The 136,631-nt window shown below is 49.2% G+C and overlaps 3 protein-coding genes across 4 annotated transcripts in view; 2 read left to right on the forward strand and 1 right to left on the reverse strand.

The window, feature by feature from the left end:
• Nucleotides 1-26,106, forward strand: part of bub1ba (BUB1 mitotic checkpoint serine/threonine kinase Ba) — an 86,103-nt gene extending 59,997 nt beyond the window's left edge. Inside the window, exons 12-16 of the mRNA XM_086002326.1 lie at nucleotides 7,285-7,446; nucleotides 8,666-8,808; nucleotides 9,873-10,041; nucleotides 20,944-21,050; nucleotides 25,777-26,106. Of these exons, the coding sequence (XP_085858452.1) occupies nucleotides 7,285-7,446; nucleotides 8,666-8,808; nucleotides 9,873-10,041; nucleotides 20,944-21,050; nucleotides 25,777-25,957 (762 nt within the window). The 3' untranslated portion in view covers nucleotides 25,958-26,106. The remainder of the gene's footprint in view (nucleotides 1-7,284; nucleotides 7,447-8,665; nucleotides 8,809-9,872; nucleotides 10,042-20,943; nucleotides 21,051-25,776) is intronic.
• A 5,726-nt stretch (nucleotides 26,107-31,832) lies between these two features.
• Nucleotides 31,833-93,532, reverse strand: LOC147109585 (sushi domain-containing protein 6-like). 2 transcript variants are annotated; one of them, XM_086003642.1, is made up of 6 exons: nucleotides 93,263-93,532; nucleotides 78,426-78,571; nucleotides 42,992-43,186; nucleotides 39,625-39,763; nucleotides 38,310-38,725; nucleotides 31,833-35,704 (listed from the first exon to the last, which is right to left on the reverse strand). In XM_086003642.1, exons 2-6 carry the CDS (start codon nucleotides 78,526-78,528, stop codon nucleotides 35,679-35,681), a joined length of 879 nt encoding a protein of 292 aa, XP_085859768.1. In that variant the 5' UTR covers nucleotides 78,529-78,571; nucleotides 93,263-93,532; the 3' UTR covers nucleotides 31,833-35,678. The 2 variants fall into 2 exon arrangements, with proteins under 2 accessions (XP_085859768.1, XP_085859767.1); XM_086003641.1 differs by having other exon boundaries at nucleotides 42,992-43,189; nucleotides 93,263-93,529.
• A 26,218-nt stretch (nucleotides 93,533-119,750) lies between these two features.
• ccdc177 (coiled-coil domain containing 177) lies at nucleotides 119,751-124,315 on the forward strand. Its single transcript, XM_086003643.1, has 2 exons — nucleotides 119,751-120,067; nucleotides 120,326-124,315. Exon 2 carries the CDS (start codon nucleotides 120,341-120,343, stop codon nucleotides 122,213-122,215), a length of 1,875 nt encoding a protein of 624 aa, XP_085859769.1. The 5' UTR covers nucleotides 119,751-120,067; nucleotides 120,326-120,340; the 3' UTR covers nucleotides 122,216-124,315.
• The last annotated feature ends 12,316 nt before the right edge of the window (nucleotides 124,316-136,631 follow it).

Below are 136,631 nucleotides of genomic sequence, written 5' to 3' on the forward strand. Positions count from 1 at the left end.
CCCCGTCTCTCTCTCTCTCTCTCCCCCCCCCGTCTCTCTCTCTCTCTCTCCCCCCCCGTCTCTCTCTCTCTCTCCCCCCCCGTCTCTCTCTCTCTCTCTCCCCCCCCCGTCTCTCTCTCTCTCCCCCCGTCTCTCTCTCTCTCTCTCTCCCCCCCCGTCTCTCTCTCTCTCTCCCCCCCCGTCTCTCTCTCTCTCTCCCCCCCCGTCTCTCTCTCTCTCTCCCCCCCCGTCTCTCTCTCTCTCTCTCCCCCCCCGTCTCTCTCTCTCTCTCCCCCCCCCGTCTCTCTCTCTCTCCCCCCCGTCTCTCTCTCTCTCTCTCCCACCCCGTCTCTCTCTCTCTCTCCCCCCGTCTCTCTCTCTCTCTCTCCCCCCCCGTCTCTCTCTCTCTCTCCCCCCCGTCTCTCTCTCTCTCCCCCCCCGTCTCTCTCTCTCTCTCCCCCCCCGTCTCTCTCTCTCTCTCCCCCCCCGTCTCTCTCTCTCTCCCCCCCCCGTCTCTCTCTCTCTCCCCCTCCCCCCCGTCTCTCTCTCTCTTCCCCCCCCCGTCTCTCTCTCTTCCCCCCCCCCCCGTCTCTCTCTCTCTTCCCCCCCGTCTCTCTCTCTTCCCCCCCCGTCTCTCTCTCTTCCCCCCCGTCTCTCTCTCTTCCCCCCCGTCTCTCTCTCTCTTCCCCCCCGTCTCTCTCTCTCCCCCCCCGTCTCTCTCTCTCCCCCCCGTCTCTCTCTCTCCCCCCCGTCTCTCTCTCTCCCCCCCCGTCTCTCTCTCTCCCCCCCCGTCTCTCTCTCCCCCCCCGTCTCTCTCTCCCCCCCCCGTCTCTCTCTCCCCCCCCGTCTCTCTCTCTCCCCCCCGTCTCTCTCTCTCCCCCCCCGTCTCTCTCTCCCCCCCCGTCTCTCTCTCTCCCCCCCCCGTCTCTCTCTCTCCCCCCCCGTCTCTCTCTCTCCCCCCCGTCTCTCTCTCTCCCCCCCCCCGTCTCTCTCTCTCCCCCCCGTCTCTCTCTCTCCCCCCCGTCTCTCTCTCTCCCCCCCGTCTCTCTCTCTCCCCCCCGTCTCTCTCTCTCCCCCCCGTCTCTCTCTCTCCCCCCCCGTCTCTCTCTCTCCCCCCCCGTCTCTCTCTCTCCCCCCCGTCTCTCTCTCTCCCCCCCGTCTCTCTCTCTCCCCCCCCGTCTCTCTCTCTCCCCCCCGTCTCTCTCTCTCCCCCCCCGTCTCTCTCTCTCCCCCCCCGTCTCTCTCTCTCCCCCCCCGTCTCTCTCTCCCCCCCCGTCTCTCTCTCTCCCCCCCCCGTCTCTCTCTCTCCCCCCCCGTCTCTCTCTCTCCCCCCCCGTCTCTCTCTCTCCCCCCCCGTCTCTCTCTCTCCCCCCCGTCTCTCTCTCTCCCCCCCGCCTCTCTCTCTCCCCCCCCCCCCGTCTCCCTCTCCCCCCCCCCCCCCCCCTCTCCCTCTCCCCCCCCCCCCCCCCCGTCTCCCTCTCCCCCCCCCCCCCCCCGTCTCCCTCTCTCTCCCCCCCCCCCGTCTCCCTCTCCCCCCCCCCCCCCCCGTCTCCCTCTCCCCCCGCCTCCCTCTCCCCCCCCCCCCCCCGTCTCCCTCTCCCCCCCCCCCCCCCCGTCTCCCTCTCCCCCCCCCCCCCGTCTCCCTCTCCCCCCCCCACCCCCGTCTCCCTCTCCCCCACCCCCGTCTCCCTCTCCCCCACCCCCGTCTCTCTTTCCCCCCCCCCCGTCTCTCTTTCCCCCCCCCCCGTCTCTCTTTCCCCCCCCCCCGTCTCTCTTTCCCCCCCCCGTCTCTCTCTCCCCCCCCCGTCTCTCTCTCTCCCCCCCCGTCTCTCTCTCTCCCCCCCCGTCTCTCTCTCTCCCCCCCGCCTCTCTCTCTCCCCCCCCCCCCGTCTCCCTCTCCCCCCCCCCCCCCCGTCTCCCTCTCCCCCCCCCCCCCCCCGTCTCCCTCTCCCCCCCCCCCCCCCCGTCTCCCTCTCTCCCCCCCCCCCCGTCTCCCTCTCCCCCCCCCCCCCCCCGTCTCCCTCTCCCCCCCCCCCCCCCGCCTCCCTCTCCCCCCCCCCCCCCGTCTCCCTCTCCCCCCCCCCCCCCCGTCTCCCTCTCCCCCCCTCCCCCCCCCGTCTCCCTCTCCCCCCCCCCCCGTCTCCCTCTCCCCCCCCCACCCCCGTCTCCCTCTCCCCCACCCCCCGTCTCCCTCTCCCCCCACCCCCGTCTCTCTTTCCCCCCCCCCGTCTCTCTTTCCCCCCCCCCCGTCTCTCTTTCCCCCCCCCCGTCTCTCTTTCCCCCCCCCCGTCTCTCTTTCCCCCCCCCGTCTCTCTTCCCCCCCCCCCCCCGTCTCTCTTCCCCCCCCCCCGTCTCTCTTCCCCCCCCCCCGTCTCTCTTCCCCCCCCCCCGTCTCTCTTCCCCCCCCCCGTCTCTCTCTTCCCCCCCCCCCCGTCTCTCTCTTCCCCCCCCCCCCCCCGTCTCTCTCTTCCCCCCCCCCCCGTCTCTCTCTTCCCCCCCCCCCGTCTCTCTCTTCCCCCCCCCCCCCCCCCGTCTCTCTCTTCCCCCCCCCCCCGTCTCTCTCTTCCCCCCCCCCCCCCGTCTCTCTCTTCCCCCCCCCCCCCGTCTCTCTCTTCCCCCCCCCCCCCGTCTCTCTCTTCCCCCCCCCCCGTCTCTCTCTTCCCCCCCCCCGTCTCTCTCTTCCCCCCCCCCCGTCTCTCTCTTCCCCCCCCCCCCCGTCTCTCTCTCCCCCCCCCCCCCGTCTCTCTCTTCCCCCCCCCCCCCGTCTCTCTCTTCCCCCCCCCCCGTCTCTCTCTTCCCCCCCCCCCCGTCTCTCTCTTCCCCCCCCCCCGTCTCTCTCTTCCCCCCCCCCGTCTCTCTCTTCCCCCCCCCCCCCCGTCTCTCTCTTCCCCCCCCCCGTCTCTCTCTTCCCCCCCCCCGTCTCTCTCTTCCCCCCCCCCCCGTCTCTCTCTTCCCCCCCCCCGTCTCTCTCTTCCCCCCCCCCGTCTCTCTCTTTCCCCCCCCCCCCGTCTCTCTCTTCCCCCCCCCCGTCTCTCTCTTCCCCCCCCCCGTCTCTCTCTTCCCCCCCCCCCGTCTCTCTCTTCCCCCCCCCCGTCTCTCTCTTCCCCCCCCCCCGTCTCTCTCTTCCCCCCCCCCGTCTCTCTCTTCCCCCCCCCCCCCCCGTCTCTCTCTTTCCCCCCCCCCCCCGTCTCTCTCTTCCCCCCCCCCGTCTCTCTCTTCCCCCCCCCCGTCTCTCCTTCCCCCCCCCCGTCTCTCTCTTCCCCCCCCCCGTCTCTCTCTTCCCCCCCCCCGTCTCTCTCTTCCCCCCCCCCCGTCTCTCTCTTCCCCCCCCCCCGTCTCTCTCTTCCCCCCCCCCCCCCCCCCGTCTCTCTCTTCCCCCCCCCCCCCCCGTCTCTCTCTCCCCCCCCCCCCCGTCTCTCTCTTCCCCCCCCCCCGTCTCTCTCTTCCCCCCCCCCCGTCTCTCTCTTCCCCCCCCCCCCGTCTCTCTCTTCCCCCCCCCCCGTCTCTCTCTTCCCCCCCCCCCGTCTCTCTCTTCCCCCCCCCCCGTCTCTCTCTTCCCCCCCCCCGTCTCTCTCTTCCCCCCCCCCCCCCGTCTCTCTCTTCCCCCCCCCCGTCTCTCTCTTCCCCCCCCCCCCCCCGTCTCTCTCTTCCCCCCCCCCGTCTCTCTCTTCCCCCCCCCCCCGTCTCTCTCTTCCCCCCCCCCCGTCTCTCTCTTCCCCCCCCCCCCGTCTCTCTCTTCCCCCCCCCCCCCCGTCTCTCTCTTTCCCCCCCCCCCCGTCTCTCTCTTCCCCCCCCCCCGTCTCTCTCTTCCCCCCCCCGTCTCTCTCTTCCCCCCCCCCGTCTCTCTCTTCCCCCCCCGTCTCTCTCTTCCCCCCCCGTCTCTCTCTTCCCCCCCCCGTCTCTCTCTTCCCCCCCCCGTCTCTCTCTTCCCCCCCCCGTCTCTCTCTTCCCCCCCCCGTCTCTCTCTTCCCCCCCCCGTCTCTCTCTTCCCCCCCCCGTCTCTCTCTTCCCCCCCCGTCTCTCTCTTCCCCCCCCCCGTCTCTCTCTTCCCCCCCCCGTCTCTCTCTTCCCCCCCCCGTCTCTCTCTTCCCCCCCGTCTCTCTCTTCCCCCCCCGTCTCTCTCTTCCCCCCCGTCTCTCTCTTCCCCCCCCGTCTCTCTCTTCCCCCCCGTCTCTCTCTTCCCCCCCGTCTCTCTCTTCCCCCCCGTCTCTCTCTTCCCCCCCGTCTCTCTCTTCCCCCCCCGTCTCTCTCTTCCCCCCCCGTCTCTCTCTTTCCCCCCCGTCTCTCTCTTCCCCCCCGTCTCTCTCTTCCCCCCCCGTCTCTCTCTTCCCCCCCGTCTCTCTCTTCCCCCCCGTCTCTCTCTTCCCCCCCGTCTCTCTCTTCCCCCCCGTCTCTCTCTTCCCCCCCGTCTCTCTCTTCCCCCCCGTCTCTCTCTTTCCCCCCCCCCCGTCTCTCTCTTCCCCCCCCCGTCTCTCTCTTCCCCCCCACGTCTCTCTCTTCCCCCCCCCCCCCGTCTCTCTCTTCCCCCCCCCCGTCTCTCTCTTCCCCCCCCCGTCTCTCTTTTCCCCCCCCCCCGTCTCTCTTTTCCCCCCCCCGTCTCTCTCTTCCCCCCCCCCCCCCACCCCCCAGTCTCGCTCTCTCTCCCCCCCCCACCCCCCAGTCTCGCGCTCTCTCTCTTCCAACAACAACATGCCCTCAAAAAACTCTCGGCACCGCCGGGCACTCCAGCTAGTCTATCTATATATAAACGAGTCTATCTGTCTGTCTGTCCTCATGTGTGTGTCTGTCCGGCTATGCGCTCGAAAGTTATAGAGCGTACCTACGCGCGCGTTACCTCCGAAGAAAGCTTACGCTTCCGGGACGGTCGTAAGCGTATTTACTTTTCGGTCGGACGAAAATTGTTCGCGCCTTATGCAAAAAAACCTTCAAAATTAAACTCATTGTCTGCTACTTAGCATTGATTGACTGACGTCAAGGTTCGACCAATCCTGTGCCGTCACGATTGACCAATCCTACAGTACGGTCCCCTGATGGTTGGCCAATCGGTGTGTGTGTGTGGGCGGGACTAATCGTTTTCGTCTCAGGGATCTGGCAGCCATTGTTTCACTGCCATTACTTCAGCTTCCAGCTCAAACTACTTTGATCATCCAGCTTTGAAAAAGTTAGTATCTCTTTTAAAAAAAAATAACATAAGATTTACCAAAAACGTTTTATAAGTACTTTCACTTTCATCTTTCAAGGTATTAAAAGGTAGAAATGTTGCCCGGCAGCAGGTTCACAGAGGGACAGACAGACGGCCTGAAAGCCTGGGACTCGATTTAAAATGTTGCCCGGCAGCAGATTCACAGAGGGACACAGAGGCCCCAAAGCCTGGGACTCGATTTAAACCGCCCGGCCCAAAACAGCCCTGGCAAAGCCGGGCTCCCCCCAGCTAGTTTTAATATAAATGGAAAAACAAGCTGGTACTGTAGTCATTCTTTATTGGCTATGTAAGGAGACTCATCATATTGGACGAATGCAATGTGTAGGAGAGGGTTACAGTGGTCAGTTTTCCTGTAATGGGTTTGATGGAAGTGTATGTAAGCAGCTTGGGAGTAAGCCCTTGAACAAGTCAACACATGTCAATAAATTGATTGAGGATTTTGCCTAGAAAACCTAAAATTCATATTTAAAAGAAAAAATCCTGCTACTGTGTTGAATTAGCTAACCTGTCTTGGGATGTGGGGGATGATAAAACTGACCTGTGTATCACTGGCTAAGGTGATAAATCAGCCAGGATTCTGATGCCTGTCCTGTGATGCCCCTCCCCCAATTGCTAAAAAAAACCAAAAGGAACTTCTAGCAAATATTAGAAATCTGAAATATTTCTGACTCCCGTGCTGAAAATTGGATATTGACTGAGAACAGGATCCTTCCAGGCTGTAATGCCCCCTACAGTTCAATGGCCTGCTGGCATCTGTTGTACACAACTGAAGAATGTGCACTCTGATAACATACCAGAATGACTGGCTTTGGAATAGTATCCTAGCGTAGGAGATGGAGTTAAAATTCATTATCTGAATGACTGGTGTAATGTGTAGGTATTACTTTATTCCTCTCTTCAATGCCCTCTGCACAAGGAGGAATAAACTCCCGGTTGTCAAAGTGGGGAGTTTCAAGGTCTCGAGCCCCACTTCAGTCTTTTCTTCCCATGTACATATGACTCCTCTTGGTGCTTGAAGTATGGTTATGGATTCTCTTGTCCTTCTAGGATATTCAATTGGAGCCAATCTCAGTAGCAAAGCCACCCTCCAGCAACTTGAATTTCTGTAGTGTTTTCACATAAAGCAAAACCTCTGGTCACTTCAGAGGCATCAGGTGATAAACGAGGCAGAGAGTACTGAAACAAAAATGGGGAGAAGGGCAGAGTTACAAATGAGGGTTTTTTAGAAGGTGTTTGAAGATTGGAAGGGAGGATACCAGGCAGAAGAATTTAGGGAAGAAGTTCCAAAGATCATTAGATTTGTGACTGAGGAACATCTACTGACTGGGGATTGTAAAGTAGTCTGTTGGAGGAGAGATGGGGTGTACAACTGGGTTGCTGAGGCAAGGTGGGGCCACACCATGGAGACTAAGATCTTTATGAAATTGCTGGCACTTGGTCAGACCAGGAGAGTGGGATTTTTGTGCAGGACAGGATCAGCCACAGTGTTTAGAATGAAGAGGGAGGAGAGTATTGGAGAAGTCTAGCTTGTTGAGCATCCTGACTCAGTCCGAAAAGGCATTCCCCTTAATCACAACAACTTGAATTTATATAGTGCCTTTAATGCAGTAAAACGTTCCAAAGCACTTCACAGGAGTGTTATCGGACAAGATTTGGCACTGAGCCACAGAAGAACTTATTGGGACATGATTAGGTAGGTTTTGAGGAGTATCTTAAAGCAGGAAAGGTTTGGTGAAGAAACTCGAGCTTGTGGCCTAGGCAGCTGAAGATACAGCTACCAATGGTGGAGTGATGGAAATTGGGGATGTGCAAGAGGCCAGAATTGGAGGAGTGCAGAGATCTGAGTTGTCTGGCTGGAGGAGGTTAGAGATGGGAAGGGCAAGGCCATGGTGGGATTTGAACAGCAGGATGAGAATTTTAAATCAATGTGTTGCCTGTCCAGAAACCAATGTAGGTGAGTGGGACGTGGTGCAAGTTGGGATACGGGCAGCAGAGTTTTGAATGAATGCTGCTATTAGCATTTTTGAAGGCTGCTCCACTTGAAGTGCATGTGATATTAAACCTGCATAAACACTGACCTTTGAGCATTTCCCTTCAAACAGGTGTATTCACACACTGTACCATGGGACTTCTACATCAATCAGCAGCTCAAGATGCGGCTCGGCTCCCAGTTTAATGACCATTTCAGTCAGAATCACAGCTGCTACCTGTTCGAGAATGGATATATGACAGTGGATCAGGACAAGAACTATGAAACTCTACAGGTAAGATCTGCAAATTTGAGGTGACAACAGGATCTTTTTAAATTGATATAACAGAAAATGCTGGAAACACTCAGCAGGCCAGGCAGCATCCGTGGAGAGAAAGAGTTAACATTTCAGGTCGAAGACCTTTCGTCATAACCCGAAACATCTTCGACCTGAAACGTTAACTCTGTTTCTCTCTCCACAGATGCTGCCTGGCCTGCTGAGTTTTTCCAGTGTTTTCTGTTGTTTTGGATTTCCAGCATCCGCAGTATTTTGCTATCGTATTCTTTTAAATTGATGATGCAGTGGTGAATAACTTGCTGCATCTCATGCTGGTTGTTCCTCAGATGGTTATTTCCCCACCCCCATCTACCATCAAGGGCTAGGTACTTTCTTGCAGGGAGCATTAGTGAAGGGTGATAGCTGCATGGTTCACGTACAACTCGAGGCAGCCAATGGACTGTTCCTATGCGAAATTACTGAAAAACATTAATCTGGTAACTTTTGTCAATGATTTAATGGGTAAATGAACTTCCTGGTGTGGTACTGAGTCAGATGGACAAGGAAGATCCCAAGTTTGATCCCTGATCTGTGCTTCTCAGCCAGAGTGGTAGTGAGGTTTCTACAGTTGTAGTTTAAGCAGGGGTAGGGGCATAAAATCGGTTTGGATTTCCACTACCTGGGCACTATCTAGTGACTCCTGGAAAGTCCTGTGCATCGGATCAGAACACTATTCAGCTTGACTATGATGCTTATTTTGGCACTTTAATTATCTTGCTGAAACTTGCTGTTCAGCTCATGCCTGAAGAATGGCTATTTAGGCAAGGAACCAGAGGGCAGCCAGAGCTGTAGAACCATACCCCAGCTCAACCTGCCATACTTGAGTGGGAAGGGGAGAAAGAAGAGGTAAGAATGGATACTTGCATAGTTTCCTGATTGTATTTTACTGTGTACTATGTAATATAATTAATATATATAGTATAGTTCCACATCAGTGTGTGACTTTCATGACATTATTTATTACTGGTCAGTATTTTGGAGGGTTACTTTCAAAATGCCAACAATATTAAACAGTGAAGTTGCTGACATTTCCTGATTCCTTTTGTACAAATTATTTTATGGAATTTTTATTGACTCACTAGCAAATGTCCTTGAAAATGAAGTTCAATCTACAGCAATTGGGCCAAACTCTCTGTGCACTCCTAATAACTGGTAACCTTTTTGTTTTCTTTTGTAGGGTCTGTCTCAGACTTGGGAATCTGTGCCAGATGTACTGGTTGTGTTTCTGACACTTGACTTACTGGCCCTAGTGGAACTGATGCACACTGCCGAGATTGTTCATGGGGGCATAGCGCCTGAAACACTCTTCCTGGGTGACTGGTTAGTTTAATGTTCTTTTATACAAAGGCTTGTGGCAGAGTAATGATGCCTTTCTTCTTGCTTGGGCTAGTTTTATGACGGGTTGGAGCCTTGCTGGATCAAGGATTCTGAAACCAGGAGTTCAATTTTCAGGGATTCTTCCCTCTGGCTGTACAAGACCTACACCTGCCCAATCTTGAAAGATGGTCAGTAAGTCGGCCACAGATTGAGGCTACAAATGATCCAGAGCCAAGCAATAAAGACGGCCACTTGCTGCCTGCTCTTTATCAGCTCTACCTACCTCTACAATGGAAGAATGGTTTAAGAGACTCTGCAGATAGAAGGGCAGAACCCCAGTAAAAAGAAAATCTTGCATTTATGTAGCGCCTTTCAAGACTTCATGACATCCCAAAGCGCTCCCTCAGTACTGCACTGAAGTGTCAACTTAGATTTTTGCGCTCAAGTCGCTGGAGTTGGACTTGAACCCACAATCTTCTGACAATACTGCGCTGTCTCTGGGCCTTGGCAACATTCAATTGTAGAAGATTATGGTGCAGGGTCAACTCAAGAGCTATGCGAATTTCAGTGCCAATCAGAATTGACTGTTGCAAATTCCAGTATAAAAAGGGTAATAAACCCTGGACCATCCTTGGCAAGTTCCCAACTTTACTAGCCAGTTTATCCAACCCTGCTGCTGTTTTGCATTAAGCGCACAAAGCTGATTTCGGCTACAGTGCCCTTCAGCTTCCAACAAAGCTAGCCATAGTTGAGACCCGCTTTGTGCTTTTAATTTTAGGTGGGCAGATCGGAGCTCATGTTTGACACTGCTGGGTTGAACTCCAAAAAAAAAACAGGAATTTGCGCAGCAGTAGTGTCTTTTGCTGAATTCCTGATTGCCAGTGAGTGTTGAGGGTTTGTTGTACACCAGGATGGTTGTTTAAAATGCAGCAAGCTTGAATATAATAGCCCACATTTCCAGCCACCACCTTTTTAATGAGTAGACCGGGTTATTGGATACACTTGAGTTTTACACTTTTTTTTGGAGACTGGTCTGTTTAACCTGACTAATCTGACTTCCTCCCTAGGCTTTATAATAATGCCTCCGTGTGCCCCAGCGGTTTAGTTAAGCTCATGGACTTCACTCACAGCTTGGACCTGAGGCTACAGTCTGACGTTGCCAAGTTTACAGGTTTTCCTACAGTGCATTCACTACTCAATAAGAAGCTTCTGTTGGAGTGCACTAGTGCCTACCAGGTAAGCAGCCACGGGAACTAACCTAGCTCTATACTGTGCAAAACTATTCACGCTGTGCTACTGAAAATTAATTGGCACCGTCTGAGTGGAGCTGACCTGCACATAGCAATAGCACTTGTCATCATGCTCAATATGGTTGTTACAGTGCAGGTTTATTATCCAGATGTGCAGTTGGCCCTTTGCTCTTATTCTTTTCTCCAAACATTTTCATATGTCGTCTTCCCCCACCCCACCCCCCCCTTTTTTCTGATCATGGTATATGATGGCATACAGCTACACTTCACTAGCAGCCCCTTCCTTTCTCTAGACAAGCCCACAAAGAACAGCTACAATGAGCAACTAGTTACTCAGCCTTGGGAGTGTTGTAGCAAGGACTGGTGCTGTCCCTGTCTTGAAGTCCAACTTCCAGCAGAGGGGGGAATCACTGGCTGCTTTTCTCTTTTTTCCTGCATTCCCCCTTCCTTCTTACCTAGGGGCACGCATGCTGCCCACGATTGCAATCAACTAATGGAGCACAGATGGATTAAACCAGGGCCTTTTTGGTCTGCACTGTTAAATGTCACCCCATGTGGAGTATTTACCCACAAATCGATGGGGTGGCAATGGTTTGGAATGGTTATCACTTAGAAAGAAACCGACTTATCATTATCGCATTTCTGTTTGTGGAATCTTGTGTGCATATTGGCTGCCGTGTTTCCTACATTACAACAGTAACTACACTTCAAAAAGAAAAGTACTTCATTGGCTATAAAACGCCTTGACGTCTTGAGGTCATGAAAGCTGCTATATAAATGTTGGGTCAAAATCCTGGAACTCCCTACCTAATAGCATTGTGGGAGTACCTTCACCACACGGACTGCAGCGGTTCACCACCATCTTCTCTGGCAATTAGGGATAGGCAATAAATGCTTGTCTTGCCAGCAACGCCCACATCCAGTGAATTTTTTAAAAACACTTTCTTTTGGATATGAACAATTCCTAATGTACATTACACTGGCCTGCGCACGTCGCAAAGTGTGAGCCTAATGTGTTCTGATGCACAAGTAGTTGGGTCATGTATTTACAGGAGTGGAGTTTCAATTTCAAAATGTCATCTTGCTGGACCCTTGAAGCATAATAAAGGTCCTCGCAAGTGGCTTATTGCATCTCGGTGTTCGATCTGGCTGTACAGCACTCTGGGAAATGAGCTGTTTCTTCTCTGAGCAATTGTTATTAGGATGAACTTTGAAGATAAATTGTCTGAGTGATCATCTTGGGAATGAGTCTAAGCCTTGCAGCCTTTATTGTGGTCAATATACATGGAGCTCATGTTGACCCTTAAACATGTTTACTAACCATTGATTTTTAAACTAACTTTTATAATTAGTCAGCTTTTAATTAGAACTTGAATGAAGTGGCTTGCTGTTGAATCCTTGGTCTGGGTTCATGGTGAACAGTGAGTTCTGTGTCCAATATGAATTTAATCCGGATGTGGCCAATTGCATTTCTGTTCAGTAAATAAAACATGAGCAATAGACACTGCCATTGGGCATGTGATCTCAATGCTCCTAGTTGCACAGCGTATGCATGTGAACTTTAACCTATCTGTGCGTTTGTTGGTAAATAAGACAAATCCGTGTAAGAGTTTTTTGATCATTGTGGCTGCTTTACTTTCTTGGTTACTAAATGTTGATGAGTAAATATACGCATGAAGTATATTTACCTGGATTGTGAGTGTATGCGAGGCATTTTCTACTAACCTTGGTACATGTGGCTAAAACAGTATTGCCGTAGCCAGACCTGTGACCAGTCAGCAATTTCTATTGGTCAACACTGGGTTGGGGAGTGCAGTAAAAGCAGACATGGCTCCCATTCCTTTTTGTATTCCATGACCCCTGGTGGAAAGTGCACGTAGATGGTTTTGAATCGAATGAGGCTTGGCTATGATACCCTCTATGGTTGAATAACTAGCTGATACTAGCTGTCCAGGTTCACAAGTGAAGAACAGGCCTCTTGGGTAAGCTACCAGAGTGCTGCCAACAACCCAAGAACGAGTGTTTCTGCAACAAACCGGTTTGAATGAATTAAAGCTGAACATTTACATTAACCTGGGAAAGTATAGTTACTAAAAACCTGACCTAGCAGATTGAAATCCTAAATGCCCCTTGTGAGGAAGATGAAAGTAGAAGGCGTGCAGCTTGTGTGAGAAGCCAAGCCACTGTTTATAGCTAACAGTCCCGAGCAGCAGCAACTCAACAGAGGCAGTTTTTGAAAGTGACGTTGACACAAGGGAAGGAGCTGATTTAACAAAAAACACTGCTCAGTTTATTTCTGCTGGGTTAGTTTAACTGGTGTAACTAGAGAGATTGATTTAATTTAAATCCAATTAATTAAAGGGGATACTAGCATCTAAAATCGGGCAGAGGGTGTCAATAACTAACAATAAAAAATTTAATTAATTACATAGAATGGAGCAGGTGATGTGTTACTGTTGCGAGATGTGGGAGCCAGTGAACCCCATTGAGGCTCACGGTGATTACGTCTGTGACAAGTGTCTGCTGCTACAGGAACTCCAGCTCCGTGTTGATGAGCTGGAGTCTGAGCTTCAGACACTGCGACACATCAGGGAGGGGGAGAAGTACCTGGACTCAGGAGGTGGTCACACCTATGAAGTTAAGTAATTCAGATGTAGCCCATGGTCAGGGACAGGACGGTGTGACTACGAGTGAGGCAGGTACGGGGATCCAGGAGGTAGAGCTGGAAGAGCCGCAGCCCTTGCTCTTGACCAACAGGTTCGAGGTTCTTACTCCCTGTGGGGACAGGAGCAGGGACTGCAGGGAGGATGAGCAACCTGGCCACAGCACCGTGGAACGGGGGGCCATTCAAGAGGGGGGAGTAAATAGAAATGTTGTAGTGGTAGGGGATAGTATTATTAGGGGGATAGATAGAGTTCTCTGCAGCTGAGAGCGAGAGTCCCGAAGGCTGTGTTGCCTACCCGGTGCCAGGGTTAAGGACATCTCCTCTGGGCTGGAAAGAAACTTACAGTGGGAGGGGGTGGATCCAGTTGTCGTGGTCCATGTTGGTACAAACGACGTAGATAGGACTAGGAAGCTGGTTCTGTTAAAGGAGTATGAGCAGCTAGGGGTCAAATTAAAAAACAGAACCGCAAGGGTAATAATCTCTGGATTATTACCTGAGCCACGAGCGAATTTGGCTAGGACAAATAAAATTAGAGAGTTAAATGCGTGGCTCAAAGACTGGTGTGGGAGAAATGGGTTTTGCTTCCTGGGACACTGGCACCAGTACTGGGGCAGGAGGGAGCTGTTCCGTTGGGACGGGCTTCACTTGGCCAGTGCTGGGACTAGAGTCCTGGCGGATCATATAACTAGGGCTGTAGAGAGGGCTTTAAACTAACTAGTGGGGGGGAGGTTCCTAGAGAGCAAATAATAAAAATGACAACAGAGAAGGTCATAGACTTAGGTAGCAGTGGGGAAATTAAAAACCAGAGCGTGTCAGGAAGGGGCAGAAGGTATGGAGTAAAAGGTAAAGTAATAAAAAGGGCAAAAGCAGGAACTAAGTGTCACAAAACATATTTGAAAGTTCTCTATCTGAATGCACGTAGCATTCGTAACAAAATAGACGAGTTAATGGCACAAATAACTACATATGGGTATGATCTTGTGGCCATTACAGAAACATGGCTGCAGGGTGACAATGCCTGGGAATTAAACATACCAGGTTATTTAACGATCAGGAAGGACAGGCAGGAAGGAAGGGGAGGTGGGGTGGCTATGTTAATAAAGGAAGGAATCACTGTAATACAGAGAAATGATATTGGGTCAAAAGATCAGGATAATGAAATAGTTTGGGTGGAGGGAAGGAATAATAAGGGGGAAAAAACACTAGTGGGCGTAGTCTATAGGCCTCCGAACAGTTGCAACTCTGTTGGACGGAGTATCAATCAGGAAATAGTTGAGGCTTGTAATAAGGGAGCATCTATAATTATGGGGGATTTTAACTATCATATTAATTGGACAAATCAAATTGGGCAGGGCTGCCTTGAGGATGAGTTCATTGAGTGTATTAGGGATGGGTTTCTTGAGCAGTATGTAACTGAACCGACCAGGGGGGCAAGCAACCTTAGATCTGGTCCTGTGTAACGAGACAGGATTAATAAAAAATGTCCTAGTAAAGGATCCCCTTGGAATGAGTGACCATAACATGGTTGAATTCCATATTCAATTAGAGGGTGAGAAGGTTGGATCTCAAACAAGCGTGCTAAGCTTGAATAAAGGAGACTTATGAAGGTATGAGAGCGGAATTGAGTAGAGTGGATTGGGAAAATAGATTAAAGGGTAAGACGATACATGATCAGTGGTGTACATTTAAGGAGTTATTTTACAACTTCCAAAAAAAATATATTCCACTGAGAAGAAAAGGCTGTAAAAGAAAAGACAGCCATCCGTGGCTAAGTAAAGAAATTAAGGATAGTATTCGACTAAAAACAAGGGCATATAAGGTAGCCAAATCTAGTGGGAGGATTGGGAAAACTTTAAAAGACAGCAAAAAATAACAAAAAGATTGATTAAGAAAGGGAAGATAGATTATGAAAGTAAATTAGCAAAAAATACAGATAGTAAGAGTTTTTATAGTTTATATAAAAAGAAAAAGGGTGGCTAAAGTAAATGTTGGTCCCTTAGAGGATGAGACCGGGAAATTAATGGTGGGAAATATGGAGATGGCAAAAACACTGAATATTTTGTATCAGTCTTTACAGTAGAGGACACTAAGAATATCCCAACACTGGACAAACAGGGGGCTATGGGGGGGGAGGAGCTAGACACGATCAAAATCACTAAGGAAGTGGCACTCGGTAAAATAATGGGACTCAAGGCGGATAAATCACCTGGACCTGATGGCTTGCATCCTAGGGTCTTGAGGGAAGTGGCGGTAGGGATTGTGGATGCATTGGTAATTTTCCAAAACTCCCTGGACTCAGCAAAGGTCCCGGCAGACTGGAAAACTGCTAATGTAACGCCCTTATTTAAAAAGGGCAGTAGACAGAAGGCTGGAAACTATAGACCGGTTAGCCTAACATCTGTGGTAGGTAAAATATTGGAGTCCATTATTAAGGAGACAGTAACAGGACATTTGGATAATCATAATTTAATAGGACAAAGTCAGCATGGTTTTATGAAGGGGAAGTCATGTTTGGCAAATTTGCTGGAGTTCTTTGAGGAAGTAACATATAGGGTGGATAAAGGGGAACCAGTGGACGTAGTGCATTTAGACTTCCAAAAGGCATTTGACAAGGTGCCACACAAAAGATTATTGCTTAAGATAAAAAATCACGGGATTGGGGGTAATATTCTGGCATGAGTAGAGGATTGGCTATCTAACAGAAGGCAGAGAGTTGGGATAAATGGTTCATTCTCAGACTGGCAATCAGTAACTAGTGGTGTTCTGCAGGGGTCAGTGCTGGGTCCCCAACTCTTTACAATCTATATTAACGATTTGGAGGAGGGGACCGAGTGTAACATATCAAAGTTTGCAGATGATACTAAGATGGGAGGGAAAGTAGTGAGTGAGGAGGACATAAAAAACCTGCAAGGGGACATCGACAGGCTAAGTAAGTGGGCAGAGATTTGGCAGATGGAATACAATACTGGAAAGTGTGAGGTTATGCACTTTGGCAGGAAAAATCGTAGAGCAAGTTATTATCTTAATGGCAAGAAACTGGAAAGTACTGAAGTACAAAGGGATCTGGGGGTCCTGGTGCACGAAACTCAAAAGGTTAGTATGCAGGTGCAGCAAGTGATTAAGAAGGCCAATGGAATGTTGGCTTTCATTGCTAGGGGGATAGAATATAAAAATAGGGAGGTATTGCTTCAGTTGTACAAGGTATTGGTGAGACCGCACCTGGAATACTGCGTACAGTTTTGGTGTCCATACTTAAGAAAGGACATACTTGCTCTTGAGTCAGTACAAAGAAGGTTCACTCGGTTAATCCCGGGGATGAGGGGATGGACATATGAGGAGAGGTTGAGTAGATTGGGACTCTACTCATTGGAGTTCAGAAGAATGAGAGGCGATCTTATTGAAACATATAAGATTGTGAAGGGGTTGGATCGGGTGGATGCGGGGAGGATGTTTCCGATGGTGGGTGAAACTAGAACTAGGGGGCATAGGCTTAGAATAAGGGGCTGCTCTTTCAAAACTGAGATGAGGAGGAACTACTTCACTCAGAGGGTGGTAGGTCCATGGAATATGCTGCCCCAAAAAGCTGTAGAAGCTACATCATTACATAAATTTAAAACAGAAATAGACAGTTTCCTAGAAGTAAAGGGAATTAAGGGTTATGGGGAGCGGGCAGGAATTTGGACATGAGTCTAGGTTCGGATCGGTCATGGCCCTGTGGGTAGCGGAGCGGGCCCAGGGGCCGTGTAGCCTGATCCTGCTCCTATTTCGTGTGTCTAATTCTGTTACATTCAGGAGATGGTTCTGTGATAGTAGATTGGCGGTTAGGATCAGATCAGCCATGATCTTATTGAATGGCGGAGCAGGCTCGAGGGGCCGATTGGCCTACTCCTATTTCTGATCTTATGTAGGCATGGCAGGGCAGCTCAGTCCCGTGGAGTGCACACCCTGTGCCGTGTGGGAAGTCCTGGAAGCTTTGCGTAGCCTGGACGACCACATGTACGGGAAGTGTCGCCAGCTACAGCAACTCTAGCTCCGGGTTTCGGAGTTTGAGCGGCGGCCGGAGTTGCGTGGATAGAACGTTTCTAGGGGTGGCCACCCTGCAGCTTGAGGGAATGGGTGACTGCCGGACAGAAGAGGAGGACCAGGCTTGTAGTGCAGGAGCCCCGGAGTGCATCGCGCTTTCCAACCAGTATTCTGTTCTGAGTACTGGTGAGGGCGATGGTTCCTCTGGGGAGTGCAGCCAGAGTCAAGTCTATGGCACCACAGGTGGCTCAGATGCACAGAGGGGGAGGAGAAAGAGTAGAAGAGCAATAGTGGTAGGGGATTCAATAGTTAGGGGAGCAGACAGGCATTTCTGTGGCTGTAGACGTGACTCCAGGGTGGTATGTTGCCTCCTTGGTGCCAGGGTCAAGGATGTCACTGAGCGGCTGCAGGATACTCTGAGGGGGGGAGGGTGAACAGCCAGAGGTCGTTGACCATATCGGTACCAATGACATAGGCAGAAAGAGGGATAAGGTTCTGCAGGCAGTTTAGGGAGCTAGGAGAGAGATTAAAAAGCAGGACCTCAAAGGTAGTAATCTCCGGATTACTTCCGATGCCGCGTGCTAGTGAGTACAGGAATAGGAGGATAGAATGGATGAATGCGTGGCTGGAGAGATGGTGCAGGAGGGAGGGCTTCAGATTCCTGAGGCATTGGGACCGTTTCTGAGGAAGGTGGAACCTGTACAAGCCGGATGAGTTACAGCCTTGTTCTCGCGGGGAGGTTTGCTAGTGCTGTTGGTTTAAACTAGCTTGGCAGGGGTTTGGGCACCAGCATATAGGAGTAGAAGAGGAATAAGGTGCATCAAAGAGTGATTGTGTTGGATAGTACTAGAGAAGATAGTACTAGAGGTGGTAGTAGTACCATCTTAGATAGGAGCAGACTAAGAGACTATGAAAAATTCAAAAATGGGTTTAGAATGCATGTACATAAACGCACAAGTGTAGTGAATAAGGTTGTTGAGCTACAAGCACAATTAGCTGTGGCAATAACGGAAATGTGGCTTAAAAATGGTGAGGATTGGACACTTAATGCTCAAGTGTACAAGGTGTTCAGAAAAGATAGGGAAGGAAAAAAGGGAGGTGGGGTGGCAGTGCTGATTAAGGAAGACATTATAGTGTTGGAAAGGGAGGATGTTCTTGAGGGGACAAGGACAGAATCCATTTGGTTAGAGTTGAGGAGCAAAAAGGGTTTGACCACGCTATTGGGGGTATTCTATAGGCCTCCAAATAGTGAGAGGGAGATAGAGGAGCAAATCTGCAGGGAAATTGCAGAGATAGGCAAGAGCTATAGAGTGGTGATATTGGGCTTTAATTACCCAAATATCGATTGGGATAATGCTAGGGTAAACGGAAAGGAGGGGGAGGAATTTCTGAAATGTGTTCAGGAGAATTTCCTTGATCAGTATGTTCTTGGCCCAACCAGGAAGGAGGCATTGCTGAATCTGGTGCTGGGGAATGAAGTGGGGGCCAAGTCGACCAAGTGTTTGAAGGAGAACACTTGGGTACAAGTGATTATCGTATCATAAGATTTAGATTAGCAATGGAGGGGAGCAAGGAACAATCTAGAGTGGAACTTCTAAACTGGAATAGGGCTAATGTCAATGGGATGCGAAAGCATCTAGCCAGGGTAACATGGAACCAAAGACTGACTAAACTGTGGGTGATCTTTTAAGGAGGAGATGTTCCAAGTACAAGCTAGGTACATTCCAACAAGAGGGAAGGGTAAGGAAACCAAAGCAAGGGCTCCTTGAATGACGAGGGAGATGGAGAAGATGATGCATCATACGCTTTTTTTGTTTCATGTCAGGTAAACTCTTCAAGGGAGAACCAGACCAAATACAATAAGTTGCGGGGATGGGAAGATGAAAATAAGGTTGGCAGAGAGAATGCGAGTAGAATGGCAGTTAACATAAAAGGAACCCAAAAATCTTCTACCGGCATGTAAACAGTAAGCGGTTAGTTAGAGGCAGGGTGGGGCCTATTAGGAACAAAGAAGGTGATATATGCTTAGAGGCACAGGGCAAGGCTAGAATACTCTGAGTACTTTGTATCGGTGTTTACTAGGGAGGTGGATGCTCACAAATATCGGTAGAAGTGGAAAAAATAGAAGCAATGGAAGGGGTGACAATTGATACAGGATGTACTAGAAAGGCTGGGTATGCTTGGAGTGGACAAGTCGCCTGGTCCAGATGGATTGCATCCCAGGTTGCTAGGGGAATTGGGGGAGGCGATAGCGGAAGGAATTGCCATAATTTTCCAATCTTCCCTAGATGCAGGGGAGGTGCCTGAGGATTGGAAAGTGGCAAATGTGACGCCATTGTTCAAGAAAGGGTGCAAGGACAATCCTAGTAACTACAGGCCGGTCAGTTTTAACATCAGTGGTGGGTAAAGTTTTAGAAACAATAATCAAGGAAAACATTAACAGACACTTGGAGAGGTTTAAGCTTATTAAGGAGAGCCAACACGGATTTGTAAAAGGCAGATCGTGTTTGACTAATCTAATTTAATTTTTTGATCAAGTAACTGAGGATTGCTGAAGGGAATGCAATGAATGTTGTCTACATGGATTTTCGGAAGACTTTTGACAAAGTACTGCATAGAAGGCTGGTTAACAAAATTGTAGCTCATGGGCTAGGTGGGTCAGTGGCAGCTTGGATAAGGAATTGGCTTAAGGACAAAACAGCGAGTTGTGGTAAATGGCTGTTTTTCAGACTGGAGGATGGTAGACAGTGGTGCTCCCCAAGGGTCAGTGCTGGGGCCATTGTGTTTTTTGAGATATATATAAATGACCTGGATATTGAAATACAGAGTAGAATTTCTAAATTTGCCGATGGCACCAAACTTGGGTGTGGCAAACTGTGAGGATGATACCAATCGACTGCAACAGGACATAGAAAGGCTAGCAGAATGGGCAGACAAGTGGCAGATGGAATTTAATAGAGAAGTGTGAGGTGATGCATTTTGGCAGAAGGAACAGGGAGAGGCAATATACACTTAATGGCACAGTTTTAAAGAGTGCCGGGACAGTGGGACCTGGGAGTTAATGTGCATAGGTCCCTGAAGGTGACTGGACATATTGAGAGCAGTTAACAAAGCATATGGGATCTTGGGCTTCATAGAAGTTATGCTGAACCTTTATAAAGCGCTGGTTAGGTATTGCGTCCCATTCTGGTCACCACACTTTAGGAAGGATGTGAAGGCCCTTGAGAGGGTGCAGAGGAGATTTACCAGAATGGTTCCAGGGATGGGGGATCTTAGCTACAAGGACAGGTTGGAGAAGCTGGATTTGTTTTCATCAGAGCAAAGGCAGTTGAGGGGTGATTTGATGGAGGTGTACAAGATTATTATGGGTTTGGATAGGCTAGACGGGGAAAGGCTGTTCACACTAGTTGATGGTACAAGGACTAGGACACAGATTTAAGGGTTTGGGCAAGAGATACAGGGGGGATGCAAGGAAAAACATTTTTATGCAGTGAGTGGTGGTTACCTGGAAAACTCTGCCGATGGAAGTGGAGACACAGTGTTGTCGAAGGGAGACTGGATAGGCACTTGAGGGGAAATAAACTTGCAGGGCAAAAGGGATAGAGCAGGGGAATGGGACTGACTGGATTGTTCTACAGAGAGCCGGCACGGACTCTGGGCCAAATGGCCTCCTTCTGTTCCGTTATGACTCTGCTCGCTGACCTACATTGGCTCCCTGTTATGCAACACCTTGATTTCAAAATTCTCATCCTTGTTTTCAAATGCCTCCATGGCCTCGCCCCTCTCCTTCAGCCCCACAAACCTCTTCTCTCCACCCCCCCCCCCCCAAGAGATATCTGCGCTCCCTAATTCTGCCCTCTTGAACATTCCTGATTATAATCGTTCAACCATTGGTGGCCATGCCTTCTGTTGCCTAGGCCCGAAGCTCTGGAATTCCCTGCCTAAACCACTCTGCCTCACTACCTCTTTCCTCCTTTTAAGACGCTGCTTAAAACCTACCTCTTTGACTGAAATTTTGGTCACCTGAACTCATTTCTCCTTATGTGGTTCGGTGGCAAATTTTTTGTCTTAATACTCCTGTGAAGTGCCTTGGGATGTTTTACTACATTAAAGGCACTATATAAATACAAGTTGTAGTTTTTGTTTGTTTTGGTTTTTGTTTTGTTTTCTAACTTTAACCTTCATCACTGGCTGTTATAGATTGATCTCCTTGGGATTGCAAACACGGTGCATTTCCTGCTGTTTGGAGGGCATCTAGATGTCTGCAAGGAGGGTTCACTGTGGATACTCAGCCCTGCATCCTACAGGTACCTTCAATGGCATTATTTTCATTTTGTGTTGTGCAATATTACTGCTTTTTCTAAATCTTTGTTTCAGACATGTAAAATCAATGAGCCTAGTTTCTGTGTTGAGTTGAGTCAGCACCGCTGATAATGTAGTAACCTGTAAATTGCTTGAGCAGCTCTTGTTTAAAATGGAATAGACATTTTGCTCCGGGTACACTTTCTCTTTTTCTCTTCCCACCGCCCCCCCCCCCCCACCCTTTCCCCCAAATCATTAAGTTTGTGATTCCCATATATTTCTTGACCTTTTTTTGTTGAGAATCATACCATTTGCCCATCCACCACTGTGCAATGAACTGGCATTCCTGCCTGGTAATGGATCTTTGGAACCAGGTGCTAAAAAGTGAGAATTCACTCGCTCCCCCTTTGGAAGTATTTAGTTGCTGTTCCACACCTCCTCAAACGTGTAAAATTAATTTTGGCACCAATATGCTATTCATTCCCCTTGCCCACCAAATGGCCTATGCTAAGCGTGACTCTCTGAACTTTGTTTCTGTTCAGGTTAATTACTTTTTTGATATGCCCTCTTTCCCACCCCCACATCACCAGGACTCCCTATTCCACTTCTGACATGCTGGATCAAGTGTCCAAGGTGATGGGACTACTGTGACCTGATCCCAGATGTCTGCCAATACAGCTGCTCTTGAGCTGGGCATACAAGAAGCTTGGTGACTACTTGGCTAAAGCAGAAGTGCCAGATTTGCCTTTGTCACCCATATAGCACAACAGAGTTCAGGAACTCCATGCACCAGGGAGTTGAACCTGTATTCTTCATCTCACCATTCTGTGGTATTGCCCTAACTGAATTTAATGTATGACTGTTTTGCATTTGCTCCATTTATTTTGGCCTATATGTAATTTGTGTTTAAGTTAATGCTTTGTTCCTAGCAGTGCCTTAATGCAAGGTGTCTGCCTTAGCTTAGTGGGTAGAACTCTTGCCTCCTGAGTTAGAAGATTGTGGGTTCAAGCCCCACTCCAGTCTTGAGCACATAATCTAGGCTGGCAGTACTGAGGGGAGTGCTGCAGTGCCTGAGGTGCTGTCTTTCGGGTGAGATGTTAAAACGAAGCCATGTCTGCCCTCAGATGGATGTAAAAAATCCCACCGCACACTTTCAAAGAGCAGCAGGGGAGTTCCCCTTGGTGTCCTGGTATCTCTCAACCAGCATCGCTGAAACAGATTATCTGGTGATTATCTCATTGGCTCCCACGTTTCCGATAATTAAACAGTAACTACACTTCAAAAGTACTTCTAGGTAAAAACTGGGATGAGGTCCTAAAAGCTGAATATAGGGAGTTAGGAGGTAAATTCAAAAATAGGACTTCAAAGGTAGTAATCTCAGGATTGCTATCAGTGCCACGTGCTAGTCAGAGTAGAAATAGAAGGATATTTCAGCTGAATACGTGGCTAGAGGAATGGTGCAAGGGGGAGGGATTCAAATTCCTGGGACATTGGAACTGGTTCTGGGGGAGGTGGGACCAGTACAAAACGGACGGTTTGCACCTGGGCAGGACTGGGACTGATGTCCTCGGGGGATTGTTTGCTAGTGCTGTGGGGGAGGGTTTAAACTAAAATGGCAGGGGGTTGGGAACCTGTGCAGGGAGACAGAGGAAAGGGAAACAAGGATAGAAGCAAAAGAGAGGAAGGAGAAAAGCAAAAGTGGCAGTCAGAGTAATCAAGGGTTTAAATCTAACATGGCCACAGTAAATAATTCTAAAAGGTGTAAGAGTGTTTAAAAAAAACAAAACAAAAAAAACAAGCCTGAAGGCTTTGTGTCTTAATGCGAGGAGCATTCGTAATAAGGTGGATGAATTAGCTGCGCAAATAGATGTCAACGGATATATGATTGGGATTACGGAAACATGGCTCCAGGGTGACCAGGGCTGGGAACTCAACATCCAGGGGTATTCAATATTCAGGAAAGACGGGCAAAAGGAAAAGGAGGTGGGGTAGCATTGCTGGTTAAAGAGGAGATTAACGCAATTGTAAGGAAGGATATTAGCTCTGATGTAGAATCTGTATGGGTAGAGCTGAGGAAAAACCAAGGGACAGAAAATGTTAGTGGGAGTTGTATACAAACCCCCAAACAGTAATGCGGAGGTTGGGGATGGCATTAAACAGGAAATTAGAGACGCGTGCAATAAAGGCACAGCAGTTATCATGGGTGACTTTAATCTACATATAGATTGGGCTAACCAAATTAGTAACAATACTGTGGAGGAGGAATTCCTGGAGTGTGTACAGGATGGTTTCCTGGACCAATATGTCGAGGAACCAACTAGAGATCAGGCCATCTTAGACTGGGTATTATGTAATGAGGATTAATTAGCAATCTTGTGCGAGGCCCCTTGGGGCGGAGCGATCGTAATCTGATTGAATTCTTCATTAAGATGGAGAGTGAAGTATTTGACTCAGACTGGGGTCCTGAATTTAAATAAAGGAAACTACAATGGTATGAGGCGCGAGTTGGGTAGGATTGATTGGGGAATGTCACTCAGAGTTGACGGTGGATAGGAAATGGCAAACATTTAAAGATCGCATGGATGAACTACAGAATTTGTTCATCCCTGTTTGGCATAAAAATAAAACAAAGGTGAACCAACCGTGGCTAACAAGGGAAATTAGGGATAGCATAAGATCCAAGGAGAGGACATATAAATTGGCCAGAAAAAGCAGTAAACCTGAGGATTGGGAGCAGTTTAGGATTCAATAAAGGAGGACAAAGGGATTAATTAAGAGGGGGAAAATAGATTGAGAGTAAGCTTGCAGGGAACATAAAAACTGATTGTAAAAGCTTCTATAGCTATGTGAAGAGAAAAAGATTGGTGCAGTCAAGCATAGGTCCCTTGCAGTCAGAATCGGGGGAATTTATAATGGGGAACAAAGAAATGGAAGACCAATTAAATACATATTTTGGTTCTGTCTTCACAAAGGAGGACACAAATAACCTCCCAGAGATGTCGGGGAACATAGGGTCTAATGAGAGGGAGGAACTGAAAGAAATCATTATTTGTAGGGAAATGTTGATGGGGAAATTGATGGGATTGAAGGCCAATAAATCCCTAGGGCCTGATAATCTACATCCTAGGGTACTTAAGGAAGTGGCCCTAGAAATAGTAGATGCATTGCTGGTCATCTTCCAAAATTCTATAGACTCTGGAACAGTTCCCATGGATTGGAGGATAGCTAATGTTACCCCACTATTCAAAAAAGGTGGTAGAGAGAAAACGGGGAATTATAGACCGGTAAGCCTGACATCGGTAGTGGGGAAAATGCTAGAGTCCATTATAAAATATGTAATAGCAGAGCACTTGGAAAACAGTGACAGGATCGGACAACGTCAACATGGATTTACAAAAGGTAAATCGTGCTTGACTAATCTACTGGAATTTTTTGAGGATGTAACTGGTAAAATAGATAAGGGAGAACCAGTGGACGTGTGTATTTGGACTTTCAGAAGGCTTTCGATAAGGTCCTGCATAAGAGCTTAGCATGTAAAGTTAAGGCACATGGGATTGGGGGCAAGGTACTGACTTGGATAGAGAACTGGTTGGCAGACAGGAAGCAAAGAGTTGGAATAAACGGGTCCTTTTCCGAGTGGCAGGCAGTGACTAGTGGGGTACCGTAGGGATCGGGCCTTAGACCCCAGCTATTCACAATATATATTAATGATCTAGACGAGGGAACTAGATGTAATATCTCCAAGTTTGCAGACGACACAAAGTTAGGTGGGCGTGTGTGCTGTGAGGAGGATGCCGAGAAACTCCATTATGATTTTGGACAGGTTGGGTGATTTGGCAGATGCAGTATAATGTGGATAAATGCGAGGTTATCCACTTTGGTGTCAAAAACAGGAAGGCAGATTATTATCTGAATGGCAATAGATTGGGAGAAGGGGAAGTGCAACGAGACCTGGGTGTCCTTGTGCACCAGTCGCTGAAGGTAAGCATGCAGGTGCAGCAGGCGGTTAAGAAGGCAAATGGTATGTTGGCCTTCGTAGCAAGAGGGTTCGAGTGCAGGAACAATGATGTCTTGCTGCAGTTGTACAGGGCCTTTGTGAGACCACACCTTGAGTATTCAGTTTTGGTCGCCTTATCTGAGGAAGGATGTTCTTGCCATGGAGGGAGTGCAGCGAAGATTCACCAGACTGATACCTGGGATGGCAGGAATGACGTATGAGGAGAGATTGGGTCGATTGGGCTTGTACTCGCTGGAGTTTAGAAGAATGAGAGGGGCTCTCATTGAAACTTATAAAATTCTAACAGGACTAGACAGACTAAATGCAGGAAGGATGTTCCCGATGGCGGGGGAGTTCAGAACCAGGGGTCACAGTCTAAGGATAAGGTGTAAGCTGCTTAGGACAGAGATGAGGAGGAATTTCTTCACCCAGAGAGAGGTGAACCTGTGGAATTCTCTACCACAGAAGGCAGTTGAGGCCAATTCATTAAATATATTCAAGAAGGAGTTGGATATATTTCTTAAGGCTAAAGGGATCAAGGGATATGGGGAGAAGGCAGGGACAGGGTACTGAATTTGGATGATCAGCCAGGATCTCATTGAATGGCGGAGCAGGCTCGAGGGGCCGAATGGCCTACTCCTGCTCCTATCTTCTGTTTCATTGGCTGTTAACGCTTTGGGATGTCCGGAGGCCATGAACGGCATTACATAAATGGAGGTTTTTTTGTATTCCAGAATGGAATTGCAGTACATGGAGTTATGGAGCAATTTCTTTGAGAAGATTCTGAATGCAGGAAGTGCACCCTCCATCTCTACACTGAGTGATCTGCGACAGACAATGAGAGAAGCCATTGAACCAGATTTCGAAACTCTGTATTGTGGTGCATTCATGCAGTACCAGGCTCAATATGAATAGTGAATGAAAGACCATTTTAAAAACTAATGTTGTATTTCAGGGTCCTATTTTTCTATTTTGTTACTAAATAAAGTTGCCATGTAAATGTTAATTTTCTTAGCTGTAATGATTATATCCAAGTTGACTAATAAAGTTTTTGAAATATGGTTTATCTTTTCAGCCAATCCTGATCCTTTCTTGACCCATTGCATTCTGTTCCAGCAAGGGCTGCTAGGTGGTCATAGAGAGTAGAAATCTTGGATTATTTTCCACCCCAGCCCCTTTGCCCTGCTATCAATAATCTAGAGCGCTGAGTCTAATAGTTGCATCCCTCAACTGGCGCTGCATGAGGTCAGCAAACTTTTTGCAAACTGGGGATTAAACATGGGGCACTTCCAGGCCTATGGCTCAGCAGCTCACTAATACAGAGATACTCCATTGAGTTACTGAACCATACAGCATCTTTCCCATTCACCTTGGAGAATACAATGACCTGTTACGTACTGCATAATGCTTTTACAACGCTCTAGGATTTTTTTGTATTCTCACTAAATAATGGGCCGGATCTTGCTGGAAATAAGATGACGTGTTAACGTCGCAAGCCCTTAATGTGCAAATCGGCTAGCAAATTCAAGGGATTGAGATGCTGTGAATTGCGAATCTGCAGAACTTGCTTGTCGATTTATGCCGCTCCACCATTTGCTTCGCACAAAGGGCATCGCACCCTTGGCTTCCCTGTTATTTTTAAGAACTTGCTGGATTTGCAGATTAATTGTCCATTGAACTTGCCCCACAAAGTTGTCTGGTAATTAACAGCATAAGTACCTTTTTAAGTGGTAATTGTTAATGACTGCCAATCAACTGCTCTGGCCTAGACTGCCAATGGCGCAGCAATTAAAATCGGGGATGCGCAGAGTCCAGAATTGGAGGAGCGCAGGGCGCTCTGAGGGTTGCAGAGCTGGAGGTGATCCAAGATATGAGGGGGCGAGGCCATAAGAGGGATCTGAAAACCAGGGTGAGAATTTTTTTAATTTAGGTGTTGCTGGTCTGAGATCCAATGTAGGTTAGCAAGCACAGGGGTGATGGGTGAACTGGACTTGGCACGAGTTAGGATATGGGTAGCAGAGTTTTGGATGAGTTGGTTTATGGAGGGTGAAAGATGGAAGGGAGGCCAGCCAGATGAGTATTGGAATAGTCCTGTCCAGAGGTAATAAAGGCCTAGATGAGGGATTCCACAGCAGATGAGCTGAGGCAGGGCCGGAGACGGGCGCTGTTACGGAGGTGGAAGTAGGCAGTCTAACCAAGGTTCTGTACAAGTTTAACATAATTTTCCTACTTTTCAATTCTACTCTAGTGAGATGACTGTAACTGCTGTTGCCTATATATACTGACCATTTGTGACTCCGATGAATTTCCAGAGGAGGTTACATGTTCTACCCATGGAGTTTATTGACTGCATGGATCACTGCAGTATTGACCTCTGATGCCACAGTGACACTTCAGCTTTCTAATTGGAAATGCTGCAGGAATTTGTTGATCTTCCATTTACAAAGTGTTAAGTGGGCCTCCAGGGATGTTCCTAGGCTTCTTGGTTTCCAGATATTGATCAAACCGGAATGGTCTTCGAGCTGTGGTTTACTATGTGCTAGCAATGTTGTCAATATATGGGATTTGTTTGTAGCCATTTTTCCAGAATGGATTTTAAAGAGCTAAATTATACTTTTTTTTAAAAAACTACAGGACTGAAATGGGTGGGAAATTTGAAGTGTTGATGAGTGAGGAATTAACAAGGTCTCCACCAAGACTGGGCTTGTTGAGCAATTCATTCTCATCCCAGATGGGCAACAAATAGTCACTCCCTTTTGTGGTGAGAATGACCTTTTTAGGGGGCACAGCATAAGCTGTTTGCAGAGAATGTTCTCTGGGGAATTAGAGGTGGGGGGGGGGGGGGGGGTGGAAAGGGAAAGAGTTTGACATACCTGCTGGCAAATCTCTGCACAAGGGAGATGTTGGAGATATTGCATAGCTGAGGCAGTGCTCTGGAGTTTAGTATTTTATACCGTAAGAGTGATGCTGACTGCACAAGCTGCTCTTTCGAGTTTGGCAATGGGTTCTGTTTCAATCCCAAAGATAGTAAATAAATGTAGAGAACACTGGATGCAGCTTTCCCAACCTCCCACCACCCCCTCCCTGCAAACCCTGCAGTGGTTGCATTGCTGAGCTATTCAAAGTGGAAAGGTTTCAAGGTCTGATCTCTGGTCTGAGTTAAGTGATCTCAACTGGTGGCAGTAGAGGTGGTACAATTGGCCTCTGCATCACTGGGTTAGGGAACAACCGATTGGGGGTTCCACTCCTGATTGCTGCCCAGTAATTCTTGCTCGAATTGGGTGTCAGGCTATACCTTCTGCAGTTGTGCCTGCTGCATATTGAGAAGGATTGTGCATGTGAATAGGAGGCACTTGGGTGAAATACCGGAGAGTGGCAGCTATGAAACTAGCTGCGCGGAGTCAAAACCTTGATATGGATGGTCAGAAAACCTATAGTCTTCAAATCCCAGGGTATAGTAGCATAGTGGTTATATTGCTGGACGAGTATTCCAGAGGCCTGGACTAATAATCTTGAGTGACTCTAGAGCATTTATCAATAAAATCTGTTGGATTGTTGTAAAAACTCAGTTGGTTCATATAGTTTCCTTTCCAAAAGGACTTTAATGTGACTCCAATTCCACACCAACATGGTTGTCTCTTAATTGCCCTCTGAAGCGGCCTAGCAAGCCACTCTGTTGTATCACCTAGGGTAATGAGGGATGGGACTTGATGCTTGCCTTGCCAGCGATGACCACCATGCTGTTGGGTAGGAAGTTCAGAATATTTGCGATCAGGGAATCTTGAAGCAGTTGAAGAGTGTATAGAACTAGGAGGAACAAGGGGAAAGTATTGATAAATTAGAGAGACAAAGGCTGTAAATGATTTGTAGCCACATCACATCACATCACCTGGTTCAATATGAATGATGTGATGTAAAACTAGTAATTCCAACTTTGGTGTCCGTTTTTAGTTATGGGCTATGTTTTGTCAGTCTGCAAGGGAAAGAGTCCAACAGTGAACAAAATGGGACTCATTCCTCAGAGGATCATTATTTGAACTCACTCCTTTCTGTAAATGAATTTGATGATTTTCACTTGAGATGCTCAACAAAGTAGACATGTCATTTGGGAGGGAGATGAGTAAGGAATACCCACCTCTTCCCCCACAAAGAAGGGATCCCTTGACCCTTTTGCATGAAAATCAGTTGAAGGGTTTTAAAAACAAGCAAATGGCAATGGTATTAAAGTTGAGATTGGTGAGGTCACAGCTGTGGCTCAGTTGGTAGCACACTTGCTTCCAAGTCAGAAGGTCAATTTCAAAGAAGAGCAGGGGAGTTCTTCCTGGTGTCCTGGCCAATATTTATCCCGCAATCAACATCACTAAAGCAGATAATCTGGCCTTTTCTTGGTGCTGTTTGTGGCATCTTGTTGTGCACAAATTACAACTGTGTTTCCTACATTACAACAGTGACTACACTTCAAAAAGGACTTAATTGGCTGTAAAGTGCTTGGGAATGTCTTGATATGAAAGGAGCCACATAAATGCAAGTTGTTACTGACTGTGCAAAATTTCTCAGCCTGTTGGCATGATTTCTTGATAGTTGGGAGGCTCCAAAGTCACATCCCTAACCCTGCTTGTTGACATTGGATCCATTCCATCAAACATAGAGACACTTCCTGTCGTTGACGTCAGGGAGGGAGCCTGTACTAAGTTTTTCTGTGGTTTCCTTGTTAAGTTGGTGTAAGAATGTAGATGTGTTAAATTAATGTAATCAAATTGTTTTAAACTGCTCGCAAATCCTGGGGTAGAGTTTGCGCTTTGGGGACAATTGGAAAATTTTGCACTCATTACACTTGAAATTGCGCTGGTTAGGTTACACTTCAAGTTTCCACTAAACTTCATTTGCATAATCAAACATATCTTCCATGAGGAGGTCCCGCGCATGCTGCTCACAATCTATTGCCGCTGGGATGGGCCGTGCACGGAAAAAGAATTGGTGACCATTGTTCCTGAACCAGCGTAATCTCACAATTGCGACCTGGGGCTGTTGCCAATTCTGGGCTGGGGTCTGATTCAGGCAAATTGAATTTTGACAGGCTTTTATTACAGGAGACGGAAAGAGTACCGAAGAAGAAATTTTCATTGCCATGGAGGATATTTCCTTTGCAATAAAGATTGGAAGAGATAAGACATCAAAGGCTGACAGCAACTGTGTCAACAGGGCACACACGGGGAGGTAGTGATATCTTATCCACACAGAAGAGCAAAGGCAATATCTCCTGGGGTATGTATTATGGATACCTAGATCTTATACACCCTCCTGTGATCGGAGCGCTCCTCCAATTATGGCCTCCTGCCTATCCCCAATTTTCATCTCTCCCATTGGCCTTCAGCTGCCTAGGCCCCAAGCTCAAATTCACTGCCTCGCTACCTCTCTTTCCTCCTTTTAAGACACTCCTTAAAACCTACCTCTGACCAAGCTTTTGGTCACCTGTCATAATATCTCACGTGGCTCAGTGTCAAATTTTGTTTGATAATCGCTCCTGTAAAGCACCGAGTCATTTTACTACATTAACCCGTAACAACTTGTATTACGTTTCATTATCTCATTGACTTGATTTAATAAAAAAAAGTATTAACCTGACATTTGAGTGTTTCCCCTACTCCTTGAAATAGTATTAGAGGTATGACAATATCCTATAACACCTCCACATAAGGGAAATAGGACAATATCCTATATAAATCAAATGGAGGGAGTCAAAATAGCTTCTGAATAGAGGTTTCAGGGGAAAAGATTGAAAATATTAGCCAGAGGCCTACTGAGAAAATGAAGTGTTAGAGGTAAAAGAGAGAACAATGAACTAAAGAGTAAAGGCCAAAAAAACTTAGCGCTAACAATATAATTGAACAATGTGAAGAAAATGGTAAGATGTAAATCAAAAGAAGAAATGATACTGAAGAACTGTGCAAAAATCAGACAGAGTCTCAAAGAACTCACTCCTGTGGAACTGAGCTCAGTGACACCATTTTGTGTTTGGTCAGCTAGGTATCGGGATGGCAGAATCCAGTCACTATGATGGAGAGACTCGAAACCGTTGACGGAGTTTCCTTGTGCCTGATATGGAGTGCACACCCACTCCTTGTAGGAACATGTTCTGTAGCAACACATCCCCTGATGCATCAGCAGGTTACATATCCTGTCTAGTGCGGTACTGAGGCACAAAAGACCAGGACGATTTCAGGTTCAATTTCCAGGATGTGCTGAGTAAGGGCAGTACGAGAGGTCACACGTAAGGGAAGGGAAAGTAATAAATCAACTGCTCCTAATTATTACCCATTGACACCCCCTTCCCAAATGAAACCGAGTGTACCTAGTGTCAGCAGTGGCTCAGTTGCTAGCACTCTCACCTCTGCGTCAGTAATGGTTGTGGGCTCATGTCCCACTCCAGAAACTTCAGCACATAATCTAGGCCGACAGCACTGAGGGAGTGCTGCATTGTCAGGTGCTGTCTTTTGGACGAGATGTTAAACTGAGGCCCTGTCTGCCCTCTCAGGTGGGCATAAAGGATCCCATAGGACAATTCAAGGAGAGCTGGGGAGTTCTTCTGTGACCTGGCCAATGTTTATCCTTCAACCAACACCTAAAACATGATTTAATCATCACATTGCTGTTTGTGGGACCTTGCTGTGTGCAAATTGGCTGTCATGTTTCTTACATTACAACAGTGACTGCACTTCAAAAGTACATTATTGGCTGTAAAGCGCTTTGGGATATCCTGAAGTCGTGAAAGGTGCTATATAAATGCAAGTTCTTTCTTTTTATTTCACTTAAAGAGTAAATTTATTTAGAAATGCAGTTATATACATAGTACAATTAAACTTAAATTAACTTTGTACAAATATTAAAATACTATCTTCACACCCATTGCAATATACAGGATTCCAAAGAAACTTTAAAGCAAAAGCCAAAGATGCACAGGTTGAGTGACCTTGCCACATTCCACAGCTCCATTCCGTTACACTAACAGCCACGTCACAAGTAACCGCGCTCTTGCCTCTGCGTCAACAGCGGGACCACTGTACAACAGCATCCCGTTCCTCATTTAGGAAACATTGGAGAAATTATTTATTTATTTACAACAATGATAAAATGGTAAAATCTAAATCATCAATGCACACCTCCCCGCTACAGAGAGAGCCCGAGAAACAGATCTGTTACAAAAAAGCACTGGTTAATCCAAGTACAAGCTTTGGAACACATTCACGCAACACCTTGGCACAGGCACACGCAAAGCCTCTCAGACGACAGGGCAAGGAAGGTGGAAACACCAGGATCCAGTTATATCATGCTGCCGGTTTGAGACGGTCAGATCAGATCGTCAGCCGGTATAGGCTCATTTCTTCCCCAAAGAACGCGGTGAGAATGTGAAACTCGCTACCACAAGGGGTAGTTAAGGCGAATGGCATAGACGCATTTACGGGGAAGCTGGATAAGTATATATGAGGGAGAAAGGAATAGAAGGTTATGCTGTTAGGTTTAGATGAAGTAGGTTGGAGAGGAGGCTCATGTGGAGCATAAACACCAGCATGGATTAATTGGGCCAAATGGCTGTAATTTTTATGTAATTTCTCTGGGCGTCGACACTTGACCGGCCACTTTGGAGTGCGGGTGGGAGTATCCATACCATCTCCCCCAAAAAGACATTACAAATAAATCTCTGCTTCAGTTCATAATGGGCCCAGAAGGTCAAAGGGCACACCCGAGTGTTCTCATTCAACACTGCGATGGACCTCCACTCTCGTGCACCATCAAGCCTGAGTGGTCTGCAACAGCCTTCCCAAGAGTGCCTCACACTGCTATACCCCAACACTCGGGTCAACTGGATAGTTTAGGGAAGGACCACGGGGTGAGGGTCACAATCTCAAGTTATGCAATGACAGATCTAGGTTAGATGTGAGGAGGTGGCTTTTCTCAAGAGAAGCGGGCCTGTGGAACAGGCTGCTGGTTCGTGCGGTGAATGCCAATTAGCTGAATTCCTTCAAGTGAGAGCTGGACCTGTTTATAGCTGGGGCGGAGATCACCTCGTACAAGAGGTAGGTACCTGGTAACGTTAATCAGGGCCAGAGTGATCGCCTGGATTAGTTTCGATCGCCTAAGAGGGGTCGGGGAGGAATTTTCCAGATTTCCCCCTAATTAAGCTGGGTTTTATCTGTTTTTTCCCCAGGAGAGCACATGGTTTCCAGGTAGGCTGGAGTGCATCAGTATTGTGATCCACAAGGCATCGCAGTTGTGTGGGACAAGCTGAATGGATCAGAGGGTCTTTTCCGGCCCGTTATTTTTTGTACGTTCAGTTACCAGACTTCGAAGTTATGCTAAAGGAGTTAACGGATTAGGGGCATCCTTAGCAAAGTTCCCTTTAAGCTGCGCGCGTGTTGCGGCCACTCAATAATTTGCAAGGTCTCGCGCAGGCCACTCACAGGCTTTTACACTGGGAATACCGCACACGTGCATAAATTTAAAGAGACCACGCATTGAAAGAAACAGGCCGCACAGAACAAAGCACAGCTTAGAGGGAACATTGATCCTTAGATATAGGGAGGGTCATTGACCCACACACGGGAGGCTTCACAGCAAGTATCAGCAGGCTATTCCAACGCAGGGGACATCATGGCAGAGCCCAACACGTTCCCCCTCCCGAGGACCATACACATTTCCGGTTGGCGGTCAGCAGACGGCCATTAGCGAGGGCGTCCCTCACCTGCATTCTTCCCTCGCCATCCCAGCAACCCTCGCATGTTCCAATTTCTCTGGACTCTGAACACTTTGGTTTTATCACTGTGCAGCACCTAGATTTTAAAATTCTCATCCTTGTGTTCAAATCCCTCAAGGGCCTCACTCCTTCCCACCTCGCTATCCTCCTCCAGGGCACCAAGCTCTGGAATTCCCTATGTAAATCTCTCCTCCTTAAAACCTACCTCTTTGACCAAGCTTTTGGTCACCTGTCCTAATATCTCCTTATGTGGCTTGGTGTCAAATTTTGTCTGACAGCGCTCCTGTGAAGCGCCTTTGGAAGAATTACTATGTTAAAGATGCTACATAAATGTAAGTGTTCATGCTTTAGTTTGGGCCAGTTTTTTTTATTTGGGAAACATATCTACGCATCTTTACCTCCCTTCTTATTGTTGGAGCCTTGCCCTGGAATCCCACTTTTCCTGGCCCTTCAAATAAAGCAGAGGCCAATACAGGAGAAACACACACACACCATTCACATCAGCAAGGCAAAAAGAAAATATAGATTTCCACTTTCCCTTTATAAACTGCACAATGGCTGAGAATATCCACCGATATTTGGTATTCCTGCTATGGAGGACTGTAGGCATTAGGAGTGGGGATTTCAGATAGTGAGGTCCCAGTCCTCATTAGAGGTGCTTATCGATCTGCTGAGATGTTTCTGGGAGGGAGGGAGAGAGAGAGAGAGAGAGAGAGAGAGAGAGAGAGAGAAACAGATTCTCCGGTCATTATTACATCACTGTGGGAGCTTGCTGTGCGCAAATTGGCTGCCCGTATCCGATATTATAACAGTGACTACACTTCAAAAAGAAAAGTACTTCATTGGCTGTAAAGCGCTTTGGGACGTCCTGAGGTCATGAAAGGCATGTTATAAATGCAAGTTCTTTCTTTCGTGTTAAAGAAACCTATTCTCTTCCACCTTTTCCTCAGGCACGCTAGCATTTCCCGGTCACAGCTGTGTAGTTAGGGGGAAGCCCAGCCGCCAATCGATAGGCCACCTGCTAAAATGCTGGAGCTGGTTTTGCAGGGTTGAGAGCAGTTTATGGGGAGGCCAAAATGTACCAGGCACTGAGCATCTTTCTCCAGCAGTCAGCCACTAAACAACCCATCTCTGCTTGTCTTTCAGCGCAGCAGGGGTGCGCTTCACCAATCTGTTTGCGTCAGTTCCACCCCAGAGGTATCCCAGCAGAGGGGCACGCGTGCCTCACCATTGAACGCCTGCCTGTCTCATCCTGCACTGCACCCCCTCCCAACACTGGAAGAGACCACAAGAGGACTAGTGCTGGCAGTGACGGAGAAGCCCAGCTGGCCTCGGAGTCACGCGAAAGGGGCAAATCACTCCAGCGCCGGCCGGGAACTCGCATTCCAATGCCAAACTTTAACCTCGGCCAACGTTCCGAGTTGGCGAGTTAGCTCGAGAACTTGACATTTGTCAACATTCTGTCTGGTGCGGGGAAGTGGGGCCCGCCAGCCTATTGTAATGTGGAATGGGCAGCAGCGGAGGATGGTGGAGGCGGGGATGGCACCGAGGACCGAACCAGAGGTGGGGAAAAAGCGTTTAAAATGCGCAGTTCAAGCTACCACCCACTACCGAACGTCTAGTCTAAGTCCTGCGTCATGAAGGATGTTGGGGTTATCTGCCTATGAAGACAGCCTCTCCATAGCCGGAGTGTGCCCAGCAGAGTGTGGATAGTAACGTGTCCCTGTGAGTCACTCCCATACCGGGCTTCGGCGGGCGGGGCTTCTTTGCTCTGCTCCTGCTAAGGGGTTCGATGTGGAGTCAGTCAATCGAAGACGGAGAGTCGAGTGTTGAAGAGGATGAAGAGCAGGAGGAAGATGAGCAGGTCACCTCATACAGATGACTTTACGCATCCTTGAGCAAAGGAATATCTGAAACAAAAGGGAAGAGGGTTCAAGTTTTAAGAGTAAATGGATCAAAGGCCGAGCTAATTGCTCACAACCTTCTTCCAGCACACTCTCCCATGCGGAGCCTCTCAGGGGTGGGAAAGCAGCCTCCCCCCTCCCTATCTCTGTAACCTCCTCCTACAATCCTCTTATCCAACCACACTCCCTTCGCCCCACCATTGCCAGCTGTGCCTTCAGCTGCCTAGGTCCCAAGCTCTGGAATTCCTTCCATAAACCCTTCCACCTCTCCCTCCTCCTTGGAGACGTTCCTTAAAACCTACTTTTTTGACTAGGCTTTTGATTACCTGTCCTAATGTCTCCATGTCATTTTTTGTCTGATTATGCTCGTGTGAAGCGCCTTAGGACATTTTAATGTTAAACGCACTATATAAATGGAAATTGTATTTATCCCCCCATCCCAGCTCAGTTGAGGAATTGCAAATTCCCCAAGAACAGGATACGCACACACTGGGATTGAGAGAGAAAGAGAGAGCGAGAGATAGGTAAAGAGACATAGGGTAAGTGAGCAAGAAAGACAAAGAAATTTGGTCAAGTATTTTCAGCTTTCATATACAGTAAAATGGAGGTTCAATTAAGTGAAGGAGAGAGACATGCATTAAACAGAAGATCTCTGTGTTTTAAGTTAGTCAGCATTCAACAGTCACAGGCCCACTGAAGCCAGCAGAGAGAAAGAGAATACCAGATCTCACTGCACTCCAGCTGTCATGGATATCACCAGAAAGGGCTGCACTGAGCATGTGTTACAGGGACAAGCGATGCCTTTAAGAGGTGTGGCTGTGCTTGAGCTGCTTTCACATGGGCAGCAGATGGCAACATGCATGGCATCCAAAAAGAGGGGGGGTGGGGAAATCACAGATCAAGGAGGTAGGAGTCAATCCCAGCACGCACATCCTGCATAGCATCCGAGTGTGATGTGTGGCATTTGGGGGAAGGGGGAACAAATGGGTATGAAAGTGAACCCCAAAACAATGGCTTTCCAAAGGTCAATAGGTTTTCCAATAAGAGTGTCGACCCTGAATATGACCCCCAATCTGAAGGATTTCGGGAGTGGAATATATTGTGTGGAGTCGGCCAAACCATCCCGAAATGGCAAGAAATGTAAATGCCCCCACTCAACTTTACCATTAGTACCTTGGGTTGAGGGTTGTTAATGATTTGCAAAGCATTTCAGTTTTTGGGACAGAAAAACACTGTGGGTGGGGAGAAGAGACTGGGTCGCCAAGTGAGTTAGGGCGGCCCTTTGGGATCCGGATACCAATCCGACGCAGAGTGACTGGATGAAAATCTGATCTCCTCTGCTGGCTGTTTGAGTCCTATTGGATGCTCCTCCACACTCCAGATTAATTTGACAGGGAGCATGAGTGTCAGATAGGTTCAAGGATTGCCCCTGTGAGAAAGGCAATGTGGTGCAGTGTGGACGCTCATCTGATGTTGGGCTTGAGGATTAGCGACAGTGAAGGGAACATTACTCTGCATCCAACTCATCCTTGACACGAGCAGAATTTGTAGAGAGAACCTAAGCTATTTACCTGCCCTGGGAGTGTGTGATGGGACAGTGTAGAGGGAGCTTTACTCTGTATCTAACCCGTGCTGTACCTGCCCTGGGAGTGTTTGGTGGGACAGTGTTGACGGAGGTTTGCCCAGTGGATGAAAGCATGCTGGGTTGGTGAAAAATGGCTCCCTGATCTTGTTGAGGGCAATAAAAGATGGCTAAAAAGTGAGCCATGTAGCTTAATAACAGGAGCGTATCTTGAGCTCATCCAAGACTCTGCTGCCTGTATGCTAACTCGCACAAGTTCTGTTCACCCATCACCCCTGTGGTTGCTGACTTACATTGCTTCCGGATCTGCCAATGCTTCAATTTTACAACCCTCCAACCCTCTTGCACATGGGGGGCATGGTGGCATAGTGGTTAGCACTGTTGCCTCACAGCGCCAGGGACCCGGGTTCAAATCTGGCCTCGGGCGACTGTCTGTGTGGAGTTTGCACATTCTCCCTGTGTCTGCGTGGGTTTTCTCCGGGTGCTCCGGTTTCCTCCCACAGTCCAAAGATGTGCAGGTTAGGTTGATTTGGCTATGATAAATTGACCCTTAGTGTTAGGGGATTAAATACATGGGGTTACGGGGATAGGGTGGGATATGTGTCGGTGCAGGCTCGATGGGCCGAAATGGCCTCTATCTGCACTGTAGATTCTGTGATTCTGTGATCCCCGATTTTTATCACTCCCACCATTGGCGGCCGTGCTTTCAGCTGCCTAGGCCCTAAGCTTTGCCCTAAGAATTCCATCACTAAACCTCTCCACCTCTCTCTCCTCCTTTAAGACCTACCTCTGACCAAGCTTTTAGCCTCCTCTCCTAATAATATCTCATGTGGCTCAGTGTTAAATTTTGTCCGATAACGGTCCTGTGAAGCACCTTGGGATGTTTTATGTTAAAGGTGCTATATAAATGCAAGTTGTTGTTATCCAAACTCATCCCAACCAGGAGTTAGTGGACCACCCAATTCATCCTCCCCTTCTTCAGTCAAAGTCCTACAAAAAAGTCCAGACCTGTAGGAGGCGCCCACTTACCATCAGTAGATCCCACAGGGGAAGCGAGGGACAGAAGACTCTGTACGTCACTGCTCTCCGAGTCCTGAGTATCCGAAGACCGCGACAGCCTCAGTGCAGATCTGCGGGAGTGCGCAGGCGAGGAGAAGGCAGGCTGATGAATCAAAACAGTCTCTGAGCGGCTGCCGCTGCCATGGGCTTCACCGTCCGTGGGGCTTCCCGGGCAGTCGTCGGCACCTCTGCTGTGGCGAGCGCCCTCCCCTGGAGCCTCCCCTCCTGGGACCGGCCCCTCCGCCATGACGATCTGTACACGGGAACCCGAAGGCGGGATGGCAGCTCCTGAACTGCCGTACACGGCTTCTTCATAAGAGGGCAGCGAGACGGGAACCCCGTCCACCACAATGGACACTTGATCCCCCGACACTCCCTGATCTCGCCTGGGGACAGAGACAGAGACACACACATGGTTAGGCCAAGCAGGATTTTCACATTGACCCGGAACCTCAGGAAACCTCGAGGAACATTAGAAACAGGAGGAGGCCATTCTGCCCCTCGAGCTTGTTCAACCATTCAATTAGATCATGGCTGATCCGTGCGTTAACTCCATCTACCCACCCTGGCTCCCTAACCGTGCCCATACTCACATCCATCCCGCACCCCCACCCCCCCAGTGTCCCATCCCCCCCCCCACCCAGTGTCCCAGACTCACATTCCCCCCCCCCCACCCAGTGTCCCAGACTCACATTTCCCCCCCCCCCCCCACAGTGTCCCAGACTCACAATCCACCCCCCGTGTCCCAGACTCACATTCCACCCCCCCCCCCCATTGTCCCAGACTCACATTTCTCCCCCGCACCGCACCCGCGTCCCAGACTCACCCCCCCCCCCCGCGTCCCAGACTCACCCCCCCCCCGCGTCCCAGACTCACCCCCCCCCGCGTCCCAGACTCACCCCCCCCCCCGCGTCCCAGACTCACCCCCCCCCCCCCGCGTCCCAGACTCACCCCCCCCCCCCCGCGTCCCAGACTCACATTTCCCCCCCGCCGCCCCCCCCCATGTCCCAGACTCACATTCCCCCCCAGTGTCCCAGTCCCAGACGCACATTCCCTAACACCGCCCCCCCCCCGGTGTCCCAGACTCACATTCCCTACCCCCCCCCCCCCCAGTGTCCCAGACTCACATTCTCCCCCCCCCCCACGTGTCCCAGACTCACATTCCAACCCCCCCCCCCCCCCCCGACGCCCCCCCACCCCCCGCGTGTCCCAGACTCACATTCTCCGCCCCCCCCACCCCCTGGTGTCCCAGATTCTCATTCCCCGCTGCTCGCTCTTCACTCACCTGTTGTGGTGAAATGATTTCAGTTTTGGTTGCAGTAAAACAAATAAAACCACCAGGAGGAGGATCAGAGCGACCGAGCTGGCAGTGGATGCAACGATCGACAGTGTCGGGACTCCAATACTTGCCCCGGTGTCTTTACCTAAACAGAGGAAGTTAAATAGAACGAGAGCACCTTTTCAACATCTGTAAACCAGGACCATGCCAGCAATTACCAATGCCGTGTGTCCAATAATCTAAGGTACTCTGCAAATCAGGCTGAGGGGGTTTCTGCACATCGGAATCAATATTTAAAAAAACCACAATCCATTTCCAGGTAGACTGATCCCATCTACAGCAATGGCCTAGACATCAGATGTGCACATAGTTGGGCTCACGCGGAGGAGGCGGGGGGAGTTCAGGGTACATGCCCTGTGCCTGAATGGCAGGGCCAGAGACACTCCTGACAGTGGGCCTCATTATAATGGAGCCAGCGAAGAGGAGGGGCTGCTGCCAGAATCACAGTGACCCTCAGGTAAATGGGTTGCGGGGGGGGGGCGCAGTTGGGTTTGGGCCAGCGACCATGAGAGGGGGTCGGGAGCAGTGGCTATTGGGGTGGGGGGGGGGAAGAGGGTTGGGTGTTAAATTTGGGGCCAGGAGGAGCACTATATTGAAGTACGTTCATGTAAAAATAAAACTTGCCATGTAGGGAGCAGCCGATCCCTCGGCCTGGTTGCCCCGATTGTGAAGGCACTGGCCGACTCAGGGCAAACCAATCTTGAAGTGGGGGCCTCAAGCAGGTGTTCGGCACCTTCGTCGCATATGCAAAAGGCCTGCTTTCCCAAAATGGCGGTTGGCGGTCTTTCGGCCGGGACGGTGTGCACGCTTCCTGCCCATCATAATGGGGGCTTCATAGGCCAGTGAGCTGAAGCTGCTGGCGACTGGGATTCACAAGGAATCCTGAAGCACATTCTTATCCTCAGCGTACCTGCAGACCCAGGGACATTTCTGTCTCCCCCAGCCCTACTGGATTTTCAGCTCATTTCCCACATTACAACAGTGACTCCACTTCAATAGTACTTCATTGGCTGGAAAGCGCTTTGGGACGTCCGGTGGTCGTTGAAAGGCGCTGTGGAAAATGCAAGTCTTTCTTTCTTTCTCATGTACCATGACGCTGGAAGAACAATCAACCAGCAATTTACATTTATCAGGGGGACCTCGTCCAAAAAGACAGTCTCAGAAGTCGGCGCGTTGGAAGTGAAGGAATTGCCCGGGGGGTGGCGTTGAGGAAGAGAGGGGAGATTGAGGTCATAGTTGAAGGAATATGTTTTCAGGAGGCTTTTGAAGGCAGCGAGAGATGAAGCGTTCTCAGGACAGAATTCGAGAAGGCAGGAGTATAACGGCTGAAAGGTCAGCCTGTGATGGTGGAGCTGGAGGGAGCAAGAGTGGCTCGGAGTCAGAGCAGTGAAGTGTACAACTTGGAAGAAAAGCTTTGGGGTTGTGTTTTAACTCCGGGATGACCCCGGAGCAAGAGGGAAATGTAGCCTCAGAGAGGGATGTGGCATTACTTGAGGCATCAAGTCAGATGTGGTCATGAATGGCCAGTCTCAGGACAGATGTGCAGGAGACAAACCTCAAGCAACTGCACCAGGTACCAATGTTCCCGCTAATTTTTTTTTTTTTTTTTTTTTTTTTTTTTTTTTAAACGGGGGGGGGGGAAAAGAGAGACAGAAAGAATTTTTTTTTTTTTTTTTTTTTTTTTTAAATTTGACATTTTAAAAATCTCTCAAAACAATTCACATCCTGAAGGAATGACTCCACACTTCCAATTGCTCGCTTTCTGGGCCAGGGAGGTTGATTGGCCATCATTAACAATTATCAAGTCGTTAAACAGGTACTTGTGCTACTAATTACCAGGCTTCACGTTCATTGGCGAGTTTAATGGGCAATTAATGTGCAAATGAAGCAACTTCATGAAACGCACGGGGAGGTTAAGCGCGAGCTGCCGTTTTCACAAAGCTAATGGCGGAGCGGCGCAAATCGTCCGGTGACTCGTGGTGATTCACGGAGTATCCCTTCCTCGCCACAAGTTGCTGGACGATTTGCGCCTCGTTCAGACGCCATTATATTTTCAGCAAAATCCAGTTGGTGACATGGCTCCATTTTGTGTCACGCTGGCCCTAAAAACACTGGATTTTTTTTCCCCCCCTGTACCACTCGGTGACCAAAAGATATCAGAATGGGGATAGAGAGTGGGGTGAAGGGTCAAGAAATGCCGAGGCCTGTGGGATTGGCGCAGCTAGCAACGGTACAACTGGGGTGAAATCCTAGCTGTAGGTTGGGAGATGAAGGGAGATTTTTGGAGGAGTGAGCTGTAATCTCATGCAGCAAATCATCCTTTGTGACCTTGGGCGTTGATCGTAATCTTTAGTAAATCTGCAAGCGTTTTTGAACTAATTATTGATATATTACTCTTAATATAGAGGCAGGACTGCTAAATATTATTACAAAATTTACATTCGGGGCCGAGTGCTGGTCAGCAAACCTGGAGAGATGGTTGATGGGTTAACCAAGTTCTCGTTGCATGGGCAATCAAGAGTCCGGTAGTGCAGTGGTTATGTTACTGGACCAGGAATCCAGAGACCACAAGTCCAAATCCCACCATGGCAGTCTAAGAATTTTAATTCAATTTTTAAAAACTGGAAATAAAAAGCTGGTATCAAAAACCGAGGCCCCGTCTACCCTCTCAGGTGGACATAAAAGATCCCACGGCATTATTCAAAGAAAAGCAGGGGAGTTCTCCTCTGTGTCCTGGCCAACATTATCTTATTGATGGATGCTGTGCGCAATTTGGCTGCCTCGAATTTAGAAGAATGAGAGGTGATCTTATTGAAACATATAAGATACTGAGGGGGCTCAACAAGGTAGACGCAGAGAGGATGTTTCCCCTCGTGGGGAAATCTAGAACTCGGGGGCACAGTTTCAGAATAAAGGGGCGCCCTTTTAGAACTGAGATGAGGAGGAATTTCTTCTCTCAGAGGGTCGTAAATCTGTGGAATTCTCTGCCCCAGAGAGCTGTGGAGGCTGGGTCATTAAATACATTTAAGGTGGAGAGAGACAAATTTTTGCAAGATAAGGGAGCGAAGGGTTATGGGGAGCGGGCAGGGAAGTGGCTTTGAGCCCAAGATCAGCCGTGATCTTATTGAATGGTGGAGCAGGCTCGAGGGGCCAAGTGGCCTATTCCTGCTCCTATTTCTTATGTTTCCTACATTACAACTTCAAAAAGTACTTCATTGGCTGTAAAGCAATTTGAGACGTCCCGTGGTCGTGAAAGGCGCGATATATAAACGCAAGTTCATTCCGGGCTCCAGCAAGTGGCCCCAGCACTGACCTGGGTTCAGCCTGCAGCTGACCTCCATCGCGGGCTGCCACTCTCCATTTGCACAGGTCAGGTACTTGTAGTCTCCCTTCAGTGTGTAGCCCTCATCACAGAAGTACTCGATGACCGTGGTGGCCACAAAGTTGTCGCAGGGCGAGGGGTGACACGCGAAGCCACCATTTTCTGGTTGCAATGGCTGCCGACAGTCTGCTGAGAACAAAAAAAAGACAGAAATCATTGAATGGCGGATTTACTAACTGCTCTTTAAAATGCAAACGTGAGGGTCAGAGCTGGTCTTCCATCCCTGCTGCCCTTATTCTAACTCACACCAAGTCCCGTTCACCCATCACCCCTGACCTACATTGGCTCCTAGTCCGGCAACACCTCGATTTAAAAATTCTCATCTTCGTTTTCAAATTCCTCCATGGCCTCGCCCCTCACTATCTCTGTAAACTCCTCAAGCCCTACAACCCTCCGAGAGCTCTGCACTCCTCCAATTCTGGCTTTGTGCGCATCCCCGATTTTAAATGCATTGGCGGCGGCCGTACCTTCTGTTTCCTAGGTCCCAAGCTCTGGAATTCCCTCCCTAAACCACCCCGCCTCGCTTTCCTCCTTTAAGACACTCCTTAAAATCCACCTCTTTGACCAAGCTTTTGGTCACCTGCCCAAATATCTCCTTCCTTGGCTTCTTGTATCATTACCCTCCTTTCATGTGAAGCACCTTGGGACGTTTTACTACATTAAAGGCGCTGTATAAATGCAAGTTCTTGTTGTTGGGAGGTCACACATGTGCAGGAACTATGTGGTGCAGTGGGTTAGATGCTGATCTTTCACTTCAGGAGATCAGCTCAGAGCGACGGGTTGAAATTCTGCTCTGCCAGCTGGCTCGAATGGTCCATTAGGAGATAAATTTGGACAGGCTCAGTCAGGTTTAAATGGGCAAGGGCCCACCACACCAAAATATCTACAAATTGTCACTAAATTGGAGACTTCACTCAAAGGCAATTGGCGGTTTTCGGGCCTTAGTCACATGCATCTACCCCAATTATATATCTGGGAGTGTTTGACTCGGACACTGGGTGCATGAAATGGAAAGTGTTCCATTCCCCAAGGTAAAAATCTCCTGTCTTGATGACCACATAGTTGACTAAAGAAAAGACAACTTCGCTTGAACCGGTCATACAGCAGGAGCTTCACGGAGGGCCTGCGATGTGTTCCGTCAACGAAGCTAGGCGGGACATCAAGTTGTGTCGATGGAAGCAGGAAATTACAAAGTTACATCAACACCGGTGATGCGGCCGGCACCATTTTGAAAGTGGCCTTCCGCCGGGTATCCAAAGCGCCCGCCTGTTTCAGGCGATAGGCCCCTTTCAATAGGAGAATCAGGGATTTGTAATGTACATCAGGGATTTGTAACATAAATAGGTACCCCGGTTACCATTTTAAGTCAAGACTGGTCGGAGCCTTCGCAGCGCTCACTCCGAACCAGTCCTCGGGGCGATGGAACCCAAGAGGCCTGGCAAAGGTAAGTGTCGAATTATTTTTGGGGGTCCTGGAGGAGCAGGAGTGAATGATCTGGGCCACTGTCGCCCCGGGGTCTACAACCCACCGCCATCACGACCTCCCCGCACAGCTTACGTTGCGAGTGGCTGCCCCGGAATATCTGGAAGCGTCTGATCTGAAGGCATTGGGAGGCCAGTTTGGCTCACTGCAACTCGCCTGCCAGATTTAAATTGAGGCCGGGGCCTCAAAAATCACAAGGGGCCGACCAGCCCGCTACCCCGGTCAGATGCCCAAAACCAGAATTGACCCGACTGATTAAGTTCGAGTGGTTGTAACTTGTGAGGGGTATTGTATGGGGGTGAAGTGCTTCCAGGATATTTAGAGTGATGAAGGGGGATCTGCCAAGGTTTCCCACTTCCTGATCTCCAACCAGTAATCATCGAAACCCCCCAATCTCACACCATACTGTGTGGATGGTGAGCGAGGGCACCACCACTCACCACCTAGGCTCATATATGAATAATGGGAGTTCTGACGAAGGATCATCAACCTGAAACGTTAACTCTGTATCTCTCTCCACGATGCTGCCTGACCTGCTGAGTGTTTCCAGCATTTTCTGTTGTTGTTTCAGACTTCCAGCCTCCGCAGTATTTTGCTATTGTATGAATAATGGGAACCAGGATGAGGTACCACAGGGTTGGCAGTGCCAGTCAGTACCTCAGAATGAGTCACCACCTTCAGGAGAGCAAGCAAGAAGGCAAACAAGAACCGCAAAATAATACCCGATTTCATCCTCCCCACTAGCTTTCTTGGACCCATGGCCCTATATCAAGAATCCTTCCCCCTCACTTTTGTACTGTGGCTCAGTCGGTAGCACTCTCGACTCTGAATCAGAAGATTGTAGGTTCAAGCCCCACTCCAGACACTTAAGCACATAATCGAGGCTGACACTCCTAGTGCAGTACTGAGGGAGAGCTGCACTGTTGGAGATGCCATCTTTCTGACAAGATCTTAAACTGAGGCCCCATCTGCTCTGCCGGTGGACGTAAAAGATCACATGGCATTATTTTGGAGAAGAGCGGGGGAAGTTCTCCCCAGTGTCCTGGCCAATATTTATTCCTCAACCATCATAACAGATTACTTGGTCATCACCACATTGCTGTTTGTGGGATCTTGCTGTGCGCAAATTGGCTGCCGCGTTTCCTACATTACAACAGTGACTACATTTCAAAAGTGATTCATTGGCTGTAAAGTGCTTTGGGACATCTGGAGGTCGTGAAAGGCGCTACAGAAATACAGGTTCCATCTTACTGCAGTTAGTAACCAGCAAAACGGTCTCCATAGCAACAGCCAAGAGACTCATTCTGTTGCCATGTATTATTGAAACAGATTGTCAATCCGCTGGGATTCATTCGGAGTTGCGCAAAAACCACACTTTAGGCTAACGACGGTAAATAATGAGGTCTGTAATTGAGCAATACCACAATTAAATCTGCTCCCCACAGGAATGGTCAGGACATCGCACAATGCACCACTTACTGACTGTATCTCTACTGATGTTAATCCAGCTCCCTCACACTGTCACTCAGTAACCGCTCCCCCAGCACCCTGTGTTACTGACTGTATCTCTACTGATGTTAATCCAGCTCCCTCACACTGTCACTCAGTAACCTCTCCCCCAGCACCCTGTGTTACTGACTGTATCTCTACTGATGTTAATCCAGCTCCCTCACACTGTCACTCAGTAACCTCTCCCCCAGCACCCTGTGTTACTGACTGTATCTCTACTGATGTTAATCCAGCTCCCTCACACTGTCACTCAGTAACCCCTCCCCCAGCACCCTGTGTTACTGACTGTATCTCTACTGATGTTAATCCAGCTCCCTCACACTGTCACTCAGTAACCTCTCCCCCAGCACCCTGTGTTACTGACTGTATCTCTACTGATGTTAATCCAGCTCCCTCACACTGTCACTCAGTAACCCCTCCCCCAGCACCCTGTGTTACTGACTGTATCTCTACTGATGTTAATCCAGCTCCCTCACACTGTCGCGTTCAGCAGCGCGACATGAACCTGGTGATTGTTGTCCTACTCTATTCTAAAGATAGCTGGAATGAAGTGGGAATAGCGAATGATCAGATGGTTACAGTGACACATATTTTTCTTTAGTATTATGACTAGAGGAGCTGGGATTGTTCTCTTTAGAGCAGAGAAGATTAAGGGGAGATTTAATGGAAATGTTTAAGATCATGAAGGATTTTGATAGAATAAATAGGGAGAAATTGTTTTCACTGGCAGGAGGGCTGGTAACGAGAAGATACAGAATTAAAATAATTGGCAAAAGAACCAGCAGGGAGATGAGAATTTTTTTTTTTTTTATTAAACTCAGCGAGTTACAGTGATCTGTAATGCAGTGTCTGAAAGGATGGTGGAAGCAGAGTCAACATTTGTAAAGGAAAAATTTACAGGGGCTATGGGGAAAGACTAATTGGACATCTCTCTCAAAGAGCCGGCACAGGCACGATGGGCCACATGACACTCACACACTTCAGCTGAGCTGGAAGGTGGTGGCAGTATCACTGTGACCTCAGAGGAGGCAGGAATACATTCAGTGTGGGTAATACTTCGGAGTTCCCTCACCCCCATCCTAGTGGCTCCCCATCTCTCCTGAAGGCCCTTACTCTATGGGTTCTTGTTAACCCACCACCCCTCATACACATCTCCATCCTACGACTACCATCATAGAAAGCCACTTGTCAATTGTCAGCTGTGCTTAGTTGGCAGCAAGCTCGCCTCCGAGTCAGAAGGCGTCTGCCACGGCTCAGTGTGTAGCACTCTCGACCAAGTCAGAATGTCGTGGGTTCAAGCCCCACGCCAGGGACTGGAGCACAAAATCTCGGCCGACACTCCCAGTGCAACACTCCCTCCGTACTGCACTGGGTCGGAGGTGCCGTCTTTCAGATTGGACGTTAAACCGGGGTCCCGTCTACTCTCTCAGGTGTACGCAAAAGATCCCACGGTACGATTTCCAAGAAGAGCAGGGGAAATATTTGGTCATTATCTCATTGTTGTCTGTGGGATCTCGCTGTGCCCAAACTGGTTGGGGCATTTCCCTACATTACAACAGCGAGGACACTTTAAAAGTACTTCATTGGCCGTAAAGCTTTTGGACGTCCTTTGCCATGAAAGGCGCTGTATAAATGCAAGTTCTTTCTTTTCAATGACAAACTAGCTCAGTGCCAAAAGGGTTACAAATACCACTGATAGCGTAGCTGGACAGCTGCCACATTTCTGTCCAGAATATGACACTGCCCTCAGCGGACTGTATTGTTAGAGGAACAATCAGATCAGACAAACAATAGCAACCCACAGTACATAGCCAGGGTACGAGCTGAGCTCACCCTCACTTTGCACGAGACAGAGAGTGGGGGGGAGAGGCAGAGAGAGAGAGAGAGAGAGAGAGAGAGAGAGAGAGAGAGAGAGAGAAAGGCTGAGAGGGGAGAAAGATTGGGAGAGTGGAAGAGACAGAGCAGAGAGAGAGCACAAGACAGATACACACAGAAAGGGGACACACCCACAGACATAGAGGAGCGAGAATGAGACAGATAGAGATATACACACACAGACAGAAAAGAGAACATGAGACAAGTGAGAGAGAGAGAGAGAGAGAGAGAGAGAGAAAACAAAACACAGGAGAGAAAGACAGAGAGAGCACAACAGAAAGTGAAAGACACACAAACACAGAAAAATGGTGAGGTACAGATGAGAGGGGGAGAGAGCGAGACCTCAGACCATCCCAAAGCACTTCACAGCCAATTTTGAAGTGTAGCCACTGTTGTGATGTAGGAAATGCAGTCAATTTGTGCACAGCAAGGTCCCACAAACAGCAATAAGATAATGGCCAGATAGTCTGTTTTAGTGATGTTAGTTGAGGGATAAATATTGGCCAGGACACCAGGGAGAACTCCCCTGCTCTTCTACAAATTAGCGCCATGGAATCTTTTACATCCACCCGAGAGGGGAGAAGGGGCCTTGGTTTAACGTCTCATCTTAAAGATGGCACCTCCAACTGTGCAGCACTCACTCAGTACTGCACTGGGAGTGTCAGCCTAGACTTATGCTCAAGTGTCTGGAGTGGGGACTTGAACCCACAACCTTCAGACTCAGAGGAAAAACTTCGCAATGTAACAGGAAAAAGATTATACACCCACACACAGGAATGTGTTGCAGAGGGAAAGCAAGAGCCAGACAGGCAGAGACACAGACCAGAAGAGCGAGGCACTGCCTTTAATAAATTGAATGAGAATTAAGTAAAAGTATAACTGTGGTTTTGTTAATTTTGTGACTTAGCAACTCCCTAGGGAATCATCTGATCATTCCACAAAAGGCTTCGTCTTGACATAATTGAGATTGCTCGATTACTGTACCATGCAAGAATAATCAAACCTTTGTACCGACAACACAGAGTGCGATCACTTACACTACTTAACCCAGATTTCCTTCCCCCCCCCCGGTGAGATAAAAAAATGACTCCAATCAAAGACCCCAGTTGCAGGTAAGTGATGCACATTAATGTTCCACATAGAAAGGGCCTCAGTAAAATGGGAAAGCTCTCTGTGGGTAGGGAGGAGCTGTGGGGAAATTGATCCAACCCTCCCCATAAAAAGGCCCTCCCCCCTGGAACCAAACCCCAGGGAGTCCCGGAAAGACCCACTGGAGAATAAAAGGGGTAACACAAGTTCTTAGTTTCCCACTCCATTCACCAAGGCTTAAAGGGGTATCACTTCCTCAGCAAAGTGAGGAATCGGTCAGTAGGGGAGGAGAGTACAAGAAGCGAGGCGGTCCAATCTGCCTATTCTTGCATAACAGCAGGCACAACAACAACTTGCATTATATGGTGCCTTTGATGTAATAAAAATGTCCCATGGTGCTTCACGGGAGCGTAATCAGACAAAACTTGACAGAGCCACATAGGAGATATTACAACAGGTGACCAAAAGCTTGGTCAAAAGGGTGGGTTTTAAGGACCATCTTAAAGGAGCAGAGGTAAAGAGATAGAGGCAGAGAGGTTTAAGCAGGGATTTCCAGAGCTTAGGGCCTAGGCAGCTAATGGCACGGCCAACAATGGTAGGGGTGATGAAAATCGGGGCTGCACAAGAGGCCAAAATTAGAGGAGCGCAGATATCTCGGAGGGTTGTAGGGCTGGAGGTGGTGACAGAGATAGGGAGGGGGCAAGGCCATGGAGGCACAGACTAAAGAGACCCATCTGGAGCCCAGCTTTAGGCTGGAATACGATTCCCACATTCTCGCCACACAGGTCAGGGAGTAGCAGAGATCCCCACCTGGCTAAGCTCAGGAAACCCAAGAATCAGTGTGAGGGGAAAGTCTCCCGGAGACCTGGGCGGCTTGCTCCATGGCTCAAAATGCCCGAGTGAGCAGGCCAGGCCCAGCTTAGATTGGCCTTTCATCCCATTTGATGTCTGTGCCCAAAAGGGCTGCCGTGCTTCCCTACAAAAACAGAATGACTACACTTCAATTTGTTGGCTCTTCGGGACGTCCCGAGGACATAAAAGGTGCTAAATAAATGTAAGCTCTCTTTCTGCCTCAGAATCTTTGCTTTGATGGATGGTTTCCTCTCAAATTCAGCTCTTTGTTCTCAAGAGCAGTCAGGAATATAGGAACAAGAGGAGGCCATTCAGCCCCTCGAGCCTCTTCCGCATTCAATTGGATCATACCTAATCTTGATCATAACTCCATCTACCCATCTCGACTCCGTAACCCTTAATACCATTGCCTAACAAAAATCTATCAATTTCTGTTTGTGAAATTTTCAGTTGACGTGCCGCCCCACCGCCAACAGCGTTTTGGGGAGGGGGGGGTGGGGAAAAGAGTTCCAGATTTCCACTACCCTTTGTGTGAAGAAGTGCTTCCTGACATCACCCCTGAATGGCCCAGCTCTAATTTTTAAAGGTTTGCCCCCTTGTTCCAGAGGAAATAGTTTCTCTCGATTCACCCTATCAATGCCTTTAAATCATCTTAAACACCTCAATTAGATCACACGTTAATCTATACTCAAGGGAATACGAGCCTAGTCTAGTCTATCTGGTCTACATAATTTAACCCTTTTAGCCCTGGTATCATTCTGGTGAATCTGTGCTGCTCCCTCTCCAAAGCCAATACATCCTCCCGAGGTGCAGTACCCTGAACTCAATGCAGTGCTCCAGATGGCATCTAACCAGTGCTCCGTACAGCTGTAACACAACTCCCACACCTTTGTATTCCAGCCCTCTGGAGATAAAGGCCAACATTCCATCAGCCTTTTCAAATTATTTTTTGTACCTTCCGACAGTTCCCAAGTGATTTCTGTACATGGACCCCTAAATCTCTCCGCTCCCCCACAGTTCCCAGCTTATCACCATTTAGAAATACTCTGCTCTTTCTTCAAACCAAAGTGGATGACCTCACACTTCCCCACATTGAACTCCATCTGCCACAGTTGGATGAACTTCATGACCAGTGGTTCTGTACAAATAGATTCCCCTCTCACTTTTCTCTTCAGCTTTCCTTTTATTTTGTCATGCTTCCTGTCAATGGAGAGTAAAAGAAGCCAGCATACAATTGGGGACAAGGGGGTATCCCAGAATCTGTAGCACTTGCAAAAACCCCGCATTAAGCCTACAGGCCCCATAGCTTTAATAGAGGGCTTTCTGCATAGCCATGAATTCTGGGATAGCCGTGCTTCCATAGTGATCCCATGCTTTATTTTGCCGTTCAGTGAAAGAAAGCAAGAGAAATGCTGGGAATAACTCTGTGGATTTGTGGATCTCCTTTGCCAGACTCCAGCCAAATGGAGGCAGAGTTGGTAGCCATGGATTATTGCTACATAGATATGTCTCAAATCAGGAGGCAACTGCCCAGACTGGGATGTCCTACTGGGAAGAAAGGATACACCAAGACCAAACCTCAAAAGTAGCAACTCGCCAAGGCTTCTTCGGCAGCACCTCCCAAACCCGCGACCTCTACCACCTAGAAGGACAAGGGCAGCAAGCGCATGGGAACACCATTACTTCCAAGCTACGCACCATTCCAATTTGGAGATACATCGCCGTTCCTTCATCGTCTCTGGGTCAAAATACTGGAACTGCCTTCCTAACAGCACTGAGGGAGCACCTTCACCACACGGACTGCAGCGGTTCAAGGTGGCTCACCACCACCTTCTCAAGGGCAGCTAGGGGTGGGGAACAAATGCCAGCCTTGCCAGCGACGCCCACATCCGGAGATTGAATTTTAAAATTTTTTATACAGAGCCTTCCACATACTCAGGATGTTCCAAAGCACTTCACTGCCATTGATGTACTTTCTCAAAGAGTAGTCACTGTTGTACATTGAGGGGTTCAGACAGCATCATAAACCATGAGATTGAAGCAAAGGTCACCGCCACTGAACCCTCGCAACAGAATTACAGCCCCCATCCGCAGATGGGCATCGAACATGGTTGTGTGCGTGTTTTTAAAAGGCCTGACATATACCTCATGGGATGTTGGGTTATTTGGGGTAAATTGCCAAGCAGTCAGCCTCAGCCTCTCCTCCCAACCCTCACACTATTTCAGTCCCTTCCCCACGGGTCAGCAGTTTGGAGGGGGCGGGCCAGCGAAGACAGCAGTGCCCCTGGGCGAGGGAAGGGCCAGGATCGCTCTGTCAGTTCCATGCCCAGTGCACATTGCTGGTCTGCACGAGTAAGTGGGGGCCAGTCAGTCAACGAGTCTGTGAGAAGGAGGCAATTAAAAAAAAAACACAGCTCCGAGGTTGCGCATCAAGGAATTGCCACAGCGGCCCATGCAAGCTAGAAGCAGATGGAGCAGTATATCCATCCTCATTTATAAATAAAAGGTTGTCTGGCGGAAGGGTTGCATCTAACCGCAGTCTATCAATTATTAATCAAGTTGCGATGAATAGAAACGAAACTGTGGTCACCGTTCACAGCTCCATCTGCTCAGCCTTAGCAGTGGCTCCGTGGTAGCCCTCTCACCCGAGTCAGAAGGCCGTGGGTTAACGCCCCACTCCAGAGACCCGAGCAAATAATCCAGGCTTACACTCCAGTGCAGTACTGAGCGAAAGCTGCACTGTCAGATGTGCCACCTTTCGGATGAGACGTTTAACCAAGGCCCTGTCTGCCCTCTCAGGTAGATGTAAAAGGTCTCATGGCTCTATTTCGAAGACGAGCAGGGGAGTTCTCCTCGGTGTCCTGACCAATATTTATCCCTCAACCAACATCATTAAAAACAGATTATCTGGTCATTATCACATTGCTGTTTGTGGGAGCTTGCTGTGCATAAATTGCCTGTCACATTTCCCACCTTACACGGTGACTACACTTCACAAAGTACTTCACTGGCTGTAACACACTTTGGGATGTCCCGAGGTCATGAAAGGCACTATATAAATGCAAGTTCTTTCTTTAAAGCTCCCAACACAATACTAAAGATCTCACTCCTGCACCCTTTGGTTTCAGCCTTTTTACGCTGAAATGCAAACTCATTTTAAACACACCTTCTGCCCCTACCCCCGGAGCAGAAAGTTCAATTGCACAGTGAAGGCACTGGAGCATCAGTCCTCAGCATTCACTGGTCACCTTACAACAAGTGAGCCAACAGAGTGCTCCATCTCGTTTAAACAGTACAGCCGGTGCTGACATGTTCGTACAAGCTGACAAATGCCATCCTAAAGACCCATAACCTTCAACCTCTGACACCATGGGCAGGATTTTCATTGGGTCGTGGAGGCGGGATTGGAGGCGTGCGGGGGGGGGGGGGGGGTTTAAAGTCGCGAATTCGGGGGGCACGAACCCATCCCGCCCCCAACTCGCCTCCATGCCAATTTCAAAGGAGGCAGGTACCTGCCCTGTGCTGGGACCCGCCTACCCGAGGCGGGAAGGGATTAGTGTCAATTAACTACCTGTTAACAGGTAGTTAACAGGCAGTTTTTAGCCTAATCCCTATTTTTAATGCTGAAGTGTGGGATTCCCAATGGCTCCAAACCACGCCAAGTTTGCGAGGCGGGCCGTCGGGTTGAAGGACTTGGAGAGGTCGAGATGTCGGTGTTCAGGTGAGTGATGTGTGCATGAGTGCAAAGGTAAGTGTGTTTGGTGTGTCTAAAGAAGTTTAAATTATCTTCACTTACCTTTTCAGCCTTCCTTCCTTTAGGTCTCGGGAGTCCCTCATCTCACCGGCACAGAAAGCAGAATGGCTTGAAACTGTCAAAAGTGACAGCCTTCAGCTTTCTGTGCAGGAGAGATTTCTAACGGAGTCTGTGGAGAAGGACTCATGTTAGAAGTAAGACTGTCAGTGTTTGACAGCTTCAAACAGCTGTGAAACACTGATATTTCATCTGTCAAAACCTCTTGACAGATGAAATTTCAGTCTGTGATGTCACCTGTTGCCGGGTGGCCCTTAATTGGCCTGCTGAGCCCGCTGGGTGGGCTCAACAAGGTCAATCAAGTTAAAATCGCGTGGATTGGCCACATCACGATGGAGGCGGGACAACAACCCCAAAAGTTGTAGTCCTGCCTCCATCACATCCCCTGAATGAAAATCCAGCCCCATGTGTTCCATTCCCATAGCAGCTGTTGGCAATGTTAGTCAAAGGGCTGGGAAAGGCAAACTGAACCGGAGACAGGGGGTGGGACAGGATTAGGGTTTGGGATTGAGGCAGACGTGGGGTGGGATCTAGGTTTGGGATTGAGGCAGACGTGGGGTGGGATCTAGGTTTGGGATTGAGGCAGGACGTGGGGTGGGATCTAGGTTTGGGATTGAGGCAGGGAGTGGGATCAGGGCTTTAATTCTGATGTTTGTTTATGCAGCTGGTAGAATCTTCATTGCAAACCTCATTAAGGCCAACAAGCACATCAGCATCATAACACATAAAGGTAAGAGCACCACTGACATAAGTGTTTACATTTTAGAAATTTCTGGATTGAGTGCATGGCCCACAACCAGACAGGTGTCGATCCCAATCCGGTCACAGTCGGACAGGTGTCGATCCCAATCCGGTCACAGCCGGACAGGCGTCGATCCCAATTCGGTCACAGCCGGACAGGCGTCGATCCCAATTCGGTCACAGCCGGACAGGTGTCGATCCCAATCCGGTCACAGCCGGACAGGTGTCGATCCCAATCCGGTCACAGCCGGACAGGTGTCGATCCCAATCCGGTCACAGTCACAGCCAGACTGATTCAGAGTTGGGTTACAGTGAAGCCAAAGCCGGAACTATCCGGAACTATGTCAATTTAAAAAAAAGAAATTTTAAAATTTCGACCACCAATAAGTAATTAAAAGTACGAGAGAGGGAGAGAGAGAGAATTTTCTTTGTTTATTCACTGAATATCTCAAGCCCTGTTGCTACACTATCAGGCACTTAACTCACAGGCAAAGAGCTGACGATGTGGGCTACGCTGTAACTTCCATCACACATCCCGAGGCCTAGCATGGTGCAGTGTTGGGGAGAAATGGGAGAGGTAGATTTGTACTTGCTGCATCAGGGCTTGGGACAGGGGGTCCGGCGGGGCTTGGGACGGGGTGGGATCATTAAGTTTCGTTACTGTTTTCAGTTGCGTCAACAAGCAAAGGCCTGCATGGGAGCGACATAAAGCTTCACACCAGGGGCAGACAAAGCCACATCCTGCAGGCAGCTGCCGCAGGCCCAAGATACAGCAGGCCTTTCTCCTGCCCTCTGTCAACTCCTACGCCCTATAAAAAAAAATACAGCAGCTGGTGCGGAGCCACGCTTGCAGCTCAGCTTTGTAATGCATCCACCTAGCTGGCTGCCTGATGGCAGATGGGGTCCCCCCCCCCCGACCACCCCCACCCCCAGCAGGCGTAGGCCCGGACGGCAACTGAATTAAACAGCTGTGCCCTATTGACGTCTAGCATGTGCCCTATCAACCTGGGGTGGGGAGGGTAACGGTCAACACACAATGGTTACTGGCCAAAAAGGTACAAACTACTTGTGTAACTCCAGACTGACAATCCCAGTGCAGTACTGAGGGGGAACTGCACTGTTGGAGGTACTGTCTTTCGGATGAGATGTTAAACCAACTCTGAAAAGATCCCACGGCACTATTTCAAAGACCAGGGGAGTTTTCCCCGGTGCCCTGGCCAATATTCATCCTTCAACCAACATCACTAAAACAGATGATCTAGCCACGATCACATTGCTGTTTGTGGGACCTTGCTGTGGGCATTTCCTACATTACAACAGGAACTACACTTCAAAACATATTTCATAGGCTGTAAAGCAGTTTGGGACGTCCCGAGATCACGAATGCCGCAATGTAAATGCAAGTTTTTGTGTTCTTTATTATGAGATAATAAGCTTGCAGATTTAATTTGGGGGGGGGGGGGGGGGGGGGGGGGAGACTGGAAGTGCAGGGAGGTAACCGCTCCTGCTGTAAGACAAGTCGCTCGACAGTTTGCAAATTCCCAGAATATTGCAGCCCAGGTTACAAATCAGTGCACATATCAGTATCGTTTCCTTCTGGCCTTTTTCCCCCCAAAGGGGCACTATCCACACAGAAAGACAAATCTTCAGCGATCCCTTCTTTCCGAGGGGGCATGCATCATTTTGTGTGTGTGTGTGCGCGCGTACCTTGTAGGTTCCCACACTGTAATGTATGTACCTTTAAGGGGGGGGGGGGAAACTACTTTCTACAGCTCATGTATACTGTAGTACCAGCAGTGACCACACCTGTATATAACGCTGAGTAGTAATCTGTTGTTTCAGTTGCAGTTTGAACCACGTTGAGTAAACACCTGTTGTACCGTTCTCTGCAGTCCTTTTCTTATTACACGGACGTAACAGTGGCGACGAGCAAGTTCGAACCTACCTGCAACTCTGCATCACCTCCCAGGGATTCGCTCCTGGAGAAGAGTGGAAGAAGGTCGAGTCCAGAAGCACGGGCGTCGACCACAGGCAACCGCCCAGTCATCCAGCGGAGATTTGAGCATCGCAGGGGAGGCTGTCGAGAGGCAGGCTTGGCTTTCCAGTCACGGTGGTCCAGCGAAACGGGCTGGCAACAGGTACTGCGCAGACCCTTCCTGGACAGCGACAGGCTAGAGCCCGACCGAGCGGCACAGGAAAAGGCCGAGCAGCGTCGATGGGGGAAAGAGAGAGAGGGCAGAGCGCACAGGGCACAGCCGGTGTTCAGGACCGAGTGGCGTCAACGGGGGAGAGAGGCGAGAGAGAGCAGAGCGCAGCCGGTGGTCAAGAGCCGAGCAGCGTCAACAGGGGAGAGAGGCGCGCAGGAAAACGCGAGGCGCTGCCATTGCCACGAGGACTGCAGAGAGCGGCGTTGGCAACAGCGCAGGAGCAGCGCATGAAACCCACAGGGCGTCGCCATTTGCCACGAGGACCGCCGAGAGCGGCGTTGGCAGCAGCGCGGAAGACGCCATTTTAAGCCGCAGCGAAGAAAGGAAAGCACGGGAGACGCCATTTTACGCCAGTCTAACCACACCCAAAAATGCCGAAGAGTGGCAGTATCACAGCGTTCGACAATGAAGTCGAAGATTGGACAACATATGTCGAATGCATAGAAGTATACTGCAAGGCAAATGAAGTGCCAGATGACAAGAAAGCACTGGTATTGTTGAATTCAATGGGTGCAAAAACGTATGGCTTACTACGAAACCTAGTAACCCCAGAGAAGCCAGTAGAAAAGGATTTTGAAAACAGTGTCAATCCTACAGGACCAATTAAGCCCCACACCGTTGCTGATAGCAGAAAGATTTAAGTTTCACAAAAGGAACCAGCATAAAGATGAAAGTAATGCTGAGTATTTAATGGAACTGCGCAAGCTATCGAAACACTGCCAGTTTGGAACGGGACTAGCAGATGCTTTAAAGGGACAAGTTTGTGTGTGGGCTTCAAAGTGAAGGAACCCAGAAACGGCTTCCATCAGAAAAGGATCTTACGCTGGACAAGGCTTTCAGCATTGCAGTATCACACGAAGCAGCAGCACGGGGCACTGCAGAGATACAACGGAGACCGCAAGAATATGGCACAAATGAAATGTCATGCGGAACAGTGAAGTGCTATCGCTACGGCAGAACAACACATGACCAGAATGATTGCTGGTTCAAGGACAAAGTGTGCAGACAGTGTGGAAAAGTAGGACACATAGCAAGAGTCTGCAGGTCGGGAAAGAAAACCAGCAGCAAGAAATCTCCACAGGAGAAGTACAAGAAGGTAGCACGGTGGCATAGTGGTTAGCACTGTTGCCTCACAGCGCCAGGGACCCAGGTTCGAATCCGGCCTCGGGCGACTGTCTGTGTGGAGTTTGCACATTCTCCCCGTGTTTGCGTGAGTTTCCTCCGGGTGCTCCGGTTTCCTCCCACAGTCCAAAAATGTGCAGGTTAGGTTGATTGGCTATGATAAATTGACCCTTAGTGATAGGGGGATTAAATACGTGGGGTTACGGGGATAGGGTGGGATATGTGTTGGTGTAGGGGTTACGGGGATCGGGTGGGATATGTGTCGGTGCAGGCTCGATGGGCCGAAATGGCCTCTATCTGCACTGTGGGGTTTCTGTGATTCTGTGAAGGTAGATAAGGTGACGGAGAGTAGTTCAGACGAACAGAAGAGTGATACAGACTCCCGAAGCTAGGAGCTGGGTTGTCTGAAACTACATAATGTGATCAAAACGGAGGATCACCAAACTCTGGGTCACGCTCAAGATAGCAGGAGTCCAAGTGAAAATTGAATTGGACACAGGATCAGCCCTAACAGTCATAAACCGAAGGGACTACAAGCGACTATTCTCACATATACCCTTGAGAGATACAAAGATTGTCTTGAAGACGTACACGGGGCAAAAAGTCTACCCCAAAAGAAAAATAAGGGTGAACGTTATATATAATGGCAAAGAAACACCAAAAATGGACCTATATGTATTGCCAGATGGAGGACCACCACTACTAGGACGTGAATGGATCCGGAAGATACAGCTAGATAGGCAGTCCATACAAGCACTGACTGTAGATGCCAAAAAGGATGACGACGTCACACCTGGACGACTGTCAAAAATGCTAACTGACGCACAAGAAGTGTTCCAGCAGGGACTCGGAACACTAAAAGGCATAACAGCGACGATCAAAATAGAGGAAAATGCAAGGCCAAAGTGTTTTTTTTTTGTTTTTTTTTTAAGGCCAGACTTATGCGATCCGCCCAGCCGTCGAAGCAGAGCTGGAAGGTTTGGAACATTCAGGAGTACTGTCCAAAGTGGAGTGGAGCGAGTGGGCTACACCCATCGTTCCTGTAATGAAGAGGTCGTTGAGTAATACACCTGGGGAACCAAAGAAGGTTCGCATCTGTGGGGACTTTAAGGTGACAGTGAACCCAGTCCTTCACACTGTACAATATCCGCTTCCGCGGATTGAAGATATTTTCGCCTCGCTATCTGGAGGGAAATGCTTCACTAAGATTGATCTGGCCCAGGTGTACCTGCAAATGGAGGTAGAAGAAGCCCCGAAACAGTACCTCACGATCAACACTCAACGGTCTCTACCAATACAACCGGCTGGTGTTCGGAGTAGCATCAGCTCCGGCTATTTGGCAAAGGGCAATGGAGCAAGTCCTGCAAGGGATTCCAGGGACCCAGTGTTATTTGGACGACATCCTGGTCACGGGCGAAAATGACAGTGATCACCTCGCCAACCTGGAGCAGGTGCTCACTAGATTGAAGGAATATGGGCTCCGAGCTAATCGCCACAAATGCGAGTTTTTCCAGAAGCAGATCTCGTATTGTGGCCACGTTATTGATAAAGAGGGGCTACATAAGTCCCCTGAAAAGATTGAGGCAGTAGTCAAGGCTCCAGCACCGGAAAATGTGACACAACTGAGGTCGTTCCTCGGGCTGGTGAACTACTACCATAAGTTCTTGCCGAATTTGTCTACCGTACTACACCCACTGAACACCCTACTGCAAACGGGGGTACCATGGAAGTGGAGTGACGAATGTAAACGAGCTTTCCAGAAGAGCAAAGCATTGATCACATCAAAAGAGGTGTTGGCTCATTTCAACCCAGCACTACCAATTCGGTTGGCGTGTGATGCATCACCCTATGGCATTGGAGCGGTGCTGTCGCACAAATTCCTGGACGGCTCGGAGAGGCCAGTAGCCTTTGCGTCTCGGTCACTAACCTCAGCCGAGCGTAACTACGCCCAGATTGACAGTGAGGCCCTCAGCCTAGTGTGGGGAGTGAAAAAGTTCAATCACTATCTGCACGGGCAGAAGTTCACCTTGCTGACTGACCACCAACCACTTGTCTCCATCTTTAATCCAAGGAAGGGCGTTCCGGTGATGACTGCGCAACGGCTACAAAGATGGTCCCTTTTTCTAGGGGCGCACCAATATGAAATCGAGTATAAGGGCACGAAACAGCATGGAAACGCTGATGGGCTATCACGCCTGCCACTGCCTACTGCGGAGGAAGCACCAGCAGTGGATCCTGTCGAAATATTTCATTCGACTATAATTGAACGCTTGCCAGTAACTAACGCTGGTATAGAGAAGGAGACCCGAAATGACCCGACACTGTCTCGGGTATATGATTTGATGGTGAAGGGATGGCCAGCACATGGCAACTCACTGTTGCCAGCATTCTCATCCAGAAGAGAACAGCTGTCAGTATGCCAGGGGACCTTGATGTGTGGATCCCGAGTGGTAATTCCATCCAAGTTAAGGGAGAGAGTGCTCAATGAGCTTCACGAAGGTCATCTGGGAGGGGTGAAAATAAAAGCCTTGCTAGGGCTTGTGTGGTGGCCGGGGATCGATCAGCAAATCGAGGACCTGACCAAGAGCTGCTCAGGATGCCAGAAGGTCAAAAATGCACCATCACATGCCTCTCTACACCCATGGGAGTGGCCCTCATCTCCATGGCAACGGGTGCATATTGATTTTGTTGGTCCATTCATGGACTCAATGTTTTTAATAGCCGTGGATGCGCACTCGAAATGGCCTGAGGTGATCAAAATGTCCTCCACCACCACGGAGAAAACTATTGCAGTCCTACGGACCATTTTTGCCAGGAACGGCTTGCCAGAGCAGATTTGCTCTGATAACGGACCACAGTTTGTGTCCGAAGAGTTTCGAAGATTTATGAAAAGGAATGGGGTAAGGCATTACACATCCGCCCCGTATCATCCAGCCACAAATGGATTGGCTGAGAGGTTCGTACAAACCTTTAAAAAAGCAGTAAAGGCCATGTGCGATGACGACATTCCACTGCAGCAGAAGGTGGACAATTTCCTGTTAGCCTACAGAAATGCGACACATGCAGTCACCAACCAGGCCCCGGCCATAATGTTCTTTAACCGAAGGTTGAGATCTCGTCTGGATTTGCTCAGACCAAATGTACGAAGAGATACTGAGAGTAAGCAATTCCAGCACATCAATGAGAAGCCGACAAGGAGCTTCAATGTAGGGCAACCAGTCTTGGCCCGTGACTACCGAACAGAGAAATGGCAACCAGGAACGATATGCACACGGCAGGGGACACTAATGTACACAGTGGACGTTGGGGAGAGCATCGTGAGACGCCATGCTAACCAGATCCTAGAGTCACAGGAACGAGTCAACCCCATGCCTCGCCCATACGTACCTGGTGATGAACCAGACTTACAGGTAGCATCTACCCCAGAAACAGTAGCATTGGAAGCTGATGAACCAACCGACGACAGGGGGCCAGAATCGCCTCCGCACCAAGAGCAAGACACTCGGGAAAGGCGCTATCCAGAAAGGATCAGGAAGCCTCCCCAAAGACTGAATTTATAAATAGACTATTTTCAGCTAATGTTGCATGTTAAAAGTGTTAATTGTAATTAGTTTGATATTTAATTGTTAAATGAGTGTTATGGTACTGTTAATCTAAAAAAAGGGGAGGAATTGTAATGTATGTACCTTTAAGGGGGGGGGAACGACTTTCTACAGCTCATGTATACTGTAGTACCGGCAGTGACCACACCTGTATATAACGCTGAGTAATAATCTGTTGTTTCAGTTGCAGTTTGAACCACGTTGAGTAAACACCTGTTGTACCGTTCTCTGCAGTCCTTTTCTTATTATTACACGGACGTAACACACACCCTTAAACTAAAGGCACTTCCATACCAGAGATCTGTACCTGGTGGCAGAGTGTACCCTTCTCCTGCCTTCAGTTGCACGGGCAAATATAAGCAACCCACTTTACAGATGCAGGGTTGATGGGGGTCAGGGTTTTATCGGCACCATTTACATAGTAAAGTGTCCCATGGTGCTTCGCAGGAGGATAAATCAGACAAAATTTAACACCAAGCCACATAGAGATATTAGGACAGGTGATCAAAAGCTTGGTCAAACAGGTAGGTTTTAAGGAGCATCTTAAAGGAGAGGGGTTTAGGGCCAAGACGCTGAAGCACAGCCACCAACAGTGGAGCGATGAAAATCAGGAGTGTGCAAGAGGCCAGAATTGGAAGAGCGCAGAGATCTCGGAGGGCTGTGGGGCTGGAGGAGGTTAGAGAGATAGAGAGGGGCGAGACCATGGAGGGATTTGAAAACAAGAATGAGAATTTTAAATTCGGATTTGTTTTACCCCAGAATCCTGCGCCAAACTTCCTGGTTACTAACCCTCCTGCTAGTGGAAACAGTTTCTCCTTAGACCCGCTTCAATAATTTTGAACACCGCTTGAATCTCCCCTTAACTCTCTCTGCTCTAGGGAGAGCAGTCCCAGCTTCTCCAGTCTCTCCACATAACTGAAATCCCTCATCCCGGGTATCATTGTGGTAAATTTCCTCTGCACTGTCTCCAAGGCCTTGACATCCTGCCATTAATCTTCAATTCCTGGAGACTCCAGCAGGATAATCCTGGACATTTGGAGACCCTAGTGCAGCCCTTCGCCATCGCAGTCGTAACAGGATTGTTGTGTTGGGTCTTGAAGGGAGGGAGGTCGGAGTTGGTAACATCTGCCTGGGGAATCTGTTCAGCAGAAAAATCCGGAACGTTGACTTGAAATATTAGCTGTTTCTCGCTCCACAGATGCTGCCTAACCTGCTGAGTATTTTCAGCATTTTCTGTTTTTATTTCAGATTTCCAGCATCTGCAGTAGCTTGCTTCTGCAGAGCAGAGATGTTGATCACAGGGGCCTGCAGTGAACTTGCTTTTTATCCACCAGTCTGGCACAGGCACTACGTTCATCCACTTCTCATTACCTGCAGCACTCCCTCGGGGAGGGGGGGGGTGGGGTGGAGGGAGAGGCGAGGGGGGAGGGGGAAGCGGGGAGGAGGGGTAGCGGGGGGGAGAGAGAGGGGAAGCGGGGGGGGAAAGAGAGAGAGAGAGAGAGAGAGAGAGAGAGAGAGAGAGAGAGAGAGAGAGAGAGAGAGAGAGAGAGAGAGAGAGAGAGAGAGAGAGAGAGAGAGAGAGCGCGCGGAGGGAGGGGGAAGCGGGGGTGGGAGGGGAAGCGGGGAGTGAAGGAAAGCGGGGAGGGGAGCGGGAAGGGGGGGGAGGAGGGGAAAGGTGCGTGGGGGGGGGGGGGGGGGAGGGGAAGCGGGGAGGGGGGAAAGAGGGGAAGGGGGAAGGAGAAGGGGAAGCGGGGGAGGGGGGAGGGGAAGGGGAAGCGGGGAGGGGGGTGTATTGATTTCTTTGTGGGTTCAATGACGAGACATTTATGAAAGAGAATGTCTTTTAATCTAAAGTATGTTCAACTCTGTTAACAGCATTACAGGAGACACCATCTTAGAGATCCATCTAAAACGAAACTAAAACTAAACTCTGCCTCTGTCACATGCCCTCTGCTGGTCAGGCATAAATAATCAAGCAGGCAAATATGCTGGTAAGGCATCATAATCAAACAGGCAAATACCATCACTATTTGCTGATATCATTACATCTCCCTTTCTTAAAACAAAAGTATTTTACTTTTATCGAACAACATGTTTTCTTTGTATTACTCTGCATTTTAACTGTAACACTTAATGAACATACATTATTATTATCAAGGTTTTTTAAACCTTTGTTTTGTGTGTTCACATGAAATATGTAAATACACTAGAACTTGAAGAAATAATAAGATAACATTACTTCCTTCTATAACAATAGTCCTTAAATTTGCTCAATGAGTCTCTCAGGAGGCTTCACGTGTCTTGAGGATTTTCTGATTGATTGTCCTTGAATCTGAGTTGTTGCCTCAGATGATGGTTTCTCAGCTGTGTGATCAGGTTGTTCAACAGTATCAGTCTTTTGACTTGCTGTGGCTGGTCCCATGAGAAGATCTCGACGATTTCTTCGCAGAACAGCACCCTCATCTGTCTGAATGGTGTATGATCTTGGTTGAACTTCACTCAGGACAGTTCCCTTCTGAGTCCATATGTTTGTTTTGTCTTTGAACCTTACTTGGTCACCAGTGTGGAGTTCAGGTAGGTTTTGTGTTCCTCTGTCATAGTAGTACTTTTGCTTTTCTTTCTGTTGTTCTTTGAACTTCCTCACTTTCTCCCCCTCTTTTGTTTTCAGGAGGTTCTCCGGGATGGGTAGGTTTGACCTTAGCAGACGTCCCATCAGGAGTTGGGCTGATGACATACCACACTCGAGCGGCATTGTGCGGTATACAAGCATGCTCTGGTAGAAGTCAGTTCCACTGTCTTTTGCCTTGTACATCAGTCTTTTCACTGTCTGGAACGATTTTTCCACTAGTCCATTGGACTGTGGAAAGTGAGGACTTGACGTTGTGTGGACAAAGTCCCACTCTTCGGCAAAGTGTCGGAAACTTGCATTGTAAAACTGGGGTCCGTTGTCTGTGAAGACCTCGCTTGCCACGCCATGTCTGGAGAATATGGCTTTCATACATGTTATCACAGCATCTGCAGTGGTGGTGTACAGTCTACAAACCTCTGGATACAGGGAGTAATAGTCTGTGACTACAAGATAGTCCTTCCCTTGACATACGAATAGGTTAGCGCCTACCTTCTGGTAAGGTCTGTCTGGCGCTGGGTGTGGCTTTAGTGGTTCTACCGGATTGCTTGCTCGATATTTCAGGCATATTGTGCAGTTTGACACCTCATTTGTCACATCTTGGTTGATTCGTGGCCAGTACATCACCTCTCGTGCTCTTTTCTTACACTTTTCGATTCCCAGATGTCCTCCATGGATCCTTTTTAGCATCTCTCTTCTCAGACTCTTTGGGATAACTATTTTACTTCCTTTGTAGATGATGTCTTCGACCACTGATAGAGTACTGGAACTGCAGGGCGGAACTGCCATGTCAGGTGAGCAGTCTTGCTTCATGTTGGGCCATCCATCCAAGATGCTTTTCCTCAGTCGTCTCATTGTTTCATCTTTGTTTGTCTCAGTCTTTATGAGCTCCATTTTTGCATCTGCTATGGGCAGTGCACTTGTGATCATGTCCACGTAGGCATTCACTTTTTCATCCATTTTGGTGTTTGCGGGCTCACTTGGGTCAACAGCTCTGGACAACGTGTCTGCTGTATACATCAGCTTACCCGGTGTGTACGCAACATTCAGTGTATAGCGTTGCAGCCTGATCATCATTCTTTGTATTCTAAGCGGACAGCTATTTAGTGGCTTTTGGAACAATGCAATCAAGGGCTTATGGTCAGTCTCTACACTGATGCTTGGCCTGCCACAAACTGGTGAAATCTTTCACAGGCGTATGTGATGCTGAGCAGCTCCTTTTCTATTTGAGCATATCGCGTCTCCGCGTCTGTCATTGAGCGCGATGCATATGCAATAGGTTGCCAGTAGTCATATTTTTGCAGAAGAACGGCTCCGAGCCCACTCTGTGATGCATCTGATGATATCTTGATGGGTCTCGCTGGGTCATAAAACCTCAGAACTGGTTCCTCTGTGGGCAGTTTCTTTAGATCGCTCCATGACTTCTCATGCTCATGATTCCATTCCCATTCTATGTTCTTTTCAGTTAGTCTTCTCAGTGGCGCCATCTTTTCTGAGAGGTTGGATATGAATTTCCCCATGTAGTTGATCATTCCATTAAACCTCTGCACGTCCTTTTTGCATTGTGGCTTTGGCATATTCTCAATGGCAGACACCTTTCTGGGATCTGGTCTGATGCCCTCACTGCTAAGGATATCTGCCACGAATGTCAGTTCTGTCACCCCGAGCTGGCATTTCTCTCTATTCAGCTTCAGGTTGGTTTTCCTTGTTGCTTCCAGCACTTTTTTCAGTCTCTCGTCATGCTCAGTTCTCGTGGTTCCCCATACTATGATGTCATCCATTGATGTATCAACTCCCTCCGGGTGCTCATAGATCATATGGATAGTTTTGTGATACACTTCAGGAGCTGAGGCAATGCCAAATGGTAACCTTAGGAATCTGTATCTGCCAAATGGACTGTTGAATGTGCACAGTCTTGAACTTGCCTCGTCCAGTTTCATCTGCCAAAATCCTGATGATGCATCTAACTTGCTGGAATACTTTGCATTTGCAAACTGTGACATGATTTCCTCACGTGTAGGAAGCTTGAAGTGCTCTCTCTTTATTGCTGTTTAGATCTCTTGGATCCAGGCAAATTCTGAGCTTTCCATTCTTTGTCCACAATGACGAGGGAACTCACCCACTCTGTTGGCTCATCTATCTTCTGTATCACGTTCAGGCTTTCCATCCTGTCCAACTCTGCCTTCAGTTGCTTTTGAAGAGCAAACGGAACTTTTCTGCATGGATGTATGACCGTTGGCATACTTTTATCTACTCTGATCGTGTGTTCTCCTGGAAGGCAGCCTAGACCCTTAAATAGGTCATTGTACTCTTTCATGAGTTCATCATAGACTGTCTCTCCTTCGCTTTCCACAACGAGGACTCTCTTTACCAGGTTCAGTCTCTCACAGGCTATTAAACCTAGTATGGCCTGCACATCCTTTGGCACCACGATTAATGCTAACGTGTGCTCTCTGTCCTTGTGTGTCACTTTGACAATGCATCTTCCTTTCACTGGTATATCAGTACCCGAGTATCCTGTCACTTTCACTTTTATTCCATGTATCTTTGGTCTGGGTCTAATTTTCTTAAAATCAGTCTCTGATATCACATTGTGTTCCAGTATCCAATTTAAATGGAATGTGTATGTCATTCACTTTTAGTGTCAACATCCAGTCTCTTTTTTCTATTTTGTTTTCAGACACAACATCCACATAGAATTCCTCTATCTCGCTTTCATCTACTGCATGGACCTTGCTTTGTTGCGCTTGGTTCTTACAGCAACGGGCATAATGGTTGTTTTTGTTGCAACTATTGCATTTTTTACCATATGCTGGACACTTTTTTGGTGGATGCTGTGTACCGCATCGACTACATGACTTTCGATTGTCCCTTTCATTTTTGTTCGCTGGCCACGCCTCTTTTTTCACATTGGCGCTCTTTGTTAAACGGTTTGTGTCCGTTCTTTCTCACTGCATCCACGTTGCAGCTACCGTCACTGAACAGCTCCTTTGCCTGCAACTTCACAGTCTCTGTGGCCCTACACAGTGCTATGGCTTTTCCCAGGTCTAGATCTTGCTCTCTTAGCAGTCTTTCCCTTAGACCATTATCTGGAATACCACACACCAGTCTGTCTTTTATCAGCGAGTCTGTCAGTCCCCCAAATTCACACGTTTTGCTTCTGTTTCTCAGTTCAGTCACATACTGATCAATAGTCTCTCCCGTTTTCTGTACACGTGAAAAAATCTGTGCCTCTCAAATGTCACGTTACTTTTAGGTTTGCAGTAGGCCTCAAACTGTTCCATTATTTTATCCAACTTCATTTTGTCTCCATCAGCAGCGAATGTGAAGTTATTATACACCTCCAGCGCTTCATCACCCACGACATGCAAGAACACTGACGCTTTCATTTTATCACTTTTCTCGTCCGCTCCGATTGCTGCTAAATACAATTCCAAACGTTGTTTGAACCTTCTCCAATTTTCAGCCACATTACCTGTCAACTGAAGCTTCGCCGGTGGGTGTAATCCAACCATTTTTCCACTTAGTTAGCTATTCTCCAATGGTAAGTAACAATGTTCTCTTTTGGCTTGCTAATATGTGGAGAGCTGATTTAACTTCAGATTTTTCCTCTTCATCTCTTTCAATCACTTCTTCTGACACCATGTATTGATTTCTTTGTGGGTTCAATGACGAGACATTTATGAAAGAGAATGTCTTTTAATCTAAAGTATGTTCAACTCTGTTAACAGCATTACAGGAGACACCATCTTAGAGATCCATCTAAAACGAAACTAAAACTAAACTCTGCCTCTGTCACATGCCCTCTGCTGGTCAGGCATAAATAATCAAGCAGGCAAATATGCTGGTAAGGCATCATAATCAAACAGGCAAATAGCATCACTATTTGCTGATATCATTACAGGGGGGAGGGGAAGGGGAAGCAGGGAGGGGAAGCGGGGGGGGGGGGGAAGCGGGGAGGGCAATGCGAAGCGCGGTTCGCAGCAAATTACCCAGCTTTCAGGAGAACAGCGACCACGACACCACACAACCCTGCCACAGCAACCTCTGCAAGACATGCCAGATCATCAACACAGATACCATCATCACACGTGAGGACACCACCCACCAGGTACATGGTACATACTCATGTGACTCGGCCAACGTTGTCTACCTCATACGTTGCAGGAAAGGATGCCCCGGAGCATGGTACATCGGCGAGACCATGCAGACACTATGACAACGGATGAACGGACACCGCGCAACAATCACCAGGCAAGAGTGTTCCCTCCCAGTCGGGGAACACTTCAGCAGTCAAGGACATTCAGCTCCGATCTTCGGGTAAGCATTCTCCAAGGCGGCCTTCGAGACACACAACGCAAAATCGTCGAGCAGAAACTGATAGCCAAGTTCCGCACCCATGAGGACGGCCTCAACCGAGATCTTGGGTTCATGTCACGCTACATGTAACCCCACCTGACGCAGGGTCATCCAGACTCGAGTCGACATTGGCTTGTTCTCTCTACACAGATGCGGCCGGACCTGCTGTGATTTCCAGCAAAAAAAATGTTTTCTGTCTGTTTTTTTGTTTTTCATACAGACCCCAGCATCTGCATGTTCTTTGATGTAATGTTTTCCTGACTGACCTGTTTGGACACCATTCACACCTGTGACTGCTGTGATTATCTCTCTGCCGAGGTGCGATAAATGCAGTTGGAAAGATTACCTGTAAACATCTGACATTATTCTCTGACTATAGAAGTTGTGTCTTTATGCATTTCTCCACTTCACCTGACGAAGGAGCAGCACTCCGAAAGCTTGTGATTTCAAATAAAGCTGTTGGACTATAACCTGGTGTTGTGTGACATCTTACATTCTTCAAGCAAGGGCACGCAAGTCTGAAGACAGCACTCTGCCAAACAAGCCTACAACTTTCTCAGTCGCAGCCTGTCCTGTGCTAGTGTCTGGGGGGTTGTTGGGGGTTGGGGGGGGGGGGGGGGGGGGGGGCACTGCTTTGTAAACAGCAAGAGGAAATTTTGGCCTCGTCTCGCTCGGTGTCCACACACACTTTCCCCAGACGCTGGGTTCCTGCTTCCCCACACAAACAGTCTGATGAGCGCATTTCCTGAGGATCCAGCTGTCTCATTCCTGATGGAAACAAGGCAACGTCCGGGCTGGTTCTTAATAAGGCAGATAATACACAAATACATGAGGGCTTAAAAGGCTACGGCCCAGCTAAGGATCGACATTCCATGACAAAAACTACACCCCCCCCACCCCTACAGAAAAAAACAAAGACGTGCATTTTATCCAGTGCCTCAGGACATCCCAAAGCACTTTATACCAAACGAAGTACTTTTTGAAGTGTAGTCACTGTTGTAATGTAGGATATGCGGCAGATAATTTGCACATAGCAAGGTCGGCAATGTGATAATGGCCAGATCACCTGTTTTTATTGTTTCAGTGATGTTGTTATTGGCCAGGACACCGGGGAGAACTCCCCTGATTTTCATTGAAATAGTGCCGTGGGATCTTTTATGTCCACCTGAGAGCAGGCGGGGCCTCAGTTTAACGCCTTAGCCCAGTCTCTTGCCTCAGGTGGCGTTCGACCCCATCAGTATCCTGCCGTTAGGTTACGTTTAAAAAAAAAAGCCCCGTCTCATTTTTATTTGGGCCGGGAGGGGGGGGTGGTGGGGGGGGGGTGGTGGGCAGCGGGATTTAAGAACAACAAGTGTTTCACCCTCCCCACTCCCCCGTCTCCTGAAGGTGCCAACTGCTAACTCACACTGGGGCAAGGTTCTGCCCTTCACTCGCCAGTTATTCGACCACAGGAGGCGCCACGGCAGACGCCAATTTTTTACACTCGGCCCGACACCCACGCTCTTTCAAGCCCGATAGCAATCTGAATCTGGGTTTCGCCATCCCCACTTCCTCCTTCCCAGCCCAGCAGTGCCCCAGTTGGAGTCCTGACCGAGATAGGCTGACCCAGCACAGACCAGCAGGGTCTAGCCCGGTATCGGTTACACAGTAGAGTCTGCTTTAGCAGCTGTGCCACTGGGGAAGTCAGCTCACCCTATTTCTGGCACATTTCCCAGCTCCCTGGCTTCTCACCATGCAATGTCCTCTCCCTCCAGAAACACACGCAGTTCCTCCTTGAACCCACTCATACTATCTGCTTCAGCATCCTTTCCTGGTAACTGCTTGCACAAGTCTATTGCAGTCTGTGTAAATAACGTCCCTCGGACTTCCCTTTTATTTTGAACTTTTTGTAAATTTCAGGACTTGGGCTGCTACAGAATTCTGTGGTGTATCATTCTGGAGAGAATGTTCTACTGGAGAGGATGTTCTACACTTCAGCAGTCACTGGCTGGGGCATGCTTCAGACCAAAACCAGCACCGCACTATTGGGTGAATCAGGAGAACAGTGGAACAGGAGGCCAAGAGAGAGACAGAGTGAAACCAAATGAAAGACACACACGCACACAGTGCCAGATGGAGGATTTGTGCCACATCAGAAATTGTATCATCCTTTGAAACATGTTCAGTCCTGACTGGAAACTGATTTTACGTCAGTGTGAAATTATTTTGCTCCACACATTTGTTTCCCCTCAAAAAAAAGCACACAAATTTGATTCACACACAAGATCTGACATATGGCATCACACACCACTCAATTCCCTAGTCCACAGCAGAGAATGCCCAGTAACAACAGGAACACCCAGCTCATCTCACTCCAAAAGGAAAAAGGCAGCAATTTGGAGCCCCAACCCCAGCCAACTCAGTTACCACGGAGAGGGAGCAGAGCGCTGTGCTCTTTCTCTTTAACATCCTCCAGCCTCAAGGCCCTCTGACAATCAATCAGACTGTGTCCTTGATTTAGAGATTGGGGGGAGGGGGAAAAGAACAAATATTCACATCCTCCTGGTTGTTGTCCAGTGACCCCTTGACCTCTGCCAGCAAGCGCACTTCTCGAACGAGGGGAGGGCAAAGATTGGCTGCGAGGCCCACCACAGTCGATCAGCCTACTGACGCTCATCGCCGAGGCTCGTGCAAGCAAAACCTGGCCACTTGTGTGAGACATGTGGGACGGTAGCCAATAATTCATCTCCTTCAGGGAGAAAAGGGAAGAATATTGGAACAAAAAGAGAGGCTTTTGCGTGTGTGTAAAATAATTAAAAATGAACTCAACATAAAGCCTAGGCTTAACCACAGGGCTTCTGAGCAAACTGGTTTAGCCGCTCTCGGGTATCGATATCAGCTGGTGTACAAACAAGTTCCAACTGATGGTTTCAGCCTCCTCCAGGGATAACCCGATACCAGATGCATTTTTACAGAAGTTACTATTTTGCTGAATTAGATGAACAAAATTGACCCGCAGCAAAAACAACAGAGTTAAAAAGCAGGCAAGTTATGCAGGACGTTGGTTAGACCACAACAACTTGCACTTAGAGCGTCTTTACCGTACATCCCAAGTCGCTTCACAGGAGTGTTGTTAGATGAAAATTTGACACCACATAAGGAGATATTAGGACAGGTGACCAAAAGCTTGGTCAAAGAGGTAGGTTTAAGAAGGAGAGCAAGGTCGTGAGGCGGAGAGGTTTAGGGAGGGAATTCCGGAGATTAGGGCCTAGGCAGCTGAAGGCACGGCTGCCAATGGTGGAGCGAAGAAAATCACTAAGAGTATGGCGCACAGTTCTGGTATCCATATTACAAAAAGGATATAGAGGCAATCGAAAAAGTGCAAAAAAGATCGACAAGGATACCAGAACTGAGAGGGTACAATTATCAGGAAAGACTGAACCAGCTGGAGCTCTTTTCTCTAGAAAAGCGAAGACTGAGCAGTGACCTGAGAGAGGTCTTTAAAATTATTTTTGTACCCGTGCACTAGCTGTTCGTGATATCTGTACCACCACCACATCCTCACCCGGACCAACAGATGTCTATGGATCCCAGCTGGATATCAACATCTCTCAACCGCAACGTGTTGCTGAGTTAGTGAAGGGCCATGGTTTCCTGTCTACGCCCAACCCAACCCCACAACTTCAATAAAACCTTGCAGACATCTGTTGTAGGTTCTCAAAGCCCCAAACATTACACAATCGGATTCCAACCCTCCCACCCCGCCATTTTGTTATTGACAGTTCTTAGTAAGTTTCCGTTCTCTTTCAACAACCTGCATTTAGGCAACATCCCAAGACGCTTCACAGGAACGTTAGCAGCCAAACAGTTGACACTAAGCCACATAAGGAGATATGAGGACAGGTGACCAAAAGCTTGGTCACAGAGGTGGGTTTTAAGGAGCGTCTTAAAAGGAGAGAGGCGAGGAGAGTTTTAGGGAGGGATTCCCAGAACTTAGGCCTTAGAGAGCTGAAGGCACAGCGCCAATAGTGGGGCAAAGGAAATTGTGGATGCGCAAGAGACCAGAATTGGACAAATGCAGAGTTCTGAGGGTTGTAGGGCTGGAAGAGCTTACAGAGATAGGGAGGGACGAGGCCCTGGAGGGATTTGAAAACAAGGATGGGAATTTTAAAATCAAGGCATTGCCAGACCAGGAACCAATGTAGGTCAATGAGCACAGGGGTGGCGGGTCAACAGGACTTGGTGCCAGTTAGGATATGGGCAGCAGAGTTTTGGAGGAGCTCAAGTTTACGGAGGTTGGAAGATGGGAGGTCGGGCAGGAGAGCGTTGGAATAGTCAAGTCTAGAGTAACAAAGGCATGGCTGAGGGTTTCAGCAGCAGAAGAGCGGAGGCAGGGGTGGAGACGGGCGATGTTACAGAGGTGGAAGTACAGGTAGACTACCCTTTATCCGAACTTCCGAAAACCGAAACCCTCTAAAAACCGAAGGTTTTTTCGTTCAGCGTAAGTCGTGCGCACGACATGACCAGAGTGGCGCACGACTTACGCTGAGCAGGGCAGAGGGTCACTGAGTTCCCTCCTGGGTAGGAGATTGCAGGCCGAGCCGGGCAGTGTGAAGGAGGTATACCGGGAGAGTGAACCCAACAACACAGCGGCCCGTCCGATAGCTGCAGCGGCCTGTCCGATATTCTTTTCTCCTCCCCCCCCGACCCCCACCCTTTTGGATAAGGGATAGTGTATCCTTTATCCGCACTTCCGAAAACCGAAATCCTCTGAAAACCGAAAGTGTTTTCGTTCAGCGTAAGTCGTGCGCACGGCCCCGACCCCCGCCGACCCCCACCGACCCGACCCCCACCCCCGACCCCCCGCCGACCCCCGACAAATTTCCCAGTCTTATAAAATACCTTCCGAAAAACTGAAATTTTCCGAAAACCGAAACACGGCTGGTCCCGAGGTTTTCGGATAAAGGATAGTCTACCTGTACTATGATCGGTAAGGAACTATGTTCCAAGTGGATTGTTTTTTAATGCCAGGAAGGAGGAATCTTGCCCTCCAGTGTACTAAAGAATGATGGGTATGCGAGCACTGGTAAACACAACTACTGTCTGTTAATTAGTTACAAATCCCATAACCATTGCTACCGCCACCTCCCTCCCTGAAATGCACTGCCTGAGTGCGGGGGGAGCAAATTCAATAGTAACTTACAAAAAAGGATTTAGATATATACTTGAAAAGGAAAAATTTGCAGAGGAATGAAGATTAGCGGGGGAGTGGGACTAATTGGATAGTTCTTTCAAAGAGCCAGTGCAGGCACGATGGGCTGGATGGCCGACTTCTAACATTAGGCCCAAGAAGCCTATCAGTCCATATCCTGTAATCTCTTCATTGAAGTTAATCAAAAAAAGAAAGACTTGCATTTATATTGCATCTTTCATGACCACCGGACATCTCAAAGTGCTTTACAGTCAATGAAGTACTTTTTGGAGTGTAGTCACTGTTGTAATGTAGGAAACACGACAGCTAATTTGCGCACAGCAAGCTCCCACAAACAGCAATGTGATAAAGGACTAGATAATGTTTTAGTGATGTTGATTGAGGGATAAATATTGGCCAGGACACTGGGGATAACTCCCCTGCTCCTCTTCAAAATAGTGCCACGGGATCTTTTATATCCACCTGAGAGCAGACGGGGCCTCTGTTTAATGTCTCATCCGAAAGACAGCACCTCCGACAGTGCAGCACCCCCTCAGCACTGCACTGGATTGTCAGCCTAGATTATTGTGCTCAAGTCTCTGGAATGGGATTTGAACCCACAACTTTCTGACTCAGAGGCGAGGGTGCTACCAACGGAGTCACAGCTGACCCCGATATGCCTTTGAATCCATTTACCAGCTTCCAACGCCTTGCTCAGTATCTTCTTTAACAAGTCTATCATTGTAGAACTTCCTTCCGCATTTTCAACTTTCTCATTTTAACGGTGTTCTCTGGTCCTATAGCTTCACCAGAACCTGTTTTGCCAGTCTCCGTTTAGTAAATTTCAGTGAGATTATCTGTCCCAAAAAACAGGTCCAACAGCCTTAATCTTTCACCTCATAAAACAAAGGCAATATTTGACAAAGGCAGGGCTTATCCAGGGTCAGAGCTCAACCCAGAACAGAGCTCACCAAACAATCTATAACAAATGGATTATGTGGAACTGAATGGCAAATGCTTGTGCTAGCCGATACACTACATGGGTGTTAAACTTATGGAACATGGGGTCACCCAGCCAGCCAATAGGAGAACTCTTTATCTATTTACTTGGTCAGTAGAAATCCAGCGCCATACTTGAGAGTCTCCAATCCGATCTACTGAAAAATCTGCACCTACCATAAGAGGTTCTGTTTGCCAAATATGGATTGCACAACGCACTTACTTTAGTCCACCGAGTGTCAGCCTCGGAGTCAAACAGCGAAGTAAACAATTGTGGCCAAATAATGGGCTCAAGTCCCACCCCAGAGACTTCAGCACATAATCCCAGCTGACACTCCTAGCGTAGCACGGAGGGAGTGCTGCACTGTCGGAGGTGCCGTCTTTCGGGTGAGACATTAAACCGGTGCCCAGTCTACCCTCAGGTGGACGTAAAAGATCCCATGGCCACTATTTTGAAGAGCAGGGGAGTGTTGACCAATATTCATCCCTCAACCAACATCACTAAATAAGATTATCTGGTCATTATCTCCTTGTTGTTTGTGGGAGCTTGTTGTGCGCAAACTAGCTGCCACATTTTCCTACATTACAACAGTGACTACACTTCAAAAGTATTTAATTGGCTTTAAAGCACTGTGGGACGTCCCGAGGTCATGAAAGGCGCTATAGAAATGCAAGCTCTTTCTTTGCTTTACTCAACTCGCTCCCCCACCACTCCCAGTGGCACCTGATGGTCCATGGAGTATTTGCTCAACCCGGCCAATAATCCCCTTTACACCAAACCCTTTTCCCAACTGGGTATTTACCCAGCAATGTTCCAAAGGAGTTAACTGACAGCACCAACTGAAAGCCACCAGACCGGTCAAGACCAAATGCTTCTCAAACAGAAACCAACAAAGCGCTCGGGAGTGGGTACGGTGAGGAAAGATCCCTAAATTAGGGTTGCCAACAACGTTCCCTCTAAGCCGCCCGGCCGCACAGCTGTCGACAGGTCCAGCGCAGCCTGGGACTGGCTGCTTCAATGTGAAATTTCCCGCATTCGCGAAACTTTGAATGGGCCACGCACCCAAAAAAAAGAGGAACATTGATTGCCAACTCTCCAAGATTGGCCTGGAAGTCTCCAGGAATTACAGATTAATCTCCAGGACACAGCCGTGAGCAAACCAGGAGAAAATCATATTAAAAAAGCAAATGTGTCGATTAGTTGTAAAAATATTGGCGATAGGAAAAAAAAGACTATTTGACTGACAGTCAAGCATCATCCAATTGGGTAATGAGGAGTCTTTTCGCTTTCCAATGGGCGCAGGAAGGCGGGGCGCCGTGAGGTTGGACGTGTCGGGCGACCAATGGCAGGAGTGTGGGGGTGGGTCATGTGATGAAACTCCAGGAATACATTCTGCTCTGCCAGAGTTAGCAACCCTACGCTCCATAGTGACAGAGCTGGGTTTCCAACCAAATCTGCTAGGCTCAGAAAGGGTTAATGTGCTCGACACCAAGTCCTGCTTCCTTTTACAGAGGCAGTATTATGACACAGAGAATGCGTCACGTTTACACAGGAGTCAGGCGGCCCCGATGGGTTGCTTGCGTGATGACAGACTGCAATATAAGATGCCTGCTGTAATAAACAGAGTCCATTGTGCAGCACGTCTCCTAGCAACGGCAATCGGGCCTGTTCTCTGAAGTAAATTATGGTATCTAGGGCAGCCTGGATCGGGCAGTTCAGACCTCACTAGTGCAGCTTGGCACAGGGCAGATGGGGCAAGGAGATGCTATCCTTCCCCACCCCATTTGCCAGCGTCCTGCAAGGCTGCAGATCATTTTTACAAAGACTAGGAATGAGGAACAGCCTGGGGCCCAAAAACAAACCGAGCGACTGCCAAAATTGGCCGGTGTTGAAAGTTTATGTAAATGAGGGCCGGGCTGACTGAAGTCCTCGGAGTCACGAGCAGAGCAAACAAGCCACAACAAGGGCCTGCACACGCCAGCCTCCCAGCAGAGGCAGGCCTCCTGTAGACCTTCCCGACTCCCAATAGTGCAATCTACCGCAGCAAGCCTACAGAACGGCCCATTCTATCCCTCCTGCTGAGGGATAGGCCCAGGGGCATTCTGAAAAATGGAACCATTCCTGTGTGAATGGCTGAGTATGGGAGGAGGCCAGTCACATCAGTGCTGCAAATACATGGGGCTGGAGCCCAGACGTGTAGTAATGGCAGCCAACACGTTAAAATAAACTCCAGCCCCCCCCATCCCGTTATTTTAACAAAGGATCAGAGAAACAAATACAATACGGACAAGAATTCCCACCTCAATTATGTAGCGGATGTAATTACTTCCATCAGAGCAGGTCGCGGGTAGACCAGCGCTGAGTGGAAAGGGAAGAGGGGGAAATGGGGGGCTGGATGTCAATGAAGGGGATTGCGTCACCTAGTATTCTTCCAAAACAAGGCAAAGCAATCCTGAATATACTTATAGCTTAAACTACAAAGCCGCTTCTAACTACTTGTTTTCACATATCAATGCCCTATAACCATGGCCATTCTGAAGCGCAGATGTTGGGGATTTCTTGTAGCTAAGCGTCAGATTTTGCTGCTTTTCTCTAAGTTAGCGCACCTGAAGGTTTCTGACACGTAATCTCAGATTTTCCTGGTTTTAGACATTTTAGCACTCACTGCTAGCTGGAGGTTCACCTTTAAGTGAACGAGACTCCCCAATTAATAGGCGCACCTCTTCCGAATGCTTACTTCCCCTTTTCCTTGTAATGTCCGCTTGCATGCAGGTCACATCTCTTGGTGGGCACCCCAATCCAGTCCACCCACCTCAGGACCAAATTGGCCATCGGGTGGCCTGACAATTCCTATCAATTGCTTCCTCCTGAGTAACAGGAGAGGTACAGTGGAAGACTAAACAGCTGGCCAACTTCAGCCATCCTGGTTTGGTTAACAGGCAACCATAGAATTACAATCGGCCAACTGGTCCATTTATGCTTCACAAGAGCCTCCTCCCACCTTACTTCATCTCACCCTATCGCCATATCCTTCTCTTCTGTTCTCCCTCTTGTACTTGTCTAGATTCCCCTTAAATGTATCTATCCTATTTGCCTCAACTACTCCCTGCAGTAGCGAGTTCCACATTCTAATCATTCTCGGAGTAAAGAAGTTTCTCCTGAATTCCTTATTGGATTATTGGTGACTATGGCCTCTAGTTTTAGACTCCCCGACAAGTTGAAACATCTTCTCTATGTCTACCATAACAAACCCCTTCATAATCTGAAATCATGGGGGATATAGTTTAAAATGTTCTTGTGACTGAAAAATTCCAGCACAGGTTGCAGTTAGGACGTTCAAAGACTCACCCGAAAGCTCTGCTGCCCGTATCCTATCTATAACAAGTCCCTTTGACCCATCACCTACATTGGCTCTCGGTCCAGCAATGCCTCAATTTTAAAATTCTCATCTTTGTTTTCAAATCCCTCCAGGGCCTCACTCCTCCCTATCTCTGTAACCGCCTCCAGCCCTACAACTCTCCGAGATCTCTGCGCTCTTCCAATTCTGGCCTCTTGCGCATCCCCGATTTTGCTCCACCATTGCTGGCCGTGCTTTCAGCTGCCTCGGCCCCAAGCTCTGGAATTCCCTCCCTAAATCTCTCCACCTCTCTGGCCTCCTTTAAAACCTTTCTTAAAACCTACTTCTTTCACCAGGTTTTTGGTCACCTGTCCGAATATCTCATGTGGCTAGGTGCCAAATTTTGTCTGATAACGCTCCTGTGAAGCACCTTGGGACAGTTTACTACATTAAAAGGCGCTATATAAATGCGAGTTGCTGTTTTTGTTTCAATGACACACCAGTCGGAAGAGACTCAGGAAACTGCATCTGGATGGATCTCCCGCCCCCTGACCCCAAGATATGATGGGATGTGAAGACCTACCAGTTGATGCTAATCCTTCAAAGACACAAGCGAGGAGCACCAGCAGAAGCAGCGTTACTTGGTGATGCCCGTGGCTCTTCTGTCCAACCATCCCATTGCACATTTTTCAGCCCGAGACTAAGGCTTTCCTCATGAAAGTTTCAAACCTGTGCCAGGAAGGGAGCAAAAAAAAAAATTTACTACACCAGTAAATGCAACAAGAAAATGAAAAGAACTTGCATTTCTATAGTGCCTTTCACGACCTCAGGATGCCCCAAAGCAATTTACAGCCAATGAAGTACTATTTGAAGTGTAGTCACCATTGCAATGCAGGGAAATGTGGCAGCTAATTTGCACACAACAAGCTCCCACATACAACAACGTGATAACTTTAGTGTATGTGCCTTTAAGTCAGAACTACTTTTACAGCTCCTGTATACTGTAGTACCGGCAGTGACCACACTTGTATATAAGCTTTGCGCATGCCTCTGTACCCCCAGTCTTGAGACTACCCTCCTCCAGTAAAGACCTGTTTATTGTTAATGTACGGCATCCGTGTGATTATTTAATAACAGCATATCCACTGAACCACGGATCCAACAGTGGCGACGATGTCGATTCGAATCTACCTGCAACATTAAAAAAAAGTCGAGGCCAGGAACACGGGCGTCAACCACGAGCAACCGCCCAGCAGTCAGGCAGAGATTGAACTTTGCAGGGGAGGCTGTGGAGAGCCGGGCTTGGTTCCCCAGCCACGACAAGCAGCAAGAGACCGACGACATGTCCAGCGCAGACCCTTCCCGAGCAGCGGCGGCTGGAGCCGACCGACGGCGGACAGAAAGCCGAGCAGCGTCGACGGGGTAAGACAGAAGGTGAAGAGCGCAAGGCGCAACCGGGGGTTGAACACCGAGCGACGTCGAGAAAAAGAAAACAAACCGGAGAGAGGGTAGAGAAACAGCCAGGTTCTAGACTGAGCGGCGTCGAAAAATATAAAAAGAACACGCAGAGCACAGCCAGGGCTCACGGGCTGAACAGGGTCCGCGGGGCGAAGAAAGGGGAGCGTGGGAGACGCCATTGAGCTGCGGAGAAGAAAGAGCGCGGGAGACGCCATTTTTAGAAGCCGCAGCGGAGAAGGGCGAGCGCGGGAGACGCCATTTTGTGCCAGCGGAAAAGAAGAAGGGGAAGCGCGGGAGGCGCCATTTTTGACAGTTAACTCACACCCAAGGATGCCGAAGAGTGGCAGTATCTCTACGTTCGACAATGAAGTCGAAGATTGGGCAACATATGTGGAACGTATTGAGGTGTACTGCAGGGCGAATGAAGTGCCAGATGCTAATAAAGCACTGGTTCTGTTAAATTCCATGGGTGCAAAAACTTATGGGTTACTGCGAAATCTAATAACCCCAGAGAAGCCGGTAAACAAGAATTTTGAAAGCATAGTAGAAATCCTACAGGACCACTTAAACCCCACACTGCTGCGGATAGCAGAATGATTTAAGTTCCATAAAAGGAACCAACACAAAGACGAAAGCAATGCTGAGTACCTAACGGAACTGCGCAAGCTCTCGAAACACTGCCAGTTTGGAGCCGGACTAGCAGATACGTTAAGGGACAAGTTTGTGTGTGGGCTACAAAGTGAAGGAACCCAGAAACGGCTTCTATCAGAAAAGGACCTTACGCTGGACAAAGCTTTCAGTATGGCAGTATCACACGAAGCAGCCGCAAGGGGCGCTGCAGAGATACAACGGAGACCGCAAGAATATGGCACCAATGAAATGTCCTATGGAACAGGGAAGTGCTATCGCTGCGGCAGAACAACACATGACCAGAAAGATTGTTGGTTCAAGGACCAAGTGTGCAGACAGTGTGGGAAAGCAGGACACATAGCAAGAGTCTGCAGGTCTGGGAAGAAAACCAACAGTAAGAAATCTCCACAGGAGAAGTACAAAAAGGTACACCAGGTGATGGACAGTGGTTCAGACGAACAGAAAAGTGACTCAGACTCCGGAATCAAGGAGCTGGGTTGTCTGAAACTACATAAGTTAACAGAAATGGAGGATCACCAGACTATCTGGGTTACACTCAAGATAGACGGAGTCCAAGTGAAAATGGAATTGGACACAGGGTCAGCTCTAACAGTCATAAATCAATCAAAGAGACTACAAGCGGCCATTTTCACACATACTCTTGAGAGATACAGAGATTGTCTTGAAGACGTATACGGGGCAAAAAGTCTACCCCAAAGGAAAAATAAGGGTGAAAGTGACATATATATCCATTTTAGGTATTTCCTGGCCTTTATATGTATTGCCAGATGGAGGACCACCACTGCTAGGACGTGAATAGATCCAGAAGATACAATTAGATTGGCATTCCATACAGGCACTGAAGGTGGAGGCCAAAAAGGATGACGACGTCACACTTGGACGACTGTCAAAAATGCTAACTGACGCAAAAGAAGTGTTCCAGGAGGGACTAGGAACACTAAAAGGAATAACAGCAACAATTAAAATAGAGGAAAATGCAAGCCCAAAGTTTCTGAAGGCCAGACCAGTGCCTTATGTGATCAGACCAGCTGTTGAAGCAGAGCTGGAAGGGTTGGAACGTTCAGGAGTACTGTCCAAAGTGGACTGGAGCGAGTGGGCTACACCCATCGTTCCTGTAATGAAGAGGTCATTGAGTAATACACCTGGGGAACCAAAGAAGGTCCGCATCTGTGGGGATTTTAAGGTGACAGTGAACCCAGTCCTTCACATGGTACAATATCCGCTTCCACGAATTGAGGATATTTTCGCCTCACTATCTGGAGGTAAACGCTTCACCAAAATTGATCTAGCCCAGGTGTACTTGCAAATGGAGGTAGAAGAAGCTTCGAAACAATACCTTACGATCAACACTCATAAAAGGTCTCTATCAATACAACCGGCTGGTGTTTGGAGTAGCCTCGGCTCCGGCTATCTGGCAAAGGGCGATGGATCAGGTCCTGCAAGGGATTCCAGGGACCCAGTGTTATTTGGACGACATCTTGGTCATGGGCGAAAATGACGGTGATCACCTCGCCAACTTGGAGAAGGTGCTCACCAGATTAAAAGGAGTATGGGCTACGAGCTAATCGCCACAAGTGCAAGTTTTTCCAGAAACAGATCTCGTATTGTGGCCACGTCATCAATGAAGAGGTGTTACATAAGTCCCCTGACAAGATTGAGGCAGTAGTCAAGGCTCCAGCACCGGAAAATGTGTCACAACTGAGGTCGTTCCTCAGGCTGGTAAACTACTACCACAAGTTCTTACCAAATTTGTCTACAGTATTACACCCACTGAACACCCTACTGCAAACAGGGGTACCATGGAAGTGGGATGACGAACGTAGACGAGCTTTCCAGAAGTGTAAAGAATTGATCACATCAAAAGAGGTGTTGGCCCATTTCAACCCAGCACTACCAATTCGTTTGGCATGTGATGCATCACCCTACGGTATTGGAGCGGTGCCGTCGCACAAATTCCCTGACGGGTTGGAGAGGCGAGTAGCCTTTGCGTCTCGGTCACTAACCTCGGCCAAGCGCAGCTACGTCGAGATTGACAGGGAGGTCCTCAGCCTAGTATGGGGAGTAAAAAAATTCAACCACTATCTGCATGGGCAGAAGTTCACCTTGCTGACTGACCACCAACCACTTGTCTCCATCTTTAATCCTAAGCAGGGCGTTCCAGTGATGACTGCACAGCGGTTACAAAGATGGTCCCTGTTTCTAGGGGCGAATCAATATGAAATAGAATATAAAGGCACGAAACAGCATGGGAACACTGATGGGCTATCGCGCCTGCCACTGCCTACTGTGGAGGAAGCACCAGCAGTGGACCCTATCGAGATATTTTATTCGTCAATAATTGAACGATTGCCAGTAACGAACGCGGATATAGAGAAGGAGACCTGCAATGATCCGACGCTGTCTCGGGTATATGAATTGACGGTGAGGGGATGGCCAACTCATGGCGACTCACTGTTGCCAGCATTCTCATCCAGAAGAGAACAGCTGTCAGTATGCCAGGGGACAGTGATGTGTGGATCCAGAGTGGTGATTCCACCCAAGTTAAGGGAGAGAGTGCTAAATGAGCTACATGAAGGTCATCTGGGGGGAGTGAAAATGAAGAGCCTTGCTAGGGCTTGTGTGGTGGCCGGGAATCGATCAACAAATCGAAGACCTAACGAAGAGCTGCTTAGGATGCCAGAAGGTCCAAAATGCACCACCACATGCCCCTCTACACCCATGGGAGTGGCCCTCCTCTCCATGGCAACAGGTGCATATTGATTTTGTTGGTCCATTCATAGACTCAATGTTCTTAATAGCAGTGGATGCTCATTCAAAGTGGCCTGAGGTGATAAAAATGTCTTCAACCACTACAGAGAAAACGATTGCAGTCCTACGGACCATATATGCCAGAAACGGTTTGCCAGAGCAGATTTGCTCTGATAATGGACCACAGTTTGTGTCCGACGAGTTCCAAAAATTTATGAGAAGGAATGGGGTAAGGCATTACACATCCGCCCCGTATCATCCAGCCACAAATGGATTGGCTGAGAGGTTCGTACAAACCTTTAAGAAGGCAATAAAGGCCATGTGCGACGATGAAATTCCACTACAGCATAAGATGGACAATTTCTTATTAGCCTACCGAAACGCGACACATGCAGTTACCAACCAGACCCCGGCCATGATGTTCTTTAACCGAAGGTTGAGATCTTGTCTGGACTTGCTCAGACCAAATGTGCGAAGAAATGTTGAGGACAAACAATTCCAGCACATCAATGAGAAGCCGACAAGGAGCTTCAATGTAGGGCAACCAGTCTTGGCCCGTGACTATTGAACAGAGAAATGGCAACCCGGAACAATATGTACAAGGCAGGGGCCATTAATGTACACAGTGGATGTCGGGGAGAACATTGTGAGACGCCACGTCGATCAGATCTTAGTGTCACAGGAACGCGTCAACCCCATGTCTCGAGTACCTGGGGATGAACCCGACATACCGGTAGCATCTACCTCAGACCCAGTAGCAGTGGAACCCGATGAACTACCCGATGAAAAGGGGTCAGGATCGCCTCTGCACCAAGAACAAGAACCTCCGGAAAGGCGCATTCCCGAAAGGGTCAGGAAGCCGCCCCAAAGACTGAATCTATAAATGGACTTTTGTTGTTTAATGTACATGTTGAAATGTCAATTGTTATTTGAATATTAGGGGTACTACTAATCTAAAAGGGGAGGAATTGTAGTGTATGTGCCTTTAAGTCAGAACTACTTTTACAGCTCCTGTATACTGTAGTACCGGCAGTGACCACACCTGTATAAGCTTTGCGCATGCCTCTGTACCCCCAGTCTTGAGACTACCCTCCTCCAGTAAAGACCTGTTTATTGTTAATGTACGGCATCCGTGTGATTTAATAACAGCATATCCACTGAACCACGGATCCAACAATAACGACCAGATAATCTGTTTTAATGATGTTGGTCGAGTGATAAATATTGGCCAGGACGCCCCTGATCTCTTCGAAATAGTGCCGTGGCATCTATTACATCCACCTGAAGGGAGCCGACAGGGCCTCAGTTTAATGTCTCATCCAAAAGACAGCATCTCCGACAGTGCAGCACTCCCTCAGTAATGCACTGGAGTGTCAGCCTAGATTATGTACGCAAGGCCCTGGAGTGGGATTTGAACCCATGACCTTCTGACTCAGCGGTAAGAGAGCTACCCAGTGAGCCACGGCTGAACACAAGTGATAGAAGTGTTCCCATTTCAACAATCACTCCGTACAAGAGTCCTGGGCCAACCTCTTAAGCAGAGTGTGTATTTAAACATAATTATGGAGCTGAATTGCTACAAAAGCAACAAGTTGCATTTATACGGCAGCTCCAATGTAAAAAAGAACTCAAGGAACTTCAGATAGGAGGAGGAGAACCAGATAAAAGTTATAAAGAAATGGAGGTTGAGCCAAGATGGGGAAATTTGTAAAAACCCTCATCTATGCCATTTGTTACCTCAAGACTTGACGATTCCAACGCTCTCCTGGCCAGCCTCACATCTTCCACCCTCCATAAACTGGAGCTCATCCAGTACTTTGCTGCCTGTATTCTGACTCGCATCAAGTCTGATTCACCCATCACCCCAGTGCTCATTGACCTACATTGGCTCCCTGTCCAGCCATGCCTCCAGCTTAAAATTCTCATTGTTGTATTCAAATCCCTCCAAGGCCTTGCCCCTCCCCATCACTGTAACCTCCTCCAGCCCTGCACTCCTCCAACTCTGGCTTCTCCTCCATCCCCCACTTCCTTTGCACCACCATTGGCGGCCGTGCCTTCAGCCACCCTGGCCCAAAGCTCTGGAATTCCCTCCGTAAACCTCTTCACCGCTATACCTCTCTCTCCTGCTTGAAGATCCTACTTTAAAATCCACCTCTTTCACCAAGCTTTTGGTCACCTGTTCTAATGTCTCGTTCTTTGGCTCGATGTCAGTTTTTTTCTGATAACGCTCCTGTGAAGCGACTTGGGATGTTTTACTACCTTAAAGACACTATATAAATGCAAGTTGTTGTTGTTGACATACATGAAAGCTTGGCGATAAGACGGGTTTTGAAAATGTTGTTAAAAAGGTGGAGAGGGAAGCAGAGAAGTTCAGGGAGGCAGCTGTAGAGTGCAGGGCTGAGGCCATGGAAGGACCGGCAGCCAATGGTGGGGCGAAGTGAGGAGGGGATACGCAGAATGCAAGGGTCAAGATTAGAACACGCAGGAGGGAGTGTAAGCTTGGAGGGAGGACAGAGCGTGATCTGAAGACGAGGATGAGTATTTTAAAATCAAATGCATTAGGGGACAGGGATCCTAAGGGAGGGGTTGATGGCCAAGCAAGACTTGGCGTAGGACAGGATTTGGTTGGCCAACTGTTGGGGTTGATGGAAGAGTGGAGGATAGGGAATAAAAACAGAAAATCCTGGATATACTCAGCAGGTCAGGCAACATCTGTGAAGAGAGAAAGAGAGTTACGGTTTCAGGTTGATGACCTTTCATCAGAACTGGAAAAAATGAAAGATGTAACAGTTTTTAAACAAGTACAGAGGCAGGGAAAGGGAGGAGGAGAAGAAAGAACAAAAAGGGAAGGCCTGTGATAAGGCGGAAGGCAGGAGTGATTAAATGACAAAAGAGATGAAGGTGCAAGGCAAAAAGGGATGGCAATGGGACAAGAAAAGAAAGTGGAGGACAGGGGTCTGGTAAGGAGGTCTCCACATTCATTGTGTACAAGAAGTGTCCATAAGATTTTCGCCGGCAGTGTGATGTTGTGGAGGGGGATCCCAGGTATCCATTATTCTATATATAAACCATCTGAACCTCTTGATTAGATTCCAGCCTACACTCCCAGCTATCTCCTAGCTATGAATTCATTGCTGCCCAGTTTGCCACTTTGACTGATCACACTCACAGCAACATAATGAGAAAACAACTGTTATAATAAGATTCATCAGGGGATCAGACAAGGACATCCTTATTGTTACAGATCAAAGCTCTTGCATTCGACACAACAAACCAACGGGGTCAATGTTGGACATCCTTCCTGGATTCTGAGAAATCACAAGAACAGTTGGGAAATTTCATCCCTGAAAGTTTCACTGTTAACCCTGAAGGAGTTCCCCTGAAGTCAGTTCCCATGTTCTCTGGCACCATGCTTAACATTGACAACCCTCCAGGATTGTCCTGGAGTCTCTGTGAATTAAGGATTAATCTCTACAAACTCAGGAGAAAAATCATAAGGGCATTAAAAAAAGCATTATTTTTATTTTCTTTAACACTTGGAGATTGGGGGAAAAAGGCCGTTTGACTGACTGTCAAGAATCATCCAATCAGATAACCAAGAGTCTGCTCACTTTCCAATTGGCTGGGAAGGTGGGGTACAGCGAAGATGGATTTGTCAGATGATCAAAGGCAGGAAGGTAGGGGCAGGATGATTGGAGGCAGGAGGTCATGTGATGAAACCACCAGGAATGCATCCTTACAGGGTTGGCAACACTAGCCATGATGCACCTTCACCCATAGGCTATTCCTTTCCAGAAACTGACTGTACAACGTCAACGACATGTCTGTGGAAAGTGCCCTTAACCTACAAGATGTCCCAAGGTGCTGCATGAGGGGAAACAAACATCGATCCATGGGAGAGAGGGTTGGGACAGTAACAAGGTGCAAGGAGTGGAGTGATCAAAGTGGAAGAAGCTCAAGGGGAGCAGGAGCTGGGTCTCATGGAAGAGATGAGTTTGCAGCAGGCAAGGCAACAATGCTCAGGGATGGGGTAGTAGGAGACAGAGACAGAGATTAGGAGCAGAGGGAGAAGAGGTGGAAGTAGCAGAGGCAGCAGCTCGGATGGTCTTGATCGTAAGATGATGAAATCCACGAGCTCCCCCGCACTTGCAACCGAAAGTAACTAGAATAGTAGGTAGATGCACCTGCCAGTGAGCCACATAGAATAGGAAGATGCCAGGAGTGATTGCTGGTGTTTTCTGAGTTAGCTAATCTCAGCTGAGTTGGCTGCAGCACCACTGGGAGGAAGAAAAAAATCACTAGCCAGTCAGCCTCAGCAGGAAGACACACACATACTGTTCATGTCACTTTATGTCTTCTTCATTAATACAGAAATCTGATAAACTATCTCCACCCCCTCCCAATACTACACATCTCTAAAGAGATCCCAACAGCGTTATGATCGCCACAGTTGAAGGTGCATTTAAAAGACTTGAATTTCTATCATGCCTTTCATGACTTCAGGACGTCCCTAAATGCTCTACAGTCAATTAAAGTACTTTTGAAGTGTAGTCACTGTTGTAATGTAGGAAACGTGGCAGCCAATATGCACACAGCAAGGTCCCACAAACAACGTGATTATGATCAGATAACCTGTTTTTGGTGATGATGTTGTTTGAGGGATAAATATTGGTCATGACACTGGGGAGAACTCCCCTGCGCTTCTTCAAGTAGTGCCATGGGATCTTTTACATCCACCTGAGACGGCAGATGGGGACCTTGGTTTAACATCTCATCCGAGAGACGGCACCTCCGACATTGCAGCGCTCCACTGCGAGTGTCAGCCTGGATTTTGTGCTCGAGTCCCTGGAGTGGGATTTGAACCCACAACCTTCTGACACTTGCGTGAACAGGACACATGGCTGCAGATCTTGCGTCATGATTACACGCAGCAGATCGCAACGGGGCTCAATGTCCACACAGGCGCACTTTTAACAGTGGTCACAAGATGGCTAGAAGTAGCAGGAACACGGTCTAGATTTTCCTCTCCCTGACCAGGGGCTGCTGAGCCCAGTTGTAGGACCCCCTACAACTGTTGTATACTAGACAAGCTAACAACACAGAGCAGGAGACAGAACCTGGATAACCTCTTGCTCTCCTGGCTCATGACTGCAGTCACCTGTTGCGAAAGCTGCCAGTTCCTTATTTTAAGTTGTCAACGTTGGCTCAGTTGGTAGCACTCTCACCCGAGTCAGAAGGTTGTGGGTTCAAGTCCCACTTCAGAGATAGGAACACAAAATCTAGGCTGACAGTCCAGTGCAGTACTGAGGGAGTGCAATCTTTTGGATGAAATGTTAAACCGAGGCCCCCACCCGCCGTCTCAGGTGGGCGTAGAAGATCCCACAGCACTATTTGAAGAAGAGCAGGGATGTTCTTCAAGGTGTCCTGGCCAATATTTAGCCCTCGACCAAGATTGCTGAAACCAAATATCTATGTTTGTGGGATCTTGCTGTGTGCTGATTGGCTGTCGCATTTTCTACATTACAACAGTGTCTACACTTCAAAAATTACTTCACTGGCTGTAAAGCGCTTTGGGACGTCCTGAGGTTGTGAAAGACACGATATAAAGTCCTTTTGTTCTTGCTTTAACAGACACAGCCACTAGATAGGTCAGAGATGTCAACCAACAGGCAGGAAAGCTTCAAATATGGTGCCCAGGAAACAGCCTCTTCTGCACTGGGACCCATCTGCTTCCCACAACAAGAATTCAGGAAGGAATTCACAGATGCAAAACTAAGGTTGCAACATACAAGAACTGGGAAAGGCGAGACAGAGAGATGGTGATTTAAGACAATTAAATGTGACGTGGGCATAACTGCAGCCTACAGAAACCATGAGTAGCCACTTGAAGTGAAACAGCCTGTTCTGCTTTCTCAATCTCGGAAGGTTCCCACGATGCAACCAATTCTAGTTCAGCTGGGGGAGTTTTAATTATAAAATGAATAACTCAACTTCTTTCTCCAAATATACCAATCACTGTCATTCAAACATTCACTAATGGAATTTAGGGTAAACTCCAATACAGGGGGCTAAATGTGGCCTATACGTACACAGATTGGGTTTTGGAGCTGGGTTCCTCAGTGAGATTCTCATAGCACAAAACCAGAACAGAAATGTCAAGGAGGACCAGAAGGTGCAGTGGATCAAATACTGCCCTCTCACCTCTGGGAGCTTGGTCCCAATCTAGCCCAGACTGGAAACCTCCTCTCCATTGTAGCTGGGAAGGTCGTACATGAAACTCGTTCGAGTGTGTGTGAACTCAGTTACGAGTGGTGCTGGTCCCGAGGACACAACAGTCCTAATGCAGCATAAATTGGTGCCAAATTGTCAGCATCAGAAAGTATACAAGGACAGGAAGGAGCTGGACTCTGCATCAAACCCACACTGTACATGCCTTGGGGGTGTTGATGGGCCAGTGTAGAGGGAGCTTTACTCTGTATCTAACCCGTGCTGTACCTGCTTGGGGGTGTTGATGGGCCAGTGTAGAGGGAGCTTTACTCTGTATCTAACCCGTGCTGTACCTGCCCTGGGAGTGTTTGATGGGCCAGTGTAGAGGGAGCTTTACTCTGTATCTAACCTGTGCTGTACCTGCCCTGGGAGTGTTTGATGGGACAGTGTAGAGGGAGCTTTACTCTGTATCTAACCTGTGCTGTACCTGCCCTGGGAGTGTTTGATGGGACAGTGTAGAGGGAGCTTTACTCTGTATCTAACCTGTGCTGTACCTGCCCTGGGAGTGTTTGATGGGCCAGTGTAGAGGGAGCTTTACTCTGTATCTAACCTGTGCTGTACCTGCCCTGGGAGTGTTTGATGGGACAGTGTAGAGGGAGCTTTACTCTGTATCTAACCTGTGCTGTACCTGCCCTGGGAGTGTTTGATGGGACAGTGTAGAGGGAGCTTTACTCTGTATCTAACCCGTGCTGTACCTGCCCTGGAAGTGTTTGATGGGACAGTGTAGAGGGAGCTTTACTTTGTATCTAACCTGTGCTGTATCTGCCCTGGTGGTGTTTGATGTTAAAATGGGAACATTCTCCCAGCCTGGATATCCAAATGCAATTAGACATGCCAACAAAAGAATTACATAAAACAGGCGATGTGACTGCGCTCTTTTCTCAAGATGCCCTTCGATAAACCACCAGACTTTACTGTGATGTGCATCAAAGCACATCATTGGATCGATCCCAGGGTTTCACAGAATGCCAAAAGAAGGATCCGAGAACCAACCACCCACATCGCCAGCTCAGCAGGTGAATACCCTGTGGTGTAGAGCTGACTCACACTGATTCGAAAGGACTGAAGGTTTAAACACTGCTTCGTGCCAAGTTGGATGTCGTCAACCATGCCAGGGGTGGGTTATTATTACTAATATCGTCCAGGGGTCTCTGGTGGAATGGGCGCGAAAATGGTTTCAATTTCCCTGGGCTGGGAAGGGGAGGGGAAAGTCAACTACAGTTCCTGCTTCTGATACCAATCAGTGACTCCTGTTGGAAAGCATTCATGCATGGGCATTGGAACAAAACATAGAATTAATAGAAAATACAACATGAAAACAGGTCTTTTGGCCCATCCAATCTGTGTTGGTGTTTGTGCAGTAGTCTTAATCCCATGTGCCTTCCATATCTCTTTATTCACCTTTTCCTTCAACCACCTCTCTAACCTATTCTTAAATGTTAACAAGGTCTCTGCTTCAATCATTAACACTGAGGGTGCATTTCACAGCCGCACAACCCCATATTAAAAAAGTTTCTCCTGCTCTGTCCTAAATCACTTATATTTAATCTTCTATCCATGTCCCCTCATTCTAGCACCCTCGGCCACTGGAAACAGTTTGTTTCTATCTACCCTGTCCCATCCTTTCATAATTTTAAACACCTCTGTCAAATCACCCCATAATCTCTACAGTTTAAAAAAAAAGTCCCAATTTTTTTTCCAAGTCATTCTTCCTCATACCAGACAGCACTTCCTCCAAGCTAAGATACTGTATTCTCTGCTCACAGCACGATACCCTCTACATCAGAGAGACCAAATGCAGATTAGATGAGAGCTTTACCAATCAGCTCTGTTCTGTCAGCAAGTGCGACCCCGAGCTCCCCGTCATTTGCCATTCCCACTCTGGCCTCTCCATCTTTTGGCCTGCTACTCTAGGAGTTCTGGTGAAGCGTTTACACCTGAAAGATCAACTCATCTGCTCTCCCCAGAGATGCCCGCTGACCTATTGAGAGGCTCCAGCATGGCTCAGTGGGTAACACTCTGAGTCAGAATGTCGTGGGTTCAAGTCCCACTCCAGTGAGCTGAGCACATAATCCAGGCCGACACTCCCAGGGCAGCACCCTATCAGCTGTGGCTCAGTTGGTAGCACTCTGGCCTCGGAGTACTCCAGAGACTCGAGCACAAAAATCTAGGCTAACACTCCAGTGCCGTACTGAGGGAATGCTGCACTCTCTTTCGGATGAGTCATTAAACCGAGGCCCCGACTGCCCTCTCGGGTGGATGTAAAAGGTCCCATGCCACTATTTTGAAGCGGAGCAGCGGCATTATCCTCGGTGTTCTGGCCAATTTACTGTGTCAGCCAGTAGCTCAGTGGGCAGCACACTTGCCTCCGAGTCAGAAGGTTGTGGGTTCAAGTCCCACTCCAGAGACTTCAGCACACAAATCTAGGCTGACACTCCAGTGCGGCACCGAGGGAGTGCTGCACTGTCAGAGGTGCTGTCTTTCGGATGAGACATTAAACCAAGGACCCGTCTGCCCTCTCAGGTGGGCATAAAAGATCCTATGGCACTATTTCAAAGAGCAGGGGAGTTATCCCCGGAGTCCTGGCCAATATTTATCCCTCAACCAACATCACCAAAGCACATTATCTGGTTATCACTTTGCTGTTTGTGGGAGCTTGCTGTGCGCAAATTGGCTGCCACATTTCCTACAACAGTGACTCCACTTCAAAAAGTACTTCATTGGCTGTAAAGCGCATTGGGACGTCCGGTGGTCTTGAAAGGCGTTATATAAATGCAAGTCTTTCTTTCTTTTCAATACTTATCCCTCAATCAACATCTAAAACAGATTATCTGATCATTATCACATTGCTGTGAGCAAATTTGCTGCTTCGTTCCCTACATTACAGTAGTGACCACACTTCAAAAATACTTTTGCAAATGCCCTTTGGAATGTCCTAAAGTTGTGAAAGGTGTTATATAAATGCAAGTCTTTCTTTCTGCCCCCTCCCGTCCCTATCTGACTAACTGCAGACAAGTCCCACTCAACAGCAGTGAGGCTCACTCACTTCGCTTTAAAAATTTGACCTAGTTTAACAACTCTGAATCTTCGGTATAAACTCAGCTCTTAACCTGAAAATGGCTGTTGATTATATTAGTGGGCGGATCCTGAATGTGTTCATGTGGCACTACTTGAACAGAACCATTGACCTATTTAGGTTTAAATTGGATCAGCCAAGCCACCTTGAGAGCTGGTACACCAATACCGCCAGGTGGGACTTCTCGGCATGTGTTGCAGTGGGGTATTTAGATTGTATTGATATCTCTCTCCCGCACTCCTGGCCTTTCCCTGGCGCTGACAGCCCCGTTTGAAACTTTGGCAAAAGTTTCTAGGTCGCAAAATCAATGGTACAAGTGGGGCAGTTTGCCAAAGTTAAAACGTTTCCCATTGTCAGCGGCGACGCACACACTCGGGACATTTCAGTCACTGGGCCCAGCTGTCAACCCCGCGCTAGCTCCCGGGTTTGTACCGGGATATCTCGCCGTCTCTCCCCGGCCCGATCAGCAGGGTTTAGAAACCAAACAGCCGGCGAGCTCTGGTCGTGTTCTTACTTCACTTGTTACACTTCGTCCTTGTGTGTGAACAAAAATGGGAAACTGAATTTAAACGAAAGAAAAACGACCAGATGCAATAATGTCGATCAGACTCCGAGCTAAAAATGAATTATTATATAACACAAAGGCCACTGCTTTCAGGGATGGGTTCCGGTTGCAGACGGAAAGGCCAACGGGTGCCACCGAAAGGAAGAGTTTTTTCAAACTCTGGAGTAATTGGAGCCTCTCGGCTAGCCTGAAATTATGAGAAAACCCTTTAAACACACAAAAGGTTGGCTCTTTTCCAGATTACTGGTCTGGTGGTAAAGATTTTCCCTATTCGAATACAATTTTGAAGAATGAGTAGACCCATTCGCCATTTAAAATGATATGTACAACACATACATTGTATGTCGAAAAATTGCCAGTTTAGAAAATAATGCAGTCCTCTCTCACCGAGGGAGTGAGAGTTTTAATTTATTTTCTCTTAAAACAGAGGGTTCGGTGGCAGCAACATCACTGACAGGCTCCCCGGGTCAGTTGGCTAATATTTAATTCACGCTCCCCGCGTTCCTCTGTTAACAGCGACCAGGAGAGACCAGCAATCCGACCTGAAACTGACCAGAGAGCCCAGGCCAAGCGGAACTAGTTGAAACTGACCTGGCCCCGCAGAGAGCCCAGGCCCATCGGAAAGTGACAAAGAACAGCCGGCGTTAAAACTTACCCCGAGTGAAGCGATCGCCCGAATAGCTGATCAGACCGACATTCACATTGTATCCATACCAGACACACAGGAGTATCCCAGCAAAGGGATCGTGTATCCGATTGCAAAATGTATCTGAGGAAAAGGTCGTGTTTCAGGATTCCAAAATGTATCCGGCCGCCAGTGTAACCGAGCAGAGGCCGTGGGTCCAATCGCACCTTCACTGCTCACTTCCTCCTCCAAACATCTCTCAGCAACTGCAGTCGTCACAGCTTCCACCAATAAGGACCCAGGGTCAAATCGGTCATGTTTTGGGTTTGCAGCCTTAAAGGGGCCAAACACTCCTTTTCCTTTATTTATTATGAACACATTTTCTGTCGCCGGCACAGAGCTTTCTTACTGTAGTCAGGCAGTTTGCAACAGTGAGGTTACCACAAAGGGACTTTAATAGTCTATTTATTTAAGAGCGACACACATTTCAGTGTAACATACGGTGGCTGAGATGTTTATGTCACTCCTAATCAGCAGGCCAGTTGATGGTTTTTAATCTATATTATGCCTGCTGATTAATGGCTCAGCGGTAGCACTCTGCCTTTATGGGTTCGAGTCCCACTCCAGAGACTTGAGCACATAATCCAGACTGACACTCCCAGTACTGAGGGAGTGCTGCACTGTCGGAGGTGTCATCTTTCGGATGAGACCTTAAACCGAGGCCCCATCTACCCTGTCAGGTGGACGTAAAAGATCCCATGGCACTATTTCAAAAAAGAGCAGGGGATTTCTCCCCAGTATCATGGCCAATATTTATCCCTCAACCAATATCACTTAAAAACAGATTATATGATCATTAACTCATTGCTGTTTGTGGGACCTTGCTGTGCACAAATTGGCTGCCATGTTTTCCTACATTACAACAGCCTTTGAATCTTTATGAGATTTTTACACCTCACTTTGGAAGCTGTATTTGGATCCTGTCTTCTTGGGGGGGGGGGTTAGGGGGGAAGTAACAGTCTCCTAGATTAGACAAGCACTGTTTCAAAATGCATTGAACAGAACTCTTTACTTAAAATGGTTTATAATCTGTCTAATTGTAATGCACTGTTCCATTAATTTTTGTTTCAATTTTCTTGTCCTGCAATAACTCATCCAAGTGGCCATTCAGACAGTAAATATTGGTAGGCTATTCAACTGCAGAGGCATCGCAGATGAGGTGCAATTCCCTTCCTCACCCAACATCCCTCTGCACTCGCACTTCCCAGCGGGGTTGCTGGATAGCAATCAGGAACTGGAAGGTTATTTTAAGTAACATAACTGCAGGTCACAGAATTACTTTGTTGACGACCCTTTTCCCCACAACCTCTAGTGCCACGAAGAACAGCAGCATCATGGGAACACTGGCAGCCACAAGTTCTCATCCAAGTTACACACCATCCTAACTCAGGCATATACATCACCGTTCCTTCATCGCTGCTGGGTCGGTACTCTGGAATTCCCTACTATCAGTGAGGGCTCTATCACCACAAGGACTACCGCGGTTCAAGGAGAAGGCCCACCATCACCTTCTCAGGGCAGCTAGAGATGGACAATTAATGCTGGCCTTGGCAGCATCCCCCAAATTATGTGAACTCATTAAAACTGATCCCCCAAGCTCCAAAGATGGCCATAGATAGGGAGTTCCAGGACTTTGACCCAGCGACGATGGAGGAATTTATGTCCAAGTCGGGATGGAGTGGGATTGGAGGTGATGGTGTTCCCATACGCCTGCTGTCCTTGTCCTTCTAGGTGGTGGAGGTCTCGGGTTTAGAGGGTTCTGCCCGAAGGGATGGCTTCACAGATCATAACAGATTGTTTCAGACAGCAGCTGTTGGGAATGATTCTGCTGTTGCCATTTACAGCTCCTCTCGACCCACCTTTTGTTTCTTTTCTTGTCCCATTACCACCCGCTTTTTCCTTGAACCATCATCACTTTGTCATTTAATCACTCCTGCCTTCCACCCTCTCACAGACCTTCCCCTTTTGCTCTTTTCTCGCCCCCCCACACCCCCCCCCCACTTCATTGCCTCGGTACTTGCTTAAAAACTGCTACATTTCTAACTTTTCCAGTTCTGATGAAAGGTCATCGACCTGAAACGTTAACTCTGTTTTTTTCTGCACAGATGCTGCCTGACCTGCTGAGTATTTCCAGCATTTTTTGTTTTTACTACACAATGTTTGAGATTGTCTTCAAATAATGCCCCCCACTCCCCCACTCGAATGAGTCAACGGGTAAATGCATTACCTACCCTGTGTGATATGGAGCAATCCGCAATGGGGAAGTGCTAGATTCAATCTTTGGCCCGCAATGGGGAAGTGCTAGGTTCAATCTTTGGCCCGCAATGGGGAAGTGCTAGATTCAATCTTTGGCCCGCAATGGGGAAGTGCTAGATTCAATCTTTGGCCCGCAATGGGGAAGTGCTAGATTCAATCTTTGGCCCGCAATGGGGAAGTGCTAGATTCAATCTTTGGCCCGCAATGGGGAGGTGCTAGATTCAATCTTTGGCCCGCAATGGGGAAGTGCTGGATTCAATCTTTGGCCCGCAATGGGGAGGTGCTAGATTCAATCTTTGGCCCGCAATGGGGAAGTGCTAGATTCAATCTTTGGCCTGCAATGGGGAGGTGCTAGATTCAATCTTTGGCCCGCAATGGGGAAGTGCTAGATTCAATCTTTGGCCCGCAATGGGGAAGTGCTAGATTCAGTCTCTGGCCCGCAATGGGGAAGTGCTAGATTCAATCTCTGGTCTGCGCTGACAGCAGCTGGGTGATGAGTTCTTAAGGGTGGGGGCTTCCCTTTTCAGTATTTGTGGGTGGGAGGAGGAAGAGGCCAGTGTCCCAGGGCAGACAGATAACTCCTGGGCTAGTGTCGTCCAATAGAAATCGCTGACTGGCCACGGTGTTGCTCGGGCGACACTATTTTAGCTACATGCATTAATTTTAGTAGAAAATGTCTCATACACATTGCAGGCAAATGTATTTCACTCGTGTATATTTACTCAACATATATCTACCACCATTCTGTAACCAAGGGAGTAAATCAGTCACAACGATCAAAAAAAAAACACTCACACACTCTGCTTTTCATCTTACCAACAAAAGGCCAGGAGAAGCGGAAAGGGAAGAGAAGGGGAAAGGGAACGATAAGTCAGCCTAGGAATTAATTTTTGGAGGTCTTAATCGACACAAACGTCACCCGTTAAAATGGCGTAGCGACACATTTGATCCAACACGCATACAATTACACGGTTGACAGTGATTTCGGCCCTATGGAGAGACAGATACAGACCGAGAGCTAGAGACACATTCAGACAGACCCACCGATACAAAGACTGAGAGGGGAGAGAGAGAGACGGACAATTAGAGGGGTATAATACAGTGAGAAAGACACACACAGAGAAGGACATGTAGACAGAGAGACTGCGAAGTAGACAAACACATACAGGTAACAAAGAACAGGTAGACAGGGAGCAATGAACCCATTAGGGTTTAGCGGTGCGTCCCGCTTTTATTTTTGGAAATCTGACCAGTTGTCTTTAAGTGAGCTCTCACTGCGGCTTCTTACAATAGAACCTCTCCAGACACTGCCTGACACGTCTCATCTTTCAGGGCAGAGCCAAGGGGGAGGGGAGGGGTGGGGCAAGGCCAGCGATCCCATTCCGCTGAGGGTCAGAGAAAGCCCCGCAGGCAGCCTCCCCTCCATATGGCTAACTGTATCACCCATCTGTTGTGTCCTTGTGCACACAGAGACACCGCAGGATACAGCCCCATCGGCCAATGCCAGCTCCCCGGTCCTCCAGATGAAGCAGAAAAGAAAATAGCATGTTCCGATAATTTGTCAAATTAAAGCCAGGAGGAATTTTTTTTTACTTTAAAAAAAGTTTTAAAATGGAGCTTTAGAGTGGCTTTGATGAAAGTATATATAAATAAATTTGTGACTCATGATAATATGTTATGTCATACAGTGGCCTACAGCAAACTGTGCCCAAAGATTTTGCTTTTCGTATCTGTGTCATCCTGGAATACAAAGGGTGGAAGTTAGGCTACAGTTGTACAAAGCTCTGGTTAGGCCCCATCTGGAGCACTGCGTTCAGTTCTGGGCACCGCACCTCAGGAAGGAAATACTGGCCTTGGAGTGGGTGCAGTGCAGATTCACCAGAATGATAGCGGGGCTATTTCTTAAGGCTAAAGGGATCAAGGGATATGGAGAGAAAGTGGGGACAGGGTACTGAATTTGGATGATCAGCCATGATCGCATTGAATGGCGGAGCAGGCTCGAGGGGCCGAATGGCCTACTCCTGCTTCTATGTTTCTATGCTTCTATAAGGGTTTAATTACGATGACAGGTTGCATAGACTAGGCTTGTATTCCCTTGAATATAGAAGATTAATGTGCGATATAATTGAGGTGTTTAAGATGATTAAAGGAGTTGATAGGGTGGATAGAGATAAACTATTTCCTCTGGTGGGGCGAGTCCAGAACAAGGGGGCATAACCTTAAGATTAGAGCCAGGCCGTTCAGGAGTGATATCAGGAAGCACTTCTTCACACAAAGGGTAGGGGAAATCTGGAACTCTCTCCCACGCGGATCAACTGAAAATTTCAAAAATGAGTTTGATAGATTTTTGTTAGGTAGAAACATATAGACATAGAGATAGGAGCAGGAGTAGGCCATTCGGCCCCTCGAGCCTGCTCCGCCATTCAATGAGATCATGGCTGATCATCCAAATTCAGTACCCTGTCCCTGCCTTCTCCCCATATCCCTTGATCCCTTTAGCCTTAAGAAATATATCCAACTCCTTCTTGAATATATTTAATGAACTGGCCTCCACCGCCCTCTGTGGCAGAGAATTCCACAGGTTCACCACACTCTGGGTGAAGAAATTCCTCCTCATCTCAGTCCTAAATGGCTTACGCCTTATCCTTAGACTATGACCCCTGGTTCTGGACTCCCCGGCCATCGGGAACATCCGTCCTGCATCTAGTCTGTCCAGGCCTGACAGAATTTTATAGGTTTCGATGAGATCCCCTCTCAATCTTCTAAACTCCAGTGAGTATAAGCCCAATCGACACAATCTCTCCTCATAAGTCATTCCTGCCATCCCAGGTATCAGCCTGGTGAATCTTCGCTGCACTCCTTCCATGGCAAGAACATCCTTCCTCAGATAAGGTGACCAAACTGCACACAATACTCAAGGTGCGGTCTCACTAAGGCCCTGTACAACTGCAGCAAGACATTCTTGTTCCTGTACTCGAATCCTCTTGCTACGAAGGCCAACATACCATTTGCCTTCTTAACCGCCTGCTGCACCTGCATGCTTACCTTCAGCGACTGATGCACAAGAACACCCAGGTCTCTTTGCACTTCCCCTTCTCCCAATCTATTGCCATTCAAATAATAATCTGCCTTCCTGTTTTTGCTACCAAAGTGGATAACCTCACATTTATCCACATTATAGTGCATTTGCCGTGTTTCTGCCCAATCACCCAATCTGTCCAAATCGTACTGGAGTTTCACGACATCCTCCTCACAGCATACCCTCCCACCCAGCTTTGTGTCATCTGCAAATTTGGAGATACTACATCCAATTCCCTCGTCCAGATCATTAATATATATTGTGAACAGCTGGGGTCTTAGGACCGATCCTTGCGGTACCCCACTAGTCACTGCCTGCCACTCGGAAAACGACCCGTTTATTCCAACTCTTTGCTTTCTATCTGCCAACCAGTTCTCTATCCAAGTCAATACCTTGCCCCCAATCCCATGTGCCTTAATTTTGCACGCTAATCTCTTATGCGGGACCTTATCGAAAGCCTTCTGAAAGTCCAAATACACCACATCCACTGGTTCTCCCTTATCTATTTTACCAGTTACATCCTCAAAAAATTCCAGTAGATTAGTCATGCACGATTTACCTTTTGTACATCCATGTTGACTTTGTCTGATCCTGTCACTGCTTTCCAAGTGCTCTGCTATTACATCTTTTATAATGGACTCTAGCATTTTCCCCACTACCGATGTCAGGCTTACCGGTCTATAATTCCCCGCTTTTTCTCTACCACCTTTTTTGAATAGTGGGGTAACATTAGCTACCCTCCAATCCATGGGTACTGTTCCAGAGTCTATCGAGTTCTGGAAGATGACCAGCAATGCATCTACTATCTCCAGGGCCACTTCCTTAAGTACCCTAGGATGTAGATTATCAGGCCCTGGGGATTTATCGGCCTTCAATCCCGTCAACTTCCCCCAAACCATTTCCCTACCAATACTGATTTCTTTCAGTTCCTCCCTCTCATTAGTCCCTGTGTTCCCCGACATCTCTGGGAGGTTATTTGTGTCCTCCTTTGTGAAGACAGAACCAAAATATGTATTTAATTGGTCTGCCATTTCTTTGTTCCCCATTATAAATTCCCCTGATTCTGACTGTAAGGGACCTACGCTTGACTTCACCAATCTTTTTCTCTTCACATATCTATAAAAGCTTTTACAGTCAGTTTTTATGTTCCCTGAAAGCTTACATTCATAATCTATTTTCCCCCTCTTAATTAATCCCTTTGTCCTCCTTTGCTGAATCCTAAACTGCTCCCAATCCTCAGGTTTGCTGCTTTTTTGGCCAATTTATATGTCCTCTCTTTGGATCTTATGTTATCCCTAATTTCCCTTGTTAGCCACGGTTGAGTCACCTTTTTTGATTTATTTTTATGCCAAACTGGGATAAACAAATTCTGTAGTTCATCCATGCGATCTTTGAATGTTTGCCATTGCCTATCCACCGTCAACCCTTTGAGTGACATTACCCAATCAATCCTACCCAACTCGCGTCTCATACCATCATAGTTCCCTTTATTTAAATTCAGGACCTTAGTCTCTGAGTCAACTACTTCACTCTCCATCTTAATGAAGAATTCTATCATATTATGATCGCTCCGACCCAAGGGGCCTCGCACAACAAGATTGCTAATTAATCCTTTCTCATTGCATAATACCCAGTCTAAGATGGCCTGATCCCTAGTTGGTTCCTTGACATATTGGTCCAGGAAACCATCCCGTATACACTCCAGGAATTCCTCCTCCACAGTATTGTTACTAATTTGGTTAGCCCAATCTATATGTAGATTAAAGTCACCCATGATGACTGCTGTGCCCTTATTGCACGCTTCTCTAATTTCCCTTTTAATGCCATCTCCAACCTCTGCATTACTGTTTGGGGGTCTATACACCACTCCCACTAACGTTTTCTGCCCTTTGGTGTTTCTCAGTTCTACCCATACAGATTCCACATCATCAGAGCTAGTATCTTTCCTTACAATTGTGTTAATCCCCTCTTTAACCAGCAATGCTACCCCACCTCCTTTTCCTTTTTGCCTATCTTTCCTGAATATTGAATACCCCTGGATGTTGAGTTCCCAGCCTTGGTCACCCTGGAGCCATGTTTCTGTAATTCCAATCATATCATATTCATTTACCTCTATTTGCGCTGCTAATTCATCCACCTTATTATGAATGCTCCTTGCATTAAGACACAAAGGCCTAGAAATTCAGGTGGCTGTGCCACCCGTTAGTGCCTTAAGAGGGCACTAAGTAGGTCGCAAGCCACTGGCCACGCCTCCTGCCAAATTCAGCGGGACGCTAATGGTGGCGCTAGCCGTTAGCGCTGCGCCGCTACCGATGACATCATTGGTGTGCGCTGCGCCCCACTGACGCCCCGGCCGTGATATTAGGAAGCGCCCCCTGATTTACCGCCGGACGCTATGTGCGACCGGTTCAGGGGGGCCTTCCTGCAACGGTAGAGGCGCAAATTAAAGGAGAGGTGCGGGGCGGCCATCTTTGTTGTTGGCCGCCTGCCAGCACCCCTCTGCGCTCCCGTCCCCGGCCTCCTAACCCTTCCCCGCCCCCGCGGAGTGCCGGCTGCATTGCAAGAGCCTGGCACTTCTCCTCGGTGCCGGGCTCTTTTGCCGGCACTCGCGATTCTCAGTGGACCAGCTGGGCCCCAGATCGCGCAGAACAAGGCCCCTCCCCTTTAAGAAGGGGAGGAAGGCCTGCAGTACCACAGCGCGACGTGCCGCAGCGTGTGGCGCTGCGGCACGTTGCGCAACAATATTCAGTTGCAGCGCCCCAAGAGGGATGCGGGGCGCCTCCAGTAGCGCCGCGCTTCCCTTTGGGGCGCTCCAACTGAATTTCCGGCGGGTGGCCGCGAATGCTTCCTGGGCGCTACTTTTAGCGCCCTGGCGAGGCTGGCGCCCCAAACAGGGCGCTACTGAATTTCTAGGCCAAAGCCTTCAGGCTTGTTTTTTTAACGCTCTTAGACCTTTTAGAATTATTATTTACTGTGGCCATGTTTGTTTTAAACCCTTGATTTCTCTGATTGCCACCTTTGTTTTTCTCCTTCCTGTCTTTTGCTTCTATCCTTGTTTCCCTTTCTTTTGTCTCCCTGCTCAGGTTCCCAACCCCCTGCCATTTTAGTTTAAACCCTCCCCCACAGCATTAGCAAACACTCCCCCAAGGACATCGGTCGGTAAGAGTGTTAAGGGTTATGGAACCAAGGTGGGTAGATGGAGTTAAGATACAGATCAGTCCTGATCTAATTGAATGGCTGAATGGCCGTCTCCTGTTCTTATGTTCCAGTCAGACATGATCTGGCATTCACAGTTTCATACTGACTTTCTCTAACCAGCTCATACTTGCCAACTGCTTAGTCACTCTACCCGATGATAGATTCCAGTAACTTCCCCACAACTGATGGGTCTGTAATTTCCTGTTTTTTCCCTTCCTCCCTTCTTAAATAACAGATTGACATCTGCAATTTTCCGCTCCAAAGACGCAAATCCTGAATCTCAACACGAATCCAGAAAAGGGAGAACATTGAAAAAGAAGAGAATTCACGGTGAAAAGACTCTTAATTGGTTATATTCCAGAGGTGTACAGAGTCAGTGCCTCCACATAATGCAATTACACCGGTTTTGTATATCACCAGTGATTTAAAACTGGTTCCTTGCTGGTTCTGCTGGGCTCCTGCTTGGGGTGTGCCTCTGATCGCATGTCTTTGCTATTCAATCTCTTGCCTGCCTGTCCTGTTCTCTTCCTCTTCTGTTTCATTCCATTTGGGTTGTCTCTAGCCTCTCATGATCTCCCCAGACCAATTGTGTTACCACTGTACTGCGGCCCATCCCAATCCAATTATTCTCTGTCCTAGTCTAGGGCCCAGCAAGGATGCCGATGGGAGTGTTGGGGTTTGGAGAGGGAGACAGAGAGAGAGAGGGAAGGGGAGAGAGAGAGAGAGAGGGAAGGAGAGAGCGAACAGCTCTGTAAAAATATTGGGGAAAGGAATTTTTGTACAAACACGTTAATCATTTGCATACTATTCAATGGCCCCATTCCAAGTAAAAATATTTCTCCATGATTTATTGTTTAGAGAATTTGCATCTACCATTTAAGTGTGTGTGTGGGATGGGGTGGGGCCAGATGGGAGGGGAGGGGGTGGTTTTGTAACTAGGGTCAGGTTATAATTTTATCCAAAGACCTGCTTTGCATTCACGCTCACCTTTTCAGTAAAATCCTGCGCGGCTGAATTTAATGGGGTTCACAGGTGTCTGCCATGGCTCAGTTGGTAGCAGAGTTAAAAGTCCCACTCCAGAGACATGAACACAAAATATAGGCTGAGTGCAGTATTGAGGGAGTGCTGCAATGTTGGAGGTGCCGTCTTTCGGATCAGATGTTAAACCTGCCTGCCCACTCAGGTGGATGTAAAAAATCCCACACCACTATTTCAAAGAAGAGCAGGGAGTTCTTCAAAGTGTCCTGACCAATATTTATCCCTCAACCAACAACACTAAAAAAACAGATTATCTGGTCATTTATCTCATTGCTGTTTGTGGGAGCTTGCTGTGCGTAAATTGGCTGCCGGGTTTCCCCTACATTCCAACAGTGACTACACTTCAATAGTGCTTCATTGGCTGTAAAGCACTATGGGACATTCTGAGGTTGTGAAAGATGCGATATAAATGCAAGTCCTTTATTTCTTTCTTCTTTGGTACAAGGTGAGGCCTTGTGTATGGGGATTAAGTCAAGTCTGAAATATTTAGTTGTCACGATTTGCCTAATCCCTCATTCAGCACAATGCGGAACATACTAACAACCCTCATCCTGAGAGTTCCAGCCTTTTATGTAACACAACACTCAATTCTTCTGTTCCCAGTGTGAGATTATCTCCACCCATGCTTGCTCCGCTTCTGCAACCGATAGATGTGTTCAATGCACCTGGATGACAGATATCCTGTCCACAAGAGGGCAAGCTCACCCTACACTCTCAAACATTAAGAATCAGCAACCCAGCCTCACACACACACACACACACACACACACACAAGTTGCTGAAATGTAAATAGTTCCAAATATGGCCAACCAAAATCTTTTGAAGAGTGTTTTTTAACTCCATACATATTTTAAACTATTATATTCAGGGTTAAAGCTGTGTTGTTCCTGAGTTGGTTTTTAACAGACATTAACTTTTTGTTGCTGTTAAAATAGTGATTATATTTAATGAAGGGCATATTCAACCCTAGAGTTGTCTCATCAAACACTCCCAGGGCAGGTACAGCATGGGTTAGATACAGAGGCCTAGAAATTGGGTTCTGTTCTTGCCAGGGCTGTAGCGCCAGAAAGTTTGCGCCAGCGGTAATGCGGCAGCGCGCGACGAAAATTCGGGTGCGCCGGGTCCAGACGGCGGCGGGCGCTAAAACCCTCCTTTAGCGCCTCAAAACGGGCGTGAACTTGGGTTTCCCGGCGCTAATCCCCCGCTGCGGCACCCGATGCGGTGCGGCAGGCGGGGGAACTGCAGGCCTCCTCCTCCTGTTAAGGAGGAGCTGCCTGCAGCCGACAACTGTCCGGCGGATTGACCCGACATCTGAGCCCGGCACCTCGGGGAAGTGCCGGGCTCGCATGAGACACTGATCAGGGCCATGGGGGGGGGAATGCAGGAGTCCGGGAAGGGAGGTGCGGGCAGGCAGCCGCAGGGAACGCGGCCGGCCGCCGCTCCACCTTTATGCGCCGGCGCACACTGGGGGAAGACTCTGTTGCCAGAGTCTTAGTTGCGCCTGTCACGGGCGAGGCGGGTGCAACTGAATTTCGGCTTGGGGCCGGGTTACCACGGCAACCGGGACGCTGCGCACACCGATGACGTCATCAGTGCCGGCGCAGCGCTACCGGTGCAACGCCGATTTAGGGCCCCAGGGAATTTCTCAACTGGCCATAACTCCGGCGCTAGGCCCTCTAGCGCCTCAAATGCGGCGCTAAGCCTACCGAATTTCTAGGCCAGAGTAAAGCTCCCTCTACACTGTCCCATCAAACATTCCCAGGGCAGGTAAAGCATGGGTTAGATACAGAGTAAAGCTCCTTCTACACTGTCCCATCAAACACTCCCAGGGCAGGTACAGCACGGGTTAGATACAGAGTAAAGTTCCCTCTATACTGTCTCATCAAACACTCCCAGGGCAGGTAAAGCACGGGTTAGATACAGAGTAAAGCTCCTTCTACACTGTCCCATCAAATACTCCCAGGGCAGGTAAAGCACGGGTTAGATAATGAGTAAAGCTCCCTCTACACTATCCCATCAAACACCCCCAGGGCAGTTACATCACAGGTTAGATACAGAGTAAAGCTCCCTCTACACTGTCCCATCAAACACTCCCAGGGCAGGTACAGCACGGGTTAGATACAGAGTAAAGCTCCCTCTACACTGTCCCATCAAACACTCTCAGGGAAGGTACAGCACAGGTTAGATACAGAATAAAGCTCCCTCTACACTGTCCCATCAAACACTCCCAGGGCAGATACAGTACGGATTAGATGCAGAGTAAAGCTCACTCTACACTGTCCCGTCTCCCAGGCTGCCTGCCTTTTCTGTGGCCTGGAGGAGTCCGTGTTCCATGTTTATATGGAGTGTGAGAGGTTGCAGCCCCTCTTCCATTATTTGAAGGGGCTGCTCGTCGATTTTTGGTTGCACTTCAGTCCCACGCTCTTGATCTACAGTCACCCGGTGCGGAGGGGAGGGGGCAGGTTGGAGGACCTCCTCGTGGGTCTGCTCCTGGGCCTGGCTAAAAAAGCCATCAATTGGTCCAGGCAGCGGGCGGTCGAGGGGGTCGTTCAGCCAGATTGCCTGCCTCTCTTCCGCGGCCATGTTCGCGCCCGGGTGGCCCTGGAGATGGAGCACGCGGTGTCCGCCGGCACGCTTGAGTACTTCCGCGACCGGTGGGCGCCGCGGGGACTGGAGTGCGTCATCAATTCGAACAACAATTTTAATTTGATTTGTTAAGGTTTATTTAAAATTTGATTAATTTACAGACAATTTGTTTTTGGTCCAATCAGAAGAGTACACTGTCCCATCAAACACTCTCAGGGAAGGTACAGCACAGGTTAGATACAGAGTAAAGCTCCCTCTACACTGTCCAATCAAACAGTTTCAGGGAAGGTACAGCACGGGTTAGATACAGAGTAACGCTCCCTCTACACTGTCCCATCAAACACTCCCAGGGCAGATACAGTACGGATTAGATGTAGAGTAAAGCTCACTCTACACTGTCCCGTCTCCCAGGCTGCCTGCCCTTTCTGTGGCTTGGAGGTGTCCGTGTTCCATGTTTATATGGAGTGTGAGAGGTTGCAGCCCCTCTTCCATTATTTGAAGGGGCTGCTTGTCGATTTTTGGCTGCACTTCAGTCCCATGCTCCTAATCTTTGGTCACCTGGTACGGAGGGGAGCGGGCAGATTGGGGGACTTCCACATAGGACTGCTCCTGAGCCTGGCCAAAGTGGCCATCAACTGGTCCAGGCAGCAGGCGGTCGAGCGGGTCGTTCGGCCCGACTGCCTGCCTCTTTTCCATGGCCCTGGAGATGGAGCACGCGGTGTCCGCCGGCACTCTCGAGCCTTCCGCGACCGGTGGGCAGTGCAGGGATTGGAGTGCATTAATTTATTAAGTTTCCTTTAATGTTTTAAGTTAAGTTACAGGTTATTAATTAGCACAAAAGAGTACACTGTCCCGTCAAACACTCCCAGGGCAGGTACAGCACAGGTTAGATATAGAGTCAAGCTCCCTCTACAATCTGGAATAAAAAGCTAGTATCAGTAATGGTGACCATGAAACTACTGGATTCTCGTAAAAACCCATCTGGTTCACTAATGTCCTTTAGGGAAGGAAATCTGCCGTCCTTACCAGGTCTGGCCTATATGTAACTCTGGACCGGCAGCAATGTGGTTGATTCTTAACTGCCCTCTGAAATGACCTAGCGAGACACTCAGTTGTAACTAACTCCTACTAGAAACAATAATTAGAACAAAACTGGACTGACCCCCCGGCATCGACCTAGGCACCGGCTTCAGACACGACAACACCAGACCCAGCCCAGTCAACATCTGGGGACTTCTGCCAAAATTGGGAGAGCTGTCCCACAGACTAGTCAAGCAACAGCCTGACATAGTCATACTCACAGAATCATAACTTTCAATGTCCCAGACTCCTCCATCACCATCCCTGGGTATGTCCTGTCCCACTGGCAGGACAGGCCCACCAGAGGTGGTGGCACAGTGGTATACAGTCAGGAGGGAGTGGCCCTGGGAGTCCTCAACATTGACTCCGGACCCGATGAACTCTCATGGCTTCAGGTCAAGCATAGGCAAGGAAACCTCCTGCTGATTACCACCTACCGTCCTCCCTCAGCTGATGAATCAGTACTCCTCCATGTTGAACACCACTTGGAAGAAGCACTGAGGGTAGCAAGGGCACAGAATGTACTCTGGGTGGGGGACTTCAATGTCTATCACTAAGAGTGGTTCGGTAGCACCACTACTGACCTAGTTGGCCGAGTCCTGAAGGACATAACTGCCAGTCTGGGCCTGCGACAGGTGGTGAGAGAGCCAACACGAGGGAAAAACCTACTTTACTTCGTACTCACCAATCTACCTGTCGTAGATGCATCTGTCCATGACAGTAATGGTAGCAGTGACCACCGCACAGTCCTTGTGGAGACAAAGTCCTGTCTTCACATTGAGGACACCCTCCATCGTGTTGTGTGGGACTACCACCGTGCTAAATGGGATAGGTTCAGAACAGATCTAGCAGCTCAAAACTGGGCATCCATGAGGTGCTGTGGGCCATTAGCAGCTGCAAAATTGTATTCCACCACAATCTGTAACCTCATGGCCTGGCATATCCCTCACTCTACCATTACCATCAAGCCAGGGGACCAACCCTGGTTCAATGAAGAGTGTAGAAGAGCATGCCAGGAGCAGCACCAGGCACATCTAAAAATGAGGTGCCAACCTGGGAAGGCTGCAACACAGGACTACATGCATGTTAAACAGCAGAAGCAGCATGCTATAGACAGGGCTAAGCGATCCCACAATCAACGGATCAGATTAAAGCTCTGCAGTCCTGCCACATTGAGCCGTGAATGGTGGTGGACCATTAAACAATTAACGGAAGGAGGAGGCTCTATGAATAGCCCCATCCTCAATGATGGCGGAGCCCAGCACACGAGTGCAAAAGACAAGGCTGAAGCATTTGCAACCATCTTCAGCCAGAAGTACCGAGTGGATGATTCATATTGGCCTCCTCCGGAGGTCTCCACCATCACAAAAGCCAGTCTTCAGCCAATTCAATTCACTCCACGTGATATCAAGAAACAGCTGAGTGCACTGGATACAGCAAAGGCTATGAGCCCCGACAACATCCTGGCTATCGTGCTGAAGACTTGTGCTCCAGAACTAGGCGCACCTCTAGCCAAGCTGTTCCAATACAGCTATAACACTGGCATCTATCTGACAATGTGGAAAACTGCCCAGGTATGTCATGTCCACAAAAAGCAGGACAAATCCAACCCGGCCAATTACCACCCATCAGTCTCTTCTCAATCATCAGCAAAGTGACGGAAGGTGTCATTGACAGTGCTATCAAGTGGCACTTACTCACTAATAACCTGCTCACCGATCATCAGTTTGGATTCCGACAGGACCACTCAGCTCCAGACCTTATTACAGCCTTGGTCCAAACATGGACAAAGGAGCTGAATTCCAGAGGTGAGGTGAGAGTGACTGCCCTTGACATCAAGGCAGCATTTGACCGAGTCTGGCATCAAGGAGCCCTAGTAAAACTGAAGTCAATGGGAATCAGGGGGAAAACTCTCCACCAGCTGGAGTCATACCTAGCACAAAGGAAGATGGTTGCGGTTGTTGGAGGTCAATCATCACAGCCCCAGGACATCGCTGCAGGAGTTCCTCAGGGCAGTGTCCTAGGCCCAACCATCTTCAGCTGCTTCATCAATGACCTTCCCTCCATCATAAGGTCAGAAGTGGGGATGTTCACTGATGATTGCACAGTGTTCAGTTCCATTCGCAACTCCTCAGAAAATGAAGCAGTCCATGCCCGCATGCAGCAAGACTTGGACAACATTCAGGCTTGGGCTGATAAGTGGGAAGTAACATTTGTGCCACACAAGTGCCAGGCAATGACTATCTCCAACAAGCGAGAGTTTGACTACCTTCCCTTGATACTCAATGGCATTACCATCATCGAATCCCCCACCATCAACATCCTGGGGGTCACCATTGATCAGAAACTTAACTGGACCAGCCACATAAATACTGTGGCAACAAGAGTGGGTCAGAGGCTGGGTATTCTGCGGCGAGTGTCTCACCTCCTGACTCCCCAAAGCCTTTCCACCATCTACAAGGCACAAGTAAGGAGTGTGATGGAATACTCTCCACTTGCCTGGATGAGTGCAGCTCCAACAACACTCAAGAAGCTCGACACCATCCAGGACAAAGCAGCCTGCTTGATTGGCACCCTATCCACCACCTTCAACATTCACTCCCTCCACCACCGGCATACCATGGCTGCAGTGTGTACCATCTACAAGATGCACTGCAGCAACTCGTCAAGGCTTCTTCGGCAGAACCCCCCAAACCCACTGATGTAAGAAAAAGGAGGCTTACCATCAAGTAACTTTAAAGTAAGCTTTAAGTAACTTATAAACACACTATATACAAGAGAGGTCTTTACCATGCCTCTGGTAGAAGCCTCTTACAATACTGAACAGACCAGTATTTATACCAGTCCAACAGGAAGTGACACATGACAGGAAGTGAGGTATGTACACAGTTCATAGTTCATAGTTCACAGTTCACAGTTCACAGGAAGTGATGACATAACTTCCCGGAAGTTATTATTTTTATCACATTCTTCCCTCCTGCAGGTTTAGGAGGCTGTGGTCTACCTTTTGGTCCGCAGCCGCCGAACAAGGAAGAGTCGCACCCATTTGGATTCCCGTCGTAGAGGGTCGCTGGTCCGCTTACATGCGGTTGGCCATTGGCCAGAGTCCGTGTGGCCTGGATTGCCCTGTGAAGGGTCGGGGAGATCATGGCTTCGAGTACGAGCCCCAATAGGTTCAAAGTCAGACTGCCTCTGTTCAGAGGGAGGTGCAGAGCTGGTCTGTGGCGGACCAGTACTTTCATGCGTGGTACTGGGAGGGTCGCAACCTTGAGCACGGGGTTCTACCGGCACCAAGCTAGTTGGTGTCCGATCAGGATCCTGGAGAGGGGTACCCGATAGGTCCCAAGAGTTTCCTGGTGAAATGCCATCACCCGATGTCCCACTAGGTCCTGGTGGGCAGGGAGCCAGATCCCGTAATGATACGGTAGATTCTCGGCCGTCGGAATATCGTATGTTTGCATAGGTGGGGTTGGCATCGGTTAGTTCGACCTCGTCTACAAGAGGGTCATTTTTAGACATCCGAACGTATCTTCGGAGTAATACAGGTCCAGGAGTAGTTAGCCATGACGGGAGTGATGTCCCATGAGATGAGCGACGCTGGAATCCAAAGAACCGCTCATGAGGTGTAGTATTTGTGGCTGTAGAAAGCAGGGACCATATAGAGTGCAATGCATCCGGAAGCACTGTTTCCCATTGCTGGTCTGGTCGGCCCCGAGATCTTAAAGCGAGACGTACGGAATTCCAGATGATACCATTATACCTCTCTACCTGCCCATTTCCGATGGGATGGTATGGTGTTGTTTTGCTTGTAGCAATTCCCCGTTCTGAGAGGTAGTCCTTGAGTTCCCTTGACATAAAGGATGGACCCCGATCTGAGTGAATATAAGCCGGCATGCCACAGAGAGAAAATACCTGCTCAAGGCAGCAGATTACTGTGGACGCCAGCATATTGGAGCAGGGGAAGGCAAACGGAAAACGTGAATATTCGTCGATCATGGTGAGCAAATATGTGTTCCGAGTTGAAGAGGGCACTGGGCCCTTAAAATCGATGCTAAGTCGTTGCATCGGTTGGGTTGCATGTATGAGTATACCATCTGAGGGGCGGAAGAACTGAGGTTTTAATTCCGCACAAAGCCGGCATTCTGAGCATATTTTCTTTACATCTCCAGTGGAAAAAGGGAGATTCCGTGATCGTACGAAATGTAGCATGCGCGTAACGCCAGGATGACACAAACCATTGTGGACATCCATGAGGGTGGAGGATGACATAGTGGAGCAGAATGCCCGTGTGAGGGTGTCCGGGGCCACATTCTCCTTGCCAGGCCGATAGAGAATGGTATAACCAAAAGAGGCCAGTTCCATCCTCCAAAGTTGTATTTTATTATTCTTAATTTTGGTTCGTTTTCGATTATCGAGCATGAAGGCGACTGATCGTTGGTCCGTGATCAATGTAAAGTGCTGGCGAGCTAGAAAATGGTTCCACTTCCGTACTGCCTCTATGATGGCTGTGGCTTCTTTCTCAACTGGAGGATAATGTAGCTCGGCACCTTGTAAGGTCCTGGACATAAATGCTACAGGACGACCTTCCTGATTCAGAGTAGCCGAGATCGCCACCTCCGAGGCATCACATTCAACCACGAAAGGGAGATTCTCATCAATGGAGTGAAGAGCCGCTTTCTCCAACTGTTTTTTGAGAAGGTTAAAGGCTGCAACAGCCGCTGTTCCCAGTGGAAATGATCTAGCATGCAGCAAGGGTTGGATTTTGTCCGAAAAATGAGGAATCCATTTAGCGTAGTATGCAAACAGACCGAGAGCCCGACGTAAAGAAGCATCACGAATCATTTCTTGGCGGTACAGCTCAGCTGAGGCTGCCTGAAAGTTACAATCTACGCTGAGCCTGCGAAGTTCTTGCAGGAATTCGTCAATTGATTCCCCTGGCCCTTGTCGGGCTGTGGCCAGTAGATGTCTAGCATAGACCTCATTTGGGGTCTTGGCATACAGTTTCTTAAGTGCCCGAATCACCTCATCGTAATTATCCCATTCATCAACATATTCGAACACTTTTGGGGTCACATAATTGATAAGTATCTTCAATCTAGCAGGAGCATCCGCTTCACATTCATCCAGAAAATTCTCAAAAGTACGGTACCAATGCTTCCATACCCTGCCAGCTGCTGGTGCATTCGGGTCCAAGTCCAGACGAATAGGTCTAAGGATTTTCTCCATGATGGGTGGTTCCCTGGATCCTTAATTCCGAGTTTGTCCGAAGGTCTAGTATTTGTGAGTGTAAATACTAAGTTACTTAAATTGATGTAAGAAAAAGGAGGCTTACCATCAAGTAACTTTAAAGTAAGCTTTAAGTAACTTATAAACACACTATATACAAGAGAGGTCTTTACCATGCCTCTGGTAGAAGCCTCTTACAATACTGAACAGACCAGTATTTATACCAGTCCAACAGGAAGTGACACATGACAGGAAGTGAGGTATGTACACAGTTCATAGTTCATAGTTCACAGTTCACAGTTCACAGGAAGTGATGACATAACTTCCCGGAAGTTATTATTTTTATCACACCCACGACATCTTCCACCTAGAAGGACAAGGGCAGCAGGTGCATGGAATCACCACCACCTCCAAGTTCCCCTCCAAGTCACAAACCATCCTGACTTAGAAGTATATCGCCGATCCTTCATCGTCGCTGGGTCAAAATCCTGGAACTCCCTACCTAACAACACTGTGGGAGCAGCTTCGCCACACGAACTGCAGCGGTTCAAGAAGGTGGCTCACCACCAACTTGGGTGGGGAGGGGGGGGTTAAACTAACTTGGCAAGGGGGTGGGATACAGAGTAGAGCTATAGTAGGGGGTGATGCACAGCCAAATATAGAGGAAAAAACAAGTCAGCGTGGAAGGCAGAGCAAATATGTAACAGAACAAGGGAGTATGGCAAGGCTGGATGGCATTTATTTTAATGCAAGGAGTCTTGCGAGTAAGGCAGATGAATTGAAGGTGTTGATGAACACATGGGAGTATGATATTGTTGCTATCACAGAGACATGGTTGAGGGAGGGGCAGGACTGGAAGCTCAATATTCCGGGGTATAGAATCTTCAGGCGAGACAGAGGGGGGTGTAAAAGAGGAGGGGGTGTCGCAATATTAATCAAGGAGTCAATTACTGCTGTAAGGAGAGATGATATCTTAGCAGGTTCCTCTAATGAGGTCATATGGGTAGAACTTAAAAACAAAAAGGGGGGCAAGCACTTTGCTGGAGTATACTATAAGCCCCCAAACAGTCAGGGGGAGATAGAGGAACAGATATGTAGGCAAATCTCAGAGAAGTGTAGAAATAATAGGGTAATAATAGTAGGGGATTTCAACTTCCCCAATATTAACTGGGATAGTCAGAGTGTGAAAGGCTTAGAGGGTGCAGAATTCTTAAAGTGCATCCAGGAGAGCTTTTTGAGCCAGCATGTAGAAAGTCCTATAAGAGAGGGGGCGGTACTGGACCTTATTCTAGGGAATGTAGCCGGGCAAGTGGTAGAAGTGTCAGTAGGAGAGCATTTTGGTGACAGTGACCATAATTCGGTGAGATTTAAGGTAGTCATGGAAAAGGACAAAGATGGACTGGAAATAAAGGTTCTAAATTGGGGGAAGGCCGATTTTAATATGATAAGGCAGGATCTGGCCAAAGTGGACTGGGATCAGCTACTTGTAGGAAAATCCATATCAGAGCAGTGGGAGTCTTTCGAGTCTTTCCCGTAAAGGCCAAGGGTGGGACCAACAAGCCCAGGGAACCCTGGATGTCAAGGGCTATACAAGAATGGATTAGAAAAAAAAGGGAGGCTTTTGGCAGATACAAAGGACTAAAAACAGTGGAAGCCCTGGAGGAGTTTAGAAAGTGCAGGGGGGTACTTAAAAAATAAATTAGGAGAGCGAAGAGAGGGCATGAAAAAACACTGGCGGGCAAAATAAAGGAAAATCCCAAGGTGTTTTATAAGTATATTAAGGGCAAAAGGATAACCAGGGAAAGAGTAGGGTTCATTAGGGACCAAAATGGAAATCTGTGTGTAGAGCCGGAAGATGTGGGTGAGGTTTTAAATGAATATTTTGCATCTGTGTTCACTATGGAGAAGGACGATGTAGGCATAGAAATCAGGCAGGGGGATTGCGATATACTTGAACAAATTAGTATTGAGAGGGAGGAGGTACTAGCGATTTTAGCAGGCTTAAATGTGGATAAATCCCTGGCCTAGATGAGATGTATCCCAGGCTGCAGTGTGAGGCAAGGGAGGAAATTGCAGGGGCTCTGACACAAATTTTCAGAACCTCTCTGGCCACAGGGGAGTTGCCAGAGGACTGGAGGACATCTAATGTAGTACCATTATTCAAGAAGGGTATTAGGGATAAACCAGGGAATTACAGGCCAGTGAACCTAACATCAGTGGTAGGGAAAATATTAGAAAAAATTCTGAGGGACAGAATTAGTCTCCACTTGGAGAGGCAAGGATTAATCAATGATAGTCAGCATGGCTTTGCCAGGGGGAGATCATGTCTAACCAATTTGATTGAATTTTTCGAGGGGGTGACTAGGTGTGTGGATGAGGGTAGTGCAGTTGATGTAGTCTACATTGGCTTCAGTAAGGCTTCTGACAAAGTCTCGCATGGGAGACTGGTCAAGAAGGTAAGAGCCCATGGGATCCAGGGCAATTTGGCACATTGGATCCAAAATTGGCTTAGTGGCAGGAGGCAGAGGGTGATGGTCGAAGGTTGTTTTTGTGACTGGAAGCCTGTGTCCAGTGGTGTACCGCAGGGATCGGTGCTGGGTCCTTTGCTGTTTGTAGTGTACATTAATGATTTAGATATGAAGGTAGGAGGTATGATCAGTAAGTTTGCAGATGACACGAAAATTGGTGGAATGGTAAATAGCGAGGAGGGAAGCCTCAGGCTACAGGACGGGTTGGCCAGATGGGCAGAACAGTGGCAAATGGAATTTAACCCTCAAAAGTGTGAGGTGATGCATTTTGGGAGGACTAACAAGGCAAGGGAATACACAATGAATGGTAGGACCCTAGGAAGGACAGAGAATCAGAGGGACTTTGGTGTACATGTACATAGATCGCTGAAGGCAGCAAGACAGGTAGATAAGGTGGTTAAAAAGGCATATGGGATACTTGCCTTCATTAACCGAGGCATAGAATATAAGAGCAGGGAGGTTATGATGGAGCTGTACAAAACGCTGGTAAGGCCACAGCTGGAGTACTGTGTGCAGTTCTGGTCGCCACACTATAGGAAGGATGTGATTGCTTTGGAGAGGGTGCAGAGGAGATTTACCAGGATGTTACCTGGGCTGGAGCGCTTCAGCTATGAAGAGAGACTGGACAGGCTGGGGTTGTTTTCCTTAGAGCAGAGAAGACTGAGGGAGGACCTGATTGAGGTGTACAAAATTATGAGGGGCATAGATAGGGTAGATAGAAAGGAACTTTTCCCCTTAGTAGAGGGGTCAATAACCAGGGGGCATAGTTTGAACGTAAGGGGCAGGAGGTTTCGAGGGGGTTTGAGGAAAAACTTTTTCAGCCAGAGGGTGGTTGGAATCTGGAACTCACTGCCTGAAAGGGTGGTAGAGGCAGGAACCCTCACAACATTCAAGAAGCATTTAGATGAGCACGTGAAACACCATAGCATACAAGGCTACGGACCAAATGCTGGAAAATGGGATTAGAATAGACAGGGCTTGATGGCTGGCGCGGACATGATGGGCCGAAGGGCCTCTTTCTGTGCTGTATAACTCTATGACTCTATGACCTTCTCAAGGACAACTAGGGATGGGCAATAAATGCCGGCCTTGCCAGCGACGCCCAGATCCTGGAATTAATAGAAGAAAAACTATCCCGCTCAATGCTGAGGGTGGCCATTTCAGAAGATGTTATGCTTTATGTCTTACTCCAGTTATACAGGGCCTTGATGAGACCACACCTGGAGTACTGTATGCAGTTTTGGCCTCCTTACCTAAGAAAGGATATACTTGCCATAGAGGGAGTGCAGCAAAGGTTCACCAGACTGATTCCTGGGATGGCAGGAATGTCGTATGAGGAGAGATTGGGTCGACTAGGCCTGTATTCACTAGAGTTTAGAAGAATGAGAGAGGATCTCATTGAAACGTATAAAATTCTGACAGGGCTAGACAGACTGGATGCAGGGAGGATGTTTCCCATGGCTGGGGGCTCTGGAATGAGGGGTCACAGTCTCAGGATACAGGTTAGGACATTTAGGACTGAGATGAGGAGAAATTTCTTCACTCAGAGGGTGGTGAACCTGTGGAATTCTTTACCACAGAAGGCTGTGGAGGCCAAGTCACTGAATATATTTAAGAAGGAGATAGATAGATTTCTAGACACAAAAGGCATCAAGGGGTATGGGGAAGAGTGTGGGAATATGGTATTGAGATAGAGGATCAGCCATGATCATATTGAATGGCAGAGCAGGCTCGAAGGGCCGAATGGCCTACTCCCACTCCTATTTTTCTATGTTTCTATGTTTAATTTTGTTGGTAATTACATCAATGATCTAGGCCAAAGTGGAAACTTTCACTGTCTCACTGCGTGTGTGCAGCTGCACACAGAAGAATTTCTGCTGTCTCTAAGTCTACTTCCAAAATGTAAGAATAGCAGTCCTGATAGGGCTCTCCTGGGGCTCAGGCTGTAGATCCATTAGTCTTCGTCTGGTGCTGGGATTCAGATCAGCAAGGGCCCAGCTTTGTACCCAACTACATCAGCTGATCTTACCTGGGGCAGTGGCAGGGTACAACAATTGGCCTCAGGACCCCCAGGCTAGTGTGTCAGCCGTGGGTCAGTGTCAAAAGGTCATGGGTTCAGGTCCCACTCCAGGGTCTTGAGCACAAAATCCAGGCTGCCACTCCAGTGCAGTACTGAGGGAGTGCCGTCTTTCCGATGAGACATTAAACCGAGGTCCCGTCTGCCCTCTCAGGTGTGTGTAAAAGATCCCATGGCACTATTTAAAGATGAGCAGGGGAGTTCTCCCCGGTGTCCTGGACAATATTTATCCCTTAACCAACATCACTAAAACTATTATCTGGTCATTATTACATTGCTGTTTGTTCGACCTTGCTGTGTGCAAATTGGCGTTTCCTACCTTACAGCAGTGACTACACTTTAAAGGTATTTCATTGACTGTAAAGCACTTTGGGACATCCTGAGGTTGTGAAAGGCATATGAATGAAGATTGAGTCATTTACGTGCATACACTGAAGGCCATATTTTCACTGGGATGGAGAAACTGAGGTCTGTCAGCCCAATTCTGAATCTCAACCCAACACAGTGCCTCTCATGAATGGGCAAAGAGCAGGAAAATATCTACAGGATGCAATTACCTTTAGCTGAAAATAGATCAATGTCAAATGAAGGGGAACGCAGTCTAGATTTTACCTTTGTTTTTTCTATTCCGATACTTTGCTGACATCCTATATATTGATTTGGATGACACTGACTTATACCGTCCCCTCATCCTGCTGAGTTGTATAATAACCAACCATAATGAGCTGTAAAGTCAGTAAAATGCCATCAGTGGAACTCATCCTTGACAACTGAATTACTTTCAGCAATCAGCAGTCCTGATCGCTCCCACCTCAGATTCGGAAGTTCGTGGGTTCAAGCCCCACTCCAGAGACTTGAGCACATAATGCAGGCTGACACTCCCAGTGCAGTACTGAGGGAGTGCTGCACTGTCGGAGGTGCCGTCTTTCGGATGAGACGTTAAACCGAGACTCCGTCTGCCCTCTCAGGTGGATGTAAAAGATCCCACGGCACTATTCAAAGAAGAGCAGGGGAGTTCTCCCTGGAGTTCTGACCAATATTTGTCCCTCAACCAACACCTGTGCCCGCACTTTGAAAGAGCTATCCAATTAGTCCCACTGCCCCTTGCGCTTTCCCCATAGCTCTGCAAATTTTTCCATCTCAAGTATATTTCCAATTCCCTTTCGAAAGAGAATACGAGCTGGATTTACCAAGCCCTGAGGAGGCGGGCATGGAGGCGGGACAGCTGGTAAATTCAGAGAAAGTGGGGGCGGATGGCAAAGCCGCCCCCATCCTGCCTCCGTGCCCTATTGCCAGGAGGCGGGAAGATGTGCAGCTTCGGGTCCCGTCTCCTGGAGGCGGGAAAGACATTTAATCATTAACAGGTAGTTAACAGGCAGAAAAAAGGATTAGTGCCATTTTACCTTCACAGATGAAGGCTTCCCGACCTCGGAGAGCCCCGCTGGGTTGGAGGAGACGTGGAGGAGGTCTGCGGCGGTCGGAGACGCCTGGAAGTAAGGCGTAGAGGTGAATGATGGGTACAAGTGTGGAGTGGTAAGTATGCAAGGTGAGTGATATGTTTAAAAAATGTTCACTTACCTTGTATTCTTCCTACAGCCTTCAGCTGCGCTGGATTGGGAAAGCCGACATCATCCTTGTTGATTTCACAGACTGGCTGTTGGAACCTCTGAACCAACAGCCATGTGAAATCAACAAAGTTGAAAGGTTTGATGAGTCCTGACTACAAGGACTCATCAACCTACAGACAATGTCAGTGTTTGACAGCTGGGGGTTATTGCTGGGGGAGGGAAGGGCAGGATGTGGTTACGTGATATGCCCTGTTGTCTGAGGATTGGAACAGTCCAGATTTGCATGTCATTCCCGGCAGTATAAAGACACAACAATGTCATTGTAAGAAGATAAGCACAAGTGTAAGTTCCGTTCCCGAGCACCCCTGTGCTCGCTGACCTATATTAGTCGCCAGTCCAGCAACGACCTAAATTTAAAATTGCCATTCTTGTGTTCAAATCCCTCCATGGTCTCAACATTCCCTATCGCTGTAACCTCCTCTAGCCCTACAACCCTCCGAGAACTCTGCATTCCTCCAATTCTGGCCTCTTGTGAATCCCCCTATTCCTTCGGCTACCATTGGTGGCCATGCCTTCAGCTGCCTCGGCCCTAAACCCTGGAATTCCCTCCTTAAACCTCTCCACCTCTCTGCCTCCCTCTCCTCCTTTAAGACGCTTCTTAAATCCTAACTCTTTGGCCAAGCTTTTGGCCACCTGCCCCAATATCTCCTGATGTGGCTCGGTGTCAAATGTTGTTAATGCTCCTGTGAAGCCCCTTAGGATGTTTTACTATGTTAAAGGCACTATATCGCCCATCTTCCACCCTGCATAAACTTGAGCTCCTCCAAAACTCTGCTGACCGTATCCTAACTCACAACAAGTTCCATTCACTCATCACTCCTGTGCTCACGGATCTACGTTGGCTCCCGGTCCAGCAACACCTCGATTTAAAAATTCTCATCCTTATTTTCAAATCCCTCCATGGCCTCGCCCTCCCTATCTCTGTAACCTCCTCCTGCCCAACAACCCTCCGAGATCTCTGCACTCCTCCAGTTCTGGCCTCTTGCTCATCACTGATTTCCCCCACTCTACCATTGGTGGCCGTGCCTTCAGCCATCTCGGCACTAAGCTCTTAAGTTCCCTCCCTAAACCTCTCCCTATCGCTACCTTTTCCTCTACCTCCGTAAAATGTACCTCTTTGACCAAGCTTTTGGTCACCTGTCTAATATCTCCTTCTGTGGCTCAGTGTCAAATTTTGTCTGGTAACACTCCTGTGAAGTGCCTTGGGACCTTTTACTACATTAACGGAGGGGGAGGAGGGAGTGAGGAAGAAGGATGTGAGGAGGGGAGTGAAGAGGGGAGTGAGGAGGGGAGTGAGGAGAAAGGATGTGAGGAGGGGAGTGAGGAGAGGGGAGTGAGGAGAAAGGATGTGAGGAGGGGAGTGAGGAGAGGGGAGTGAGGAGGAAAGATGTGAGGAGGGAACTGAGGAGGGGGGAGTGAGGAGGAAAGATGTGAGGAGGGAACTGAGGAGGGGGGAGTGAGGAGGAGGGGAGTGAGGTGAGGAGGAGGATGGGATTGAGGAGGGGGGGAGTGAGGAGGAGGGGAGTGAGGTGAGGAGGGGGATGGGATTGAGGAGGGGGGAGGGAGGAGGAGGGGAGTGAGGTGAGGAGGAGGATGGGATTGAGGAGGGGGGAGGGATGCAGAGGCTGGTGTTGACTCGTTGGTCCACAAGCTGAGGCAGCGATCGGAGGGGGTGCCTGGCGGTGAAGAGTTAACGGAGCGGAGCAGCAGCAGGGCAGGGATGAGCTCAGGGGCTGGTACAGGGACCAGCTGGAGTGGGAGTGAGCATCCATTGCCCTTTAACAAAAGCAGCCGCGAGGGGAGCCTGCCCACCAGCCCGCGCTGGGGATGCTGCGGCGATTAATCGGCGAGTGGAGTAACCAAGGCCGCCGTTCCGTTGTATTGAATCGCTCCCAAGCCCGACGTTGATCCTCTTATGTTCATTAATAAATAGACATTCTTATTATGAACACGGCACCGAGGATCCTGTTATCCGGTTACATTTCGCCAGTGGATGGTTTCTGACGTTGCATTGCACCGATCTGGGGAATCCTGCACCATTTACTCTGCCGCCAGGGTGGTGCAAGGCTGATAAATGCAGTAAGTGTCTCGCCAATATAGGCAACTCCTTATATAAAAAAATAACGATTGAATTTTCAATCGCTTAAGTGCATTGCAGCGATGTTTATCAAGCACTGCATTTAAAGGGTTGCATGATGGTAAAGTTATATAATCCGTGAATAAATGATCTCCGTGTAGCCGCGTTTGTTTGCAATGGTGCAAACCTTGAGTTTGCATTTGCACCGGGTTGCAATCTCTCCCCAATTAAACGGAGTCTTCATCTCGTTCCACCCACAGCTTTAAAACCCAAGGATGGTGGACCCTGCAGGGAACGGGACCGGAGAGCCATCGGCTAACGGAGCGGTCGGAGGCGGGCGGCCGCCGAGCAACAGCGGGCTGGAAGCGGCCGCGATGATGAGGCAGGAGTCTCCCATGTTCCGCTTGGACCTGAACAACTTCAACACCGCCGAGGCAGAGGGGAGCCGTTACGTCCTGACCAGCCCCAGGTCTCTGGAGGCTTGTGCGAGGTGCGGGGTCAAGCCGGTGGAGCTCCTCCACAAGTCCATCAACGAGTTGGCCAAGGAAGCCCCGGCCAGGTCCATGAGGGTGGCGACAGGACTCTACGAGGTGTACGAGAAAGAGAGGCGGAGGAAGCTCAGAGAGTGCAGGGAGGAAAGAGAAAGGATTATCAGGGAGGAAAGGAGGAGGATTTGTGCACCGGTCAGGAATAGCTTACCTTCATCCCCAGCTCCCAGGACTAAAAAGACACAGGCCTTGGATTTGAACAGGTCAAAGAGCCATTCAATGGAGTCTTTGCAGAAGAAGAAGGACAGCAACTCCAATGTGACATCCTCTGATTCTGGGGCATCTTCCTCCTTCAGTGGTGACACTTGTAAAGACAGACATAGGTGGTTAAAGGTAAGTCCCAGAGGTAGGGCAGTGACCAGCATACATTCCTCCATGGGTAAAAGCCTCAGCCTGGGAGACCTCTGCCACTCTCCGCAGACCACCAAGAAAGTGGCCAAGATTGTTAAGGAGGTGAAGAAGAAAGGGCATGGTGAAGTGTCGGAGAGGGACAGGAAGATCGCCGCTCTCATGCTGGCTAAGCACCAGGAGGAGATGATGATGAGCCACCAGAGCTACCGAGCTCAAGTGGAGTGGGAGATGCACAGAAGGAGAGAAGCCATGAGGAGGGAGATAGAGGAGAGGGAGAGGCAAAGGGCTCTGCGGCAGTGTCAGAAGATGTGGGAGTCCAGGCTGGAGGCCAGGCGCACAAAACTGAACCAAGAGCAGAAGGAGGTGGCCATTCTCAAACAGCAGCAGTCCATGGTCCAGGAAGAGAAGTGGAGGCTAGTGGCAGACAGCCAAGAGCAGCAAAGGAAGGGCAAACTTGAAAATGCTAAACTTGAAGCTCAGGAGAAGAAGATGCACCAGGAGGAACTTTTCAGGGCTAAGATGCTAGAGATGAAGATGGACCTCGAGGTTAAAGACCAGTTGCTACACCAGAAGCTAACACTGGCCAAGCAGAAGAAAGTGGAAAAGGAAGATAAACAAGTGAAGGAGAAAAAACTCGCCAATATGGTTGAAAAGTTGAAGCACGAAGCTGCCTTGAAGGAGATTTCCAAGGAAATGGAAATGGAGAAGAAGATGCTGAGAAAGTCTGTGGAGCATAAGCTAGCTAGGTCTCAGGAAAACTATGAGCAGTTGATGGAGAAGAGGAATCGGGAATTGAAGGAGAGGGCCACAAAAGAAGAATTACAGATTCAAAGGGCACGAATAGCAGCAGAACAGCATGAGAAGGAGCACAAGGAGCACTTGGAAGCCCTAGCCCGAGCTGCGGAGAGGAAACTTCAGTACGCAGCACAGATAGCCCAGGAGAAGATTAATCAAATATCTCGCAAGGCCATCCAAAGCAGGATGGAGAAGGAAAGGATCCACAGACTTAACAAAATCAAGTTGGAGGAAGACGAGGAGTACAAGCGGAGGGAGATACAGCACTCGATAGCAAAGAAGTTGGAGAAAAGTGAACGGATCTTCAGAGAGAGACAGGTTGCTCTGGAGAACTCACGCTCCTTGGCCAGAGCCTCCTTCCAAATCCGAGATAAGGTGCGCGTGGAAATAAACACAAGGACTTTTGATAAGATGGCCCTCGAAGCAGAATTGCATGCCCACCTGGACAAAAAGTAGGCTGGGCGAGATCCTTTTGTGGACTTCTGTGCTAATCTTGGGAACTAACCCAAAGATGCCTTTTTTTTAAACTGTTTATATTCCAGGAAAATCAGTATGCTGTGTAGTGTACCATGTGCATAATGCTTGATGTTTAAAGCTGTACAGAGCACAACAGAGTTTAAGCAATTGGGTAAATGGTTGCTTTCATTTACAGTTGCCTTTATCAGGCCTTAACGCATTCTACTTCTTTAGTTGGTAACTTTGCCAAGTGTTTGTAAGATCTTGTGCTACTGTTATGGGCAACAAGTGTTGGTAGTAACTCAAACTTGGCGATGGAAGGGATGTCTGTCATTATACACAGTATGGACAAGATCCCTTCTAACAGGACCAACCTATACAGTACACTATCGCTGTAAATCCTTTTAATTTAAAAGTCACTGTTTAAATACTGGAATGTCTTTGTTCTGGCCTAACCTGGTTCACTCATACGGCTGAGATCCTCACAGGAGATCCTTTAGCTAGTCTACGTCCATTTTGATCGAACAAAATGAGCGCAAAAAGCTTGATGTTTTGGGTTTATGGTTAAAGAATGCACTAAGCGAATGTAGATCGTAACAAGATAAGATCAGTCCCACGGTTAATTCAGATCACAAGGGGACAGAGAAATAAACTCAGGTACTGGGAAGGGGAGGAGGGGAAATAAGGTGGTGCAGTGAACGGGAATGCCAACATCTCAACTCAGGAATGCCTGCCCGAATCAGACCCCGATAGATGGGATTTTGGTTTTCCTCAGGTTAAGGTCCCTTATTGAAAGGAGTTGCAGTGGCCTTTATCCAGTTAGCAGTACAGATATGACTACTTCACAGAACTGCCCTTTTCCCAGTACGTTTGGGGAATGGATTCTTCCCTTTTATGAAGATGGCAATTCATGCAGGGATTGAGTTCCACATGAAGCATCTGGTACCTCATTGGAGTGGTGACTAGCGGATCAGGGACAGGGGGGAGGGGGACACCATGTGATGTTGTTGTGGTATTTCGCATATAATCTTCACCAAGAATGAATAGATGTGCGGCTGGGTATTTGTCAGTAAACATGGAGCGATGGTTGGTGGGTTGACCAGATTTCTCCTCTTGTGGGCAATCAAGAGTTCCGTGGTGTAGTAGTTATGTTAATAGACCAGTAATCCAGAGAACATGAGTTCAGATCCCACCATGGTAGTTTGAGAATTTGAATTCAATTTTTAAAATCTGCAAATAAAAAAACTGATATCAGTTTTAAAAAAAATGAGTGATCATGAAGCTGTCGGATTGTTGTTAAAAACCCAACTGGAAGCCTGCCTATATATGTGAATCCAGTCCCACAACAAAGTGGTTAGTTTTTTTAAATTATTTGTTTATGGGATGTGGGCGTCGCTGGCAAGGCCAGCATTTATTGCCCATCCCTAGTTGCCCTGGAGAAGGTGGTGAGCTGCCTTCTTGGACTGCTACAGTCCATGTGGTGAAGGTACTCCCACAGTGCTGTTCGGGAGGGAGTTCCAGGATTTTGACCCAGCGATGATGAAGGATCGGAGATATACTTCCAAGTCAGGATGGTGTGTGACTTGGAGGGAAACTTGGAGGTGGTGGTGTTCCCATGCGCCTGCTGCCCTTGTCCTTCTAGGTGGTAGAGGTCGCGGGTTTGGGAGGTGCTGCCGAAGAAGCCTTGGCGAGTTGCTGCCGTGCATCTTGTAGATGGTACACACTGCAGCCACGGTACGCCGGTGGTGGAGGGAGTGAATGTTTAAGGTGGTGGATGGGGTGCCAATCAAGCGGGCTGCTTTGTCCTGGATGGTGTCGAGCTTCTTGAGTGTTGTTGGAGCTGCACTCATCCAAGCAAGTGGAGAGTATTCCTTACTTGTGCCTTGTAGATGGTGGAAAGGCTTTGGGGAGTCAGGAGGAGAGACACTCGCCGCTGAATACCTAGCCTCTGGCCTGCTCTTGTTGCCCTCTGAAATGGCCTAGCAAGGCACTGCTTTGTATCACCACCTTCTCAGGGCAACTAGGGTTGAGCAAGAAATACCAGTCTTGCCAGTGACGCCCACATCTCGAGATGCGTGGGTGGGTGCGTGTGTGTGGGTGGGTGCGTGCGTGGGTGCGTGGGGGTGGGTGGGTGCGTGTGTGTGGGTGGGTGCGTGTGTGCTTGCGTGTGTGTGTGGGTGCGTGGGTGGGTGGGTGCGTGTGTGTGGGTGGGTGTGTGGGTGGGTGTGTGGGTGGGTGCGTGCGTGGGTGCGTGTGTGTGCGTGGGTGGGTGCGTGTGTGTGTGGGTGCGTGTGGGTGGGTGGGTGTGTGGGTGCGTTTGTGTGCGTGGGTGGGTGCGTGTGTGCTTGCGTGTGTGTGTGGGTGCGTGTGGGTGGGTGCGTGTGGGTGCGTGGGTGGGTGGGTGCGTGTGTGGGTGTCAGTGCTAGTTTGCCAGAAGCATCTTTCCTTCAAATGCACAAATTGAAGTGGTAGCTTATATGGAAATGAAATACTTTACATCTGAGTTGAATGTGAAAATATCTCATTAATAGGATATCTTAGTAGTAGGTTTGAGACAATCTAAAAATAAATTTGTTCAAGTATATTAACTTGTTGTACAAATACATCGGCGCGGACTAAAATAGTACCAGTAAACACATTCCTATTGGAATTACCATGCTTAATATTCAGGTTAATGACTAAGATTTATCAGTAACACCGTTATCTAAAAGTTTAGTTTGAAATAAGTACAATACACCTATTCATAACAGTAGTGTAATCTAATCATATTTAGTATAGTTGGTTCATATCAACTATGTTGCATCTTCGATATAATTGAATGTAATTATAACATTATCAAATGGTCAAATTGTAGGAAAATGTGAAATGAGTAATATGATAATCTATAGAGGTTCACCGATCAGTTGAAGAACTCACTCATTATTTTCTAATCAAATATTCCTTATCCTTTTATTTAATCTTCATAAACTGCTCCGCTGCTCCACATTTTTGCCATGTTTGTATCAGTATTGTCAAGAATTTAAAAAATGGCACCGGGCTCCGGGCAACCGGGCTCCGGGCAACCGGGCTCCAGACTCGGCAAGGCATCTCGCTTTGGCTGGCCCCACATCCGGTTTCCTCTCCAGTCGCTCTCTGGAGTCTCGATGCATGCGTGACCAATCGAGTGCGTATGCGCTGTACCAAAACAGTCTACAAGCTCCCCAGACGGCCTTCAGGTGCTCATACGCGCAGGAGGACACAGAAGACCTTGCAAATAATCACTCCGGAAATACTTTGGAGTTGGACTCTCTTTCAGACATGCCTCGCAGTTGCGGAAGACGGCCATTAGGCCTGCTACGTATGTAAATAATGAAAGAAAAGAACGACTTTTATTTATAAAGAGCCTTTCACTACCTCAGGATGTCCCAAAGCGCTGTACAGCCAATTAAGTACTTTTGAAGTGTAGTCACTGTTGTATTATAGGAAACCGCACTGAAATAAATGACCAGATAATCTGTTTTTTAGTGATGTTGGTTGAGGGATAAATATTGGCCAGGACACCGGAGCGAACTCCCCTGCTCTTCTTCAAAATAGTGCCATGGGATCTTTTATGTCCACCTGAGAGGGCAGACGGGACCTCGGCTTAACGTCTCATCTGAAAGATGGCACCTCCAACAGTGCAGCTTTCCCTCAGTACTGCACTGGGAGTGTCAATCTGGATTATGTGCTCAAGTCTCGAGTGGGACTTGAACCCATGACCTTCTGACTCAGAGACCAAGAATGCAACCACTAAGCCACGGCTAATACCAAAAACTCTGCCCAATGTGAAACTCGACCATGTTGACCAGAGGTTCCAGGTCTGACTCTTCCATGACTGGTGGGCACCACAAGGTATAGTGCCTTCTAGACACTAAGGGGGCAAAATTGGGTCGTGCCCCAAAAAAGTTAGCACCCCCGCGTCCGAAATTCACTGGTAGCGCCCCAAGCGGAAGGCAGGGCGCTACTGGAAGTGCCCCGCCTCCCTCTTGGGGCGCTGTGAGTGAATATCACGGCACGTCGTGCCGCGGTACTGCAGGCCTTCCTCCCTTTATTAAGGGGGAGGGGACTTGGGGCCCAGCTGGGCCACCAGGGATCGGAGTGCCGGCAAACGAGCCCGGCACTCAAGAGAAGTGACGGGCTCATGGAGCGTAGCCGGCACCCCATGGAGGGGCTGCACAGAAGCCGGGGACGGCAACGGCGGCAGATGCTGGCAGGCGGCCTGCAACAAAAATGGCCACCCAGCACCTCCCCTTTAATTTGTCCTGCCCCTTGACCCTGTCGGACATAGCGTCCAGCGGTAAGTCAGGGGGCACTACCGAAGATCACGGCTGGGGCGCAAGAGGGGCACTGCGCACGCCGATGACGTCATCGCCAGAGGCGCAGTGCCGCAGAGCGCTAATGGTTACCGCCACAGCTAACCTCACCACTGAATTTCGTGGGAGGCGTTAACAGCATCGCGCCCGGGCGCTAGTTGCTTTGCGCCCCGTTAGCATGGGAGGTGCAAATCAACCGAACTTTTCCCCCTAATAATAATATTGCAATTTTATTGGTAAGGTTTCCTTTGGTTTTTGTTGCTTATTTTACATTAATTTGATCACTGGTTTATCTATTAGTGGTTCCCTTAAAGGGGCATTTCTGCTGATTCTTGTCAGGTGACATTGGAGGCAACTCGGTATCACCCTTATTGGTCCAATCAAAATGGGCTCAGGTCTGACTTTTCTGTGATGAGCCTCAACGTTACCAAGCTAGGGAAGGGCAAAACCAACTAGGGCTCCCACTCTTAATCACCGTACTGTGACAAACTAGACATCCCATTATAAGCTTGTCCCACCATACAATACAACAACAACTGTGATTACTATTGGAAAGAGCGCTGTTGGCTTGGGGCGAGTACAGGATCGGGGATACCTGCTGGGATGAAAAAGTCTGCTCTCCCCTGGGCCTGGGCACTGGTCATGGCCTAAATCTCCTCCCCTCCACCCTCCCCTCTCTTGCAGGGTTAAGTCATTTGCACGGCCTCGAGATGACCTCTGGCTCAAGCCCGTTCCCTGGCAGAAGCCTACAACCAGAAACGGGGGTGGGGTGGGGTGGGGTGGAAAGCCAGCTGCTGTAGGCCTGAGAAGCCTGTTGCCACTGTAATGACCGCCATCTGCAGGCCCTTCTGCAATCCGAACCCAGCGGTCAGAAAGTCTCCAGCCCTGAGGCTCCGACTGGTCTCCTTGTGGGGGGGGGGCGGGGGTGCGGAAAAGGCCGCTTACTTTTCTGGGCCCCTTTCGCCTTACTGGCTGTACCTCTCGGACCCTCCAATCCGTGGGGGCGGCAAATCAGACGCAAGGGCCACAAACAGCTTCTGAGGGTCCTATGGGGGGTGAATTTGGTCTTTGGGAAACGGGCTCTTAGTGAATCAAAAGCTGTTTTACACCGTGCTTGATTTTCTTTTCCACGGGCGAGAAGTGGGCTGCCAATTTACTGTGAAGCCTGTTTTTTGCAATTCTGGCGAAGACTAATTTCACCCCCTATGTGTCTGGGTGCCCCTCCCGAAACCCTTCCGGAGAATGAGGCAGGGGGCACAAAATGCCCCCCTTACCATCTCATTTTAAATGGCTGCCCTCTGGCCCTCCTCCCCACCCACCCCATCCCACCCCACCCCAGCAGAAACTCATGGCACGTGGTAAAGGGGCCGGAGACTTGATGCCACAGCACTCCGCCCCTTTCCTTCACTTGCTGGTTCCCTATAGGAATGCCTGGGGCCTTGTTGTCCACATGATGAGCGGACAAGGCATAGAGTTGCCAACCCTCCAGGGTTGCCCTGGAGTCTGCAGCAATTGAAGATTAATCTTCTGGCCACTCCTGTGAGCCACTCAGGAGAGACATCATTGGGGCACTGAAAAGAATTACGCATTTTATTGCATTCTCTTTGAACACTTTCATATTTATTAGTTATAAAAATATTGGAGATGGGGAAATGGCTGTTTGAGTGGGAGGTGGGAGGTCGTGCGTTGAAACCACCAGGAATGCAGCCAATCAAAGTTGGCCACCCTCACAGGGCACTGGAACCAAGGAAACGTAGCCCGGCATGGGTCAGGAGCGGCAATTGATGACCGCAAAGCTGACGATGTGGCCTGTGCTGTACCCATGCTGTATCTGTGCCATTAGTTGCCCCTGAGAGAGCTGTAAGAACCACTCAGGACTAGAGGGGAGTGAATGGTCAGGTTTTACCCAGTGTGCACTGCCCCATGTAGCTGGCAATTGTTTCTGGAGAATTTCAATGTGTTTTGCTTCCTAACTTCTTTCAAGCTATTTATTGCGTGCTAAACTTGGTGCTGACAGGTGTATTGGACTGGTACAGTAATAAAATGTTGTATTAATATTGCTGGTTTTTAAATTTTTCTTTTTAAAAAAAAAAAGCCCTGCCCCACTAATTTTCTTCCTCTCCTCTCCTGAAAAAAGAAAGAATTTGGATTTATATAGCGCCTTTCACAACCTCAGGACGTCCCAAAGCGTTTTACAGCCAATTAAGTACTTTTATTGAAGTGTAGTCACTGTTGTAAAGTAGAGAACACGGCAGCCAAATTACGCACGGCAAGCTCCCACAAATAGCAATTTTTTAGAGACCAGATTTGGGGGAGCGCAGAGTTCTTGGAGGGTTGTGGGGCTGGAGGAGGTTACAGGGATAGGGAGGAGATCGGCCAGGGAGGCATTTGAACACAAGGATGAGAATTTTAAACATTGCCGGACCGGTAACCACCCAACATTTTGCATGTACTAGCAGGTTTACTATGGTTAAGATGCATGTCCAATGATATTCTACCATGATTTCAATGGGAGTACATTGGAAGGTTTGGATACCAGGCTGGGACCAGGATCCACTCAATCGTAGCCTAGTGTCGTAATAGCTGTTATGGTCTGGTCTGGTTGCGGTGAGGGGGGGGGGGGGTCGGGTGGCTTCCACCTGTCCCAAACATGGTAATCGATGTAGGTGGAGAGTGGACACCCTATATCAGGTGCTCGAGGGGACCCAGTATAGGGTTGGTGCAGGTACCAGCTGACTTAGCCGTGGTTGTGGGGCCCATATGGGGTCCAGGCCAGGATTGATGCCTGGTTTTCTCAAAGGAAGGCAATGGAAATTGGAAAAAAAGTTTTAGCGAGGTCTCCTTGCTAAGGGCTGTTGGGAAGAGGAGCAGCTGGGTGTGGGGGGGGGGGGGGGGAGGTCCAGTCAATGATGTCTCCGAGGGACCCCAACAGCCCCCTGGCCTCCCACATGAGGCGGTTGCCCACTGAGGATTGCAAATTAGTTGACCTGCCGCTGACCCTGCATACTCTGGTCACTCAGAGTGTAATTGTTTAGTCAGGGAGGTTCGTAGATTGGTTCGTGCTCTTTGTTGCAGGGTAGAAGTACAGGTCAGAAGCACCCAGCATTTTAAAATCATTTTGTACCCGTAATGATGCGTGATGTTGGGAGAGTGACCCCTACATGCACCAGCGTGCCATTTTGAATGCATCACTAATAGACCTCCCCTTGGCATTGCTCCTGGTAAATTGGATGAAGTGGTGTTTTATAAGGGCAGAGTGTCACACCATATAATGGACAATGCATTATTAAGGTGGCGTAGTTTTCCCTTGTATTCTAATTGTTGTTAAAGTGAAAGTTGGCTCAAGGCCCATTCAAAGTTTAATTTTGTTTGGCCATGGAAGTTCGAGATTCTCCAGCCCTACAACCTTTCAAGATCTCTGCGTTCCTCCAAATCTGGCCTCTTGTGTATCACCCACTTCCTTCGCCCACATTGGTGGCCGTGACTTCAGAACCCTAGGCCCTAAGCTCTCCGCCTCTCTCTCCTTTGACCCTCCTTAAATCTACCGCTTTGACCAAGTTTTTGGTCACCTGTCACGCTCTTTCTGTGGCTTAGTGTCAATTCTTGTTTGATAACGCTCCTGTGAAGCTCCTTGGGATGTTTTACTACATTAAAGGCGCTACATGAATACACGTTGTTGTTGAACATGCGTGTCAGTTTTAGCCTGCAGCTCAAAGGACGTACGCCGGAATTTTCCTTGGGTGTCCTTCGATCGGTCCTTGCAATTTAGACGGACGTCTTGGATACATTGAGCAAACGGGATTTCCGCAAATCAATTGGGAGACCTCCCGCTGAGGAAATTCATGCACTAGATTTTTAGATTGTTTCCCTTGAAGCAGAATGGTCAGAACCCAGGATGAAATGTCTGCAGTTCGTTGGCCGAGAAATTGGTTCATGCAGGCACAAACTGGGTGTTGGGAACATTCCCAGCACCGGAAACAAAAGGCCCGAGGCCCACCCGATATTGGGTCTCGGGCCTCATTTACATCAGACAGGCGAGGTGCAGACACTTGCTGGTCCTCCACAGGCAGCTCGCCGAAGAAGACCATTAAAGTTCAGGCTTGAACTGCATTGCAGGCGGTGGTTATCAGGTCGGTCTTGGAACGGGAGGAGGGAGCGACGGGAGGGGGCAGGGAGTGATGTGGGGAGGGGAGCGACAGGGAGGGAGGGGGCAGGGAGTGATGTGGGAAAGGGGAGTGACAGGGAGTGATGTGAGAGGAGGGAGGGAGGGAGGGAGGGGGGGGAAAGAGAGTGGGAGGGAGGGAGGGGGGGGGAAAGAGAGCGGGAGGGAGGAGGGGGGAAAGAGAGCGGCGGGGGGGGAAGAGAGCGGCGGGGGGGGGAAAGAGAACGGCGGGGGGGAGAAAGAGAGCGGGGGGGAGAAAGAGAGCGGGGGGGAAAAGAGAGCGGGGGGGAAAGAGAGCAGGGGGGGAAAAGAGAGCGGGAGGGGGGGGAAAAGAGAGCGGGGGGGAGAAAGAGAGCGGGGGGGGGAAAAGAGAGCGGGAGGGGGGGAAAAGAGAGCGGGGGAAGGGGGGGGGGAAAGAGAGCGGGGGGGAAAGAGAGCGGGGGGGGAGAAGAGCGGGGGGAGAAAGAGCGGGGGGGAAAGAGAGCGGGGGGGAAAGAGAGCGGGGGGAAGAGCGGGGGGAAAGAGAGCGGGGGGGGAAAGAGAGCGGGGGGGGGAAAGAGAGCGGGGGGAAAGAGAGCGGGGGGGAAAGAGAGCGGGAGGGGGGGAAAAGAGAGCGGGGGGGAAGAGAGCGGGGGGGGGAAAGAGAGCGGGGGGTGGAAAGAGAGCGGGGGGGGAAAGAGAGCGGGAGGGGGGGGAAAGAGAGCGGGAGGGGGGAAAGAGAGCGGGAGGGGGGAAAGAGAGCGGGAGGGGGAAAGAGAGCGGGGGGGGGAAAGAGAGCGGGAGGGGGAAAGAGAGCGGGAGGGGGGAAGAGAGCGGGGGGGGAAAGAGAGCGGGGGGGAAAGAGAGCGGGAGGGGGGGGGGAAAGAGCGGGAGGGGGGGAAAGAGAGCGGGAGGGGGGAAAGAGAGCGGGAGGGGGGAAAGAGAGCGGGGGGGGGAAAGAGAGAGGGGGGGAAAGAGCGGGGGGGGAAAGAGAGCGGGAGGGGGGGGAGAAAGAGAGCGGGGGGGGGAAAGAGAGCGGGGGGGAAAGAGAGCGGGAGGGGGGGAAAGAGAGCGGGGGGGGAAAGAGAGCGGGGGGGAAGAGAGCGGGAGGGGGGGAAAGAGTGCGGGGGGGGGAAAGAGAGCGGGAGGGGGGGGAAAGAGAGCGGGAGGGGGGGGAAAGAGAGCGGGGGGGGAAAGAGAGCGGGGGGGAAAGAGAGCGGGGGGGGGAAAGAGAGCGGGGGGGGAAAGAGAGCGGGGGGGGAAAGAGAGCGGGAGGGGGGGTGGAAAGAGAGCGGGAGGGGGGAAAGAGAGCGGGAGGGGGGGAAAGAGAGCGGGAGGGCGGGAAAGAGAGCGGGAGGGGGGGGAAAGAGAGCGGGAGGGGGGAAAGAGAGCGGGGGGGAAGAGAGCGGGGAGGGGGGAAAGAGAGCGGGAGGGGGGGGGAAGAGAGCGGGAGGGGGAAAGAGAGCGGGAGGGGGGGAAAGAGAGCGGGAGGGGGGGGAAAGAGAGCGGGAGGGGGGGGAAGAGAGCGGGGGGGGAAAGAGAGCGGGGGGGGGAAAGAGAGCGGGAGGGGGGGGAAGAGCGGGAGGGGGGGGAAGAGAGCGGGGGGGGGAAGAGAGCGGGAGGGGGGAAGAGAGCGGGGGGGGGAAAGAGAGCGGGGGGGAAAGAGAGCGGGAGGGGGGAAAGAGAGCGGGAGGGGGGGGGAAAGAGAGCGGGGGGGGGGGAAAGAGCGGGAGGGGGGGGAAAGAGAGCGGAGGGGGGGGGAAAGAGAGCGGGGGGGGGAAAGAGAGCGGAGGGGGGGGAAAGAGAGCGGGAGGGGGGTGAAAGAGAGCGGGGGGGGAAAGAGAGCGGGAGGGTGGGGGGAAAGAGAGCGGGAGGGGGGGAAAGAGAGCGGGGGGGGGAAAGAGAGCGGGAGGGGGGGAAAGAGAGCGGGAGGGGGGGGAAAGAGAGCGGGAGGGGGGGAAAGAGAGCGGGGGGGGAAGAGAGCGGGAGGGGGGGGGAAAGAGAGCGGGGGGGAAAGAGCGGGAGGGGGGGGAAAGAGAGCGGGAGGGGGGAAGAGAGCGGGAGGGGGGGAAGAGAGCGGGAGGGGGGGGAAAGAGAGCGGGAGGGGGGGGGAAAGAGAGCGGGGGGGGAAGAGCGGGAGGGGGGGGAAAGAGAGCGGGAGGGGGGGAAGAGAGCGGGAGGGGGGAAGAGAGCGGGAGGGGGGGGGAAAGAGAGCGGGGGGGGGAAAGAGAGCGGGGGGGGAAAGAGAGCGGGAGGGGGGGAAAGAGAGCGGGGGGGAAAGAGAGCGGGGGGGGAAAGAGCGGGGGGGGGGGAAAGAGAGCGGGAGGGGGGAGGAAGAGAGCGGGAGGGGGGGGAAAGAGAGCGGGGGGGGAAAGAGAGCGGGGGGGGGAAGAGAGCGGGAGGGGGGGGAAAGAGAGCGGGGGGGAAAGAGAGCGGGGGGGGAAAGAGAGCGGGGGGGGGGAAAGAGAGCGGGAGGGGGGGGAAAGAGAGCGGGGGGGGAAAGAGAGCGGGGGGGGGAAAGAGAGCGGGGGGGGGAAAAGAGAGCGGGGGGGAGAAAGAGAGCGGGGGGGGAAAAGAGAGCGGAGGGGGGGAAAAGAGAGCGGGAGGGGGGAAAGAGAGCGGGGGGGGAAAGAGAGCGGGGGGGGATAGAGAGCGGGGGGGGGAAAGAGAGCGGGGGGGAAAGAGAGACGGGGGGGAAAGAGAGACGGGGGGGAAAGAGAGCGGGAGGGGGGGAAAGAGAGCGGGGGGGGAAAGAGAGCGGGGGGGGAAAGAGAGCGGGGGGGAAAGAGAGCGGGGGGGGAGAAAGAGAGCGGGGGGGGAAAGAGAGCGGGGGGAAAGAGAGCGGGGGGGGAAAGAGAGCGGGGGGGGGAAAGAGAGCGGGGGGGAAAGAGAGCGGGGGGGGTAAAGAGAGCGGGAGGGGGGGAAAGAGAGCGGGAGGGGGAAAGAGAGCGGGGGGGGAAAGAGAGCGGGAGGGGGAAAGAGAGCGGGAGGGGGGAAAAGAGAGCGGGGGGGGAAAGAGAGCGGGGGGGGAAAGAGAGCGGGGGGGGAAAGAGAGCGGAGGGGGGAAAGAGAGCGGGGGGGGGAAAGAGCGGAGGGGGGGAAGAGAGCGGGAGGGGGGGAAAGAGAGCGGGAGGGGGAAAAAGAGCGGGGGGGAAGAGAGCGGGAGGGGGGGAAAGAGAGCGGAGGGGGGGGAAAGAGAGCGGGGGGGAAAGAGAGCGGGGGGGTGAAAGAGAGCGGGAGGGGGGGGAAAGAGAGCGGAGGGGGGGGAAAGAGAGCGGAGGGGGGGAAAGAGAGCGGGAGGGGGGGAAAGAGAGCAGGGGGGAAAGAGAGAGGGGGGGGGAAAGAGAGCGGGGGGGGAAAGAGAGCGGGAGGGGGTGGAAAGAGAGCGGGAAGGGGGGGGAAAGAGAGCGGGAGGGGGGGAGAAAGAGAGCGGGGGGGGAAAGAGAGCGGGGGGGGGGAAAGAGAGCGGGAGGGGGGGAAAGAGAGCGGGGGGGGGGAAAGAGAGCGGGGGGGAAAGAGAGCGGGAGGGGGGGGAAAGAGAGCGGGGGGGGAAAGAGAGCGGGAGGGGGGGGAAAGAGAGCGGGGGGGGAAAGAGAGCGGGGGGGAAAGAGAGCGGGGGGGGGAAAGAGAGCGGGGGGGGAAAGAGAGCGGGGGGGGTGGAAAGAGAGCGGGAGGGGGGAAAGAGAGCGGGAGGGGGGGAAAGAGAGCGGGAGGGGGGGAAAGAGAGCGGGAGGGGGGGAAAGAGAGCGGGAGGGGGGGAAGAGAGCGGGAGGGGGGGAAAGAGAGCGGGAGGTGGGGGGAAGAGAGCGGGAGGGGGGAAAGAGAGCGGGAGGGGGGGAAAGAGAGCGGGAGGGGGGGAAAGAGAGCGGGGGGGGGAAAGAGAGCGGGAGGGGGGGGAAAGAGCGGGAGGGGGAGGAAAGAGAGCGGGGGGGGGGGGAAAGAGAGCGGGGGGGGAAAGAGAGCGGGGGGGGAAAGAGAGCGGGAGGGGGGGGAAAGAGAGCGGGGGGGGGAAGAGAGCGGGAGGGGGGAAAGAGAGCGGGAGGGGGGAAAGAGAGCGGGGGGGGGAAAGAGCGGGGGGGGGAAAGAGAGCGGGAGGGGGGGGAAAGAGAGCGGGGGGGGGAAAGAGCGGGAGGGGGGAAAGAGAGCGGGGGGGAGAAAGAGAGCGGGAGGGGGAAAAGAGAGCGGGGGGGAAAGAGAGCGGGAGGGGTGAAGAGAGCGAGAGCGGGGGGGGGAAAGAGAGCGGGAGGGGGGGGAAGAGAGCGGGAGGGGGGGGGAAAGAGAGCGGGGGGGGGAAAGAGAGCGGGAGGCGGGGGCGAAAGAGAGCGGGGGGGGAAAGAGAGCGGGAGGGGGGGGGAAAAGAGAGCTGGAGGGGGGGGAAAGAGCGGGGGAGGGAAAGAGAGCGGGGGGGGGAAAGAGAGCGGGGGGGGAAAGAGAGCGGGAGGGGGGGGTGGAAAGAGAGCGGGAGGGGGGGGAAAGAGAGCGGGGGGGGAGAAAGAGAGCGGGAGGGGGGAAAGAGAGCGGGAGGGGGGGGGAAAGAGAGCGGGGGGGGAAAGAGCGGGAGGGGAAAGAGAGCGGGAGGGGGGGGAAAGAGAGCGGGAGGGGGGGGAAGAGAGCGGGAGGGGGGGAAAGAGAGCGGGAGGGGGGAAAGAGAGCGGGAGGGGGGGAAGAGAGCGGGGGGGAAGAGAGCGGGAGGGGGGGGAAGAGAGCGGGGGGGAAAGAGAGCGGGAGGGGGGAAGAGAGCGGGAGGGGGGAAGAGAGCGGGAGGGGGGGAAAGAGAGCGGGGGGGGAAAGAGAGCGGAGGGGGGAAAGAGAGCGGGAGGGTGGGGGGGGAAAGAGAGCGGGGAGGGGGGGGAAAGAGAGCGGGAGGGGGGGGAAAGAGAGCGGGGGGGGGAAGAGAGCGGGAGGGGGGTGTTAAGTCTGTGGGTTGTATTATAAATAATCACAGACTCCACTGTTAACAAAATAAAACACGTCTTTACTATTCAGAGGCTCGGGCGATTCTGCCCTAGTTAACGTATCACAACCCTTATATACTGGTGTGGTCACTATCGGTATTACAGTATACATGAGCCAATGGATAGTGCCACCCTAAAGTAGTGCTCTTAAAGGCGAACGGTTACATTCTATAGTTCCCTTAAAGGTAAACGGTTACATACACAACACTCCTCCCTTCCTAGCTTATTACTTACAGAATCCCGTTAAACATACAATCTACAACTTTATATAAACAGTTTGCAGATATACTCTCGATGGAGTCAACGTCATATAACAATTTACAGATATACTCTCAATGGAGTCAACGTCATATAACAGTTTACAAAACATACTCTCAGTGGAATCAGTTTACAGGTTCAGTCTCTGTGGGAACAGTTCATAAATTCAGTCTCTGGTATTAATTCGTTCCAGACAGCATCCTCCATAGCCTTTTTTTTTAACAGCTTGTACTTTCGTCCTGTTGAACCAGCAGTGCGGACTTATACAACCCACTGGCTGTCTTGATAATGTCCCTGGATTTTTTTTACAAATTTAGCACCTTTCGTAGTGTTCGGACTGAGGTAGTAGAAGTAATAATATTTTAAACAGTTATTATTTTCTGCTTCTTCTTTTTCTTTTCTGCCTTTTTGAAACTCTCCGAGCTCTTTTCCCGGCTGCATCTGTAGCACCACCAACTCTCTATGTTCCTTAGACCTTAAGTGCTTCCTCAGGATTTCAGCACTTTGGGAGTTCCCATCACAATTTGGCAGACCACATCCTCATAACATTCGGTGTCACTCAACAGGTCAAAACCCTTCTTCAAGCAATCATATTCATCCTGCTCTTCCTCGGATGTCTGCCCTTCCTTCCCTCCTGGCCTCATTTGTGCGTTCAATCCTTTCCCTTCCTTCAGGGATTTCGTTATCAGGCTATTTAATCCTTCTACTGAAGTAGCTGTTTCCCCATTCTC

Source organism: Somniosus microcephalus, chromosome 12, assembly GCF_052327205.1.
Source record: "Somniosus microcephalus isolate GS21.2 chromosome 12, FLI_Smic_1.0, whole genome shotgun sequence".
In the NCBI taxonomy this organism is placed as follows: domain Eukaryota; kingdom Metazoa; phylum Chordata; class Chondrichthyes; order Squaliformes; family Somniosidae; genus Somniosus; species Somniosus microcephalus.

Coding starts and splice junctions, on each gene's coding strand:
- ccdc177 (XM_086003643.1), top strand. CDS start 120,341: ATGGTGGACCCTGCAGGGAACGGGACCGGAGAGCCATCGGCTAACGGA.
- LOC147109585 (XM_086003641.1), bottom strand. CDS start 78,528: ATGTGCAATGGGATGGTTGGACAGAAGAGCCACGGGCATCACCAAGTA. Junction 43,190..78,425: donor TGAAGGATTAGCATCAACTG/GTAGGTCTTCAC, acceptor TTTTGTTCTCAG/CAGACTGTCGGCAGCCATTG. Junction 38,726..39,624: donor AAATCATTTCACCACAACAG/GTGAGTGAAGAG, acceptor CTCTGTCCCCAG/GCGAGATCAGGGAGTGTCGG.